We start from the raw sequence: 144179 nt of genomic DNA, 5'->3' as shown, positions 1-144179 counted from the left end.
GGACTTGTTTGTCCAGCACATCCCACAGATGCTCGATTGGATTGAGATCTGCAGAATTTGGAGGTCAACACTGAAGTCAACACCTTGAACTCGTGATTCATCAGACCAGGCCACCTTCTTCCATTGCTCAGTGGTCCAGTTCTGATGCTCACTTGCCCATTGTAGGTGCTTTCGGCAGTGGACAGGGGTCAGCATGGACACCCTGACTGGTATGCGGCTACATAGCCCCATACGCAACAAACTGAGATGCACTGTATGTTCTGACACCTTTCTATCAGAACCAGCATTCAGTTTTTCAGCAAGTTGAGCTACAGTAGCTCGTTTGTTGAATCGGACCACACAGACCAGCCTTTGTTCCAGTCATCTAGCCATCACAATTTGGCCCTTGTCAAAGTCGCTCAGATCCTTATGCTTGCCCATTATTCCTGCTTCTAACACATCAACTTTGAAGACAAAATGTTCACTTGCTGCCTAACATATCCCACCCACTGACAGGTGACATGATAATGTTATGGCTGATCGGTGTGTATATATATATACTCCTCTTCTTCTTCTTCCTCTTCTTCTTCTTCTTCTTCTTCTTCTTCTTCTTCTTCTTATTATTATTATTATCTGCGTTGAAAAACGCAGATCTTGTTATTACTCGGTTTATTTATTATTATTCTGCTTATTATTATTATTATTATTATTATTATTATTATTATTATTATTATTATTATTATTATTCTCGTTTCTGACCAATTTGTAAACGCATCTCCTCCTACAGTTTTCAACTATTCCTTACCAAACTATGATCATTACGTTGCACAACGTCACGAATGATATGCTATTACTTTTGGTGTAGGTCTATGGTCTACCTTCAGACCTACATGCCACTCCTTGTGAAAGTGAAAGTAGTTTATAACTCTCTGACGGTTGTAAATACAGTCATAGTATGTATTGAACACGTATAGGAAACCTATGGACCTTTATCTGACCATGCCCTTTTTATTGACCTTTGACCTTTCTGGAGCCAGCTACTGATCAATTAATCTGATCTGTGGTGCTCTCAGATATTAAATATCTCATTACTCCGGAAGGAAGCTGTTCTGAGAAATGTTACTATGGAGCATAGATAGGAACGTGTGTATGAGTTTTCCAAAACTGCTAACAGTTTTCCGATCAGAGCTATAGATCATGGGATATCGCCCAAAAAAATCTTGATTTTTGAAGGCTTATAACTCCTTACAGGTGGCAGATATGATGATGGTCACTATAGAACATGTATAGGAAACCATATGGGCTGTATCCATGCATGACCTTTGACCTCTCCTTCATGGTGAAATCACATTTTCTTGCATTTCAGGTTTTACAGCATGCAAAATCCACCAAAGTAAACATGAATCATGTCAAAGGGGACCAAATGTGTTCTTCTGAAAAAATATAGTTTGAACTTTGACCTTTCCTTCAGGGGTCAAAGGTCAATTAAATGTTATCTTGTCTAATAACTGTTTTCATATTGAAGATAGAGTCAGATTTACTATTGGACACGTATAGGAAACCATGAGTGATCTATCTGAAAATGTCAAAAAAATTGACCTTTGACCTCTCGTTTCAGTTCAAATGCTGTATATTTTAACTTTTTGTTCTATAACTCCTCACAGAGAGGAAATAGGCCTTTGGTATGTATTGAATGCATATAGGAAACCATAATGGGCTTTCAAAATGTGCCCCCGAATTTGACCTTTGACCTTTCCTTAATGGTTAAAAGGTCAATTCAAAGTTATTTTGCCTAATAACTGCTTTCTGATTAAAGATAGAGTAACATTTAGTATTGGACACGTATAGAAAACCATAAGTGATCTAATTGAAAATGTCAGAAGATTTGACCTTTGACCTCTTGATTCAGGTCAAATGCACACATCTCAGGAGGGATTTTGTCCCACTCCTCTTTGCAGATCCTCTCCAAGTCATTAAGGTTTCAAGGCTGACGTTTTGCAACTCGAACCTTCAGCTCCCTCCACAGATTTTCTATGGGATTAAGGTCTGGAGACTGGCTAGGCCACTCCAGGACCTTAATGTGCTTGTTCTTGAGTCACTCCTTTGTTGCCTTGGCTGTGTGTTTTGGGTCATTGTCATGCTTGAATACCCATCCACGACCCATTTTCAATGCCCTGGCTGAGGGAAGGAGGTTCTCACCTAAGTTTTGACGGTACATGGCCCCGTCCATCGTCCCTTTGATATGGTGCAGTTGTCCTGTCGCCTTAAGCAGAAAAACACCCCCAAAGCACAATGTTTCCACCTCCATGTTTGACGATGGGGATGGTGTTCTTGGGGTCATTCCTCCTCCTCCAAACACCGCGAGATGAGTTGATGCCAAAGAGCTCGATTTTGGTCTCATCTGACCACAACACTTTCTCCCAGTTCTCCTCTGAATTATTCAGATGTTCATTGGCAAATTCAGACGGGCCTGTACATGTGCTTTCTTGAGCAGGGGGACCTTGCGGGCGCTGCAGGATTTCAGTCCTTCACGGCGTAGTGTGTTACCAATTGTTTTCTTGGTGACTATGGTCCCAGCTGCCTTGAGATCATTAACAAGATCCTCCCATGTAGTTCTGGGCTGATTCCTCACCGTTCTCATGATCATTGAAACTCCACGAGGTGAGAACTTGCATGGAGCCCCAGACCGAGGGAGACTGACAGTTATTTTGTGTTTCTTCCATTTGCGAATAATCACACCAACTGTTGTCACCTTCTCACCAAGCTGCTTGGCGATGGTCTTGTAGCCCATTCCAGCCTTGTGTAGGTCTACAATCTTGTCCCTGACATCCTTGGACAGCTCTTTGGTCTTGGCCATGGTGGAGTGTTTGGAATCTGATTGATTGATTGCTTCTGTGGAAAGGTGTCTTTTATACAGGTAACGAGCTGAGATTAGGAGCACTCCCTTTAAGAGAGTGCTCCTAATCTCAGCTCGTTACCTGTATAAGGAGCCAGAAATCTTGCTGATTGATAGGGGATCAAAGACTTATTTCCCTCATTAACATGCAAATCAATTTATAACTTTTTTGAAATGCGTTTTTCTGGATTTTTTTGTTGTTATTCTGTCTCTCACTGTTAAAATACACCTACCATTAAAATTATAGACTGATCATTTATTTGTCAGTGGGCAAACATACAAAATCAGCAGGGGATCAAATACTTTTTTCCCTCACTGTATATATATATAATATTATTTTATACATATGAGTATTCACAAATGGTGCTTCACTGTGTCTTTCTAAGAAAAGTGGTGTACATGTCTTTAGTGTCGATTGATAAATAAAACCTAACGATATACACTCACCTAAAGGATTATTAGGAACACCATACTAATACTGTGTTTGACCCCCTTTCACCTTCAGAACTGCCTTAATTCTACATGGCATTGATTCAACAAGGTGCTGAAAGCATTCTTTAGAAATGTTGGCCCATATTGATAGGATAGCATCTTGCAGTTGATGGAGATTTGTGGGATGCACATCCAGGGCACGAAGCTCCCGTTCCACCACATCCCAAAGATGCTCTATTGGGTTGAGATCTGGTGACTGTGGGGGCCAGTTTAGTACAGTGAACTCATTGTCATGTTCAAGAAACCAATTTGAAATGATTCGACCTTTGTGACATAGTGCATTATCCTGTTGGAAGTAGCCATCAGAGGATGGGTACATGGTGGTCATAAAGGGATGGACATGGTCAGAAACAATGCTCAGGTAGGCCGTGGCAATTAAACGATGCCCAATTGGCACTAAGGGGCCTAAAGTGTGCCAAGAAAACATCCCCCACACCATTACACCACCACCACCAGCCTGCACAGTGGTAACAAGGCATGATGGATCCATGTTCTCATTCTGTTTAAGCCAAATTCTGACTCTACCATCTGAATGTCTCAACAGAAATCGAGACTCATCAGACCAGGCAACATTTTTCCAGTCTTCAACTGTCCAATTTTGGTGAGCTTGTGCAAATTGTAGCCTCTTTTTCCTATTTGTAGTGGAGATGAGTGGTACCCAGTGGGGTCTTCTGCTGTTGTAGCCCATCCGCCTCAAGGTTGTACGTGTTGTGGCTTCACAAATGCTTTGCTGCATACCTCGGTTGTAACGAGTGGTTATTTCAGTCAAAGTTGCTCTTCTATCAGCTTGAATCAGTCAGCCCATTCTCCTCTGACCTCTAGCATCAACAAGGCATTTTCGCCCACAGGACTGCCGCATACTGGATGTTTTTCCCTTTTCACACCATTCTTTGTAAACCCTAGAAATGGTTGTGCGTGAAAATCCCAGTAACTGAGCAGATTGTGAAATACTCAGACCGGCCCGTCTGGCACCAACAACCATGCCACGCTCAAAATTGCTTAAATCACCTTTCTTTCCCATTCAGAAATTCAGTTTGGAGTTCAGGAGATTGTCTTGACCAGGACCACACCCCTAAATGCATTGAAGCAACTGCCATGTGATTGGTTGGTTAGATAATTGCATTAATGAGAAATTGAATAGGTGTTCCTAATAAACCTTTAGGTGAGTGTATATATATATATATATATATATATGTATATATATATATATATATATATATATATATATATATATATATATATATATGTGTGTGTGTTTGCTAGTATATATATATATATATATATATATACATATTATACATATATATGTAATGAAATGTGATATATTCTTAAATATTATACATTTTAAAGCTACGTTTGAGCATTCACTAATGTAACAAAAATAATAAGTACAGGGCTGGTCAAAATATACATATATAATTCTATACATTTCACTGTTTTTCTCTAAGAAAAGTGGTGTATTGTCTTTAGTGTCTGTTGATAAATATAGCATAAGATATGTATTAGAGATGCGCCGATCCGATATCCGTATCAGTATCGGTCCGATACAGGCCAAAAACACTGGATCGGATATCGGAAATAATAAATGTTGTAATCTGATACGATCCACCGACAAATCTAGTCAGAAACTTCGCCTTAAAGGGGAACTCCACCGAAAATCCATATTTTCTCAGGTTATTCTAAAAGTAGAAACATATTATGTGCAGTGAGTTTTTCATGTCCAGCTCATTCTATGTACCAGAAATCAGAGATTGAGAAATATGCTGTGACGTCACCAGGGTCCTGTGTGTGTTTTAATAATATTAGTTTGTTTGTTGCTCCTCTTCCCTTTTCTGTCATTGCTAGTTTTGCAGAAGGGTGTTTGTCTTTTAGGTGGGTTAACACACCAGCTGTAGAGTTAACAGTGTTTTTCGTGTTCTTGTAGCGCAGATTCCCGCAGATATGCAGAGATCTGCAGAATTCCACCGATTGTGCTTATATGGAATTTGTCAATGCAACTAGTCTGTAATTCAGTAATTAAGTCAGTAATTAAGACTATTAAAAGTCATTAAAAGTATTTATTTTTCCACATCCTTAACCTGCAGGAACCTTGCTCTAATGTGACTGTTATTCCCTCTATGGCCTCTATGTGAGGTTTCCTGAGGACAAAAAAAAGAAAATGTCACTGTTATTTGCCATGATTATTTTATTCTGATGTGCGGCTCCTGCGCTGGAGCCACACGGCGATGTCTAGAATAAAATAATCATGTTAAATAATAGCAACAGTCCTGGGTGGTGAAATAAAGTGTATTTCAGTGTATTTATGGCTACAAACCGATGGTTCTTTCGGGAAAACAGGGTGATGGTCCAATCGAACGTGCATACAATGTTATTTTTAATGATTTCGTGACTTTTCTGATTTCCCCCACTGACTCTCAGGAAAGCAGCTCCAGAATTAGCACCCCGATGACGTCACGGCATATTTCTCAATCTCTGATTTCTGGTTCATAGATTGAGCTGGACCTGCAAAACTCACTGCACAGAATGTTTCTACTTATAGGATAACCTGGGAAAATATGGATTTTCGGTGTAGTTCCCCTTTAAGGCGAAGTTTCAGGCTAGATTTTTTGGTGGATCATATCGGATTACAATATCTATTATTTCCGATATCCGATCCAGTGTTTTTGGCCTGTATCACACCGATACCGATATGGATTATCAGATCGGCGCATCTCTAGTTCGAACCCCACTCTGGGTAAATACTTTTTTATTTTATTTAAAACTTTAGTTTGTTATTCTACTTTGCTAACACTGTATCATTCCAAGTCTATTCATAAAACATATAACCTAAAAATAATAATAAGTTTAACCTCTTAAACCCCTTATTCTATTTTAATTAATTTATTTTATTTTGCTAACATGTTACCATTCTAAGTCTATTAATAAAACATATAACCTAAAAAATATATAATAAGTTTAACCTGTTACAACCCCACACCAACAGGGTGAGGTAGTGGTGACCTGTTGTCAAGATGCCCTTGTTCCCTACCAAGATGGCTCTAATCATAAAACATATAACCTTAAAAACACAGTTTAACCTATTAAACATTAAACCCCCACACCAACAGGGTGGGGTAGTGGGGAGCAGTTGTCAAGATGACCTTGTTCCCTTACTAAGATGGCTGTCATCCTAACAAAATGGCTAACACCTTAACAAGATGGCTGACAGGGGAGGGTCAAAGGGTAATTCAGGGGGAGGCTGGGAAGGAGAGAGTTCCGGTTCAAAGGCTAACCCTGGGGAAGGGCGGGAAGGAAAGGTTCCGGTTCAATGGGCAACCTGAATGTAAGGCAGGACGTCCGGTCCATGGGCACAGGGGGCGGGACTTACAGCTGTCAGTGCAATACAAGTTGTACTATACTACTCTTGTCCATTTGAAAGTGGTAAACCTGGCTTGTCTCATCCTCATCCAATCCTTGAGATTCTACATGCATCGATGCTAGTGGGGGCCGCACCTTCTCACCAAGCTGCTTGGCGATGGTCTTGTAGCCCATTCCAGCCTTGTGTAGGTCTACAATCTTGTCCCTGACATCCTTGGACAGCTCTTTGGTCTTGGCCATGGTGGAGTGTTTGGAATCTGATTGATTGATTGCTTCTGTGGAAAGGTGTCTTTTATACAGGTAACGAGCTGAGATTAGGAGCACTCCCTTTAAGAGAGTGCTCCTAATCTCAGCTCGTTACCTGTATAAGGAGCCAGAAATCTTGCTGATTGATAGGGGATCAAAGACTTATTTCCCTCATTAACATGCAAATCAATTTATAACTTTTTTGAAATGCGTTTTTCTGGATTTTTTTGTTGTTATTCTGTCTCTCACTGTTAAAATACACCTACCATTAAAATTATAGACTGATCATTTATTTGTCAGTGGGCAAACATACAAAATCAGCAGGGGATCAAATACTTTTTTCCCTCACTGTATATATATATAATATTATTTTATACATATGAGTATTCACAAATGGTGCTTCACTGTGTCTTTCTAAGAAAAGTGGTGTACATGTCTTTAGTGTCGATTGATAAATAAAACCTAACGATATACACTCACCTAAAGGATTATTAGGAACACCATACTAATACTGTGTTTGACCCCCTTTCGCCTTCAGAACTGCCTTAATTCTACATGGCATTGATTCAACAAGGTGCTGAAAGCATTCTTTAGAAATGTTGGCCCATATTGATAGGATAGCATCTTGCAGTTGATGGAGATTTGTGGGATGCACATCCAGGGCACGAAGCTCCCGTTCCACCACATCCCAAAGATGCTCTATTGGGTTGAGATCTGGTGACTGTGGGGGCCAGTTTAGTACAGTGAACTCATTGTCATGTTCAAGAAACCAATTTGAAATGATTCGACCTTTGTGACATAGTGCATTATCCTGTTGGAAGTAGCCATCAGAGGATGGGTACATGGTGGTCATAAAGGGATGGACATGGTCAGAAACAATGCTCAGGTAGGCCGTGGCAATTAAACGATGCCCAATTGGCACTAAGGGGCCTAAAGTGTGCCAAGAAAACATCCCCCACACCATTACACCACCACCACCAGCCTGCACAGTGGTAACAAGGCATGATGGATCCATGTTCTCATTCTGTTTAAGCCAAATTCTGACTCTACCATCTGAATGTCTCAACAGAAATCGAGACTCATCAGACCAGGCAACATTTTTCCAGTCTTCAACTGTCCAATTTTGGTGAGCTTGTGCAAATTGTAGCCTCTTTTTCCTATTTGTAGTGGAGATGAGTGGTACCCAGTGGGGTCTTCTGCTGTTGTAGCCCATCCGCCTCAAGGTTGTACGTGTTGTGGCTTCACAAATGCTTTGCTGCATACCTCGGTTGTAACGAGTGGTTATTTCAGTCAAAGTTGCTCTTCTATCAGCTTGAATCAGTCAGCCCATTCTCCTCTGACCTCTAGCATCAACAAGGCATTTTCGCCCACAGGACTGCCGCATACTGGATGTTTTTCCCTTTTCACACCATTCTTTGTAAACCCTAGAAATGGTTGTGCGTGAAAATCCCAGTAACTGAGCAGATTGTGAAATACTCAGACCGGCCCGTCTGGCACCAACAACCATGCCACGCTCAAAATTGCTTAAATCACCTTTCTTTCCCATTCAGAAATTCAGTTTGGAGTTCAGGAGATTGTCTTGACCAGGACCACACCCCTAAATGCATTGAAGCAACTGCCATGTGATTGGTTGGTTAGATAATTGCATTAATGAGAAATTGAATAGGTGTTCCTAATAAACCTTTAGGTGAGTGTATATATATATATATATATATATATATATATATATATGTATATATATATATATATGTGTGTGTGTTTGCTAGTATATATATATATATATATATATATATATATATATACATATTATACATATATATGTAATGAAATGTGATATATTCTTAAATATTATACATTTTAAAGCTACGTTTGAGCATTCACTAATGTAACAAAAATAATAAGTACAGGGCTGGTCAAAATATACATATATAATTCTATACATTTCACTGTTTTTCTCTAAGAAAAGTGGTGTATTGTCTTTAGTGTCTGTTGATAAATATAGCATAAGATATGTATTAGAGATGCGCCGATCCGATATCCGTATCAGTATTGGTCCGATACAGGCCAAAAACACTGGATCGGATATCGGAAATAATAAATGTTGTAATCTGATACGATCCACCGACAAATCTAGTCAGAAACTTCGCCTTAAAGGGGAACTCCACCGAAAATCCATATTTTCTCAGGTTATTCTAAAAGTAGAAACATATTATGTGCAGTGAGTTTTTCATGTCCAGCTCATTCTATGTACCAGAAATCAGAGATTGAGAAATATGCTGTGACGTCACCAGGGTCCTGTGTGTGTTTTAATAATATTAGTTTGTTTGTTGCTCCTCTTCCCTTTTCTGTCATTGCTAGTTTTGCAGAAGGGTGTTTGTCTTTTAGGTGGGTTAACACACCAGCTGTAGAGTTAACAGTGTTTTTCGTGTTCTTGTAGCGCAGATTCCCGCAGATATGCAGAGATCTGCAGAATTCCACCGATTGTGCTTATATGGAATTTGTCAATGCAACTAGTCTGTAATTCAGTAATTAAGTCAGTAATTAAGACTATTAAAAGTCATTAAAAGTATTTATTTTTCCACATCCTTAACCTGCAGGAACCTTGCTCTAATGTGACTGTTATTCCCTCTATGGCCTCTATGTGAGGTTTCCTGAGGACAAAAAAAAGAAAATGTCACTGTTATTTGCCATGATTATTTTATTCTGATGTGCGGCTCCTGCGCTGGAGCCACACGGCGATGTCTAGAATAAAATAATCATGTTAAATAATAGCAACAGTTCTGGGTGGTGAAATAAAGTGTATTTCAGTGTATTTATGGCTACAAACCGATGGTTCTTTCGGGAAAACAGGGTGATGGTCCAATCGAACGTGCATACAATGTTATTTTTAATGATTTCGTGACTTTTCTGATTTCCCCCACTGACTCTCAGGAAAGCAGCTCCAGAATTAGCACCCCGATGACGTCACGGCATATTTCTCAATCTCTGATTTCTGGTTCATAGATTGAGCTGGACCTGCAAAACTCACTGCACAGAATGTTTCTACTTATAGGATAACCTGGGAAAATATGGATTTTCGGTGTAGTTCCCCTTTAAGGCGAAGTTTCAGGCTAGATTTTTTGGTGGATCATATCGGATTACAATATCTATTATTTCCGATATCCGATCCAGTGTTTTTGGCCTGTATCACACCGATACCGATATGGATTATCAGATCGGCGCATCTCTAGTTCGAACCCCACTCTGGGTAAATACTTTTTTATTTTATTTAAAACTTTAGTTTGTTATTCTACTTTGCTAACACTGTATCATTCCAAGTCTATTCATAAAACATATAACCTAAAAATAATAATAAGTTTAACCTCTTAAACCCCTTATTCTATTTTAATTAATTTATTTTATTTTGCTAACATGTTACCATTCTAAGTCTATTAATAAAACATATAATCTAAAAAATATATAATAAGTTTAACCTGTTACAACCCCACACCAACAGGGTGAGGTAGTGGTGACCTGTTGTCAAGATGCCCTTGTTCCCTACCAAGATGGCTCTAATCATAAAACATATAACCTTAAAAACACAGTTTAACCTATTAAACATTAAACCCCCACACCAACAGGGTGGGGTAGTGGGGAGCAGTTGTCAAGATGACCTTGTTCCCTTACTAAGATGGCTGTCATCCTAACAAAATGGCTAACACCTTAACAAGATGGCTGACAGGGGAGGGTCAAAGGGTAATTCAGGGGGAGGCTGGGAAGGAGAGAGTTCCGGTTCAAAGGCTAACCCTGGGGAAGGGCGGGAAGGAAAGGTTCCGGTTCAATGGGCAACCTGAATGTAAGGCAGGACGTCCGGTCCATGGGCACAGGGGGCGGGACTTACAGCTGTCAGTGCAATACAAGTTGTACTATACTACTCTTGTCCATTTGAAAGTGGTAAACCTGGCTTGTCTCATCCTCATCCAATCCTTGAGATTCTACATGCATCGATGCTAGTGGGGGCCGCACCTTCTCACCAAGCTGCTTGGCGATGGTCTTGTAGCCCATTCCAGCCTTGTGTAGGTCTACAATCTTGTCCCTGACATCCTTGGACAGCTCTTTGGTCTTGGCCATGGTGGAGTGTTTGGAATCTGATTGATTGATTGCTTCTGTGGAAAGGTGTCTTTTATACAGGTAACGAGCTGAGATTAGGAGCACTCCCTTTAAGAGAGTGCTCCTAATCTCAGCTCGTTACCTGTATAAGGAGCCAGAAATCTTGCTGATTGATAGGGGATCAAAGACTTATTTCCCTCATTAACATGCAAATCAATTTATAACTTTTTTGAAATGCGTTTTTCTGGATTTTTTTGTTGTTATTCTGTCTCTCACTGTTAAAATACACCTACCATTAAAATTATAGACTGATCATTTATTTGTCAGTGGGCAAACATACAAAATCAGCAGGGGATCAAATACTTTTTTCCCTCACTGTATATATATATAATATTATTTTATACATATGAGTATTCACAAATGGTGCTTCACTGTGTCTTTCTAAGAAAAGTGGTGTACATGTCTTTAGTGTCGATTGATAAATAAAACCTAACGATATACACTCACCTAAAGGATTATTAGGAACACCATACTAATACTGTGTTTGACCCCCTTTCGCCTTCAGAACTGCCTTAATTCTACATGGCATTGATTCAACAAGGTGCTGAAAGCATTCTTTAGAAATGTTGGCCCATATTGATAGGATAGCATCTTGCAGTTGATGGAGATTTGTGGGATGCACATCCAGGGCACGAAGCTCCCGTTCCACCACATCCCAAAGATGCTCTATTGGGTTGAGATCTGGTGACTGTGGGGGCCAGTTTAGTACAGTGAACTCATTGTCATGTTCAAGAAACCAATTTGAAATGATTCGACCTTTGTGACATAGTGCATTATCCTGTTGGAAGTAGCCATCAGAGGATGGGTACATGGTGGTCATAAAGGGATGGACATGGTCAGAAACAATGCTCAGGTAGGCCGTGGCAATTAAACGATGCCCAATTGGCACTAAGGGGCCTAAAGTGTGCCAAGAAAACATCCCCCACACCATTACACCACCACCACCAGCCTGCACAGTGGTAACAAGGCATGATGGATCCATGTTCTCATTCTGTTTAAGCCAAATTCTGACTCTACCATCTGAATGTCTCAACAGAAATCGAGACTCATCAGACCAGGCAACATTTTTCCAGTCTTCAACTGTCCAATTTTGGTGAGCTTGTGCAAATTGTAGCCTCTTTTTCCTATTTGTAGTGGAGATGAGTGGTACCCAGTGGGGTCTTCTGCTGTTGTAGCCCATCCGCCTCAAGGTTGTACGTGTTGTGGCTTCACAAATGCTTTGCTGCATACCTCGGTTGTAACGAGTGGTTATTTCAGTCAAAGTTGCTCTTCTATCAGCTTGAATCAGTCAGCCCATTCTCCTCTGACCTCTAGCATCAACAAGGCATTTTCGCCCACAGGACTGCCGCATACTGGATGTTTTTCCCTTTTCACACCATTCTTTGTAAACCCTAGAAATGGTTGTGCGTGAAAATCCCAGTAACTGAGCAGATTGTGAAATACTCAGACCGGCCCGTCTGGCACCAACAACCATGCCACGCTCAAAATTGCTTAAATCACCTTTCTTTCCCATTCAGAAATTCAGTTTGGAGTTCAGGAGATTGTCTTGACCAGGACCACACCCCTAAATGCATTGAAGCAACTGCCATGTGATTGGTTGGTTAGATAATTGCATTAATGAGAAATTGAATAGGTGTTCCTAATAAACCTTTAGGTGAGTGTATATATATATATATATATATATATATATATATATGTATATATATATATATATGTGTGTGTGTTTGCTAGTATATATATATATATATATATATATATATATATATATACATATTATACATATATATGTAATGAAATGTGATATATTCTTAAATATTATACATTTTAAAGCTACGTTTGAGCATTCACTAATGTAACAAAAATAATAAGTACAGGGCTGGTCAAAATATACATATATAATTCTATACATTTCACTGTTTTTCTCTAAGAAAAGTGGTGTATTGTCTTTAGTGTCTGTTGATAAATATAGCATAAGATATGTATTAGAGATGCGCCGATCCGATATCCGTATCAGTATTGGTCCGATACAGGCCAAAAACACTGGATCGGATATCGGAAATAATAAATGTTGTAATCTGATACGATCCACCGACAAATCTAGTCAGAAACTTCGCCTTAAAGGGGAACTCCACCGAAAATCCATATTTTCTCAGGTTATTCTAAAAGTAGAAACATATTATGTGCAGTGAGTTTTTCATGTCCAGCTCATTCTATGTACCAGAAATCAGAGATTGAGAAATATGCTGTGACGTCACCAGGGTCCTGTGTGTGTTTTAATAATATTAGTTTGTTTGTTGCTCCTCTTCCCTTTTCTGTCATTGCTAGTTTTGCAGAAGGGTGTTTGTCTTTTAGGTGGGTTAACACACCAGCTGTAGAGTTAACAGTGTTTTTCGTGTTCTTGTAGCGCAGATTCCCGCAGATATGCAGAGATCTGCAGAATTCCACCGATTGTGCTTATATGGAATTTGTCAATGCAACTAGTCTGTAATTCAGTAATTAAGTCAGTAATTAAGACTATTAAAAGTCATTAAAAGTATTTATTTTTCCACATCCTTAACCTGCAGGAACCTTGCTCTAATGTGACTGTTATTCCCTCTATGGCCTCTATGTGAGGTTTCCTGAGGACAAAAAAAAGAAAATGTCACTGTTATTTGCCATGATTATTTTATTCTGATGTGCGGCTCCTGCGCTGGAGCCACACGGCGATGTCTAGAATAAAATAATCATGTTAAATAATAGCAACAGTTCTGGGTGGTGAAATAAAGTGTATTTCAGTGTATTTATGGCTACAAACCGATGGTTCTTTCGGGAAAACAGGGTGATGGTCCAATCGAACGTGCATACAATGTTATTTTTAATGATTTCGTGACTTTTCTGATTTCCCCCACTGACTCTCAGGAAAGCAGCTCCAGAATTAGCACCCCGATGACGTCACGGCATATTTCTCAATCTCTGATTTCTGGTTCATAGATTGAGCTGGACCTGCAAAACTCACTGCACAGAATGTTTCTACTTATAGGATAACCTGGGAAAATATGGATTTTCGGTGTAGTTCCCCTTTAAGGCGAAGTTTCAGGCTAGATTTTTTGGTGGATCATATCGGATTACAATATCTATTATTTCCGATATCCGATCCAGTGTTTTTGGCCTGTATCACACCGATACCGATATGGATTATCAGATCGGCGCATCTCTAGTTCGAACCCCACTCTGGGTAAATACTTTTTTATTTTATTTAAAACTTTAGTTTGTTATTCTACTTTGCTAACACTGTATCATTCCAAGTCTATTCATAAAACATATAACCTAAAAATAATAATAAGTTTAACCTCTTAAACCCCTTATTCTATTTTAATTAATTTATTTTATTTTGCTAACATGTTACCATTCTAAGTCTATTAATAAAACATATAACCTAAAAAATATATAATAAGTTTAACCTGTTACAACCCCACACCAACAGGGTGAGGTAGTGGTGACCTGTTGTCAAGATGCCCTTGTTCCCTACCAAGATGGCTCTAATCATAAAACATATAACCTTAAAAACACAGTTTAACCTATTAAACATTAAACCCCCACACCAACAGGGTGGGGTAGTGGGGAGCAGTTGTCAAGATGACCTTGTTCCCTTACTAAGATGGCTGTCATCCTAACAAAATGGCTAACACCTTAACAAGATGGCTGACAGGGGAGGGTCAAAGGGTAATTCAGGGGGAGGCTGGGAAGGAGAGAGTTCCGGTTCAAAGGCTAACCCTGGGGAAGGGCGGGAAGGAAAGGTTCCGGTTCAATGGGCAACCTGAATGTAAGGCAGGACGTCCGGTCCATGGGCACAGGGGGCGGGACTTACAGCTGTCAGTGCAATACAAGTTGTACTATACTACTCTTGTCCATTTGAAAGTGGTAAACCTGGCTTGTCTCATCCTCATCCAATCCTTGAGATTCTACATGCATCGATGCTAGTGGGGGCCGCCCCTGTAGCTCCCGGAGACAAAGTCATTTGCATTGAGCCTTCACAATATAGCCCCCCCTTGCAGTCTAAAGAACAACTACCGCAGGCCCCTGCTAGTGGCATAAAAATGCTGCTGTATCCTATGCTTTCCCGGCCACCCAGAAGCTGGCATTCACTTGCTTCAGCCTTACATCTCGCTGCTTCCAGGTGCCGTACACGACATGCTTTAGCCCATCTGCTCCATGCCTCCAGAAGCCAATATGCCCTTTTTTCAGCCTTACAACTCGCAGCTTCTAGGTGTGCAAATGGCATGCTTTAGCCCATGGGCTCCGCGCTTCCAGAAGCTGCTATTCACTTGCTTTAGCCTTATTCTCTCATTTCTATATACAGCACTGCATTTGTCGCCTTTCATTTGATCCCATGGAGACACAAATTGATAGGCTACATTTTAAACATGTGATGTCTTGAATGAGCCTTTATTTATATGTTTGTGTATTTCTTTATGTATGTATATGTAATGTATTTAAAACTATAGATTATAGTGCGGGCTGTGGATGAATTGTCGGGCAAATCAGCAGTGGCTAATTTTTGGCTTGGAACCGCAGAATAGCCTCGTGTTTTGATTGGGCCGTATCTGTCAGAGATATATCACATCACACCCTGTTTATAGTCAGAGAGCAAGAGATGCAGACACGTGTAGCTATTTCAATATTGCTAGCCAAAATCAATAACATTACATTAATACATACATAATATAATTCGGTGAGGTGAAATAGATTCATACATAGTTATACAGATATATAGACATGTATCGTTACATGGAGACATTGAGAGTGAGAGAGAACTTCTACAACGGTGTAAAGGGTTAAATAGTGGGGGAGCACAACTTACTTAAAGTTATTCACAAATGTTATTATTGGCTGATTTTAATGTATTAATTATGCATTTGTGTAATAATTGGTATTTCAAAACTAACTTTCTGAGGTGTTCTATCTCTGTGAAATGGTCCGAAATATGGGCTAACATTTAAATTACTACATAGCATATATATGCCCTCATTGCGATTGTGCCCCTTAGTCTGCTGTAAAGACCCCCCCCCACACCCCTGTCGTGGAGAATTCACAGCTATGTTGGGGAGGGTTGATGTTTTTGTTAATTGTTACTCTCTCTCTGGGCATCTCTCTGGGGGTAGCACTTCCTATTTTCATGAGATTGGGCTTCCTGTTATTGTACTGGGCCCTGGAGGGGGGGTGGGGACAGATAGAGACAGACAAAGAGAACGAGACAAGCAGAGAGAGGGAAACGGAGAGATAACAAGACAGAGAGAAAGTGAGAGAGACACAGATCAATAGTGAGAGACAGAGAGAGAGATAATCTCAAGACACATTCATAGATATTGCAGATACTCCCTAATAACATTATACACGAAGCCTAAACACCCAGATACCTACTGTACATACAACACACACACACACACACACACACAGATCAGCACTGACACACATATTCTGAAAGATGAAGATACACACATGCACACACAATGTCATCAGGGACTCCAGAGGAATATAGATATCTTGCCCATTATCTTAATGATAGCAGATTACTGACGCCAGAAACACTTATAATTTCACAGGAAGACAAGTGAGAAAGGGTGAGATGAAAAAAGGAATTTCTGACCAACACTGACAAACACACACACACCCCAACACTTGACACACACAATGTGAACAATAAACACACACACACAAATTGTGAATGACAAACACACCACCAACTCAAATTACTGAAATGCTTGTTTTTGGGATACAGGATTCTTACAAGTTTGTTGGTTTGACCCATTGTTCCTTAGTGTTGCCAAAGCATTTACAATACAGATACTATATATAATATGATATAATGATACAATTATAAATTAAACAACAATGATGACAATAACAATAATAAATACATGTTAAAAGCTAATAATAGTAACACCAACAATAAACACTCATAGATATGCAATGCATTAATTAATTGATTCATTAACATAAAATAATACAATGTCAAATACAATGAAATAGAGATAAATCATCAATAAATAAATATATACATACATAAAAAGAGTAATTTAAAATTAATAAATATATAAACAGAGATCGACAAATTAAAATAAATAAATACACTAAACATAGTTTTATCTTGCTTCAGAACACAGAGCTTCAGAGGCAGAGCCATTGCTGTGATCCTAGTAAAACACCAGAAACACATACAGATACATATGCACACAGACACACGTGCACATGCACACACACACGTACATACACAGATACACAGAGCAACATTGAAACCCACATTCTGAAAGACTCAGATGGACTCACAAATACTCACATACATGCACACATACACGCACACTGTAACATATTCTAGGGTACAGCATTTCTCTTCCATGAAGGATTCTTTATCCAGCCTGCAGTTCCTAACAGCCTGCAGTTCCATTCACATCCATATACGGTTTGAACTCATCCAAACAGACACGGGTCAGCACATTCAGCACATATATAATATGAGTTTTATTTAAACTGTTATACAGATTGGCTGGAAATCATACAAAAAATCAATGCCCTTACACATGTACACTCACATGCATACAGGTGTGGTGAATTTGTGAAACATTGACAAATATAGAGGCAGATACATGTCACTGGACTTCCCTTTGTTTTCTGATCTGTAGAATGAAGGTAAAATTGTCAAAAGGTCAGAGTCTCTCTCTCTCTTTATCTCTCTCCCTCCTTCTCTCTATCTTCCTGTATCTTCCTCATTCCCTCTCTTCTCACTCCTCAGTCTCTCCCCCTATCCACCTCCCTCCCTCTACCCCCTCTCTTGCTCTCTGTCTCCATCGATCGTTCATTCTCTCCTCTCTCTCACACTCTAGTCTCCCTCTCTTTTTCCCTTCCCAGCTTCCTCCTCAATCAACCCCCCATCACCTCTTTTTTCAATCGCCATCTCTCAATCTCTCAGCAGTTTCCTGTTTCCGCCCAACCCCACTTCCTGTCACACAGGAAATGGGATGCACCTTATTGCCTGTTTCCATTGGCCATCGCTATGGCAACCCATCCTGATATGAATAGAACACCCGCACGCACACACACACACTAACACACACACACCTACACAGCTTAGAAAAGGAACCACAGGTCTTCAGAATCAGTACTTCAGAACAGAAGACGGAAACATAAAGAGAGCGTAAAAGACAGAGAAAGATGGACAGAGACAGAGGAAGCTATTAAAATCAGTGTGCCAGGTGTATGCTGTGTGGTGCCAGTGTGTCTTACTGTGGTGGGTGAAGTAAAGAAAATAAGAAATATAATTGAAATTACATAGATATGAGAGAGACACAGAGAGCGAGAGAGAGAGAGAGAGAGAGAGAGATAGAGACTCAAGACACATCTGTCCAGAGATATTGGAGCAGGGTCATAGAGAGGAGCTGATAGACTGAAGGGGGATTGCGGAGGTGGAAAAGGGAGGAGAGAGAGGACAGAAGAAAGCTGCAAGGACATTCTTCAAATCAAGGTATAATCCACATTTTCTGTAGGTCTGTCTGTTTCTCTGTAAATCTGTCTGTGTTCTGTCCATATGTCTGTATCTGTGTCTTTTTGTCAATATCTCATTGTGTGTCTGACTGTGTGTGCATCTCTGTGTGAGTGTCAGGGTCTATGTGTGTGTGTCTGTCTATCAGTGTCAGTTTGTGTGTGTGTGTGTGTGTGTGTGTGTGTGTGTGTGTGTGTGTGTGTGTTGGGGGGAGGGGATGTTTGTATATTTGTGTCTCTCACAATAATTGAATTATTTAAAGATATCAAACAATCAGGGAGATTTTTTGTAGGTGTTTATTCTTGATAGAGACCAATAAAACTGCCACACTAAAGCACTGCCACCACAAACTACACACAACTGGCATACTAACACACTGACATCACAAACTGGACACAACTGGCACACTAACTTACACAATTGGCATTCTCCAATAAGCAGGTACATACTGCCCACTTATGGCCAAAAGTGTAATGTGCTATATTCTCCTTACTTCCACAGTCTTGAGATAATACCTTAATTAATGCTGCGCTTTTTTTATTTGAAGTTGAAGTGCCGCTACCACAGATGACAGCTACGCAACATTGAAGTCTGTCAGCACATACACACATACTCACTAACGACTGTGGCTGTGATTTCTGCAGTCTTTAACATTTTTGTTCCTTAACAAGCTTTTTTTTCTCAAGATGAACTGTCCCAAACTAGCTTTCTATGGTCATCTGGATGCCCTGTGTCTCCTGCTCTGTCTGCAGACTGAGAAACAAGACTAGAAGAAACCATGGAACCAACATGGGGGTCAGAAATTAACATCAGCACCAGCTCACCTCCCCTTCTCTTCCTCCTCATCCCCTAAGAGTAATTTATTTATATCCAGGGCGATTTGTGTCCAGTTTTTCACAGGTGTTTTCTACTTTTCTCTCTCTATGTCCCTCTCATCTCTTTCACTCTCTTTCTCTGTCCCTTTATCTTTGTCTCTCATCTTTATCTCACTTCTACCGTTTCTTTGTCCCTCTTTCACTCTGTCTCTCGTCTCTGTATCTCTCCTTCTCTCACACACACACAAAAACTTCTCTCTCATCTCTTTATCTCTCCCTCCCTCCTTCTCTCTCTCTCGCTTTCATCTCTGTCTCTCCCTCTCTCAGCTTCTATCTGTGTCTCTGCCCCTCTCTTTGTGTGTCTCACCCTCACATATTTCTCCCTGTCTCTCTCACCACTCTCTATGTCTCTGGTTATGTAAACATAATTTTGTAACGTTTTTATAAGAAAGTTTGACAACATTCCCTGGAGACTGCACATTGTTCTGTGCTCACTATTACAATTTTGCCATTATTGTTCTGTGGTAAATTAGTTACAATGTTTCCACAACATCACATTGCTCTGTGGACACAATTCCAATGTCTGTCTCTATGTTTAGGTCTGTGTGTCTGAATATCTTCCCAGTATTACAAAAATGGCCCTCGTAGCCATTCTCACAATCATCGGTGTTCAGTGTCTGTCTGTCTTTCAGTGTATCTGTGTCAGTCAGAGAGTTTATCAGTGTGCCTCTCTGTGTCTTAGTATATCTGTTAATCAGTGTATCAGTCAATCAGTGTCCCTTGGTGAGTCTGTATTACCCCTGTCTACTTCTCTTTCTCTCAGTCCCTCCTCTCCCAACCCTTGTACCAGTGTGTGACTAACAGCTGACACCCTGGACAGGGGGTGGGGGGGCGGGGCTGGGGCTCGGCACACACTCAGTAAAGCCTGTAGAACCTGCCTGCAGAGAAGACAGGAAACACATGAACACTCTCCCCCTGAAGCTTTTATAATAATAATAATAATAATAATAATAATAATAATAATAATAATAATAATAATAATAATAATAATAATTTCCTCAGTTTGTCCATGCTGTGAGTGTACTCTGTTGTGTATACTGTGTGAATATGTATACTGTGTGTGTGTGTATCAGTAGTGAGCTGTGACCATTAACATAGGGAAGAGGGGATGGGGGAATCCCAGCCATCACACAATGTTGCTACAACGTAAATTACGTATGTTAGCAGGGAATGGGACAGAAAGAGTGTGTGTGAGACAAAAAAGGGAAAGGGAATTGTCCCACCTCAGCCCTTTAAGACTCACAAACCAACATACATCACCTGCTGGAGCCGATGGCTCACGGAAAATGCTAAATTGAATCGATTGGCGCTGCCTATAGTTCAGTGTGTGGTTAACATTAGTTTCCTGTGCCCTGGAAACTGAAACAAGCTACTGACATCAAGTTAAGAAAAGATGTAGTAGATTCCATGAAAAAGGCGGTAAGTTTAAACTTGAAGAGAAGCCATTCAAATAACCTCATGTATCTGGCAAAGAAAATACTGTCTTAATGAACCGAGATATACAAAAAAGGTATTGACAAAATAAAATCGGGTTTCACAAGATCAGTAACTGGTCTGCTACTGAAATCAATCCCTGGCTTGAAATTGAAGTGGCTGAGAATTTTTTTTCAATTAGCACATCACTGACAAGTCTTGATTCTCTTTTAAGTGTTAGATGTAAGTAAACTTTAAAGATAAAGTTAGCTTTATGGAGAGAGTGAGTTAGGGAGAAACAGAGCTAGAGCTGAGAGAGCTAGCGAGTGAGACAGCAGACGTGGCCAGGAGTACTGCGCCTCCAAAAGTGAAGTAAGAACAACATCAACAGCGACATACACAGGAGTGACTGTACTGTGGATCTACTTCCAAGAAGTGAAGCAAAAACAGACACACTGTTAAGGTACAATGCTTAGTTGAAGCAAACCTTCGGATCCCAGTGAATCAGGCACACCAGTGAGCACTTCCAGTAACAGATGAGATTTTTCTGCAGGAGACAAGCGCTCAGGAAGAAACAATTCACAGACACCGAAGTCTGTTCGTTTATCTTCATTTATTAAAAGTTTCACACAGCCTTTAATACATCTACAAGCAGTATTTCAAAGGAGTTTCGGGGCACTCCCAAACCTGTATGATATTTTCTTGGCGTATGTCCCGGGACAGCTCCATTAAAAGTTAAAAAGTATTGTTAAAAGTATTGAATGACATGTTTCATTCCTCCAACTTAGGGCACGCCAGTGTTTTTTATTACACTTGTGTGTGGCTTTTGACACAATCGACCACAAAATCTTGATACACCGCTTAGAAAACCGTATTGGCCTGTCTCACAATGTGCTGTCAAAATCATATCTGTCAAACAGACTCCAATATGTACAGATTAATGAGAACCACTCAAATTTAACTGAGGTTAAGTATGGAGTCCCACAGGGCTCAGTCCTCGGACCTATACTTTTTTTCATTGTACATGCTCCCTTTAGGTGATATCATTCGACGACATAATATTAACTTTCACAGTTATGCAGACGACAAACACTATTATATCTGTCAGTAAATCCTAACAATACCATAGACCTAGAAAAACTAATTTGCTGTCTGTCTGAGATTAAAACATGGATGACAAAAAATGTTCTTATGCTTAATTCTGACAAAACAGAAGTCCTAATTTTAGGAGACAAATATCCACCAACTGATCCCATAACACAGAATCTTTATCAAGAAACCAATTTGGATTATATCTCACTTCCTTACATAATAAAGCCAAAAAAACATGTGAATATTCCCTTAACGATTCTTCTTCTTTCCGTTTTCGGTCAAATAACTGTTTTGTAAGCTAGTTAAGACTGGGAACACCCAAATACCTGAAGTATGTATTGCTGCAGACCCGGAGACATTGGAATGTGGGAGGAGTAACTGTCAATCATTTTGTATGCAGCCAATCACTTTACCGGAAATGCTTGTCAATCACTTTTTATGCAGCCAATCATCTGCAGAAGATATTTGTCAGTATTTTTTGATGTGAGAAGATACTTGTCAGTCATCTTATATGTGGCCAATCATCATTCTCATTTATAAAAGTAAGGCAGGAGGAAAGACGAAGAGGAGGGAGGAAACGAATATGTCCTGGGCCCCATTCCTCCTACCTGGTTTAACTAAGTCGGGCTAATCAGCCGGATTCAGTTAATATGATAGCTTGGCTTAAATTATCTCCTATGGTAATTTACTCAGCTGGACTTTATCCTGAAAGTTATCTGGCTAAATCAGTTAGCAGCTACAAGGAACGGGGTCCTGGTGTGTTTCTTTCTAAGAATTGCGTTGATGTTAGTACATGGATAGCTAGTAGTTGAGGTCATTAATCAGGAGAGGCAACTGTAAAGCAGCATGCTATTCTTACAATCAGACAGGTCTTAATAACTTGTATATTTTTTACATATATATATATATATATATATATATATATATATATAAACAATCAAAGTTAGCTTTATGCAAGGCTAGTTTGATAGGACAAACAAAACAATGTGACATTATGCTTAAAATTACATTTTGACGAGTTGAGTTTTGAAAAGCATATAGACCCTCACTGTAAACACTTTACAGGGAAGTACAATTATCTAAGTATAAGTACACAGTATAGCTCCAAGTGTAGGTCCTGTAGGCTAATCTCATATCCCAAACCAGACCTACTTGTTAATATAGAATGCAAACATGTCAGCCCATGTGCCAAATCACTTCTGACTTCAGAAATAAATACTGTGCAAACGGAGAGCTTAACTCACATTAATGGTAATTAATGGTAATGGTAATGAGTCTGATTTGTATACTGTATTACAGATAGATAGTTATATACAGTGGGGGGAAAAAGTATTTGATCCCCTGCTGATTTTGTACGTTTGCCCACTGACAAAGAAATGATCAGTCTATCATTTTAATGGTAGGTGTATTTTAACAGTGAGAGACAGAATAACAACAACAAAATCCAGAAAAATGCATTTCAAAAAAGTTATAAATTGATTTGCATGTTAATGAGGGAAATAAGTATTTGACCCCTTCGACTTAGTACTTGGTGGCAAAACCCTTGTTGGCAATCAAAGAGGTCAGACGTTTAGTTGGCCACCAGGTTTGCACACATCTCAGGAGGGATTTTGTCCCACTCCTCTTTGCAGATCCTCTCCAAATCATTAAGGTTTTGAGGCTGACGTTTGACAACTCGAACCTTCAGCTCCTTCCACAGATTTTCTATGGGATTAAGGTCTGGAGACTGGCTAGGCCACTCCAGGACCTTAATGTGCTTCTTCTTGAGCCACTCCTTTGATGCCTTGGCTGTGTGTTTTGGGTCATTGTCATGCTGGATTACCCATCCATGACCCATTTTCAATGCCCTGGCTGAGGGAAGGAGGTTCTCACCCAAGATTTGACGGTAAATGGCCCCGTCCATCGTCCCTTTGATGCGGTGCAGTTGTCCTGTCCCCTTAGCAGAAAAACACCCCCAAAGCATAATGTTTCCACCTCCATGTTTGACGGTGGGGATGGTGTTCTAGGGGTCATTCCTCCTCCTCCAAAGATGGTGAGTTGAGTTGATGCCAAAGAGCTCGATTTTGGTCTCATCTGACCACAACACTTTCACCCAGTTCTCCTATGAACCATTCAGATGTTGGCAAACTTCAGACTGACCTGTACATGTGCTTTCTTGAGCAGGGGGACCTTGCAGGCGCTGCAGGTTTTCAGTCCTTCACGGCGTAGTGTGTTACCAATTGTTTTCTTGGTGACTATGGTCCCAGCTGCCTTCAGATCATTAACAAGATCCTCCCATGTAGTTCTGGGCTGATTCCTCACCGTTCTCATGATCATTGAAACTCCACGAGGTGAGATCTTGCATGGAGCCCCAGACCGAGGGAGACTGACAGTTATTTAGTGTTTCTTCCATTTGCGAATAATCGCACCAACTGTTGTCACCTTCTCACCAAGCTGCTTGGCGATGGCCTTGTAGCCCATTCCAGCCTTGTGTAGGTCTACAATCTTGTCCCTGACATCCTTGGACAGCTCTTTGGTCTTGGCCATGGTGGAGAGTTTGGAATCTGATTGATTGATTGCTTCTGTGGACAGGTGTCTTTTATACAGTTAACGAGCTGAGATTAGGAGCACTCCCTTTAAGAGAGTGCTCCTAATCTCAGCTCATTACCTGTATAAAAGACACCTGGGAGTCAGAAATCTTGCTGATTGATTGGGGATCAAATACTTATTTCCCTCATTAACATGCAAATCAATTTATAACTTTTTTGAAATGCGTTTTTCTGGATTTTTTTGCTGTTATTCTGTCTCTCACTGTTAAAATACACCTACCATTAAAAATATAGACTGATCATGTCTTTGTCAGTGGGCAAACGTACAAAATCAGCAGGGGAACAAATACTTTTTTCCCCCACTGTAGGTTATAAACCAAAAATAGCCTATTAAAGTGTTTCCTAAAGCAATTACCATGCACGTTGCGTTGCTCAGTTAATAGCAACAATAACTAATGTAAATATAGAAAATAGTTTTTGCAATCTATAAACCTAGATGGCCAATGTTAACACAGAAATAAGAGGACAAATTTCATATTAATGAAGAACATCATACTTTTATTAACTGAAGATTAAAACATTACAGTTCACATAATACTGTATGTGTAAAGTGAATCCGGCACATGAGCTAAACTTAATGTGTTCATGTATATTAACCAGAAGGTTTAATTTGGAATAGAAAATTTGCCTATAGCCTTAGGCCCTATGCCTGCCGGAATCGGCTCCGGCTTCCCCACGACCCTCACCAGGATCGGTTTCGAAGATGGATGGATGGATGGAATTTGCCTATAACCCAGCTAACACACAACGTTGCCAACGTAAATTACGTTGCTACAACATTGTGTGTTAGCAGGGAACATATGTAATGAGGTGCATTTACATTATGTATTTCCACGCTACTCAAAGTAAACTCAAATGTAGCTAACCAGCTACATGTCATCATATGCAAGAACGTTAACGTGTTAACTATCTCAGTATTACTATAATAAAAACATTTCAATAAAAATAACGAGTGTGGTGTCATGTGCATCGTTAACTGTATAATATTAAATTATAACCAAAAGTAACATTCACACATTTAACGTTAGCTAACCGGTTAGTTATAGGTCATCATATGCATTCCGACTTAAGAAAGTTAACTTCTGTCTTGACAAAGCTAATGTTTTTTAAAATAATAATAATACAAAATTAATTAAAAAAAAAACGAGTGTCATGTAATGCGCATCTTTATCTTTCTCTGTCCTGAAGGGGGCAATATTTAATCTCTTCTTGAGCCTCCCCTTCAAGATGATCATAGATAAAATCTGCTTGTTCAGTGAGAGACAACCGCCTAGCCCGAATAACTCGTTTGATCTCATGCCATTCTTCAAATATAGGGTTTTCAACTGAAAGTTGTCCTGAAAATCTGCTACATATCTTCTCCCTTGGCATATAAATAACACGCTCCATCACAGAACCAACACTAGGAACAAAGTTAGCATTGGAAACCTGAGAGCTAGTTCCTCCAGGCTGTAGCACTAGACTTTCCCCTACTAGTCGATAATTTTCCCTCTGTAACAGTTCCTTTTCAGTCTGCTCCACAGCCAGGCATGCGGGCAGCCCCTCCAACTCTGATTGCAAACCAGTGGTAAATATTGTTTGACCAGTTTATAGTTGCAGCCCAGCTTCCAAACAGAAACCCTCAGTCCAACAAGCTTCACAGGGCTAACACTGTTTTTCTTGGACACTAAAATGTAAGTAACCTTTAATTCTGCCATTTTGTCAACTCCGTCAGGCACATAAAAAGTCATAGTATTATAATATAAAACATGAAGGAAATGTTTTAATGTTTTGCGCTGTATTAAATACAAGATTTAATATTAAATTACATTATTTAATTTGCTGTATTATCAAAAAGTTTGCTATCTTTTTATTCAAGAAATAAATACCATTATATTGTTCCCCAATTACAATTTCTGTTTTTGCCTAAATTGAAGTCAATTCAGTTCAGCTGCTGAGTTGGTGAAAGTAACCAGGTTGTAGAAGGGAGATTTTGTCAAGGACTAGCAGGAATTCTGTTGCAGGAGGAGCCAAGTGTGGCCTGTTAGGTGTGAATTGGGGGTAGGTAGACAAAAGCTACTTAAAGCAGCTGTTGAGAAGAGCTGCGCTGTTTCTCGCTCACAAAAGTTAAGCAATTGACTAGGCAACAGGAACCAAGAAACATTAAAAAAAAACAAAAAAAAACAACAACTAACATTTAGAAGAATGTGGCCACTACAGTGTCAGGGTTTGCCGAATGATTGCCTTGCTGGATGAACTCATCCAAGAAGGTTTCATTTGTGAACCTTGTCGACAGGTTTAAATCCTAGAGATCAAGGTTCGTGATCTTGAGGCTCAGCTTGTCGATCTGTGCTGTATGAGGGATATAGAAGAATTGGTCAATCGGCCCATGAGAGAGATGGTGTGCACGCCAAAACCTATGAGAGTTGAGACCTCAGAGCAGGACAGCGTAGAGAACTGCTGGGTTACAGTAGGTCGTAACCGCAGAAAAGGGTGTGCACAACCCCTAGAGACACCCCAAGGGCTAGAATTGCCCAACAGGTTCCAACTGCTGGACACTGAGTTGGACATTGACAGCTCAGAGGGTGATGGGGGGGCAGTTGAGCACCAGAGCACCATGGTCCCCACTCCCCCCCAGAACAGGGAGGTAGTTATAGTAGGAGACTCAATTCTTAGAGGTGTAGATCACACAGTGTGTTCTAGTGACAAGGAGACCCGCATGATATCTTCCCTGCCTGGTGCTGAGGTTACAGATCTCCCTAAACCAGTAGACAGGCTACTGGCCAAAGGGGGGGGGAATCCACTGGTCATGGTCCACACTGGAACCAATGACATAGGAAAAGGTACGACAGAGGTTCTGCAAGACAAATTTAAAGAGTTAGGAACAAAACTAAAGAGCAGAACCTCCACGGTAGTTTTCTCTGAAATACTTCCGGTACCACGTGCCAGGCCAGGGAGACAGGCAGAGATTAGAAAGTTTAACACGTGGTTGAAAGCTTGGTGTAGGGAAGAGGGGTTTAGGTTTATGGAGCATTGGTCTTTCTTCTGGGATAGATGGGACCTGTACTAACCAGACGGTCTACATCTAAACAGAATGGGGGGCTAATGCATTGGGACAGCATATGTGCAGAGAAATTGAGAATCATTTAAACTAGGGACCAGGGGGGCAGGGAGCTCTGACAATAGGAGATGTTCCTCTAAGGAAAGAAACCCAAGGGAAACTGCTAGTAGGGAAGTCCTTATAATGTGTACCTCAATGCCAGGAGTATAAGGAACAGGATGTTAGACCTAGAAGCCACAGTGCTGGCGTGTGACTATGATGTTGTAGGAGTGACTGAAACATGGCTTACAGAAAATGATGGGGATGAATACAAGTCGGAAGGATACACACAGTTTAGGAGAGACAGGCAAAATCAAAGAGGGGTTGGGATAGCATTATACACTCACCTAAAGGATTATTAGGAACACCTGTTCAATTTCTCATTAATGCAATTTTCTAATCAACCAATCACATGGCAGTTGCTTCAATGCATTTAGGGGTGTGGTCCTGGTCAAGACAATCTCCTGAACTCCAAACTGAATGTCTGAATGGGAAAGAAAGGTGATTTAAGCATTTTTGAGCGTGGCATGGTTGTTGGTGCCAGATGGGCCGCTCTGAGTATTTCACAATCTGCTCAGTTACTGGGATTTTCACGCACAACCATTTCTAGGGTTTACAAAGAATGGTGTGAAAAGGGAAAAACATCCAGTATGCGGCAGTCCTGTGGGCGAAAATGCCTTGTTGATGCTAGAGGTCAGAGGAGAATGGGCCGACTGATTCAAGCTGATAGAAGAGCAACTTTGACTGAAATAACCACTCGTTACAACCGAGGTATGCAGCAAAGCATTTGTGAAGCCACAACACGTACAACCTTGAGGCGGACGGGCTACAACAGCAGAAGACCCCACCGGGTACCACTCATCTCCACTACAAATAGGAAAAAGAGGCTACAATTGCACAAGCTCACCAAAATTGGACAGTTGAAGACTGGAAAAATGTTGCCTGGTCTGATGAGTCTCGATTTCTGTTGAGACATTCAGATGGTAGAGTCAGAATTTGGCGTAAACAGAATGAGAACATGGATCCATCATGCCTTGTTACCACTGTGCAGGCTGGTGGTGGTGGTGTAATGGTGTAGGGGATGTTTTCTTGGCACACTTTAGGCCCCTTAGTGCCAACTGGGCATCATTTAAATGCCACGGCCTACCTGAGCATTGTTTCTGACCATGTCCATCCCTTTATGACCACCATGTACCCATCCTCTGATGGCTACTTCCAGCAGGATAATGCACCATGTCACAAAGGTCGAATCATTTCAAATTGGTTTCTTGAACATGACAATGAGTTCACTGTACTAAACTGGCCCCCACAGTCACCAGATCTCAACCCAATAGAGCATCTTTGGGATGTGGTGGAACAGGAGCTTCGTGTCCTGGATGTGCATCCCACAAATCTCCATCAACTGCAAGATGCTATCCTATCAATATGGGCCAACATTTCTAAAGAATGCTTTCAGCACCTTGTTGAATCAATGCCACGTAGAATTAAGGCAGTTCTGAAGGCGAAAGGGGGTCAAACACAATATTAGTATGGTGTTCCTAATAATCCTTTAGGTGAGTGTATATATATATATATATATATATATATATATATATATATATATATATATATATATATATATATATATATATATATATATATATATATATATTTAAAAACTGCCCATCTTGACAATAACACCTTACCATTGTGACTTATCACGTTTTAGCTTTACTTACAATTTCAGTTATTCCAGTCAAAGACACAACCGCACAGCTACAAAATACACAAATAGAACATCTGAGGATTTAAACATCTATATTATTACCACTGTAATAAACTACACATTCAAGTCAACAGAGACCTGCATCACTGCTTAAATCACAACACACACACACACACACACACACACACACACACACACACATATATATATATATATATATATATATATATATATATAATAAATAATACAAGAACAATAATAAGAGTAATATGCAATACACACACACACATATATAACATATTCCTCTTATTATTATCTACTAATATCAGTACTTAAGAGGGTCGACCATAGTGCAGATTAAACATAACAGGATACAATTTACATTATGTCCTTTCCAAATAGACTTTTCTCTGTAGAACAGTCTCTGTAGTTTCCCAATTACATTATCCACAAACTCCGACACACATTGGACTACTGATTACTTATACATAGGCCTACGGCCTGGGTCACAGATTTAATGTAACTCGTCCCTTTGCTTATAGATGTAAATCACTATTTGAAGATTACCTATTATTATTATGTCTATGTATGTATGTATGTATGTATGTATGTATGTATGTATGTATGTATTTATTTACCTCCAAGCACCATTATCCAGGGGCATGTATACAATATACAGAATATTATATTAATGTTATTATTATTATATTTTTATTAGTATTACTATTATCCACCTACACAACACAACGTTGGCAAACAAAATCGCACACTTTCAAATCTCAGTCGACCCTTGAGTTGCCAATGGCTTTTTGAATTACACTTGTTTACATTACGCTGAAACGAGACCCAAGCCCCTGAAACATATCAGGCCAGAGGCGTAGGTTTCATTTCGGGAATGGGGTGCACATGCGCCTCGAGTCCGCAGTGGAGCTGTCCAGGGGGAAGGTGCTGCACAGGTCGATCGAGGGGAGGTGCTCCGCCACAGAGAGGCGTGGTATAGTAGCAGACTTTCCGACGCCTCAGAAATACCTATAAATTATTCCCGTCACCTTACAAAGACACATTTCTTCCTGACCCTTCTCAACAATATCTCCAAAACGAAAATGACGACTGCATCAACTCCCAAAGGACAAAAAAAAAAAAAACGGAGGATGAGGACAGCATATCCGGATTCATACATCACGTAACACCGGTGAAATCGTCGGCCAAAAATACTCACTACTTCAACGCCACAATTCAAACTGACCAGGACGACATCCACCACACTGTGGTTTTCAGTCCTGAAAAACACGCAACCTTCCTCCAGGCAGCAACAAACAAGACGCCAGTGAAAATCACAAAAGCCACCAAAACGCTGAGTAAGTATCTTAATGAATTTATTGCACAACATCAATATTTTTTAAAATACTTATTTCCAATTCTAACGTGACATTTGTTAACAAGCACATGTTTGTACAGTGATCCTTATTTCAGCTCTTTCAAACTTACATAATTGCCAGCTATTAGTGTTGGGCCACATCCTGAAATCCATATCGGAATCCAGTAATTTACTCGTCACTTTTCATCACGCTCTTTTCGATGTTCGTGATGACATAACGTAGACCCCATACACTCTTAGGCCGAATGTGTTCAATTCAACACATTCCGTGATTATTCAAGGACAACTTCGTGTTAACATTTACCAAAACACAAAACGAAAAAAGTGTATTTTAAAATACACATTGTCGGGATGTACTTTTGTAACTTTTATGACAAACTTGTGTTGCACACATTTTCCTTGACCACACAAAGATTTGTGGAATTTAGCACATTACTTTTCAGAATGTAATAATCCATCCATCCATCCATTTTCGAAACCCCTTATCCTGTCGAGGGTCACGGGGAAGCCGGAGTCGATCCCGACAGGCATAGTGCACAAGGCAGGAATTCACCCAGGAGAGGACGCGAGTCCATCGCATGGCGAGTGTCATAAAAATATAAAATAAGACATAAAAAGACAAAAATGTTTTTAACCTTCACACCATGATTATTTCAAATGCAACACGTTTGTTGGCTACATGGACATATTCTGTGCAGAATGACGAAAGTCTGCTTGACTTCAACGCACCCTATGTAAATATGGACAAAGTGATGTATTCTGGGCAGGGTAGTTTTCTGTAGGAAGTCTGGTTACAGGCATGTAGCCGGAGTTTTGGATGAAAACGTGTGAAATTGAGTTCAAAACCAGACTACAACTGCCATGCGTAACTGTACCATTTAATAATCTGTTGTGGCATTATTATAGGACATTAAGAAGTATTCGCCCAAAAATCAAAAGAGACAGTACGTGACCAAGTTTATTTATGTATACATAATGTATCTTATGATTTATTAATAGTAAGATTCAGGTTTATTTATTTATTTAACTGAACTTGTACCATACCGTTTATACATAAACAATTTATTATACCAGTATTTGTTTCCTGCGTTGTATATGACATATCGTCGTCTTAGTTGGTTTGCTAGTGATTCATTTTGGGGGATGAAAAAGGATTATTGATTAAATATTGATGTGAAAAGTACGTGAAAAAACAAAATAGCACAATAATGCAATACTTCTAGAATGTTTTATTTACTCCAATATGTTCATAATAAAAACAAAACTGTAATTATTTCTGTATCACTCCACTAATATTTTGAACAGAGCGATATAGAACTAAACGCGTTATCTCATAACTTTATCAATTTATCTCTAAAACTAACATATGACAAAACCCGACCAACCCTATTACCTAGGCTACCGCATATCACATTAGATCTACTGATACAAATACATGTCTTTTCACATTTCACAACATTTCAATTCAGACCCTAATATTTATTTTCCTTTCAGATGTCTAGCACATTACACTTTTTGTTTTTCACACCCAGTTGTAACTACATTTACTTTACAATTTTAATTTCATTACTATCTCTGATACTGCTATCACTATATTATATTTGAGTATTACTCTTGCTTAAGATACACGCACTCCCATCATTCAAATGTTGACTAATAGAAAACTCCCATATCTACATATAAATGGTTACAATATAGTTTGCACATCGAATACCGTACTTCAATTTATACTTGATCTTTAAGTTATACTACAATCCCAACACATTGTATAATTTCCCCTGCAGAAACCTTTTGCCTTTCATCCCAGAATACACACATTTGTCTGTCCACACCTTACAACACAGCTACTTCAATGATACCTTCCTTTTGTCACAAATAAGTAATCTGCTACACCTTGTTTTTCAGGTTTCAGAGATGCATCCAGCTTCGACATCAAATGCACCAGAATGTCTGCTGTCGAAGTGGTACATTCCCTCCAGTTCCCTCACTGCAGCCCACAGCAGGCAACCTGTTACACCTTGCAAAAAATAAAAAAGGACCTTGCACAATACCAACCAGTAAGTATAAATATATATATAAATGTACATATTTTGACTTGATCAAGTACAACACACATAATAATCAACATAAGCATACTTACAGTACATTTTCAGCTTTGTTAACCATTACATTGCTTATACATATATTTATATATCACAGTCCTATACCTCAATTCAATCACATTTACAATCAGTCCCTGTACAATTCTGCAGCACTCACAAATATTACCAATGCTGTCTTCATCTTTACACCTGTTCAATACCCACACCTCCATATATATATTTATATCTCCTTCATACAGCCTCTGCACCACTCATTACACAAAGTCAACAACATACATAGTGCTATTTATTTTGTATTTCTGTTTTTATTCGCTTTCTTTTAGTACTGCAAACATATTACCTCCTCATCCCAAGTGCTCATTGTATTTCTTATACAGCACAACAAATTAACACTACCCTGACTATATATACTTTTCACATCTCACCATATTTACTTATCCTCTTAGCAACAATCCATCACTTCAGTCTCAAGCCATCATATTAAAACACTGCCTCAGCCACATATCTACAAAACTCAATATACACTCACCTAAAGGATTATTAGGAACACCATACTAATACTGTGTTTGACCCCCTTTCGCCTTCAGAACTGCCTTAATTCTACGTGGCATTGATTCAACAAGGTGCTGAAAGCATTCTTTAGAAATGTTGGCCCATATTGATAGGATAGCATCTTGCAGTTGATGGAGATTTGTGGGATGCACATCCAGGGCACGAAGCTCCCGTTCCACCACATCCCGAAGATGCTCTATTGGGTTGAGATCTGGTGACTGTGGGGGCCAGTTTAGTACAGCGAACTCATTGTCATGTTCAAGAAACCAATTTGAAATGATTCGACCTTTGTGACATGGTGCATTATCCTGCTGGAAGTAGCCATCAGTGGATGGGTACATGGTGGTCATAAAAGGATGGACATGGTCAGAAACAATGCTCAGGTAGGCCGTGGAATTTAAACGATGCCCAATTGGCACTAAGGGGCCTAAAGTGTGCCAAGAAAACATCCCCCACACCATTACACCACCACCACCAGCCTGCACAGTGGTAACAAGGCATGATGGATCCATGTTCTCATTCTGTTTACGCCAAATTCTGACTCTACCATCTGAATGTCTCAACAGAAATCGAGACTCATCAGACCAGGCAACATTTTTCCAGTCTTCAACTGTCCAATTTTGGTGAGCTTGTGCAAATTGTAGCCTCTTTTTCCTATTTGTAGTGGAGATGAGTGGTACCCGGTGGGGTCTTCTGCTGTTGTAGCCCATCCGTCTCAAGGTTGTATGTGTTGTGGCTTCACAAATGCTTTGCTGCATACCTCGGTTGTAACGAGTGGTTTCAGTCAAAGTTGCTCTTCTATCAGCTTGAATCAGTCGGCCCATTCTCCTCTGACCTCTAGCATCAACAAGGCATTTTCGCCCACAGGACTGCCGCATACTGGATGTTTTTCCCTTTCCACACCATTCTTTGTAAACCCTAGAAATGGTTGTGCGTGAAAATCCCAGTAACTGAGCAGATTGTGAAATACTCAGACTGGCCCGTCTGGCACCAACAACCATGTCACGCTCAAAATTGCTTAAATCACCTTTCTTTCCCATTCAGACATTCAGTTTGGAGTTCAGGAGATTGTCTTGACCAGGACCACACCCCTAAATGCATTGAAGCAACTGCCATGTGATTGGTTGGTTAGATAATTGCATTAATGAGAAATTGAACAGGTGTTCCTAATAATCCTTTAGGTGAGTGTATATCCTCTTTTTAATCTTTTTAGGTTCCTTCCATAGAAGTAAGTCTGCCAACTACAACAGCACGTCACTCTCATCAACGTCCGAGGTGGGGACTTACATATGAAGCAGGCGTACATTGCTGACTCCACGGACTCCATAACCCTCACTCTGTGGAAGGAACAAATTGACTGCCTCACCTTGGACGCATCCTACAAAATCACAGACCTCTCTACACGAGAGTTTTCTGGGAAAAAACAACTACCACCCAAAGAACCACCATTGCACAAATCGATGCTATGAAAAATGTCCACCAATCCTCTCTGGAACCATCTCAATTCAATGACAATGTTACTGAGATTAGTGGCATTATATCAGCAATTCAACTTACAACAAAAAAACAGTGCCCACTCTGCCACAAAAAACAGGACAACTTTACCTACAGTTCTCCCTTCCCCAAGTGCACCATCTGTGGTATGCGCCAGAGATCCACCAGCTACACAACGACTTTCCAAGACACACTTACTATCCAGGACCAGGACAACCTGTACAAGCTGACAATCACCACAGTAGCTATAAACACATACCTTATAGCCTGTGACCTTCTCCATCTCAACATGGATGAAGAGGGATTGGAGCTTCACTTTCTTGAATCTGGACCATTTCAACTGTTAACTACAGAGAATAACATGATTACATCCATTACCAAAGCAAACAGTCATAATGTAAAACAAAGCAACTGCTACCATGTTCCCAAATGTTCTCTTTCTTGATATTTTCTAATTACATTCACTTTAAAACATGTTCAAAGTTATTTTAAAATCTTGTTATTGCTGGTTTTGCTGTTGTACCTCTTTGTCTGTTCAGCTTAATAAACCACACATTTTTAATCCATTACTGGTGCTTCTCTTATAACACTACCACAAACAACCCTCCAAAACAGCTTTCAAGACACTTCCACACTTCCAGTACAAAACAAATGCTACTGCTTAATATTCATCCCAACCATTTGTCTCACAACTCCTTAAATATTATATTACAATGTTTATTCCAAATACTCTTATTGTCAACATAACTACTGACACACTTCAGATGTGAATGTCTGCATAAGTCCTGGCATTCTGCCAACTTTGTTTAAACTTATTATCTGACATCTGTGGTACACCAAGATTACAATGTTCCTTGACATACATACATAGCTCTATATGTCTGTGGAAGGATAAACACTCCTAAATCTGCAGAATCATATTACTAACAACAACTACTAAAACACATTTTAACCACATACATAGACTCTGTGCTGACCTTTTCAGTGGGTCCAACTATGTGCATACATATATCTTTCTAATTCAATCTATCATGGACCTTTCAGCTTTGTAAAGTGTCATTTGTTGATATGACAAACTGAATCACAATGTAAGCTTTTACCATTGACCTTTTATGGAGACTTAACTCGCATAGTATACTATATAGAACTCTATCGCCTCCATGTGGCAAACCAGTGAAATTGAAATTAAACCCTATCCAGCAGATTTGTTCTGGTCACCCCTCTGTCAGCATTTTATAAACTCCTGGAAGTATATTATACATTATAAAGCATTTGGCTTGCTACAATCAGTCATTTAAATACCATTGCAGCAAGATGTGAATGCATTCTGCCTCTTGTGGCACAGGAACCCCTTCACTGGCTTGCTTAACTCATTTATTACGTGTTCACAATACTTACAATTTGGTGATTTATGGGAAAATTATATGATGAGGTGTATTGGGGCTGTTCAGGACGAGGGTTGGCAACGACATGCCTAAAATAAAACAAACATTCAAACTTCAACCTTCATACTACAATCCATTACCAGAGAAATGCACACCTTCAGCCATACAAGCATACCAACTCACCACAATTGATACCATACTAAAGAGCTGTGTTATGCATATCTGTGGTGAGTTTCCAAAACAACTTCATCTACCTCACTGTGCTGACATTTAGCATACATGACACTAGTTTGACATGACAATTCATGTTCAAGCCAAGTCAATCTGTCGCATGGTTTGGCGGCCATGTTGCATCACATTATTACACATCTGGCAACTTCTACAAAACTGAAAAGGCCAAGAATTATTAAATTTTCAGTGAGAAACACTAGTATAGACATCTGTCAAAGCTCTTGCACCCGAGTTGATAGGACAAAAAACATGGCTGCTATATACCAATGAAAATGACAGCCTCAACCATATACTGACATTCGTTATGTAGACCTCTGCCTCCATCTTGTGGACAAACTTGGAAATTGTATTCTGTAACTTCAATGCAGAAAACTTGAAACTTTCAGATGTCCATAAAACGCTTATACATGCATGAAAACTCACAAAACTCACAAGTGTTGTAGAAACCACTTATTCCTACAAATTCAGTGAAAACTGCACATGCTGGTGTCATGGTGTTGCTAAATATTGTAATAGGAGTCTAAATTGTGAAATGAAACAACAATCTTCTTCTCCAAAACCAAATGGCACATACATATGCTACTTCACACACAGGCATACCTTATGCCCCACTATTACGCTTGTTCATCAGAAGTTCCCCGGGTTCACGCTTTCTCCGCCATGTAACGTGTCCGCGTGCGAAAATGAAAACAGCTACTACTCCGTAACTCTAAAGCCCAGTGAGCTGAAACTTTGCATGTTTTACATAGATATTGCTATCTATCACATCTGCAAGAGGCAAGTGACTGTGTGCAACAACATGGCAGCCACAAGAAAATGACTGTGCGCATATGCAAAATACGCATATATATAAAAGCATGAAATTGACCCCAGAAAAACATCAGCAACATTCAAAAACTCACCAAATTGTGTTACATTATGTCACTTTTGACAGCAAATATATTCAGAACTATAGCCTTATGTACTTAAATTGTTAGTGATTAAACTAGTAGAAAGATCTGTAAAAGTTGATAAAGCCAAGCTGATAGGACACAAAACCTGTCTGTTGTACACCAACCAAAATGAAAGTTTCACATTTCAGCCACATCATGTCATTCCTTATGTAGACCTCTACCTCCATCATTTGGCTAAACTTGGGAATTGCATTATGCATCTAGAATGACACAATGCAAACTTCACATATATGCTAGAATTAAGTGAAAAATACAATGTTACCTTACAGAATTGATGCATGCAATCAAGAAATTAATATTATGCCTCACTGCCATTGAAATACACACTTCACTTGACAAGAGATTGAAAACCTCAGATGTATACTACATTGGATTAGAAAATTACACATTTAACAACACATGCATTTAAACTACAAATGCCTGCTCAAATCTGAAACCCACTGATACAACATGGAAGCCTTAAAAGTTGCATGCAACTTCTAGTTCTTATTATTATTATTAGGCTTCCATGCACGAAGTGCTGGAAGCCTATTGTTTCTGTTAGGATTTTTATTATTAGGGGGCCAAGCAACGAAGTTGCTGGAACCCTATTGTAATTGTTAGGATTATTATTATTAGGGGGCCAAGCAACGAACTTTCTGGAACCCTATTGTAATTGTTAGGATTATTAGGGGGCCAAGCAACAAAGTTGCTGGAACCCTATTGTAATTGTTAGGATTATTATTATTAGGGGGCCAAGCGACGAAGTTGCTGGAACCCTATTGTAATTGTTAGGATTATTATTATTATTATTATTTTTCCGCTGTTCTTTTCAAAAGCCTATAAAAACCAAACCGCTCGACGAAAACTCATGAAACTTCATACAGTGATAGATGGCTATGTAGTGCTATGCCATATGCAATATGGAGGCCATATGTCACATGGTCTGGTGGCCATAGTGGCGTAACTGACACATTTTGGAAAAATTACAAAAATCTTCTTCTCTGAAACCACAGACGGTAAACATAAGACGTTTACTGTGCGATCTACACTCAAAAAAACGGACCTACTAATTGAGGCACTAATATTAATAATTGGAGATATTTGCCCCTTAAAGAAAAACATTGCATTTACAACCTGTAATTATGTATAACGTGTGTAGAACCGTCTCAGAAATAAGTGGAGAAGTCGCGGAGATAAAGCAAATAGAACTTTAATCAAGCCGGCTCGGAAGCCCCACGTCAGGAATAATTCCTTCAGTGAGACTTAATGTTTACAAACATGAGTACAGCTTTATAGGAAAAATTACGTAACATCTTATGGCTGTTCATCCAATCAGAAGATACAAAAAGCAGATGTCTGTCTTTGATGTGCACTAGGAAGATGCGATCCCACGGTCGTCATTTAACTAGTGTCAATCGCCAATTAACAGAAACAATTTCTGCCTATCTTGAGAAACGATTAAGTCATAAACAAATTCACAGCAGACATCTGTAGGCTATTTCAGCACTGTGTAATCTTTCATTACTGACAGGAGTCTCTAACAAATCGACCTTGTTGACCCTTTACTTGTCCTGCTAAATCTAATCTGCTCAGTCTGTATACAAACTACTTCTAATGCTAGTATTAATATAAAACATTATATAATTATCACAAAACACTTTCTTCAACATCCTATACAGAGTCTTCAACGTGCACATCGGTAATAAATGTGACAACCAAATGAAACTGAAAGTTATCAACTAAATGAGGTTAAATGATAACTGTGAATTGAAAAGCTGCAGCAGTTCTAAGCTATACAAGTTTTTAGATTGATGTACACAAACGAGACTTGTAGAATAAAGTGTTTACTAATTTATTATGATACCAGAGCTATTGATATTATAACTCATTTAATTAAAAATGATACATTGAAATCAAATCAGAGTAGTTGATTTTTTGAGATTAATACTGGCTTGTACTTTAACATATTTGACCACAAGAAAACCGATTTTGTCAAAATAAGCCTTCATGTGATTTATATGATTAGGAGTCTGAAACCATACATTTCTTGACTGGAATCACCTGGAAGCCTCAATAGTATTATTATTATAATTTCTCTGCCATGATTTTCAAAAGCTTATACAAACAATACACTTCAGACAGTGATACACAGCTGTGTAGAGTGATGCCATATGCAATATGACCTCCATATGTCAGATGGGCTGGTGGCCAGTTTGTTTAAAGTGACACATTTTGGACAATTTTCAAACGTCTTCTTCCCTGAAACCACAGGTACGATTGATGTGGAATTTTGTACACATGCCCTTGGCTAGATCCCTCATCAGATTTGTTAAAGGCAATATGATTGATGAAACGAGGTGGTTGCCATGAGCCAATCAAATCTGAGGAATGTTTAAATTGCATAAGGTGTATAAATGAATAAATGGTACTGTGTAGATGTGTACTTGGCCCCCTGCATTGCTGCTTGCAGCTATATTTATTATTATTATTATTATTATTATTATTATTATTATTATTATTATTATTATTATTATTATTATTATTTTTCCACCGTTTTTTCAATAGCCTATAAAACCCAAACTGCTCGACAAAAACTCATGAAACTTTATACAGTGATAGATGACTATGTAGTGCTATGCCATATGCAATATGGAGGCCATATGTCACATGGTCTGGTGGCCATAGTGGCTTAAGTGACACATTTGGAAAATCTATAAAAATCTTCTTCTCTGAAACCGCAGACGGGACAGATGTGAAACTTGGTGTGTGATGTTATGTTATGGCCTATATTCAGATTTGTTCAAGACAAGTCGATAAGTCACATGGTTTGGCAGCCATATTGAATTGATCTTCTTCTCCGAAACGGTTGGTCCGATTGATATGACATTTTCTACACATGACCTTTGAGAAGTGTTTATGTCTCACGGTTTGCTGGCCATATTGGATTGGCATGGAAAAAAAAGATCTTCTCTGAAACTGTTGGGCAAAATGAAGTGAATGTTTGCACACATGACCCTGGCTATGTCCTCTATCAAGTTAATTCAAGACAAGTTCATATGATCCAAAATATGGCTGTTGTACACCAATCAATATTACAATTTTCTTATGAACCATATAGTGTTATAGAACATTACCACTATCATGTGGCTAAATGTTGAGATTGTATGACAACCAAATACATGTAGAAATTACTTATGTAGAGTTCTACCATCATATTGTGGTCAAGTTTGGAAATTGCAATTTAACATCTTGAATCTTACAAGCATGAAAACTAAACATATATGCTAAAATGTATTCAAATACAATTGCATGCTACCTGTCTGCCAATGTATTTTAAAATCCACTGACATTGAAATACATATAGTCAATAAGACATGCATTCAAACTGCAAATGCATGCTTAAATCTGAAACCTGCTTCTGTAGCATGGAAGTTGAAAAGTTACATGTAACCTTTTGTTATTATTGTCGCTTTATTAGTAGTAGTATTTTGAACATTGCATTACTTTAGTGTTGTATAACTTCTTGGAAGCTGTAAAATGTGCTTTGCAGTTTTAGTTATTATTATTATCAAACCATATTAATATTAACCAATGTTTACTCTTTAACAAAATCTCTCAGAATTTGGTATAGTGGTAAATATGTTTTTATTTTTGGATTACAGTTTTTCAGATCAAATGTTTTTATTAAAAAGACAATATATCAAAACAATTATAAACATGAATACAATTCTACGCCCATATAAGCATATAAAGCGACATGATCCCGCCACCCCAGAAAACTTCACAGAGGTGGTGTGCAGGTACTGCATTTCAGAGGCTTTGACTGTTGAAGACTGTAGTGCAAAACTGTACTGTGATGACAAATTAACACTACATAAAGAGCATAATAAACAACTAAATCACCCAAAACAGAAAAAAAAACAATACATAAACATACAAAATAAACATGTTGTGCTGTGCTACACCTCCACTTGAACAAACAACAGTACAAAACCAGCAAAACAATAAGAACCATATCTATCTAGGTCCTGTCTCTCCCCAGGTGCTGTCTGTTACCAAAGAAGCTGAGTTACATTACATCACTTGGTGTTGTAATACCAATGCAGATATCTGCAGTGTGGATAGACAGTAATGGAAATGTAAACCCCATTCCTGTCAATACTGTATATACTACCAGGCCTGGGATTTGCTATAGGTACCCATTCGGGGGTCAGAACCAGAGAAATGCAAGTGACATTTTCAAGATATTAACATATTCAAATTGAGCTTTCATTTTATATACAGGATTTGATTCACTTAAGTATTCACTTAAGTGCATACATAAAATCACATAACATAATGACATAGTACAGAGGGACATAGGACTATAACAATAAAATAAAAAATATGATGACATAGTTCATGCCAGACATACAATCTGTAGAAAAATAATATAAAATACAATATAAAGTCACTTCACAGTAACATATATAGGCAAAAAATGAATAAATACATATGACATGCATTTGTATCACAATGTATGTGTTAAAAAGAGCAACATTCAATTAAATAAATAAGTTTCTTGCCTGCTTTATGACATGCCATATCAACAAACAAATGTCACTGCACTGGTTCTGAACCCCCACTATAATAAAACTTTATTTGGGGTGCCGTCCTCTTTTATGCTTACACCCCTACCCCCCCCTGATAATGCGGACGGATGTTTCTATCACACAAATTGCTTAAGTCAATGTGATGAAAATAGCCTCATGAAAACTGAAATATGTTGGTAGCACCTGAACAGCAACATTATCAGGTGTTCCTTTCACATACTGCTTGAACCCATGGCAATCCATAACTTTTTGAACAGATGAAGATACAAGTATGTTTTCATTGAAGTCTCCCATAATGATTTTCCCACCTGGGTGCTGGTTCATTTTCTCAATCAAATGTACAAGGTTTCTTCTAAATACGTCAAGTGTGTAGCTCTGAGGTCTGTATATAATAGCTACAGCCAAGTTTTGATTCTCTGTGTTAAATACTAAGCATTCTAAATTGTGCAGTGAGAGATTTGAAATATTGAATGCAGCATCATTTCTACAATACATACCAACTCCTCCATGGCACTGTTGTTTCAGTTCAGCAAACAGTTCCTCAGTGGTATCATAGCAGTGTATCCTTGGCTTGTGGTGAAATGTAAATCCATTGAGTTTTGGTTCTTCTTGTGGCCACTCAGCTGTTAACCAGGTTTCTGTTAGACAAATAAAATCAGCGTTCATAATCCTCTTATCTGACTCCAGATCCAGGACATGTGCTTGAAGACCCTGAATATTTTGCATTATTATTGTACATGACACATCTGAGTGTATGCCACCTTCAACTGGTGTATTGAACTTTGGCATCATTGTCAGGGCTGTTTCAACCTTTCCATTGCAATATATGGCTGAGTCTTTGAAATCTTGTACTGTAAGACCATTCAACGCTGTTGCCCGACTTAATGCTACATATGCTTGTCCTGGTGCAAATATCTTTCCAAGTGATACAACAGCTTTTTCAACTGTTAAACCTTGTACTTTGTGTACAGTACATGCCCAAGCCAATTTTAATGGAAACTGTCGTCTGACACCACCACTGTTTGTCACTTGGTCTTCCTGTGGCTCAATAGGTGTACTGTTGTCTGGTATTCCTGGCACATTGTTCTTTTTCCCACGCAGTTTTTGTCCAACTTTTGGATGATCAAACAGTACATATATCACAAAAGGAAAACATTCTCCTGGTCGCAAACATATATCAGAAACTGTTCCAAAGACACCATTTACTAGTCCATCCTCAACATCTATGTTTTTGAGAAGCATGACACGAGCACCTGCAGCCAAACTGACTGTTTTTGCCAAACAAGCGTTCAACACTTTGTAATGATGACCATCTTTTTTTTCTAACTTGCCACTTTTTGGATTCCTGGAAAAGTCTTCAGCTTTAATATAGATAGGCTCTGGGCATATTGAATGCAGCATTGTTAGGTTATATCTATCAACTTCTTCATTGGTTGCAAATATGTGAATCTCTTGAGATTCTTCTACAGTTTCACAACTTTTAAGAATGGTGGCATCATTTTCATTCAATTGGTCACACTTTTTCCAGGTTCTTAATCGGTTGAGCATCTGTGCAAACTAAGGATCTGTCTGTCTCAAGATTTCAGTCAGTTCTGCTACACAAAACTCATCATTCCATAGATTGACTGCCCTTGTGTCATTATACAGTGCTGTTCCTTTCACTGGCGATAGCTGATAGAAATCACCCACAGCAATGATGCTTACTTTTCCAAACAATGAATGGTCACCAGTTTGCTTAATCTGTCTTAATCTCCCATGAATATAAACAAGAAGTTTGTGGTCTACCATCGATATTTCATCAATAATCAAAACCTGGAGATTTCCAAACTTAGACCGGAGAGTGTTTATCTTTTCCTCACCAAGTGGCTGATAGGGTAGTTTTGCATCTATTCCTATTGCAAATGTACTGTGTATAGTTGCAGCTCCAATATTGTATGCAGCTACCCCTGTTGGGGCTGTCAATAGAACACAAACATCATCAGGATTTGGCACAGCACAAGCAAGAAATCTTGATGACTCGTAATACAATGCTTTAATCAAATGGCTTTTCCCAGTTCCCGCTCCACCAGTAACAAATACACGCAATGGTTCTGGATTCTCACCAAGCGATTTAGTCAAACACCACTGACAGACTTTGTAGAATATCTCACTCTGCTTAACATTTAAAGACCTCAGCAGATACTCAGCATCTTCCTTAGATATTGCACACTGACAGTTTTCAACCTGAGAAACAACATTCTTGTCTTTTAAAAGCAAGTCTGGAATGTTTTCATCAGTATCCGATGCATCAACTTCAGTGTTTTTTTCTGTTGATTCAATGCACCGTTCTAACTCTGATTCAGGACAGATTTGAGCCCATGCATCTTCCAATGGACCAGTAGCTTCAAGAAGTTCCTGTGCACTATCAATATTTTCAGCTTCCTTCTGAAATGCAGCTCTGTTGTTGTCAACTATGATTTTTACTGGTTCCACTGTTTCATCTGCACACTTTACAGCATCTACTTGATAGAAATTTTCAAATGTCTCAAAGTCTGAAGGTTTAAGTTGAGAGTCTACATAATAGGGCAGGAAAAGTTGCAGTATACTTTGATAATATTTTTCAGGATCTTTAGTGGGGGATAATCTGGCATACCTCACAACTGCTGGCTGAGTGCGTGATCTTTTCTTAACATATCCGAGACCATTGTTCAATTCCACTGCTGTAGTATTTGTCTTGTTTCTTGAAATTTCAGATTTTGACAGCACTCTGTATTCTGAACAAAAGCTAACAAGACATAGGTTGTGAAATTCTCCTCCTTTAGGTCTATTTTTATAATGATCTACTATACTTGTCATCCAAATGTTGTTTTGTGAATGTCATCAACTTCACTTTTGTTTTGTAGAATGTGTAGTGGCAAACTCATTTTAACAGGATGTTCCCCAGTAGTAATTAACTGTACCTTAAAAGATCCTTCTTTCAGCCTCATGGTGGCAACTCTATATACAGCCTCTTGAGCACTAACTTCTCTATTGTGAAGATACACACCGCCAAGTCTTTTCAGAGCATGTTTTGCATCTGCATTTCCTTCATTTGTGGCTTCTTTCTGAGCATGATCCAGTAACAAACCCATTTCTCTTTCTGCTTTTGAAATGTAGGAGATAATGTATACTACACAAGAGTAAGCATCCACAACAAACTGTATATCCATATTTGCATTCCAGCTTCTCAGCAGATCCTTATTGTACTGATTTACCCAGATATTGTTAGGGTCTCTTTTCAAAACTACACTTGTTTTCTTGGCTAATGTAGCACAAGCTTTTTCAAAGATATATTGTGATATACCAATACTGTCAAACAAAGATTCTGATGATGCAAAATGTATATCAGAATTTGATACAGCATTCCTGATCACTTCTAAGATTGCTTTTGCATCTTGCTTTGTCATTTGTGTTGATTCAAATTCTATACCAGAACCTATATTCTTATCATGTGTATCCTTAGATGAACTTTGACCTTGTGCATCAGCACTACAGCTCTCACCATTTATATTCTGCTCTTCTGCTGCCAGATTCATTTAATCATTCTGCGCAGGTCTTGAAATGAAAGTCTCCTCAGATGGTGGGCGAGGGAAGTTAAATCTACAAGTGGTGCTTTTTTTTCTTACAAGTCTTTGAATGCTTCGTGCTGTGCTTTTGAACACTGTTAACTATCTCATTCAATTCCTTATCATCGTCTGAAGATGGGATTTCACAAGTGACATATTTGTCAACAAATTCAACAAACTGCTATGTCATCATCTTTGTCAATTTGGGGTGCATCTTCAACCCAGAAAAGGCAATGGACGTGAGGAGATCCACGTTGCTGAAATTCCACTCTAGAAATAATCTTTAATCTTTCCAATTGGAGCTGCAGGTGACATTATAACCTGTTTTAAGAAACAGTGAAATCTGTGATCAAACATTCTGGCAGCTGTCACTGGATTCTTTTTCAGTATGGCACATTTGGCACAACAGTCAAGCTCTTCAGCGCTTTGTTTACTACCTTCCTCTTTAAGGACAGTTTCTATAAATTCTTTCCATCTCATGTCTGCCGAAGAAAATGAACAAAACCACGTTGGAATTCCCAGCTGTCTCAACATTGCAAACAGATCTTTTTGTGTAGCTTGCCAAAAAGGAGGTGTGCCCCGAATAGGTTTCAAAAACTTGTAACCCTCATCATGTTTAAGTATCTTTTTAAGAGATTCTGTATCAGTTAACATTTCAGATGTTACCTTGTTTCCACCTGCATCATCAGATCTTTTTCTCAAAGCGATAGACACATTGGACACAATTTGATTCACTTCTGACAAATACTGTGCATAAAAAATAAAATCAGTGTTTCTAGCAAACCTACCATCGGCATTTAGTAAGTGTGTATGAAGATATCGTGTTAATGTTATCTTTTGCTCACGTTTATCATGAAAAGTAGGTCCTCCTGTAGGAAACAACACCGGAAAAGACTTTGGTTCATTACTCACATCCATAAGCAATTTTACAGGACTGTTTCCTTCTGCAGGTGCAACACACATAATGCTGTCAAAATGCTGATCAAGCACTTCTTGTGCAATATCAACAGGCTGTAAGCATGTGTCCAAAAACAATCCATGATGGTTATTATCTTGCTCTGACTGAGCATTATTTTGCTCATCTGTATCCTCAATGTCTGGATGATTTGACAAAGTGTCATTGTCTTGGTCGCTGCACTGTACACTCTGCTGTGCGCTTTTTAACAAGGGGTTTACCCAATCGTGATTGAAATGCACATCCTCATACCACATATTATTTTTTGTCAGGTATTCTAAGGCATTTTTCACATGCTCATTGCTTACAAACTGGTATTCATAATGACCTTTATAGGTAAGATTCCTCTTTAGTTTTACTCTGATCATCAGATCATCTGCTTCACATCTTGGAAGAACAGTGGTCACTTTATCAATGCTGGATGGAACACATACAACAGGCCCATGAACTCCATTCTGTCCCCCTTTTGGTAATGCAAGCATTTTCATGATTGGAATATGTTGTGCAATGAGATGTTGTTTAAGAGAATTTAAACACTTTAATTGTGGTGGAATAGGTTCCAAGTGGAGATTATCTGCTACACTTTCTGCTGGAATTTTCCCACCAATAAGTTTTCTGTGACATGTATAGCATATCCATAGTGTAGATGTAGGACCTTCACACAGTGAACAATCAGCACCACAAATGTTGGTGCACACATGAAAGTTATTATCTGTTATACACTTATTAGCAGCTGAAGCAATATGAGTACCTTTGTGTGAATAACTCTCTCTATTGCATGGAATTACTTGTTTTTCGAAAAGCTGTCGATGAGAAACTGAACACACATATTCTGAACCATGAGCAATTGCATTTCTGAAACACTGAATTACATTATCCATTTGTTTTTGTTCATTGTTACTCTGCATTCTTGTTGCCCAATTCCTTTTTTTCAGATTTTCTCTGTGTTCTTCATCTTCTCTGTACTTTCTTACACTTCTTTCTTTTGTAGCTCTTTTGTGTTTATCTTTTTCATATTTTTCGATACTGTACTCTTTCACCGCATTTCTGTGCTCCTCACCATTGTCATATTTTCTCATACTGTACTCTTTTACTGCATTTCTGTGCTCATCGTTGTCATATTTTTTCATACTGTACTTTCACTGCATTTCTGTGTTCTTCATCCTTGTCATATTTTTCAATACTGTAGTCTTTCACTGCATTTCTGTGCTCCTCATCGTTTTCATATTTTTTCATACTGTACTCTTTCACTGCATTTCTATGTTCTTCGTCTTTGTCATATTTTTTCATACTGTACTCTTTCACTGCATTTCTGTGTTCCTCATCCTTGTCATACTTTTCAATGCTGTACTCTTTCACTGCTTTTCTATGTTAATCTTTTCCATACTTTTCAATACTATGTGCTTTCACTGCTTTCCTGTATTTTACATCTGCTTTGTACCTTGCCATACCTGCTTGTTTTTTCTTCTCTCTAAATTCAGTGGTTAAAAAAGTGGTTATTTTCTGTACCACAAATTGCAAATGATAAAGCTCTGAAGAAACAGTTCCCATCACCTTTTATGGGTTGGTTTTGACAAGGTTCACCCATTGAATTAACATGCTCACCTTGTAATACATTGATACTGTATTCATTTTGCAGACACAACTGAGAACATAACTGATCACACTGCTGTAATGTCAGAGGAGAAAATGACAACCTACGAGGCTCAGTTTGCCCAACAATAAGTACATCATTTGATTCAGAAGTGAATGCCACATTGGAGATTGTTTCGGAGATTGTTTCCATTACATTAATACCCGTGACCTCAAATTGACCATGTTCACTTGTGTTTAGAGATGAGGCCAATCTACAACAGTGTTCATGTACGTCATTGACAGTTTGCAAGTAAAGTACTATGCTTGTACCATTTGGCACTGCCATACCTTTAGCATTTCGTGAATGGGCGTCAAATACTGCAAACTTGTCATCAGCCTTGGTAACTGCAAATGTAGATGCTGAAAATGTCACAAAACATGCATCAAACTGTGCCATTGTTATGTCTAAAGCATTTTTAAATGGTACCAGGAAGTGAATATCATGATCCACATTAGTTGTTTCCATTAATCCAGTTAAGGATTTACCAGGTGTTATGGAGAACACTTTGTCAAACACATCAAGAACATTCAGCAGATCCGACACTAAAAGATAGTGATCCTGTACTGTAACTGACTTTTGTATAAACCCATACAATTCATTCCCTATGTGGAGAATGTTATCAAGATCTTGTGCTGCCCATGAAAACACATTTTTCATTTGACTGAATAGTATTGCAGCTAGGCTGTTCACTACACATTGCCTTCCACTATTTTCCAAAAACTGAGGGTGCCCTTGATGAAACCATCCTCGTATAGAACTCACATTTGGTGGCAGTGTACACTTTTCTTGCAGTTTATCAATGTCATGTATTGCATTACCTGTCAGTTCAACTGTCCTTGATCCATTTCCCAATACAGACCTATTCAGATGATCTTCAGTTTCACATGAATTCAATTGCAATGATTTAAACTCACAAGCATTTATTTCAAATATGTGCCTTTCGGCGAATTTATTTGCATTGTTTATTTGTTCATATTTATTAGCATTATCAACAGCCATAGGCAAATTGTCCTTGCAGGGTGGCACGTTGGCCTCAGTAGGCAGCACATTGGCCTCATTGGGTGGCACGTTGGCCTTAAGGGGCGGCACGTTGGCCTCGTTCAGCAGGTCTATAGGGGCATCATAAAAATTTCCCTTCTTTACCACAGATTTTCTCCAATTTTTCTTCCTTGGCATCTGAAACACAAACACAAAAAACAAGACAAAGTTAGGAACATTATTCTCACCCATCACTAAAAAGCACCTACCAACAGTGCTCAATTAGGCTCTATCGTTGGTATAATGTGCAGCCTATGTCCACAATATCTGTTGTAAATAATCTGATCAATATGTGAGTATTTAACCATTAAGTGTCCCAGCAATTAGCAGAGAAACATATGTCTACTAATGAAAGATTATTAAACAGTCGTAAACCTACTTAATCTGATAAGAACTGATTAAATGGCCCATTTTTAATACACTGTAAATTATAAAGCTGGTGAAGCACAAAGGGAACTTCGAGCACATTAACTTCCTCTGCTATTAGGACTTTTCTCAACACCGACACCATTTTTGTTCTGTTTAATACTGTACTTCCAATGCCAAAGCTGTCCACCCACCGTATGCACAGACCGTGATGTCACGTGCAGACTCCTGCAGGCTCCAGCACAAAACTGTTGTGAACGCAGCCAATAAGTAAACGAAGGACTTGACCTCTATCACATGACTAAAACCAAACATACAGGTCACATTCGTATAGTGCAGTTTCCCGCAGTTCTGTGTAGAAAATTTGCGCAACACGAACCGTTTGCTGCCGTTTTGCTTAAGAACATCACACATGGTCATATACATCATTACAAAGTGCTACCTCTGTATTATTTTGTGTATATGTTGACTGTTTCTGAAATATAACATTAAATATATCACATCCAATGTAAAATTTGACGACTTCAGGGTACTAGTCTATTAATCTCTAAACATAAATGCCACATAAATGAATTAATGACTACACAGTTAGCCAAAACACAACACAATAACATGTTCTCCAAACACAGACTTTCGTGATTGTGCAGATTGTGTCTACTGCTTTGCAAAATAATATATGCTATCTTAATGTCTTAGCCCAATTTTTATTATGTATTTCACATTGGCACATGAAATGTGCAAATGTGCTACAGTTCAGCCATAGCACTTACATTTATATTTGATCCCTCCCCTTAACTCATGCCTACATGGATGTTTAATGTACACCTATAATTAAGATGTCATTTGATAAGTTACAAACCCAGCAATATGAGGTTGACAGATTTTGCTTGTGATTTTGAAATAATAATGTTAATTTTAACATGAGTGCTACTAGTCTAAACCAAGATCCTTAAGTGTGCCATTGATATGATGGGTGTCTGTAACTGTCTACTTTCAATATTTATGTACAACTTAGCCCAAATAATTGGTGTCTGTAACATATAACCACTGAAATACAAAATGTGCCTACATGGTTAGATTAGTATTTTTTTCAAACACCAACTGCTATTTTGACTTTAGTTTGGTATGTGCTGCAACAACTATCATTCAATTTTAGAAGGTACAATGTCCATAGACTAACAAACAATTTATATATATATATAGGTCTCGTTCTACACCATTTTGAATACCTGTAGAATCACAGCAGAAGTTAAAATATTACTTAGGCACGCCAATGTGTTAACAAGTATTACTTCATCTTGAAACCAACTGGTAATGTAGACTGTATAATTACATTATATATTAATTATATAATATATATATATATATATATATATATATGTGTGTGTGTGTGTGTGTGTGTCTAATTTATATACAGCTCTGGAAAAAAATAAGAGACCAGTTAACATTGTTTTCTGAACTTGGAGCGGCATCTTAATTTTTTCCAGAGCTGTATATTTAAGAGCACTTCATATAGCCCTACTAATACCACAGGCAACTGATACGATTATTTACATACATCCCTCGCTTAATATAATAACTTGGCCATACAGAGTTTCGTAGAAGTGAATGACTTGGCATTGTGTTTTTTTATGTTTTGATTGACTAATAGAATTCAACAACTAGATTTTGTGGATGATCAATCACAGTTTTACTGTTTCTTTCTTTCTGTACATGCAGTCACATCCAAGCCAGGCATCCGGCCTTCATAACAGCAAGAAAACATTGCTTTATTCAACAGACAAATAAAACAATAAAATAAAATAATAATGAAACAAAGTGAGATGCGTTTTAAAGTAGATCTTCTGAAATAAAGATACAAATGCTCGCTATTCATGTCCAAACATAAATCACAAACATCTCTACACCAAAGTCACTCCGTTACAACCCAAGCACAAATATATTTATATTTCTTTTAACCGTAATCTAACATTTTCACCCATTATAACTCAAAAGGGAGTTTAACAAGAAACTATTAATTAATATCAGTGGATAATAACGACGGATGGCAATTTTAAAGTAAAGATTTAATACAGATAAAAGGGGACAATAATTTCATGTGGTTTACCTTCGTAACAGGAACAAAACATTAACCTATGACCTCTGGACGCTCACAAATAGAGGGTAAATAATATCTTCCCCTAGGGGCTCTAAATTAAAACAGCTACCCCTTGTAGTAATACAAACTGTACTCCAGGCTACATTTACATATAAACTAAACTAAACAGCAGCTGCTTTATTTTGCTGTACACTGTATAAGTTAATATATATACAAATTAAATCATAGTTTTATGAGGGGGGGGGGCATTATTAGTGCTCTTCTCTCTCAGTGAAATTGTAACATATGGTAACATGTTATATATTCATCTGTGCAGAATCGCTGGCTCTAATCAATAGCGTTTAAATTGTGAAGATAAGACATTTCCTGTGTGAGCTACACCCGAAACAACGGACAACGGTCAGGCGGAATAGTTAAAAACGAATTGCCGCTATTTGCCCCTTAGTGATATACTTTGCTTTTCCAGGTGTAAGTATATATAACGCACACATCATTAATCAATGTGACAACCAAATGAAATATCAAATAAACATTTAAATGAGGTTTAGAAGGTAACTACGAATGTATAATCTGCAGCAGTTATGAGCTGCTTACAGTTTATTTTTATTTGCTTGCTTTGTTTTAGTACACAAACTAGTCAGCGATTATTTCAGCTATAGTCAAAAAATACCGGAGACAAACCGAAAGTGTAACAAAAACAATAATTAAATGTAATGAACAACACACAGCATTTCAAGATATTTAAAGACACACAGGAAAATGAACAGTGGTACAACAGCAATGACTGCCGAATCTGTAGTGGTGGGTTATTGCTTTCAATTGAAAGTCATTTCTAACTGAGATCGGCTGGATCCTGCATCAGTTCCTGTTTAAATAGATAACGATGCAACACGGGGGGCAGGACTTTGTCCTCTTCTCTCTCAGTGAAATCGTATCTTATGGTGACATGTTATATACTCAACTATGCACAATTTCTGGCTCTACACAGTAGAATTGAAAGGGTGAACGTAAGACATTTACTGTGCGAGCAACACTCAAAGAAAACGAACCAACTCACTGAGGCGTTCAATATTAAAAATTGGAGATATTTGCCCCTTAATGAAAAACATTGCTTTAACAATCTGTAATTATATGTAACGTGCACATCAGTAATCAATGTGCCAACAAAATGAAACGCAGTAAACAACTAAATGAGGTCTGGAAGTTAACTGTGAGATGCAGCAGTTCTAAGCTATACAAGTTTATATTGATGTACACAAATGAGACTTGTAGATTAAACTGTTTACTCATTTATTATCATAACAGAGCTATTAATATTATAACTAATTTAATTAAAAATGATACATTTAAATCAGATCAGGGTAGTTGATTTTTTTAGTTGTTGTGGGGCCCACTATGTAAAATTGAATATTGTTGTTCATCGATATCGCATTTTCTATTTGTTTGTTACAAAAGATAACAATAACTAATTTAAGTTTCCATTATTTTTCTTTTGCCACTGTTTATTTTCTAATTCTTTCTTAATCGTAAAGCCTTTATTATTTTGAGGTGTTAACAGTAAACCCATTTAATTAATGTAACTGTGTGTGCATGAATGTTTTTGGGGAAAAGTGAACAGTTATCAAGTTATTTAGACCTGGGGGTTTATCATTTGTTTACTACTCTTATTTAAGGTGGAGGTATTATATAGCTTAAGTTAGGTAAGTTAAGAGTCTATATCAGACAGGGAAATCATAAAAGCTTGAAATAATAGTTCAGCAACATTTACAAAAGAACTCGGGGCCCGTACACATTGTATCGATTCAATTAGTGTCATATATTGTTAGGTGTTGAAGGGGTGTTACATAAATTATTAAAATAAAAACATGAATATGAAGAGTGGTACAACAGCAGTGACATTGCTGAATCTGTAGAGGTGGGTTATTGCTTTAATTTGAAAGGCATTTCAAACTGAGACCGAGTGCCACCGCGAGTGCATGACTTCCTGTTTAATGTTAACGATGCAACACGGGGGCACGACTTTGTGCTCTTCTCTCTCCGTGAAATCGTAATTTACAGTAACATGTTATATACTGAACATTGCAGAATCGCTGGCTCTATAAAGTAGAGTTGAAAGGGTGAACGTAAGACGTATTGTGCGAGCTATAACCGAAAAAACGGACATACTCGGTCAGGGGCTTAATATTAATTATTGGAGCTATTTCCCCCTAATGGAAAAACATAGTTTTTACAAGCTGGAATTATAAATATACACATCGTTAATTAATTTGACAACCAAATTAAACATCAAGTAAACAACTAAATAAGGTTGATATGGTAACTACGATTTTAAAAGCTGTAGCAGTGTTAAGCTGCTTAAAGCTTGTTTTTGTTTCCTTGTTCGTTTGATTTTTTTATAACAAGTACACAAACTAGTGAGGGATTATTTCAGCTGTAGAGAAACCAGGAGAAAAAGCAAGAGAAAACGAAAGTGAAACTAAAACATAGGATTAAATGTGATTAATAAGAAACATGAATATGCGTTTTGTAAAATAAATATATGAAAATGGACAGTGGTACAAGAGCAATAGCGTTGCTGGATCTGTAGAGGTGGGTTATTGATTTAATTTGAATGTCATTTCAAACTGAGATCACAAAGAGTGCATGACTTCCTGTTTATATCATGTTAAGGATGCAACACGGGGAGCACGACTTTGAGCTCTTCTCTCTGAGAAATCTCAATTTACAGTAATATATGTTATGCCCCGCTCATTATTGCTTTAAGATGATTGGTGTGGGTGGAGATTCTGGTGCACTACGTTTGATGGAAGAGATGTCACCTGACCTATAAAGCCTCCAACGGAAGTTTCAAGAGAACCTCCCTCTAAAACGCTTGTTTTTTTTTTTTGGTTTGGAGTTTTCTCTTCTTTGTTTCCTTTTTTTCAAGAAATATATATATATATATATATATATATATATACACGAAGCGTGCAGTGCTGCATTCTTGCTAGTGAGCGCTTTTATGGTCGTAACATGAAATGGGGGCTTGTCCGGGACCTTTTTGCTCCGATTCATTGGTGGGAGTGGTGTTGCTACTTTGTGTCGCGCACGCTTCTTTTGCCGCATTGTTTTTTTTTTTTTTTTTTTAGCTGCTATTTCGGATTAGAGTTCAGAGTCGCATATAGTAGTTTTTGTGCTGTTTTATTAGCGGTTTTTGCGTGCTGTTATTGAGGTTAATGTAGGCCAGTTTTCTGAAGCGCCGACGGTGGAGCAGTTGGATCGCTGCACTAAGGCGGAGCTTTTGGAACTTTCTACTTACTATGAAATTGAAGTTGTTAAGGGCAGCCGAAAGGCTGATGTTAAAGCTGCAATTGTCTCTGCATTGGTTGAGAAAAAGGTGTTTTCAAGCGAGCATGTTGTTCTACTAACTGAACTTTTTGAAAGCTTGATCAATGCAAATCTTACTGTGAATTTAGAAAAATGTGAGTTTGGGAAAGCTACTGTTATCTATCTTGGAAAAGTGGTGGGTCAGGGACAAGTGAGGCCAGTAAGGGCTAAGGTGGAGGCAATTGACAATTTTCCCATCCCTACCAGTCGTAATGATTTAAGGAGGTTTTTAGGGATGGTAGGGTACTATAGGGCCTTTTGTAACAATTTATCTGTTGTAACACCTCTTACTGATCTTTTAAGTGCTAAGGTCCGTTTTGTTTGGACCCAAAGGTGTCAGCAGGCTTTTGAGGGGGCCAAGGCTCTTTTAATAAATGCACCAGTTCTGGCTGCGCCAAATTTCTTCAAGCCTTTTAAACTGACAGTGGACGCAAGTGATGCTGGTGCTGGAGCTGTTTTGCTGCAAGATGACCTATGTGGGGTTGAGCATCCTGTCTGCTTCTTTTCTAAGAAGTTTGGTAAGCATCAGAGAAATTACTCGGTTATAGAAAAAGAAGCTCTCGCTCTGGTTTTTGCTATTAAGCATTTTGAAATCTATTTGAGTGGGTGTAGTTCTATCTTGATTTATACTGATCATAATTCTTCAACGTTTTTGCAAAGACTTGGACATACCAACCAAAGACTGCTGCGGTGGAGTCTGTTACAAAATTTTCCTCTGGTTGTGTGGCACATTAAAGGGTGTGATAACATCCTTGTTGGTGCCCTTTCTCGTGCCTGAAAATGTGATGTTATGGGTTGTTGTTGCTTATTTCTTTGGCTGTTTTATAATGAGACTTGGACATGTTTTGTCCTGGACTGTTATTTTTGCTGCTCCGTTCGGAACTTATAACGTTGCCCAGACTGTTCCTATTGCACGTACCCTGCTGCGGTTCTGTTTTTTTTTTTTTTTTTTTTTTTTGGTCAGGAAGAAGACCTCGTGATGTGCCTTCTCCTAATGGATAATTTAATCGCTGGCTCTATAAAGTAGAGTTGAAAGGGTGAATATAAGACATGTACTGTGCGAGCTAAACCCTAAAAAACTCGATCAGGCGCAATCGTAAAAATGAATTGGAGCTATTTGCTCCTTAGTGATATACTTTGCTTTTCCAGCTGTAAATATATATAACGCACACATCAGAAATCAACGTGATAACTATATGAAACACCAGTTATGCAACTAAATAAGCTTGAGAAGGTAAATGCAAATTGAAGAGCAGCAGCAATCTAAAGCTACTTAAATGGTTAAATTGTGTTTTAAAGTACACAAAATGAAACTTGGAGAATCAAGTGTTTACTACTATATTATGATATTAGATGTATTGATGGTATTACTGATGTAATTAAATTGATATATTTCAATTAAATAAGTGTAGTTGGTTTATTGAGATTGTAACTGGCTTGTTCCTTAAAATATTTGACCACAAGAGGGGGAACTTGACCATGAATACTCTGCTTTCCAAAACCTTTAAGCAAAAACTGTTGTCAACATGTCTTCATCTGATTAATATTTTTGAGTCTGAAACCATACATTTCTCGACTGCAAGCACCTGGAAGCCTCAAAAGTTGCCTGCAACTTCTAGTTATTATTTTTAATTTCCTTCTGCCAAAATATCTAATGTCCCTAAAATGCTCATACAGGCATGAAAACTCACGAAACTCGCAAGTGTTGTAGAAACCACTTATACCTACAAATGCACTGAAAACTGAAAAATCTTCTTCTCCAAAATCAACTTACACATGCATATGCCACTTCATACACATGCATACCTTATGCCCCACTATGTTCATCAGAAGTTCCTGGGGCGCACGCTTTGTCCGCCATGTTGCATTCTCTGATTCAAGCTTTGGTGCCTTCTATTCCATGCCACTTATACCCACTGTGCCACATATTGGTATGCATGACACTAGTACAGTGTAGAGCCCTGCATTTCAGCCCGAGCCCGACGGGCCCCGACTTATTTACACCCCTAGGGCCGGGCTTCGGGTAAACTTTTACGTCATAGTTCACATGCGGGCCGGGTATCGGGCCTGTTTTAGGCTCCTCCTCCTTTTTATATTTTAGACATAAAAAAAACAATGGAAAGTTGATGATGGTAAAACAAACATGGAAATATGTTATATAATCTATCACACTGACACCCATGACACAGTCTGCTCACGCACACAGGTTTCCCATGGACAACACGAGAGCATGCTACCGTGCCTGTGCAGACCGGCTCGCACGGTTTTTAGTGTCCCCGCCACCGGCAGCAGCAGCGAGCGCCTTCAGCACAGCTGGAAGAGGACAGAAGAAAGCAGGACTGGACTGAAACCTCCACTGTGGATGCTGTGCTTTTTCTCCATGATGCTCTGTAAAAGACTGTTCTTCTGGCTGTAGCCAGGTTAAGACTAGGAGGTTGTCTTGTTTTTTGTTTGATTGGACTTTATTTTCATTAGTCTAACTGTTGGAAACTATTGGAAATAAGAATGGCCATGTTCTGTGGTGACGCATTGATTTTTGAGGTCAGGTAAGATGTTTTTATTTTTATTTTATGTGTTTAGATCGTACAGCCTGTTCGTTCGTTTTTCCTCACGCCATTGCGAGCAGCAGAGCAGCCTGGTCAGCTTGTCAAAAATGCCTTTTTACTGTGGTGGTGATAATAAACATTTAAACTAACATTGTGTGATATGCTTGAAGTGTTTTATATCTATCGATTTTATTGTAGGCAAGTCAAGTGGTGAGTTGAGAGGCTAAATTGATCAAACGTGATCAACTCGCTGTCGGCCGCTGGCCACTTGGGCATCACTTTAAAAAAGAAAAACTGCTCCAAACATTTTTCTAAATTAACTTAATAAAGAAACAAAAAGAAATATAACTACTTTGCCATTAAAAACAAAACTTAACTATTTTAATGGCTGCAACAGTAGTATAGGCTGTGTAATGGGGAGGGGGGAAAGAAACCGAAACACGGTCTCCAGTCAGACTCGGGCCGAGATTGTGATGAGCTGTCGGTCAAGGGCCGGGCTGGGGCCTGAGCGTCTCGGGCCGGGCTCGGGCCTAGATTTGAGGCCCGCGCAAGTAGTGCTGGGCGGTATACCGGTTCATACCGAATACCGGTGTTTATTTTTGTTATATGAATTTTTAATATACCGCAATACCGGTGTATGTCGCTTAAACAACGCTCGGAACGCGGCGTGGCGCGACACTGTTTGAGAGGGGTCCCTTTTCACTGTTGCACTGTGGTGAAGGCACAGGCTGTATGTGTTACTAAGCGTGACGGCGAAGATGGATAGGATAGACATTGAAAGTTCCGAAACTGAAGCTGTAGAACAAGTAGAACGTGATGACACAGAAGAACTTGCGCCAAAAAGAGGAACCGTGTCTGTTGTTTGGAGGTTCTTTGGTTTTAAAAAATCATACGACGACCAAACGACTATTTATGTTGTTGGGCTAAAGTTGTCAACGGAGGCAATTTGCTCCGCCACCTTAGCCACAAACATGTCTTGGAATATAATGAATGCATGAAACTAAGATCAGCGTCCTCCACATCAGCAGGTAACACTGGAAAAGAAAAAGAAAAGTAGAGTCGGATGTCACTTGAAGACGCGTTTGCTAGAGGGACTGCCTACGACAAGAAAAGCAAACGGTGGATCGAGACTACAAACTCTATCACTATGCGCCTAGCCAAAGACATGGTCCCGCTTAATACTTATAATTTATTTGTTTAAATATTTATGCAAGTTGCCTTTGCATGCTGTTCAGTTGTTAAAGAAGTCCACACTTTGCAGTTATAGGGGAAGGGGATTGTTTACAGTGAGGGAAATAAGTATTTCATCCCAAATCAATCAGCAAGATTTCTGGCTCCCAGGTGTCTTTTATACAGGTAACAAGCTGAGATTAGGAGCAGTGGAGTGCTCTCTTTGTAAACAGCATCATTTTGTGGGGCCTTGCAAACCTGTATACTAGTGTGGAATTTTTCTACAATATTCACTCATCATGACAGTAAAATGGAGTGCTCCTAATCTCAGCTCGTTACCTGTATAAAAGACACCTGGGAGCCAGAAATCTTGCTGATTGATAGGGGATCAAATACTTATTTCGCTCATTAACATGCAAATCAATTTATAACTTTTTGGAAATGCGTCTTTCTGGATTTTTTTGTTATGCTGTCTCTTACTGTTAAAATACACCTACCATTAAAATTATAGACTGATCATTTCTTTGTCAGTGGGCAAACGTACAAAATCAGCAGGGGATCAAATACTTTTTTCCCCTCACTGTACATGTGGCGGTCACATGGTGCTGCCGCCATATTGTGATTAGTGTCACATGAAATGCTACAATAATCTTCTCCAAAACCAACTGACACATGCATATGCCACTTCATACACATGCATACCTTATGCCCCACTATGTTCATCAGAAGTTCCTGGGGTGCATGCTTTGTCCGCCATGTAGCATTCTCTGATTCAAGCTTTGGTGCCTTCTATTCCATGCCACTTATATCCACTGTGACACAAATTGGCATGCATGACCCTAGTACAGAGTACTACCAAGGTTGTTAAAGACAAGTTGCCCCAGTGAAATCATGGGTGCCGTGGGCTAATGTAAAAAAACGTACGCCCCGCTTTAGATACATTACACATTTCCTGCACACTGGAATACAGTGCACACAAGCTCTGCACATAATTGATGCATGCAAGCAAAAAAATTATATTATAGTCCAGTGACATTGAAATACACAGTACAACTGGCAAAAGATTGAAAACCTCAAATGTATACTTCAATGGATTGAAATTGAAAATTACACCTTTAATAACACATGCATTTAAACTACAAATGCCTGCTAAAATCTGAAACCTACTGATACAGCTTGGAAGCCTTAAAAGTTGTATGCAACTTCTAGTTTTTGATTGCATCACAAAAATGATCAGTGATAAACACATTTTAAACAGCTACACCAGCTGACCTATTCAAGATTCAATATTCTTGTCGCAAATTAATTAACATAACCCACAAGACCTGGAACCAGTTGCATTAAAGCCATAATCTAGTCTTAACTTCAAAGCATGCTTTAACTAGAATGTAGTTTTGAAGTGAGTGGATTTCAAATCCTGCTTGGGAGTTAAGTATGCAGCCGGCTCCTAGTTGGTTATTCCGTTTATAAAAGGGATACAAAAATCCCAGTTAACAATTTAAAGTTCCGGGAACATTAGGATAAATGGTTCCCAGAATGTTTTTCAGTTTGTTCCAGATTGTAACTACTCTCTGTGTAAAGAAGTGTCTCCCGTTTTCCATTTTGAATGCCTTGAAGCCCAATTTCCATTTATGTCCCTGGGTGCGTATGTCCCTGCTGATCTAGAAAAGCTCCTCTGGTTTGATGTGGTCGATGCCCTTCACAATTTTCAAGACTTGGATCAAGTCCCCACGTAGTCTCCTCTGTTCCTCTGTTCTGCAGCCGGCTCCTAGTTGGTTATTCCGTTTATAAAAGGGATACAAAAATCCCAGTTAACAATTTTAAGTTCCGGGAACATTAGGATAAATGGTTCCCAGAATGTTTTTCAGGAAAGTTTTCCAGACATTCTTATGTTATGATGATTATGTGCTCTTATGCCTTATACTGCAACATCCTATACTATTACTTTAAAGACCTAACAATTGACTACAAAAACAAATTAACTGGCACATTTCTTTATTTTGTATAGGCTCTGGGCAGCACCTGATCAAAACTTTGACAACACCCCTATCACACTTCACAACATTGTATTTATTTCTCCTAATCATACAAAAACAAAAGGCTATTTAATTAAAGTTTTGTAAAATGTGATCACGTCTGGTCCTAGAGCAAGTTGGTTTAAAGTGGAAAAATAACAAATATAAAAGTAAGGATTGTGTAGTTATGTATACATGTATTTTTTATATTAATGATAAAAACAAAAACAAGAAAATGAATATTTATAATTTCATATTTAGATTATATATTCTTAAATTTAGTTTATAAGCATTCCAAAGCCACTTGAGTCGATTCCATTTTCAATCATTTTTCATTCCCTGGCAATTACATTTTCATCCACTTGGTACTCCACCTGGAAAACATTCAAAAACAAAGGAACCCACAAAAAGTTAATTATAATAGTATGCAAGAGCAGATCAACATATGTAGTAATCATTGTGGTTGTTGTTCAAATGTTCAAGATGATCATATTGCCTTTTACTGCACTGTAAGATTTGAGTTAAGTTTAAATCAAATCAAAAGTTTGACCAACCAAATAATCACGTTTAACTGCCAATACCAGTTTTTAGTTTGGGGTATAGATAGGCTGACCAGATGACTGTGTGTTCACTTTGAAGGCTCACTAACGGGCACACAGTCTGCACCTGTTTGAGTAAACAAAGTACCTGACTCAAAACACTTGCTTCACAGACAGATTAATCCTGCACTGTAGCCAATGTTATTCTAGGTAGGGTAGAGTTTTGGGGATTCACTGTAAAATAAATCAACCGTAACTGTCTAACATTGCTATCTAACATATTTTTTTCTGTTCTTCAAATAATGTAGCCTTTATCATGGGACAGTTCATTATATTTAATTCAAATCGAAATGTATTAAGTAAGTGTAGCTAACCCATCCACCGCTAATTATAAATCTAATGCAAAACTGCTCACAAAAACGAAGAAAAAAAACCACCATCGGTACCAGGTTTGGAATTCTTGATCAGCGTGTGGGTAAAATGTTTATTTAATTGACGTATACAAAAATGTTTTAGTACTCATGCATTTGTTTATTTACGGTGGCTCTCAAAAGTATTCACCCCCCTAGGACTTTTCCACATGTCATTGTGTTACAACATATAAATCAGAATGGATTGTGTGTGGGTGGGCGGGGTGCATATGTGTGTGTTTTTCAGTGTGTGTGTGGGGTGTGTGTTTGTATATGGGGCATGTGGGGTGTGTGTGCATTACTTGAGTGAGTGAGTACACTCAGTACATCAGTACATTACTGATGGTTAATTATACAGTTCAAATATTTTTAGAATTGCTGCATCTTGGTTTAATCAAATTGAAATCTAAATAATTTTAACCATTAAAATAGCGTACTGCAAAACTCACGGTCATACGAGTCTGATCTCCTCCTTGATTCCCCAGTAGTTTCAGTTCATGGTGGAGTGTTTATCAGTGCTTCCAGAGCTAAAGAAAAAAACAATAACGACAGATCAAGAACTCATATACATCAAATTGTTAGGCATAATATACTGATTTAGATTTCATAATATATTTTAATTACATAATAGTGGGTGCAAAATATCTTCACCAAATTTTGAAAACAATCCTACTCAAATTATTATAAAATGGCTGAGATTATACATACCTTGAAATCGTTGCACCAGCCTCGTCACAGAGGTATTCTGGAGCATTAGATCTTCTCAGGGATGCGTTCGTTATCTGGGATCCCCAAATTGGAGTAACTGGAAATAAAATGAGGCCCTTAGGAACACCCTCCTCAAACTAAAACAACATAATATGTAAAAGCGGAATAGTTCTTTGGAATTCACAAGTTCATAGCTGTATTTGTTGATTAAAATTGGTTAGAAATATTGTAATGTGTTATTCAACACCATTGTTAACCTTACAATATTTTGTCTTTGGCATTGGGATCTCTAAGTATTAGGAGAGTTTCCAGAGACAAAAGCAACAAGAGAATGTTGTGTTGGCTCCTACATTAAATGGTTATTTTCAAACACGTGTTGCGAAATAGTGAAAATGTACAGTTAGGTGCTTTAGGTAAATATGTAGACTTGTGTAGTGCTTTCTACAATTTCTTCTTTATGGAATTGTGATCACCTTCATCTAAAACAAACACAAAAAATGCTAGCATAAGAAATATGCAGAGTGTAACAAATAAATGTCAATACGATCATCACCATCACCATCTTCACTGAATCATATATTGAAGGTTTCTTCGTTTTTCGTGCAGGCAACACAGTCTTGTCAGTGTAGACATTAGAAGTTAGCTCGGCCCTTTTAGCTTAGGAAATGTAACAGTAGCTGGTTAAATCTTTAATTATACAATGTAACATCCTGCTGCTTTTCGTTGTTAAGAAAACTGTTGATTCCGTTGTCCATGCAACAGAAGGGCTGATGGAAAACTATGGAATGCCGTTTGAGTCAATATTAAATAAAATAAATATGGCTATGAAATAAATAAAATAAATATGGCTATGAAATAAATAAATAAATGCGGCTATGAAATAAATAAATAAATAAATAAATGAGGCAATACATATAAAAATAAATATATAAATTAGTCAATATATAAATAAATACTATTTTTTTATTACGTTTTTCAAAATGCCACATTTCTGTATTTCATGGCAATATTTCATAATGCCACATTTCAGAATTTCATGGCACTATTTCATAATGGAACATATCCATTTGGTATTTTCAAATGAATGAGGCGTGGTTTCTCACAGATTCAGACCAAAGCAACAGCACATTGAGTCTGTATCGCTGCTGTGCAGACAATACGGAGGACAGCGGAGGCTCTGAGACGCCGTGCTGTTCTTAGCACGTCAGACTGATCAACATAGTTTATCGGCGGATACTATTTTAGCCCGTATTGAAGGCTTTTTTGAAATACTCGTGCGGATAAGTGCTCTGGTGGCAAAAACACTTATGATACAGGTAGACGCCTAAGACGCGAGGGCCAGTAAACACAATTAAACATGACAATGATATACAAAGAGATGGGAGAAACGGAGCATGAGTGGCATATTTTCCACCAGAAAATCGGTACGACAGGAGACAGTGGATAGCAAAGTTGTTTGTCAGCAGTTAAAGTTAGCTAAAACGTTAATGCCAAAGTCTTTACACATAAACTTGATCAGTTCACAATATATAGTATATACTACTCCGTTGATCACATCCTTCTAATTACGTTTTATTCCGTTATTATTTTCATAATGTATGTTTCAGTAGTTTCACAACACCGATTAGCTTTGGGGCGGGGGATGCGATTTGATTTGATTTCGGCTGACTCTCTTGGCTCCAGGAGTGACGGGGCAGGATCCCTGTGTGACGTGAGCAGCAGCTGCTGGCAACACAACGCAACCTGCACTTTGGGAGTCGAGGAGGGATGAACGACGGTCGAACGCGCATTAAAATAAAAGTATAAGAATTAAGTTGCTTTTTAACCATAATTTGCGGTGCTCTGTACATATCTACTTATTCTGTTTAGTTATAATTATATTCCATTATATATGTAATGTATACATATAGGGGAAAATGCACGTTTTCACTGCTGGCTGGTGTATTTGTGCAATTCCAGAAAAAAAATAGGATTGTAAATCAGACAATGGGGGGTTAGATGCATCAGATTTATGTCATTGCAATTGTTGCTGGGCATCTTGTGGTGCCTGGGCAAAATGGTAAAAACGGACTTTTTGACTGTAAAATAAGGAAATTATTGTAATATGAAATGGAAGTCAAAATTAAATAAATTTCTCCACAGTACTGGGGAGAAGGATAAACAAAAATCAAAGGCAACTGCTGACACTTATACATCTTCATTACCTAATGCATATTATGGTCCATGACTTTTGGAGAAGTTGTTTGGTTACTTTCTTCCTGTTATTCTGATTTGGTCTGATTTTAAGGTAAAGACTTTTTGAACAAGAAGATTCACCACATTGAGTTTAACGGAGAGAATGATCCTACTGATTTAATTTTACAATTAAAAAAATAGGTAAATACTACCGACTTTTGTAAACAGGTACAAGCAACACACGTCAATACTCGTGGCAAGTGTGGTAATACAGTAGTGACTTCTAACAACGAGTTCACGTCTATAATGCATACAAGGTTAACGGATGTACCAATTACTGTTGAAAAAGTATTCAATGCTGAATCAATAAAAGAAGCCCCACAAAAGTGTGTGTGATGGGGTGGCCGGGAATTGAGGCTCAAAGATGGAACCACAGGTAACAAAAACAAGACTTTTATTGAAGAAACACAAAGTAAACTGGCATGAAGGCCAAAACCAAAAGTGAACAAAACAAACTACACACAGGATGTAAACAGTCTTCACTGTGGTATTACAAAACACACACCTTGCTTGCAGTCCAAACTCTCGAACCCCTGATGCTTTGCGCACCCAAGTATGGTCGTCACCATAAATGTTAAAATGTGTGATGGAAAACAGACAATACAATTTGAATTCCATTATCTAACATGTAGGGCAATCAGTCTCCCAAGGTAATTATTGGTCAGTATTAATGAATGACCTAAATCATTACATTGTAATGACTGGCTATTTGTCAAACTCAAAATTTAGTAATGAACACAGAAAGCCGTTTACATATCATATGGATCGTCTTAATTGTACAGCAGCAAAAAACAATGATACATTAGTTTATTGCAGGCACATTATACATTTCCAAAGATAACTTTTAAGAATATCCATTTGAATTCTGAAAAAATAGTCGGCCTGCACACATCCAAATTTAAACACCAGACACGAGTTTTCGAATATCATTAACTTAAAGGCTTTAAAAAAAAAAAAAAAAAAAAATCTTTCTGCCCATTTCCCTGCAGACGATATGTTTTTTATGAAACTGTTATTCACATCTGTTTAATGTGGAGAAAGCCATGTGTATACTGCTACATTTAGTTTGCCTAACACATTGGAAATATGTACCGATGGCTTAGACAATTATTTGTTTTTAAAATGCATTGACACAACAGATATGGTTTGTAAAAATCAGTATCTCTTTCCATAAAAACTGACATATCTACACATTTGGAGGACAGCACCCTATAGTAACTCACAGTAGCTCTCACCAGTATGTAGCCCCTCGACCTTAGTCGGGCGGGAGCTGCACTGTGGGAGAGAGCAGCCAGTCAGTTCACATTTTATAGTTTATTTTGGTAATTTTATCAATTAAATACATTTAAATTTTCAAATGATTTGAAATACAAAAAACCCATAAACGCACATATATAAGTAGATAACTGTGTAAGAGAAAATTCCAAAGCCACTTTTATGTAGCTTATGAATTGAGACGCGTTAAGCAATTTTACTCGTAGCCCTTTCATCAATGTTTGACCAGATTTTGATATTGCAGATGTCAGAAAAAAACACCACAGGTGATGTGAATGGTATTGCGAAGTTATATCAAATATAAAGCTTGGGTATGAACTGCTGATATGTTTGAAAATTAAACCAGATTTTGCGAGGTCCTGTGAGGTTCTGCGCACTTCTTACTGCGTATGTAACGTGTATTTGATATTGATTGTGTTCAGTTAAGTGCCTGCTCTTTTGTATAGGACTGGTAGGTGTGGGTCTTGTCATAAGAAAAGTTATGATCCAATGGTTAGTAGAGTAAACCATGTTAAGCTATTCCCACATTCACCGCATTTAACATTACGCACAATTCACCTTGGTTACAATAAGGATTAACACGTGGTTATGTTTTAAGTACAGTTAACCACCTTAAGCCCTTTCCACATTAGGCAATATTCACATATATGCAGCCCTTAACATCATAATCGTATTGTTAATGTTACTTAAATGTTTCCATACTTTATTGATGGCATTAGGAAGTTTCCAAATGTAAACATACACAGTTAGAAAAGTAATGGTCATGTGTAAAGCACATTAGGCTTTTTTCAGGATTAGGCCTTTTAGACTCTCCCGTAAATATCACGGCACTACAGCATGATTCTCTTTTAATCTCTAAGTACAGATAATGTTGTAATGGTGTATTCGATGCTACCACAGTTTGATGTGCTAAGAACAGCACGGCGTGTCGGAGCCTCCGCTGTCCTCCGTATTGTCCGCACAGCAGCGATACAGACTCAATGTGCTGTTGCTTTGGTCTGAATCTGTGAGAAACCACGCCCCATTTATTTGAATATACCAAATGGAAATGTGGCATTATGAAATTGTGCCATGAAATACTGAAATGTGCCATTATGAAAAACATAATTAAAAAAAAAATACTATTTATTTATATATTGAATCATTTATATATTTATTTATATATTTATTGCCTCTTTATTTATTTCATAGCCTTATTTATTTATTTATTTATTTATATTTATTTATTTATTATTGACTCAAATGGCATTCCATAGAAAACTACCGTACAAGAATTTTCAAAAGTGTATGCAATCAACTTCAGGAGCAGGACATAGATCCCAGTTTCATTGGTGACGATGTAATGAAGGAAAACTTTTTTGAAGGCATTGATACACAATTTAAGCTGGGCAGATATGCTAGAAACCACTTCAGTTATGTTGTAAGTAAAGTACAGATCTTTCTTAAAATGTAATTGCATGCAAGATTAAGCTTAATCACGTATATTTCAGTAACAAATAAATAAATACAAATTATTAGACTGAATGACCTATTTTAATATAGTATGTAGTTTTATGTTCTATAATTGTAAGTATTGTAAAAACTTTGTTCAAAAAGCATACATATATTGTATACACTTATGCATGTCTCAGTGATTAATACATATACTGCTCAAACTAATTAAGGGAACACTCCAAGTGCAGAAATCAGTGTTAATTGTTCCCTTAATTTTTTTGAGCAAGTATATAAACATTTTGATTTAAATATTTATTTTGAGAATCAAGATTTAGCCAGGCACAAATAAATATTGAACTAATTCTTAAATCCCATACAAGTTAAGTCACATATGTATATTATATAAATATATGAATAGTCATTGTGTTTCTTTGTACTTTTCTATTTGAAGGAACCCAAAGAAGTAGTTCTAGGGCACAGAATTGGACATAAGAAAAACCACAATAAGCCAATCTGTGACATGATTTTTTCCATTCCACTATATGCGGATCCCTCTGTAGTTAGAAGTGTGTGTGATGGGCATGTATTCAGATCTCATTCCCTTTTTGTGGAACATCAAACAGGTTTACAGATATTGCTATATTACGATGAAGTTGAGGTTGACAATCCAATTGGAAATAAAGCTGGTAAGCACAAACTCAGAATGTTTTATTACACTCTGGGAAACATTCATGCCATATACAGATCTAAACGGGAAGCAATATGTTTACTGATTATTATAAAATCACAGGATAAAAATAAATATGGCATTGACAGAGTGTTAAGAGAAATACAAGCAAATCTAACAAGTCTTTCTAATGGAGTTGAAATGCATGGTAGAGTTGTCTATGGTGAAGCTATTTCCTTTAGTGGAGATACGCTGGCTGCTCATTAAGTGGGTGAGTTGGCTTTGCATTTCAGAAATGCAGGCACTGTGAGTGTACTTCTGACAGAATGCAAAACCACTTTATAGATTCTGATTTTGTTAAATATAGCCGTGAAATGCATGAAGCTAGAATAGCTGAGATAGAACGTGCAGCAACAGAAGATTTGAGATGTTTTTTGTACAGTATATGGCATGAATCGAAGAAGTGAATTAACACATTTTCCTTATTTTAATGTCACATCAATGCTCCCTGAAGATATCATGCATGTTATTCTTGTGGGTGTCGCACAAATATGAAGTAAAAGAATGCTTAAAGTTTTGGATACATAATGCTCTTAAATTGAGGTAAGATGATTTTAATTTTAAAATAAAACATTTTGATTATGGCAATGCATGCATGAAAAGCAAGCCACAAACCCTACAATACAGTTGCTTAGATCGCGAAGATAACAAACTTAAACAGAATGCAGATGAAATGTGGACTTTACTGAAACATTTATTACTTATACTCAACCAACTTGATATTTCTGATGGTCCACACTGTACATTTTTAAAGGAACTTGTGGAGATAACCCATATTGCTTTAAGTCCATGTGTGTGTGTGTGTGTGTGTCACAACATTAGCATGTGTTCGTGTGCTAATTAAAGAGCATCTTAAACATTTTAAACGGTTGTTCCCTCATCTAAATATTATTCCAAAACTACATTATCTTCATATTCCAAAGCTGATATCTGAATTTAGTCCTCTAGTTCATGTTTGGTGTATGTGATTTTGAAGGCAAACATTCTTACTTTAAACATCTTGCAAAAAAACAATCATATAAATATATGTAAATCCTTGGCAGAACGTAACCAGAAGAAAGCTGTGTGAAAGTCTTTCAAAACGGCACCCCATATTTTCAAATGAAAGAGAAGTTGGTAGTTGCAAGGTGGTAAATGGTGAAGAAAGAAATTTGGCAAAGGAAAGAATGACAGCATTTAACATTGAATATAGTGACACAATTTATACTGCTAACTGGGTTAAAATTAATGGGATTAAGTATTGTTGTGAAAAGGCCATAGTAGCTTGTGGCACATCACCAGAATGTAATTTTCTACCTGTGTTTGGAAGAATCAGGTTCATTTGGATTACAAATTCATATACATTTTTTTCAATACAGCTGTATGACAGTTTAATTTGATGAAAACAGGCAATGCTATGTTATAGAGAATCCTGACCTTCCAAGTAGGTTTGAGGTTGTTTCTGTAAATCAGTTGTTGGACCATAGTGTGTACAACATATGCTATGTTAAAAATGAAATGCTAATTCCAATACATTATGATTTGACGGGCAGAATAACTGAATGGGAGTTAAAATAATACTGTGTTCCATTAACATCTGTTGGTACCACAGTATATATTTTGTGCCAACATTTTTTTTTGGTTGTTTGTTTCTTCCATGCAAAATGGTGCCAAAAATCAGTTTCTAGTACAATGATTCCCCTACTCCCCCCCACCTCCCAAATACTGGGGGACAGTACAGGCCTTCATTTTTACATTCATAAGGAAAGTGAAGTGCTCCTAATCTCAGCTCGTTACCTGTATAAAAGATACCTGTGAGCCAGAAATCTTGCTGATTGATAGGGGATCAAATACTTACTTCCCTCATTAACATGCAAATCAATTTATAACTTTTTTTAAATGCGTTTTTCTGGATTTTTTTGTTGTTATTCTGTCTCTCACTGTTAAAATACACCTGCCATTAAAATTATAGACTGATCATTTCTTTGTCAGTGGGCAAACGTACAAAATCAGCAGGGGATCAAATACTTTTTTCCCTCACTGTACACTATGGGAGGAATAGAACAAGATTAAGTATCGCATGAGAAAGACCTAGGAGTCTATGTGGACTCCTCACTTTCTCCATCCAAACAATGTGGGGAAGCAATACAAAAGGCAAAGAGGATGTTAGGATATATTGTAAAAAGTGTAGAATTTAAAACAAGGGAAGTAATGTTAAGACTGTACAATGCACTAGTTAGACCTCATCTGGAATACTGTGTACAGTTCTGGGCACCACACTACAAGAAGGATATCGCTGCTCTAGAGGCAGTTCAAAGGAGATCAACCAGACTTATTCCAGGTCTGAAGGGAATTTCCTACTCGGAGAGACTGAGGGAACAGAACCTTTTCACCCTGGAACAGAGGAGACTACGTGGGGACTTGATCCAAGTCTTGAAAATTGTGAAGGGCATCGACCACATCAAACCAGAGGAGCTTTTCTAGATCAGCAGGGACATACGCACCCAGGGACATAAATGGAAATTGGGCTTCAAGGCATTCAAAATGGAAAACGGGAGACACTTCTTTACACAGAGAGTAGTTACAATCTGGAACAAACTGAAAAACATTCTGGGAACCATTTATCCTAATGTTCCCGGAACTTAAAATTGTTAACTGGGATTTTTGTATCCCTTTTATAAACAGAATAACCAACTAGGAACCGGCTGCATACTTAACTCCCAAGCAGGATTTGAAATCCACTCACTTCAAAACTACATTCTAGTTAAAGCATGCTTTGAAGTTAAGACTAGATTATGGCTTTAATGCAACTGGTTCCAGGTCTTGTGGGTTATGTTAATTAATTTGCGACAAGAATATTGAATCTTGAATAGGTCAGCTGGTGTAGCTGTTTAAAATGTGTTTATCACTGATCATTTTTGTGATGCAATCAAAAACTAGAAGTTGCATACAACTTTTAAGGCTTCCAAGCTGTATCAGTAGGTTTCAGATTTTAGCAGGCATTTGTAGTTTAAATGCATGTGTTATTAAAGGTGTAATTTTCAATTTCAATCCATTGAAGTATACATTTGAGGTTTTCAATCTTTTGCCAGTTGTACTGTGTATTTCAATGTCACTGGACTATAATATAATTTTTTTGCTTGCATGCATCAATTATGTGCAGAGCTTGTGTGCACTGTATTCCAGTGTGCAGGAAATGTGTAATGTATCTAAAGCGGGGCGTACGTTTTTTTACATTAGCCCATGGCACCCATGATTTCACTGGGGCAACTTGTCTTTAACAACCTTGGTAGTACTCTGTACTAGGGTCATGCATGCCAATTTGTGTTACAGTGGATATAAGTGGCATGGAATAGGGAATGTCCTACTCGGAGAGACTGAGGGAACATAACCTTTTCACCCTGGAACAGAGGAGACTACGTGGGGACTTGATCCAAGTCTTGAAAATTGTGAAGGGCATCAACCACATCAAACCAGAGGAGCTTTTCCAGATCAGAAGGGACATACGCACCCGGGGACATAAATGGAAATTGGGCTTCAAGGCATTCAAAATGGAAAACGGGAGACACTTCTTTACACAGAGAGTAGTTACAATCTGGAACAAACTCCCCAACAATGTGGTAGATGCTGAAAATTTGGGAACATTTAAAAATAGGCTGGATAGGATCTTTGGATCACTCGGTTATTAATGGACACCAAATGAGCACGATGGGTCATATGGCCTCCTCTCGTTTGTAAACTTTCTTATGTTCTTATTAGAACATCTACTGCTCAACGACAATCGTAAACCTTTCAGAAAACTATACTGTGCTGTATTGCTGATGGGTTTATTAATTTAACATTCAATTAATTAGTCCGTAATCCGAAAAGCTGTCCATCAAGGACATTGCCCATTGGATCCGTTAAAACCTCACTAAGAACACAACCATTCCAGTTTCTTGCACTGGTGTACGTCTCACACGCCACTGTTTCTTTAACTCCCCAACTACAAAAATAATATAATAATAATTTGCAATAATCAATTGTATTTATAATGCGCTTTTCTCATAAGTCAAACAGTCAAAACCGACAAGATCAAACAGGCAACACCGCAGCAGCAACTCAAGAGTATTTAAAACTTGCAACTAAGAGAGATCCTTAACAGCTTTTAAAAAAATGTGCGTTTTAGCAAATGTCTTAAAACTATGGAGTGGGTGCTTCTCAGAGTGTTGCGCAGCCGTGGAGCTGCTATGCTGGTGTAACGTCGAATTCAGTGACCGCAAGAATTCTTGTGACCAGGGGGATGTGCAGCAATCTCCGCTGTCTGCCTACGGGAGAGCGTAATCACTCGCTCACGGCGCAAAGCGCGTCATTGTGAATAGAGCATCCGCACTGCTGCAAACAGCGAGTTTAGCGCTTCTGCATGGCGCATATCTGTCTTTGTGCAATTGTACATGCTGAATGGATTGTTTAAAAACAACAGCAGCTATACAAATTGTCTTATTACTACACAAGTAATACCACTTGCAAACGTATGCAGACATCATACTTCAGCGACATAAATGCAGTACGGTCTTCTAAATGTTTATTTACAAATAAATAAGAATAATTTAATTCCTGACAGCTTTTCACAACTATCACACACAGGTGAACAATATCAGAAACTTTGAACTTTGAACTTTAAAGGCGATTATAATGGTAAATTAGTTGCTATCTGTATGCATACTCGACCACTTTTGTGACTCTGGTATGTATTTGCTGTCATTAAGGAAGGGGGTCACCATTTTTTCCAAGGGGCACAGTTTCTTACAGCCACTGGAAAATGTGGTGACTCCCCTGTAAATCAGTTTTCAACTACTATTCAGATACAGCCACTTTCTTGATGTAATACAAATAAAGTATTGACAAAACTTGTACTAGTTTATGATTTATAAACCACTATTTTATCAGTTTGCAGAGGATGTGCTTGGAGGCAGACCAACCAACTTTACCCCCTAAAGGGAATCCATTGCCATAATCCGGAAGTCATCAGGTAGATTTAGGTATATAGGGTAATAGGACAGTATGAGAGTTAATACTGATGGCAGCAATAATTAATCTGTAACATACTGCACAAATTAATTTGTGGGCCAGTTCATGAAGCTGCCTTTAAAAAGTTAGGTTTAGCTCAAATTCTCACAATTGACAGTTAAAGTTGTGTGAGTCTGTTAAATCTAAACCATGTTTATTGCATATGCATTGATCATTTAATTGTTCTTTTTTGGGTGAGCAGCATCATTGCCAGGTTAATCTTGTAATTGTCCACGGTACAGTATAGTGATGTTTCACAATAAAATAAAATAAAAATATATGAAAAATGCATACATGAACAACAAACTACATAATCTACAGTAGTGAAACAGTCTGGTGGTGGTGTTCTAACTATTTCTCACATAAGAGACTGCAATATTTGGTGGCCACTAAGAGGTTAGTGATCTCGGGAATGATTGTTTACCAAATAATGATTAGTTGCATGTTTAAAGACAAATAAATGGGCATGATGAATTTACACATCTATAATATGAGGCAGAAGATAAATAAATGATGGAGGATAGGTCTAAGAGTATTAAGTTGTGTGTAGTGTTTATTGGTTTGGCCTGAATACTGTTTTATCATATATAGAAGCTTCTAATTAGTCATGATATTACGGGGGAATGAAAAGGGCAAAGTTTCTGTTGTGATTCATTTTTGGGTTTCATTCTTTGTTCCTCTAATAAATTATGATTGATCACACAAAAAAATATGTTGATTATTCAGATGAGAGAGAGAGACACACTAGCAGTACAAGTTTGGGCATTTTTGGAGAGCTCCTGCTTGATTTACAGGGGGGTCACCAATTTTTCCGATGGCTGTAAAAAAAAAAAAAAAAAAAAAAAAACTGTGCCCCTTGGAAAAAATGGTGACCCCTTCCTTATTGACAGCAAATACACACCGAGTCACAAAAGTGGGTGTGTATGCAGGTTGGAGGGGGACACACTAGCAATAAAATTTAGGGCATTTTTGGAGAGTCACAAAAGTGGTTGAGTATGCATACAAATGGCAAACAATTGACCATTATAATCTCCCTTAAAGTTCAAATTTTCTGTTATTGCTTCACCTGTGTGTGTAATAGTTGTGAAGAACGGTCAGGAATTAAATTACTTACAAATAAGTACATAAACAAGATCGTACTGAATTTATGTATGATGTCTGCATATGTTTACATGTGGTATTACTTGTGTAGTAATAATAAATTAATATAAACGAGTGTCTTAATGCGTTTGTTGTGGTCTGTGAAAAATACATGTACATCGTACAATTCATACATTTAATTACCTACATGAATCCTTGCGTTAATTGGCAGATACCCTTACCCGGGGCGACTTACACAAAATATATATTTTACAGTAAGAGCAGATCAAATACAGATTAACTTCAGTACTAAGAAGTGCAACTTTAATTATGTATATAAAGTTTGATAACCTACAGTAAGAGTACATATACTTACATCCTATAGTAAGTGTAACTAATGTATACACATCTCAATACACAATTTGTATAGCTGCTGTTGTTTTTAAACAATCCATTCAGCATGTACAATTGCACAGACTGATATGTGCCGCGCAGAAGCGCTAAACTCGCTGTTTGCAGCAGTGCGCATGCTCTATTGACAATGACACGCTTTGGGCCTTGAGTGAGTGATTACGCGTTCCCATAGGCAGACAGCGGGGATTGCTGCCGGCGCATGCGCACATCCCTCTGGTCACAAGAATCCCAGCAGTCACTAGATTCGCTTTAACACCAGCAAGAGCGCTGTAGCCATGGGAATTATACGCTACAGAAACATGTGGATTCGAGAGAGGAGACCGGGACTGATATTCTGTTTGCGATTGATTGATTGCTCAAGACAACTTATTGCATTAAAATCAAATTAAATAACTAAAAACAAACTACCATCGTGTCACTGTAATGCAGTCTAAAGTCTCATTCACACTAGAGATTTGTTTCGTAATCAGTGCGATTCGGTGGACAAGAGTGTGAACAACAAATTTCGATTGGCAAACGAACTGACATGAAACAAACTGAAACCACCGAAAGAGAGGGTCTCGGTCCGTTTGGCAAAATAACTGAGTTTGGTTCACTTGGAAAACTTGAATGTGACACTGGAAGGATTCTGTATTTTTTCAAAAAGAAAACTAAATCCACATTTCACCAAATAACATGTAGTTTTGACTGCACAGGACCAATTAAGACAACATGTACATTTATGTATTTATTAATGTACTTATTGTTAACGGTAACATCGGTAATCTGACAATTGGATATTGGGCTATATTCATCAAGGGTGTTACAAAAGGTTTTTTTTTTTCTAAATGGAATTTAATGCAAATTACAGTTAATATGTATACATCAGAGCATACAATTTTTTATAAAGATGCTGCGTGTGAGCCAGTCATTTCTCAATCATTTTGTGGCTTATTTGTACTATTGTCTGTGAGAAAATAAGTGTCAGAAATAATGACTTGCTATAAAAACCCTTAATTTAATGTATTATGTAAAGTAGCACTATGTTTGGTATGGCAGCAGTAAAATACTCCTAGATGGATATTTAGGGGACATCACACTACTGTTATTGTATAAGAAAGTTTACAAACGAGAGGAGGCCATCGACCCATCATGCTCGTTTGGTTTCCATTAGTATCTAAGTGATCCAAGGATCCTATCTAGTCTATTTTTAAATGTTCCCAGCTTCAACCACATTGGTAGTGAGTTTGTTCCAGATTGTAACAACTCTGTGTGTGAAGAAGTGTCTACTGTTTTCCATTTTGAATGCCTTGAAGCCCAATTTCCATTTGTGTCCCTGCTGATCTTAAAAAGCTGTTTGATGTTGTCAATGCCTCTCATGATTTTGAAGACTTGAATCAAGTCCCCACGTAGTCTCCTCTATTCCAGGGTGAAAAGGTTCAGTTCCCTCAGTCTCTCCGTAGGACATTCCCTTCAAACCTGGAATAAGTCTGGTTGCTCTCCTCTGAACTGCCTCTAGAGCAGCGATATCCTTCTTGAAGTGTGGTGCCCAGAACTGTACGCAGTATTCCAGATGAGGTCTAACTAGTGCAGTCTTAACATTACTTCCCTTGTTCTACACTTCTGACAATATACCCTAACATTTTGTTTACCTTTTTTATTGCTTCCCCACATTGTTTGGATGGGGAGAGTGAGGAGTCCATGTAGACTCCTAGGTCTCTCTCATGCGTTACTACTTCTAGTTCTATTCCTCCCATTATAGTGGATATTTGTATTACCTGCATGTAAAAACTTGTCCACATTGAATTTCATCTGCCAGGTGTCAGCCCACAACTGAATATTATCCAAGTCCTTTTGAATAACCGGTAACACTTTATTTTAAGGATCAAAAATTACACCGTAATTAATGACTAATAACTGCATTTGTAAGTGACTAGTTATGGACTTTATGCCATTACAAGCTATTTATAAGGCCTATATTGGTTGTTATCTTATTTTGGTCTTATAGCCCCTTTACACTTGTTTCTGTCCTAACAATGAACTTATTAGCTAAAAATAAGATGCTAATAGCTTGTATTGTGTAAAATACACATTTTATAGGTTCTCAGTACACTGTGTGAATGTGTAGCTTATAAGTATGAAATAAACATAGAATGGGCATTTCAACACAGACATTTAAATTAGCAGAAAAAGCACTATGGTGTTACACAAAAACACAGTGGTGTGATGGTTAAAGCAGTGTGCTATAAACTAGGTGTTCTGAATTTGAATCCTGGTGAGGGACTGTTTATGTTAGGTTTTCAGGTAGTTATATATATATATATATATATATATATATATATAATGAACCCATAATGTTTAAATGTATTTCACTCACATATTAAAAGTTACGGAAGCGTATTGCTACCACAGGATCGTTTTTTTTTTTTTTTTTGGATTTTGGGGGTGTGTTGCTGCCATTTTATTTGTTTTTTTTTTCAGGTATTTTTTGCTGCCAGGGGAAAAAAAATAGTTCAAGAACATTTGTAGTTCTTATTGGTAACCTCGCATGTAGCAGGTGAATCCTGTATTTTGTTTCAGTGCTGTATGTATGGGCTCAAATGGCAGTGGGATCCAGTGATTTTCCAGCTTTGAACACACACAGGATGTTTAAGGAGTTTCTAGAATTGGCGCTGCTGATGAAACCGAGACACTTAATTCCCATCCCACACGGAGATCACCCAGACCAGCCCACCCTAATCACTGATTTGGGTTAGGAAGAACCTTCACTCAAACCTACTGGACCAATGGAGTCCCATGATCCATGGCTCCCTGTAAATCCCGCCCCCATGATAAAACTGTGCCAAAACTAAAAAAAAAAAAAAATCACAAGCAAAGAAACTTGCGGCGAAAGCAAATATTGCAGTGTCACAAACAAAGACAGGGACTCCAGGCGAGCACATCAGTGAAATGGACTCAATCGGTTCGAGTTTTGCTCTCGATTTTAACAATTATTTGCTTTCAAGATTTTTTTTTTTGGTTTACAATTCTATACATTTTGCTTTTGATGGTTTCATTTTTGATCTCAACATTTTTTATTTTGAATTCGTTACTTATGGCGCTAATTTGAGCCCATAGAAGTATTCTTTTGAATATAAATTTGCACAGAGATGTGTATATATAGAACTGAAATAAATACATACATACATACATACATACATACATACATACATACTGAAAAAACATAGAAATGATATTACGTATAAAACACAAGGGTGTGTTTTTGCACCCACATTTTTAATTCAATTCCAAATAAATAAAACCGGTCCAAAAGAATTGGTTTCTCAGTTACCATCACAATATGCAGGAAGCCTGTACTTTTTGTATTTTTTGTGTACTGTTTTTCTTTATATACTTAATTTAATTATGTAGTGACAATACATCTCTTATTTATGCAAAGTTAAAGGTCGAGAGGAGGTAATCAGCCGCTACCAACAAGTCCTCAAAACATTCAGGAAAGTTCGCACCCTGTCAGAGGCATTCCATGTTGAGGCACCATTGCAGCAACAGCACTAGCACTAGCAGAGCTTCAGGTTGCAGACCCCAAGACCTATAGCACCCTGGTGTTTGATCCAGCTATGGAAACACAAAAAGATGTGCCAGTAGTGTTAATCCTGAAATTAAAAGATCCATTGAAGATCTCAAGGCTTGAGGGGATATATTGCCCATTTTGATCAAGTATTGAAGTAATTATGTGGTGCTGCAGGATTTTGTTCAAGAAAGAGACTGTTCAGTACATTTTTTTGTTTTGTTTTTGTTTTAGATTAAAGAAAATATATTACTGGATGTTTATAATTTATTTTTTTCATTTTCTTTTTTATATTCTACATCTTGTTAAAATGGATTGTAGGTTAGTGACTTTTTGAGCAGTGTTGATAAAAAGGACATGAAGGAGTCCTTTAACTTTAAATTAATGTTTAAGATTGTTTCAATTAAAAACAATGCAATTGACTGTGATTATTCAAGATGCGTCTCATCTGCAGTTTGTTCTCTTGTTGAACCATAAAACAATAAAGGCTGAATTATTCACTGCAATATTTAATGTCTCTTTTCTTATTGGAAAACAACAAATGTTTACTTTAGAACAGGGAACATAATATTGCCTTAATATGCATTTATTAGTGAGAAAATGTGCTTGTTACCCATCAAAAAATTCAGGGAATGTTTCAGTTATAATTTGTTGGTATAGAACAACTACTAGAAAAACTGTGCTTTTGTGTAACATCATAGTGCTTTTTCTGCTAATTTAAATCTCTGTGTTCTATATGCCCGTTCTATATTTATTTCATACTTATAAGCTACACATTCACACACTGTAATGATAACCTATAAAGTGTGTATTTTGCACAATGCAAGCTATTAGTATATTTTATTTTTAGCTAATAAGTTCATTGTTAGGACAGAAACAAGTGTAAAGGGGCTATAAGACAGAAATAAGATAACAACCAATATAGGCCTTATAAATAGCTTGTACTGGCATACAAGTCCATAACTAGTCCCTTACAAATGCAGTTATTAGTCATTAATTACGGTCTAATTTTTGATCCTTAAAATAAAGTGTTACCGAATAACCTGAACTGCCAAGATTGTATCTGCTGAGCCACCTATTCTTGAAAATATCTGCAAATTTGACAAGTTTGCCAACTATCCCAGAGTCCAGATCATAATATAGATTAGAAAAAGCACAGGCCCTAGTACTGATCCCTGTGGAACTCCACTAACAACCTCACTCCAGTTAGAAGCAAATCCTCTTATCGACACCCTCAGTTTCCTATACATCAACCAGTTCATAGTCTATCTACATCTACTTACATTACCCTGAATACCAACAGCTTCCAATTTTAGGATCAGTCTTTGGTGTGGAACCTTATCAAAAGCTTTATGAAAATCTAAGTATATCATATCATATGCTTTCACATGATCTATTCATTTTTTGAACATGCAACTGTAGATTAGTGAGACATGATCTCCCGGAATACGGTTTACACTAAGATGCTCCTCTATTTTCCATCTAATCATTTTTTCCAAAACTTTACAAGTAATGCAGGTGAGACTGATTGGTCTAATTTCCTGACTCGGTTGTGTCCCCTTTCTTGTGGATAGGTATGACATTAGCAGTTTTCCAATCATTTTGCACATCCCCTGTTCTAAGTGTCATTTGGAATAGTTTAGTTAGCGGCCTATAAATGATTTCCCTCATTTCTTTAAGTACTGTTGGAAATGTTCTATTTCGCACAGGTGATTTGTTTGTTTTTAATTCTGCTATTCCATTTAGTACCTCCTCCTCATTTATCCTGATCTATCTTAGGGTTTGACTGGACTGGTTGTTAACCTGTGGCACATTGTTTTTTCTTTTGTAAAAACCTCTGTGAAATATTCATTTAGAATATTTGTCACAACTTGTTCGTTTTCTAAGACGCTTCCATTTTTTTACATTTGTTTCACTTCCTCCTTTATTGACCTCTTGCTTTGTTGTATTATTGAAAAAGCTACTTGCATTAGTTTTTGCTCCAAGAGCTATGTTTCTTTCGATTTCCCTCTTTGCTTTCCTGAACCCTTTCTTCACATCTTTGTATTTTGTTTAATCTCCATCCCTTTTGTATATGCTATACAACATTTTCTCTGATATTTTTTTGCATACTTCTATTAAACCATTTTGGCCGATTGTTTTTTGGTCCTCAATTTGCTAAGTTTTGGTACAAATTTCTCCTGAGCCTCAAGTAGTATATTCTTAATATAACCATCCATTTTCAAATGAATCTGTATCCAGTCTGCTCCAGTCTAAGTATTCTAAGTGCCACCTCATACCTTCAAGTATTGCTATTTTAAAATTATAGACCACGGTTTATGACTTGTTCCTTGTTTTTTGAAAGCATGCCTCAAAGCTAACCATATTGTGATCACAGTTTGCCATTGGTTCTCTTAACAAGTTTCCCTCTGACTATCTTGGTAATTTGAAAAGATCAAATCAAAGCGTGTACTCTCTCTGGTTGGTTCCCTGATAAAACTGAGTTAGAAAGCAGTCGTTTGCCATCTCAACCATTTCTATTTCTGCTTCTGTAGTCCCAACTGGACTTTCCCAGTCTATGTTTGGGAAGTTGAAATCCCCCATTCTAACAGCCACATCTTTGCTACATACAGTCCTGATTACATTGTATAATGCAACATCTTTCTGAATATCTGAATTGGGTGGTCTGTAACACACTCCTACAACTCCTACTATAACTACCTCCCTGTTCTGGGGGGAAGTGGGCACAGTGGTGCTCTGGTGCCCTCCCAACACCCTCCGAGCTGTCATTGTCCAATTTGGTGTACAGCAGTTGGGACCTGTTGGGCATTTCTAGCTCTTGGGATGTCTCTAAGGAATGTGTACTCCCTTTTCTGCAGTTACGTCCTATTGTTACCCAGCAGTTCTCTACACTTTCCTACTCTAAAGTCTCAACTCTCCTAGGTTTTGGTGTGCACACCATCTCTCTCATGGGCAGATTGACCAATTCTTGCTTATCACTAATACAGCGCAGTTCAGCAAGCTGAGCCTCAAGATCACGGACTTTGATCTCCAGGACTTCAACATGCCGACAACATTCACAAATGAAATCTTTTTGGATGAGTCCATTGAGGAAGGCAATCATTCTGCAAACCTGACACTGTAGTGGCCATGTTTCTAAATTTAGTAAGTTGTTCCACCAATTTGACTGCATCTCTTCTTTTGTTTCTCAGCAGCAGCTTAAATACCTTTTGGATGAGCTTCTTGCCACCAATTGAACAATTGTTACTCTAACCAACACAACAGCTGGACCAGATTCACTTCAATTAAGGCAAACTAGGAATAAGATTCACTTGAATTAAGGCAAAACTAAAAACAAGATTAGGAATGCCAAGACAACATAAAAAAGCTCCCTCTCTCTCTCCTGTCCTGTGTCTGACTTGGGTAACTCCTACACAGTTCTATATTATGTATGCATTTTTATATACGCAAAACAATCAAGATTCGGCAGTGCAGTAGTGATTTTAATATTCACAAGTATAGCAGCATATTGTGTTCAGTAACTGCATACAGTAGGTTTAAATATTGGATGCATTCATGATACAGACAATCATCACAGATTCTGAAAATGAATTGCTCTGCTGATCAGATCTGCAGACATTCTGCACCTGAACGCACCCTTGTATTATTCGGTTGTATCAGAAGTAGATTGTCAAATGTGTTAAGACTACTGCATGTAGTTACTTTATTGCCGTCATATGTATTTGTTATTGTACATGTTATGCTGCCATTTCTTAGGCACTAATCATTTAAAATGTAAATGTTTTATTAATATGAAGTGAACCAAGCTCACTTGATTATTGCAATATGAATACAAGTGATCCGAGTCCTGAGAAAACACGGAGTGAACCAGGAAAATTTGTTAGTTTCCAAATGAACTGAGCATGTTTATATACAAGACAAATGTGAACAGCCTGATACATTGTTTTACAGCAATGAACCAAACCAATTTAGTTTGAAAAAAACAGTGTGAGGGGGTAACATGTGTTCCTGTATATAGATATATTTCGCATTATTTATTGGTATATAACATCTGACGTGTATGACAATATCTAGCATTACATACACCAACCAGAAAACAGAAGTCTTTACAAGTTGCCACAGACAGAGACCGGAGAGTACAGGTGAGAGGCAGCCATCTTGTTGTTTGACTAGTTTCAGACCAGACTTAGCATTGCTCATTTTGTTAGCATTGGCTGTAGTTTGCCTAAATTGAAGTCAATTCAGTTCAGCTGCTGAGTTGGTGAAAGTAAATATGTTGTAGAAAGGAGATTTCATCAAGGACTAGAAGGAATTCTGTTGCAGGAGGAGCCAGGTGGGGCCAGCTACAGTGAGGGGAAAAAAGTATATGATCCCCTGCTGATTTTGTACATTTGCCCACTGACAAATAAATGATCAGTCTATAATTTTAATGGTAGGTGTATTTTAACAGTGAGAGACAGAATAACTGCAAAAAAATCCACATGTACAGGCCCGTCTGAAGCTTGCCAATGAACATCTGAATGATTCAGAGGACAACTGGGTGAAAGTGTTGTGGTCAGATGAGACCAAAATCGAGCTCTTTGGCATCAACACAACTCACCATCTTTGGAGGAGGAGGATTGACCCCAAGAACACCATCCCCACCGTCAAACATGGAGGTGGAAACATTATGCTTTGGGGGTGTTTTTCTGCTAAGGGGACAGGACAACTGCACCGCATCAAAGGGATGATGGACGGGGCCATGTACCGTCAAATCTTGGGTGAGAACCTCCTTCCCTCAGCCAGGGCAGTGAAAATGGGTCATGGATGGGTATTCCAGGATGACAATGACCCAAAACACACAGCCAAGGCAACAAAGGAGTGGCTCAAGAAGAAGCACATTAAGGTCCTGGAGTGGCCTAGCCAGTCTCCAGACCTTAATCCCATAGAAAATCTGTGGAGGGAGCTGAAGGTTCGAGTTGCCAAACGTCAGCCTCGAAACCTTAATGACTTGGAGAGGATCTGCAAAGAGGAGTGGGACAAAATCCCTCCTGAGATGTGTGCAAACCTGGTGGCCAACTACAAGAAACGTCTGACCTCTGTGATTGCCAACAAGGGTTTTGCCACCAAGTACTAAGTCGAAGGGGTCAAATACTTATTTCCCTCATTAACATGCAAATCAATTTATAACTTTTTTGAAATGCGTTTTTCTGGATTTGTTTGTTGTTATTCTGTCTCTCACTGTTAAAATACACCTACCATTAAAATTATAGACTGATCATTTCTTTGTCAGTGGGCAAACTTACAAAATCAGCAGGGGATCAAATACTTTTTTCCCCCACTGTAGGTGTGAATTGGGGGCAGGTAGACAAAAGGTACTTAAAGCAGCTGTCGAGAAAGAGCTGTGCAGTTTCTCTTTCACAGAAAGTTAAGCAGTTGACTAGGGATCTGAAACCAAGAGACTTAGTTATTGTTTTTTTTTTTTTCCCCTAACATTTAGAAGCATGTGGCCACTACAGTGTCAGGTTTGCAGAATGATTGCCTTCCTGGGTGAACTCATCCAAGAAGGTTTCATTTGTGAACGTTGCCGGCAGATTTGAAATCCTAGAGAGCAAGGTTCGTGATCTTGAGGCTTAGCTTGTTTATCTGCGCTGTATTTGGGATATAGAAGATTGGTCAATCAGCCCATGAGAGAGATGGTGTGCAAGCCAAAACCTAGGAGAGTTGAGACTGTAGAGCAGGAAAGTGGACACAACTGCTGGGTTACAGTAGGTCGTAACTACAGAAAAGGGCATGCACAACCCCTAGAGACACCCCAAGAGCTAGAATTGCCCAACAGGTTCCAACTGCTGGACACCGAATTGGACAGTGACAGCTCAGAGGGTGATGGGAGGGCAGTTGAGCACCAGAGCACCATAGTGCTCACTCCCCCCCAGAACAGGGAGGTAGTTATGGTAGGAGATTCAATCCTTAGAGGCGTAGATCACAGTGTGTTCTAGTGATAAGGAGACCCGCATGGTATCTTGCATGCCTAGTGCTCAGGTTGCAGATCTCCCTAAACTAGTAGATGGGCTACTGGCCAAAGCCGGGGGGAATCCACTTTTCATGGTACACATTGGAACCACTGACACAGGCAACGGTAGGACAGAGTTTCTGCAAGACAAATTTAAAAGAGTTAGGAACAAAACTAAAGAACTACCGTGGAGGTTCTGCTTTCTCTGAAATACTTCCAGTACCACATGCATGGCCAGGGAGACAGGCTGAGATTAGAAAGTTTAACACGTGGTTGAAATCTTGGTGTAGGGAAAAGGGTTTTAGGTTTATGGAGCATTGGTCTTTCTTCTGGGATAGAAGAAGGACCTGTACAAAGTGGACGGTCTACATCTAAACAGAAGGGGGGGGCCAATGCATTGGGAGAGCGTTTTTTCTGAGTAATTGAGAATCTTTTAAACTATGGACAGGGGGGCAGGGAGCTCTGACAATGGGATATGTTCTACAAAGGAAAGAAAACCAAGGGAAACTGCTAGTAGGAAAGTCCTGAAATGTTTGTACCTTAATGCCAGGAGTATAAGAAACAAGACGCTAGACCTAGAAGCCACAGTGCTAGCATGTGACTATGATGTTGTAGGAGTGACAGAAACAAGGCTTACCGAAAATGATAGGGATGAATACAAGTTGAAAGGATACACACAGTTTAGGAGAAACAGGCAAAATTGAAGAGCGGGTGGGGTAGCATTATATGTGAAAAATGACATTGAGGCAGAAGAACTCAAATTAGATCCCAGTAACGGAACAGAATCTTTGTGGGTCAAACTTTTGAATAAAATATCTGGAGGATAAGTGGTAGGAGTGTATTACAGACCACCCAACTCAGCAAGATGTTGCATTGTACAATGTAGTCAGGACTGTATGTACCAAGGATGTGGCGGTTATAATGAGGGACTTCAATTTGGGAAAGCCCAGTTGGGACTACAGAAACAGAAATGGAAATGGCTGAGATGGTAAATGACTGCTTTCTAACTCAATTTGTCAGGGAACCAACCAGGGAGAGTGCATGCATTGACCTTATCTTGGTCATTTGAAAATATCAAGTCAGAGGGACACTAGTTGGAGAACCAATGGCAAACTGTGATCACAATATGGTTAGCTTTGAGGCATTCTTTCAAAAAACAAGGACCAAGTCTAAAACAATGGTCTACAATTTTTGAAAAGCAAACCTTGAAGGTATGAGGCGGCACTTAGCAGAGTTAGACTGGAGCACAGTGGATACAAATTCAGTTGAAAATTGATGGTTATATTTTAAGAATATACTACTTGAGGCCCAAGAGAAATTTGTACCAAAACTTAGCAAATGGAGGACCAACAAACATTGGCCAAAATGGTTTAATAGAGGTATGCAAAAAAAGAGAGAATGTTGTATAGCGCATAAAAAAGGGATGGAGATGAAACAAAATACATAGAATATGTTGAGCTGCAAAGAGACCTTAAGGGATCAGGAAAGCAAAGAGGGAAATAGAAAGAAACAGCTCTTGGAGCTAAAACTAATGCAAAGAGCTTTTTTCAATACTGCAACAGCAAGAGGTCAATAAAAGAGGAAGTGAAATGGCTAAAGGGCAAAAATGGAAGTATCTTGGAAAATGAACAAGATGTGGCAAATGTTTTAAATTAGTATTTCACACAGGTTTTTACAAAGGAAAAAACAGATAACATGCCACAGGTTAACAATCAGTCCAGTCAAACCCTAAAAGAGATCAGGATAAATAAGGAGGAGGTACTAAAGGGACTAGCAGAACTAAAAACAAACAAATCACTTGGGCCAGATGGTATATTTCCAGCAGTACTTAAAGAAATGAGGGACATTATTTTTAGGCCGCCAACTCTAATATTCCAAATGTCACTTAGAACAGGGGATGTGCCAACTGACTGGAAGACAGCAAATGTCATATCCATCCACAAGAAAGGGGACAAAACTGAGCCAGGAAATTACAGACCAATCAGTCTCACCTGCATCACTTGTAAAATGTTGGGAAAAGTTATTAGACAGAAAATAGAGGAGCATCTTAATGAAAACCATATTCTTGGAGATAGTCAACATGGGTTTAGACAAGGCGGATCAGGTCTTACTAATTTATTAGAATTTTCTGAACATGCAACTGCAGCTGTAGATTACATGAAAGCATACGATATGATATACTTAGATTTTCAAAAAGCTTTTTATAGGGTTCCACACCAAAGACTGATCCTCAAATTGGAAGCTGTAGGCATTCAGGGGAATGTAAGTAGATGGATTATGAACTGGTTGATGTATAGGAAACAGAGGGTGTTGATTAGAGGAGTTGCTTCTAACTGGAGTGAGGTTGTTAGTGGAGTTCCACAGGGATCAGTACTAGGGCCTTTGCTTTTTCTAATCTATATTAATGATCTGGACTCTGGGATAGTTAGCAATATTGTCAAATTTGCAGATGATACTAAAATAGGTGGCTCAGCAGATACAATCACGGCAGCACAGGCTATTCAAAAGGGACTTTAATATTCAGTTGTGGGCCAACACCTGGCAGATCAAATTCAATTTGGACAAGTGCAAGGTATTACATGCAGGTAACAAAAATGTCCACAATAATTACACTAAGGGTGGAATAGAACTAGATGAAGTAACGCATGAGAAAGTGAGGAGTCCACATAGACTCATAGGTCTTTCTCCATCCAAACAATGTGGGGAAGCAATAAAAAAGACAAACAATGTCGGGGTATATTGTCAAAAGTGTAGAATTTAAAACAAGGGAAGTAATGTTAAGACTGTACAATGTGCTAGTTAGACCTCATCTGGAATACTGTGTACAGTTCTGGGCACCACTTCAAGAAGCATATTGCTGCTCTAGAGGCAGTTCAGAGGAGAGCAACCAGACTTATTCCAGGTCTGAAGGGAATGTCGGAGAGACTGAGGGAACTGAACCTTTTCACCCTGGAACAGAGGATACTACATAGGGACTTGATCTAAGTCTTGAAAATCATGAAGGCCAACGACCACATCAGCAGGGACACGCACACGGGGACAGAAATGGAAATTTGGCTTCAAGGCATTCAAAATGGAAAACAGGAGACACTTCACACAGAGAGTAGTCACAATCTGGAACAAACTCCTCAGCAATGTGGTAGAAGCTGAAAGTTTGGGAACATCTCAGACTATAAATATTTAAAAAGCAAAATAAGAAAATTGATTATAACTGGAATAAAATGCTTTTTTGCTCAAACACTACTGTCACAGATGGAGAAGAGCAGAGAGATTTTTTTTTTTTTTTTGCTTTTTATTTTCTCAGACTAGCCAGAAAAAGAAAACATCTAAATAGTCCTATTACACCCCGCCACCCACCCCCCTTAGACAAACACAGGTCAATGTATGATACGGAATGAGTTTTGGGGAGGGGAATAAGACCAAATGAGACAATGCATTGGGAATGAGGTAGACAGTGTTCAGCCCATGAAGTCAGTAGTACAGGTTAGCAAACTGAGTAATAGTGAAAATGCAAGCAGTGCAGTGCTATGGCACTACTCTCCCCATTCTAGAGGTTAAAGATCCATTTGGCTTGAGGAATAAGTGTTCAACCCATTCAGTCAGTGGGACAGCAGTGTCTGGCTGCAGCAGGGCTCTCGGACTCAGTCCCTGTGCATCCTCTATGTCCCTATCAATCCAATACCCCTCCCTGACACTTGGAGTCTGACCCACCACCCCACTTGACAGTTTTATGGCATCACATGATATTGATTTAAAAAAACACTATACAGTAGGATGCTACATTTGGAGGCATTTGGATGGACAACATAGGGGGTTGAATGAGACAGAATAAAACAATGCATTGGGGGTGAGGTAGAAAGCATGTACACCCCATTCAATCAGCAGAACAGGTTGGGCAACCGATCAAACAAAGGAAACAAATGTAGTGTTTAAAAAAAATAAAAAAAATAAAATGTATAGCTCTGGACCAGCCTACCCACTACCAGTAATGTATCCCAGATGACACGAGGTTTGCAGGACTTTTTACCCATTCAGGTAGTGGGGAGCAGCTGTGCCCCAGACTAAATATTCAAGGTCAAGCGTCTCTTAGTCAAGATTCACCCCATTAAGAACAGCCCATCACTTCAGGTCAGATTTTTGCTTCATACAAATACTCACATTAATCCAGTTTAATCGCTTATTTAGTTGAAAGAGCCAGGCTGCAACAAAGAATAGAAGATACTACTACCCACACAGGAATTTGATGCATACTAATATAAAAAAAGTTAAAATTCAGAGCGAGGTAGACAATGCCTACAATGTGTGCCTGTCAGGTCCGTACAATGAACAAACTAATGTAATCACATACGGTAGTGATTGAGTAGAGCAGTGGTTCTCAAACCTGTCCTGGAGTACCACCTGTCCTACTGGTTTTTGTTCCAACCGAGCTCTCAATTACTTAATTGAACCCTTAATTGAACTAATAATTTCCTAAATCAGAGCCTTTTAATAAGTTTTAATAGCAGGGGTTTTAAGTTAAGTATAAAATTGTATAAGGAAATTATTAAGGAGCCAACTTTTTCCATCAGTTATACAATTTAAAGAGTCAAATGTAATCAAATTACTTAAATTAAGGGTTCAATTAAGTAATTGAGAGCTTGGTTGGAACAAAAACCAGCAGGACAGGTGGTTTGAGAACCACTGGAGTAGAGCACTGCTCACCCACTGCTCTCCCCCCTCTCTACAGCACAACCTCAATTTCATGGAAGACCCGGAGGCTCCCCCCCTCCTCCTCCACCTCCTGCCTTCGAACCACCCCTTCACCCTTCCCTCCACCCATTCCACCTCCCTGAACTCCAGGCACCTCGACCTCCCTCACAACCTCCCACTCTTTCTCCCTGCGGCTGTCCCTCCAGTGCAGGTGTAGGTGGGCGCGCAGGTGGGTGGAGCGGCTGAAGCTCTTGCCACAGCCCCCACAGCGGAAGGGCCGTTCCCCCGTGTGCACTCGCAGGTGCCGCTTGAGGTCATGACCTTTCATGAAGCCCTTGCCACAGTCGCTGCAGACATGGGGGCGCTCACCTGTGTGGACACGGGCATGGACCTTGACGTTGGAGGCATCAGTGAAGCGGCGGGGGCACAGGGGGCAGGCGAAGGGCTTCTCCCCCGTGTGGATGCGTTGGTGTCGGCCCAGCTCACTAGGCTTGCTGAAGCTCTTGCTACAGAGGGTGCAGGCGTAGGGCTTGGCCAAGGAGATGGGCCGGGGGTGGGACTTGGGAGCAGAGGAAGGAGAGGGAGAGAGAGGGGGATCGGGGGATGAAGTAGAAGTGGCATGGTGCTGGAACCTGAGTGGGCGGCTACTAATGCGTCGTGGCAGATGGATGGAATCAGGGGGGGGGCTGTAGGTGCTGGGTGGAAGAGGAGGGTTAGAGGGAAGGGGAGGGTGGGAAAACAGAGTAGGGCGGTGGTGGTTGGAGTTTGGGTAGGAGGGAGGGGGAGAGGGAGGGCGGTAGTTGGGGGCAGTGAGTGGGGCATGGTGGAGGGGGTGGCGATTGAGAGGGGGGGGTAAAGGGGGAGAAGGAGGAGAGGACAGGACTTGCATGGGGGGAAGCTGGCTTGGAAGAGGAGCAGGAAAAGGAGGAGGGGAAGAAGCAGAGGGGTAGGGGGAAGAGTGCAGCAGTGCAAGTGGGACCCTGGCTCTGGTCCCCCCCACTCGCTTCTTTCCTCGCCCTCGCCCTCTCCCTCGCTTTTTCCTACCCTCAGTTTCCTCCCTGAAGTGCAGTTTCTCATGTCGCTGCAGATTCCAGAGCCGAATGCAGGTCTTGGAGCAGTAGGAACATTGATACATTCTGCAGCCTTTTCCGTCTCAGTCTCTCTCTAATTATCCATCCCTAGAAATCCAATCTATGGCAATATATGGTTTCTCCCTCTCTCTCTTGTTCCTCTGCGGATAAAGCCCACCAGTCTTTTGCTTTTCCCCCCTCTCTCTCTCTTCTAGTTTCTCTGGAGACAGATCCTTCAGTCTTCTGCTGCGTCACTCTCTTAATATTCCCATGCTAGAATCCAGTCAGTGGTGTTGGCTTTTCTTTCTTGTTCCTTTGCAAACAAATTCTCCCTTCTCTCTCACTGTCATGAAAAAAAAAGTGATAGGTTAGAAAGTAAAATTATAAAATGTACAGTCTATCTTTAGAGACTGTCCAGCATAGGGTCAAGACACACCTGTTCAAACTGTACCTGTAACACCTCAGCCAACCTCGCAGCACTCTTTTATCCACCTTCTTATTGCCCTGACCTGCTCCTGATTACCGATGCATTATAAACACAATCACCTGATGGTCACAGCTGATGTAGTATCCTCACTGTTGCCCCTATGCACAGACCAGGACTGAGACTGTACTGTCGTGTCCTTGTATTAGTTCACATCTATTAGACCTTCTGCTTACTGCCTTATATTGTAATATTGTATATTGCACTTAGTGTTGTACTGTATAATGATGCTTTTGAAAGGGTTTATAGTGATAACTAATTCATACTAGGTAAAATATAAATAATTACTAACAGCAGTCCACTCACACAGGCAAGTCACTATAATCTCTGTGCAGTACAGTTAATTATACTTTAGTAAGTGGATTACTCAATTTTAATAATTTGATTCTATTTCAAATTCAGTAAGTATCAAAGTCGAGTTGTAAGTTTACAACAATTCAGTAACATCAAACAATTCAGCCACATTAAAACTTAACACAAGCCAAGTTGTTTATATCAACACAAAGGTTTACAGAGGATAATGTGTGCCAAGATTAAAAAAAAAAAAAAAAACATAATACGAAATAAGAAATAAATAACTATTTATTACTGTGTCACTGTTTCATGGTCGTATATCACCGTGAGATGCCGCATGCATAATAAATGTATGCAATATGACATAGGAATCTTATCAGAGAAAAGATTACTGAGCCTTTAAGTCGAGTTGAATGTTGGTCAGTAAATAAAGACAAGATTGTTGGAAAGAATAGGACAGATATTGGCAGGTACTGAAGAAATCTTGACGAAGGTACCACAACCAACTTACAGACAAGACGATTCGCAATCCCCCATTTGAAGCGAGAAATTAATGGCATAGGGGAAAAATAGGAGGAAAGGTTTCATTGGGGGAGCAATAATTGTTAAAATGGTGCGATACTGATTGAAATGGGGGGGATTTTATGGTCCCTGTAATTAGGTTTCGAACAGCGATGCATCCCCAGCAACAACTCCCACGTCGAAAATTCAGCAGTATCCCCCCCCTCCCCACCACCATGGGGAGGGGGGATACAAATAAATGAAAATTTCACCAACAGGGGAATTTTTAGAGAAGTGTAAGGCAAACCGAAGTATATAAACAAGAAGCGATACTGGGACGGGAAAACTTGGATACCCCAATATATTTTTAACCGGGGAGTTTATCATTAAGTACCTTGAATTAAACCTTATTGTACGTGACATAGGTAGTATTTGCAATGGCACTTTAAATTATATTTCCAAAAGCATTTGGGGATGAGGGAGTATAGCTGGAAACAGTAGCAAGACTCGAAAAAAGACCAGGCAGAGTTAGTTGATCATCGATTAAATTCCTGTCCTGCCCATCGTGAATGATTAACGCAAGTAAAACATACATTGGTGAAAAGATTGTGCCAAAATACAAAGTATATAAATATATAAAACAAATAAACGAAATAGATATAGACACGGATACGTATATTTCTTTTTATTTATATTTATGCATTTCGTTATGTATATTTCGTATTATGGGTGTTTTGTTTTTTTTTTTTTTTAATATTGGCACAAATTATCCTCCATAAAGGTTAACGCGGTTTTAATACTAAATGAAAAGAAAAAAAAAACTGCTAAGTAATTTTAAATGACGCAATAAACCAATGTGTTTAACAATACAAAACTCCCATAATAAAAATGTAAAGCCTGGGTACGATAAAATTATTGTTCGATGACACAAGCGAACATTCCTACCGTTTGTATGCATTTTACTGCAAAATACAATATATTTTACAGCGTTTAAAAACCCAACCAACTTCCTAAATACAATCTTACATACACCCTCGTACTCACAAACTGCAGCACATGCTACAGCTGTACCGTCACAAACACCACATGGGACGGCTTTAAAAGTACATTTTTCCTATATATTCATCGATGTAGAATCAATTGATGTTTTTACATAGCTACAGACATTCCACTCTCAAAGTTAGTCTAAATTAGAAACCCCTAGAAATAAGAAGTAAACACCTTGTTTTAAGAAATTGGCAATTCTACATAGTCATGTATAATACTTATTATTAGCACTAGTATTAGCCTATGTTATGTCCCAGCAAATCAATTCAAATATACGGAGTTTTAAACAAGAAAACTCGTGGTTAGTATAGAGTTAAATATACACATAGTCTCTTACCTTGAAAACGGAAAGAATACAGAAAATATGTGTAGCTAAATATAAATATTGATTTTCGCGGCTTCTTCTGTTTCGGGATTCTGTTTATCTGTTACTCCACGTGATAATTTTCTCTCTCGCCGTTCTTTCTTTCATCCAGTGTGTTGTTGATTTTAGTTTCATATGTTTTGTCTTCTTCCTTGAAATCCCAAAATTAAAGCACTACTCTGTCACACGCGCAGAGTTAAACACAGTAAAACATTTCGACTTAATAATACAAAAATGTTTGAATTAAAATACCGCGAAGACGCAAACCTAAACCCTATCCAACTTTTATATTCACTACGGAGTACAAAAACTTACTCCGCCTTTTCGCAATGCACTGTGGTTATTGTAGTTCGATAAAGAAAAACAAACATCGGCGATACATGGGCTGCGTTCACGACACGCATACTTCGCCGAGTCTGCGCATACTTTTCGCATACTCTGCGACGAAACTGTCCAGGTTACCCGTCTGCATGAACTCAGGCGGAAAATACGTCACAATGCGACGCATCCACAGGCTGCAAAGTCTGCACAGCCGCGCAGCTTCTCAAAAGGTACTGCGCTGGTGCAGCCGCGGCTTCAAAACAACAAAGGAGCGCTGTGTGACAAAGACGTGTATCAGCCAGAGACAGACCTCATTCCATGTGCCAGCGCCACATAGTCAGGGGGTGTGAATCACCCTTGAGTCATGTCATGAAGGATCTTATTAATTTCATGCTAGATATGGCTAAGTACAACAGAAATAATATATTTTAAAGATTGACAGTTCAACAATAAAATAATATGCATGTGTAGTGTTGTATGTATACATTATAACCTAATTTCCACGTATTATGTGAATTTGTAAGTTGCACACCTGGCAAGGAAATCCATAATAATACATACAAAATATTGTACATGTGTATTTCTCTGAATGCACAGGTTTAATGTACATTTGAAACCAGTGTATATATAATATTGTACATACAAAAATAATCTGTTGTAATTCATTTGATCAGTATGCTAGTATTTAACCCTTAAGTGTCCCAACAATGAGTAGGAATAAAGATTTCTACTAATTAAAGATTATTAAGGGATCGTAAAGCTACTTAATCTGATATGAACTGATTAAACGGCACATTTTCTGATTGCACTGTAAAGTACGAAGCTGGTACAGCATGAAGGGAACTTTGATTGCATTCACTTCTGTGATTAGGACTGCTTTCTCTCAACACCGACTCCATGTTTGCAATCTAGCCGGCACAAAAGTGTCGTGAACGCAGTGTGGAAGAGAAACAATCTTCAATCAGGTTGGAATGTTAGTTGCAATGCCTTTAATACACGCAGCATGGAGAGGAACAGTGAATCAAGAAGATTCCAAAGTCGCTCTGCTTTCATGTTTAAAGTCAGAGCTTTTCATAGACAGAAAACAAAGATCTGGTTACAATTAATAAGTAATTACTTTTGTTATCTTAAAAGCTTGCTAAGCAGAATATATTATTAAAGGACAGAGTCCATGGGTCAATACAAGGATTAAGGAGCAGACACTGAAATCATACTGTTTGACATTGTATCTTAAACAACAAACAGAAAACAAGCTACCTTCTGGCCTGTCCTTCTGGCTTGACCTTATCTTTCTTAAGTATACAACAGAGTAAAATAGATATGAAGGAAAGAATTTCTAACTTTCCTTCCACAGCAGCCACATACTTTGCCGAGTCTGCGCAGAATCTGCACAGAGTCTGCGACAAACCTGTCCAAGTTAGCCGTTTGCGTGAACTCAGCTGGAAAAGACGTCACCTGCAGGAGTGCACTAATTGTTTTTTAACACTAGAAGCGCTGAGCCGGTCAATTTGACCGATTTGGTTATTACAATTTGAATTACTGTGTTCCTAAATTCACTGCGCATACCTGTTCATGACTTTTCCTAAATGTATGTATTAAACATGACTACAGTGTTTTAGCTGGATAAACGTGAAAAATAAATAAGTTATAAACACATTTACCTAGAATAGCCAAATTTGGGTTATTTTGACCAGTCATTTAAATGCATAATAACTCAAATATAACGCATAATCCTGCCTTCCTTTTACAATACAGTCAGTCTGGCACTCAAGTGGCGATCTCTACCTGTCTACAGTCTTTCATGTGTTTGAAAAACACACGCATTGCACAGCATTACATGTGTTCTCTTAGGGAGCACCTCAATTCGTCCCCGCCAATTCGTCCCATGGCAATTTGTCCCTGACAATTTGCCCCGACGATAATTGGTCCCACTGATAATTGGTCCCACTGATAATTGGTCCCCACAGCAATTCGTCCCCATCATACGTTCTCCACATGAGCATTTGTAACCATGAGTGCATTCACTTATTGTAGAGCCATTGAACATACAAACATTACGTGTATATGTATAGCATATACACACACACACACACACACATACAATTTATTTGATACTGACACCATGAAGTAGCTGAAGTAGCATACTACTTGTTTCACAGTTAAGTTAACGTGTGATGGTTAAAGCAGTGTGCTATAAACTAGACGTTCTGAGTTTGAATCCTGGTGAGGGACTGTTTATGTTAGGTTTTCATGTAGTGTTTTTTTTGTTGTTGTTTTTTTTTAATATATAATTATACATGAACCATAAATGTTTAAATGTATGTACAATTATATGTACAAGGCAATTATTAAGGCTTTTATGCCTCTTATCTTAAATTAGGATTCTATTACAACAACAAACGTAACAAATATCAATCAAATAATAATAATAATCCAAATATAAACTGAATTTAATTGTATGCGTAGCCTACCTAAAACAATAAAATATAAAATAAATCTTCCAGTGTTGTATCATGTAGCAGGTTTCCTGTATTGATACAACAAACATAATTAGTCCATTTCATTCGGAACAGGTGATATTTTAAATGTTCCTTAAAAATGTAAAAAAAAACAAAAAAAAACAGTTATATAGTTTATTACATGTATGTATGTATGTATGTATGTATGTATATATATATATATATATATATATATATATATATATATATATATATATATATACACTCACCTAAAGGATTATTAGGAACACCTGTTCAATTTCTCATTAATGCAATTATCTAACCAACCAATCACATGGCAGTTGCTCCAATGCATTTAGGGGTGTGGTCCTGGTCAAGACAATCTCCTGAACTCCAAACTGATTGTCTGAATGGGAAAGAAAGGTGATTTAAGCAATTTTGAGCGTGGCATGGTTGTTGGTGCCAGATGGGCCGGTCTGAGTATTTCACAATCTGCTCAGTTACTGGGATTGTCACGCACAACCATTTCTAGGGTTTACAAAGAATGGTGTGAAAAGGGAAAAACATCCAGTATGCGTCAGTCCTGTGGGCGAAAATGCCTTGTTGATGCTAGAGGTCAGAGGAGAATGGGCCGACTGATTCAAGCTGATAGAAGAGCAACTTTGACTGAAGTAACCACTCATTACAACCGAGGTATGCAGCAAAGCATTTGTGAAGCCACAACACGTACAACCTTGAGGCGGATGGGCTACAACAGCAGAAGACCCCACCGGGTACCACTCATCTCCACTACAAATAGGAAAAAGAGGCTACAATTTGCACAAGCTCACCAAAATTGGACAGTTGAAGACTGGAAAAATGTTGCCTGGTCTGATGAGTCTCGATTTCTGTTGAGACATTCAGATGGTAGAGTCAGAATTTGGCGTAAACAGAATGAGAACATGGATCCATCATGCCTTGTTACCACTGTGCAGGCTGGTGGTGGTGGTGTAATGGTGTGGGGGATGTTTTCTTGGCACACTTTAGGCCCCTTAGTGCCAATTGGGCATCGTTTAAATGCCACGGCCTACCTGAGCATTGTTTCTGACCATGCCCATCCCTTTATGACCACCATGTACCCATCCTCTGATGGCTACTTCCAGCAGGATAATGCACCATGTCACAAAGGTCCAATCATTTCAAATTGGTTTCTTGAACATGACAATGAGTTCACTGTACTAAACTGGCCCCCACAGTCACCAGATCTCAACCCAATAGAGCATCTTTGGGATGTGGTGGAACGGGAGCTTCGTGCCCTGGATGTGCATCCCACAAATCTCCATCAACTGCAAGATGCTATCCTATCAATATGAGCCAACATTTCTAAAGAATGCTTTCAGCACCTTGTTGAATCAATGCCACGTAGAATTAAGGTAGTTCTGAAGGCGAAAGGGGGTCAAACACAGTATTAGTATGGTGTTCCTAATAATCCTTTAGGTGAGTGTATACTCAGAGCTCTAACTGCCCCCACCCCGCCAATGCAGTACAGCTACCCAAACTCCTCGATGACAGTCCATCAACCCCCCCCCCCCACTGTCGACAGTCCGTCAGCACTGCCCTTGCCCCCCCAAGTGTGTTAGTGACTGAAAAGGGGGGAGGATATGGTGATTGAGGATTTGAGTGGAATGAAAAGTGGACATAAAAATGGCCCTTCGGGAATTCAGTTTGAAATGTGCAACTTTTGTAAACTATTTCCAGTTATTAAAATTGAGTATGCATAAGAAAGAAAAATACAGGACCAGGATTTTAACAACTCTGAACGACATTAAAAATTAAACATTTTTTAAATAATCTCAAATAGATTTTTCAGTAATTTGTTTTAAATAACCGCTACATACACTAACATTACAGTTTGTGTAGTAATAAATACAGCTTCTGTGGATTTATTAAAATCATTTTCTGTAATTTAACATAATGTATCATTTTCTAAGCAAATTGCATACCAAAATGTATTCCAATGTATATTTCCATGAAATGAATAGCACAACATTTTATATAAAGTCTTTTGCAGTAATATTGAAAGGTTTTTCATGTAATTAAAAAAACGGCAAAATTAATGTAAAAATGAAGGTTAATACCACCTAAAAATACTGCAATTTTTTACAGTGTGTAATGTTTGTATGTTCAATGGCTCTACAATAAGTGAATGCACTCATGGTTACAAATGCTCATGTGGAGAACGTATGATGGGGACGAATTGCCGTGGGGACCAATTATCAGTGGGACCAATTATCGTGGGGACTAATTATCAGTGGAACCAATTATCGTGGGGACTAATTATCAGTGGAACCAATTATCGTGGGGACCAATTATCAGTGGGACCAATTATCGCCGGGGCGAATTGTCGGGGACGAATTGTCATGGACCCGTTTTCTTACAGCTGTAGTCAGATTGAGTGAATACAGTGATTACCCGCAAATAAACATGGACTGGAAGCGGAGATTGAAGAGAGAGCGTTTTGGACATGCCGTATATATAAACATGACTGATTCAGGGGATATCAGGGATATTGGGAATGGCAGATCATTCGTGGGTTTGTGCCAGTGTTGTGAAAACACTGCGAGTGAAACACCAGGTTCAAATGGCACGAGTGCTTTTACTCCACTGATCAATGCACGATTGCTACCGCACATAGTACAGAGTGCAATAGCGCAGGCACATCGCATGCAAAATAGTAATTCACGGACATTATCAGCGGAGGAGCATTTATTGCGATGCTATATATTCGTGGAGTAAAAGTATTCACCTGGAGAGGGCTTTCAAAATGCAGTGTGAGGTATGAGCTCATGCAGGGAAAGTGTCAGGTATGCAGGCTAAATATATACTAAATCATTTCTTGAAATACAAAGCTACAGTGAATACAAGCAGTGTATGTTGAAAACAAAGTTTACACGGTGTTGAAAATGTTTACTTTAGTGTACAATTATGTTTTGATAAATGCAAGTTATTTTTGAACAATAAAGTATTGCTTTTGAGCATGATTCCAATATTTACGTTTACACTTGTTTCATTATCTTATTGTATGCCTTTTTTTAGCTTTTTGCTTATTGTAGGCTATATAGCTATTCATGTTTTGACTGCAGTGTGTGAGTTTAGAAAAAAGTGTGTTGTTATTTATAGCAATATATTAATGTTTTATGATCATATTTCAATTTAAATACTACATTTGTGCTATGTAAATGTTGGATTTGAAGTTCATGAATAAAACGTCTGAGTTTTATACGATGGTTTGCTTTGATTGTCATATTGAAGCTGTTAAAGAGCTATCAGTTATAACCAGCTGTGGCACCTGAAGGTAATTCGAAATGTCGGCGCTTCTAGTGTTAAATCATTTATACCTAATTACAGTATGTGTAAACTGCATACATTTCCTTGAAAATCATTACTGGTAATTCCAAAGTAGTTGCTAAGCATCCTGAAACAACTTTCTACAGCCCATGTGCTTTAACTTAAGTTAGTTAACGGGAAGACGGAGGCACCAAATGCCAAAAAGAGGAAAACTAATTTTACAGACACAGAAATTCGTAAAACTAATTGAATTATATAACACAAATAAATCCATTCTGACAGCGAAACAAAACAATACAGTTACAAACAAGCGAAAACAGGAAATTTGGAAGGAAATAACCAATTCAGTAAATGAGTGCTGCGATGAGCATCATAGTGTTGAAGAAATTAGGAAAAAATGGAAGGACCTTTTAGCAGGTCTAAAAAATACATGAGTGCTCAGAAATACCCTGCAACTGGTGGAGGACCATTGCCTAAAATATCTATTCATAGCGACACAATAATTGACATATTCGGAGAAGATTCTCCATCATTTACTGGTTTGGTCGGTGTTGACAGTGGCATTCAAGATGAGAGCGAAAATGGCCTGGCTTCTCTCAAAAGTGATGCTATTGTCGTCAAAATGACACAAGCAGGTGTGATATTTATCAGCTCAATTTATACTTAAAGTATATGAAACGGATCATATGCAGGCTACCACGCAACATTCACATTACGCTGCAAGTAATCTAATCATTTGGAATAAGCCTACTGTAACTTCCTTATGTTTATTGAATTGTTTACGTTAATGGCACAATCCCAACCCTCTAAAATCCTCACTGTTTACCTGCTCCCTACACCAGTAGTTTAATAGGGTTAAGCTTACTTTATTGCTGCCACCTACTGGACTGGAGAGTTCATTATATTGTCTATTGAATTGACGATCTTCAACGCTCACTCTTGGAGAAAGAAATTCTTAAAGTAGAGACAGAAACAAAGAAACTGTAGAAAAATAAAAAAATACAACTCAAGAAGATTAAATTACATCTTGAAATAGACATTTTGAAGATGAAAGACGACAGAATTTACAGCAACAGACAGAATAATGCTCTCGTGTTTGAAGATGGAGAGCAGTCTCTTAGTTTTGTAAATTCAGAAAACAAAAGGTGACTTCTTTGTATATAGTTATAAGTACATCTCTCTCTCTCGCTTTCTCCCTCTCTCTGTCATAGCATATTGTTATAAATCCCCCAAACAGCTAGTCACACACACGCGAATACATACATATACACACACACAGTAATATCTAACACAAGATCATATGTCATTTCCATATATTGTAGACAATAGATGTTATGTTATGTTATTTAAAATAATTTCAATATTGGTATTAAATCTTACATATTTAAACAGCATGCTCCTGTTTTCATACATTGCTATCATTAAATAGATTGTGGTGTTAAAAAGTACATCAGTTGAATATCAGTTGATATTTCCTCAATTAATTCAATTAATTCTTTATGATGAAAACGAAACCTTTCAAAAAATTCCTGGTCGTCATATTTATCTAAAGGATTGTTTCGATCTCTTAAAGCCGATTTATACTTCTGCGTAGGTCCGCGTCTGCGTCTCTGCGTAGCGACGCAGAGCAGGGGTTTGTGGGTAAGTGTAGCGCGCAGAGGCCCGCAGACACGCCGACGCGCACTCATCCGAAATCTCAACAGCGTCTGCGTCAAGCCAGTGCTGATTGGCTGAGCAGGATATTCTGAGAGCTGCAGCCAGTCACTCAGTGCTGGGGGCTGGTGTGTGTGTGTGTGTGTGTGTGTGTGTGTGTGTGTGTGTGTGTGTGTGTGTGTGTGTGTGTGTGTGTGTGTGTGTGTGTGTGTGTGTGTGTGTGTGTGTGTGTGTGTGTGTGTGTGTGTGTGTGTGTGTGTGTGTGTGTGTGTGTGTGGTGCAGCCGCAGAGAAACTATGTGGTGACATACGAAAGAATTTAAAGTGCATTTGTCCTCATAATTAGTATTTTTTCCATCGAACTGCACATTTCGTTAATATAATTCACATTTCATGAACATTCACATTTTATCCCACGAAATGCCCATGTATTTCGTGCTTGGCAATTTTGGACGAAAGGTAAAATGTACTTTTTTTTCCGTGGACGGAATGAACAATTAGCATTCATGATTAAACAGGTGATGATCAAGGCATTGATCCAGAGACCCGGGTTTACAACATGATCAGGATTGAATTCCAAAGGAAAGTTAGAAACTTGCTGAGCCGATCAGACGAGCACTATATCAAGTGCAAATCTAATACAATACATAATTATAATTAATATATGATGTGTAGCAAATAGCGTGTTTCACCAATAAACATGATTATAAATATTTCACAAATTACTAATTTGATTACAAAGCCCATATTATCCGCTATATTTACTGAAGTATTCAGTGGGCTATAGCTTATCACATAAACTGCGGGTCTGGCAGTTGGAGAAGAACGTATTTATAGCTCATTAATTTTGAGTAGTTTAACAGCAGAAACATCATATATGTATCTAATTCAAATATATAGTAACATATAAGAACGGATATGGAGGAGAAATACACACACGTCTCTGCGTATGTGCATGTTCTAGTGTTAAGTGTCTAGCCAACTATAGCAAGAGAATAGAGATCTGCACATACAGGATGCAATTTGTATGTGTGTGTGCGTGTAGTTTCTGTAATAATAATAAAATAACAAGTCATTAACAGTATGTGTTAATTTACATCCATACAATCGTAGGTGCACCATAGATATCGAGTTTCGTATCTGTAGATTGTGATGATAATGCGACACTGCCCCCTATGGACGTGTCAATCTTACGTGCAAGTATGTTGGCAGACAGCTGTGCGACCGTCTGCGTACGACGTCCGCGCATGTACGCAGAGACGCAGACGCAGACGCAGACGCAGAAGTATAAACCAGCCTTTAGCACTCGTTCACGCCTAAGAGCTTGCTGGTATTGTAACCTATGTACTAAACGTAGCATATTTTTTTATTTAACGTTACTGATTTAATTTACTGATTTGATATGCATGTTGAGTTTACGTTCTATTTGTTTTTTTTTAAATAGTATCACCTGGGACTAAATCCTTACATCTACTCTTTATGAGGCGTAGGACCAGGTGTAACTCAAAGAGGTACGTCCAGGTGGTGCACTAGGTGCACATTTTCAGTCAGGCTTATTTATAGTTTTAAGTCGGACGTAGCCTAAATCCAGGCCTACGTCCAGCTGATGCACTCCACTCCTGGTCACGCATCCATAGACTAAATTGTCTGCACAGCCGCGCAGCTTCTCAAGAGGTACTGTGCTGGAGCAGCCGCGGCTTCAAAACAATAAACGAGTACGACACTTAATTTCATGCTAGATAAGTACAACAGAAATATAATATTTTTAAAGCTTAACAGTTCAACAATAAAATAATGTGCATGTTTTAGTGGTGTACGTATACATTATAACCCCAGCAGGCACTCGACGTCATTTCAACGTTGTTTCGTGATTGAAATCTAGTTGCGACATGGATCAACAAGAATACAACTACTATTCAATGTGGTTTTGGCAACGATTCATCAACGTCGAAATATACGTTGCTTTCAGGTTGAATAGACGTCGTGACAGTCAAAACAATCAAACAGACCCCCAGATAACAAATGCAATATCCTCTCAAACAAATGTATTTCCCCAGACGGTACTTTTTTCATCGGTGTATTTTGAGTGACACGGTAAAAAATGTGCAAAATTCCCCTTAATAAATAAAACATATATATATATATATATATATATATATATATATATATATATATATATATATTAGGGCTGTCAATCGATTAAAATATTTAATTGCGATTAATCGCATGATTGTCATGAGTTAACTTGTGATTAATTGCTACTTAATCGCACATTTTTATCTGTTCTAAATGTACCTTAAATTAATACTTTTCAAGTTTTTAATACTCTAATCAACATGGGTATGGACAAATATGGATGCTTTATGCAAATCTATGTTTATTATTAGTGAAACCATACTCAACATAGAGCATGAAGACTAGACATGGTCATAGATGTTTTTCAAAGAACTTGTTCATGTCTATTAGATACATGAAAAAAATAACACAGAAATACCAGGTTCCCATTACTCCTCTTTCTTTGCACTGAGCAATTTACTTACACAAGCCTGTTTACATTTTCACATGACAGGGCAGCTCAAATGTATTAAAAATAAAAAATAAAAAAGCACATGTGCATAAGTATTCACAGCCTTTGCCATGACACTCAAAATTTTGCTCAGGTGCATCCTGTTTGCACTGATCATCCTTGACTGAAGGACTCTCAGACCATGAGAAACAAAATTCTCTGGTCTTTTTTATTTTTTATTTTTAATACATTTGCAAAGATTTTAAACAAACTTCTTTCAAGTTGTCATTATGGGTAATTGTTTGTAGAATTTTGAGGAAAATAATGAATTTAATCAATTTTGGAATAAGGCTGTAACATAACAAAATGTGGAAAAAGTGAAGTGCTGTGAATACTTTCTGGATGCACTGTATAGCAGTAGCATCTATAATAGCTGAGATATGAGCTGACTTGTATAAGCCCACCCCCCTCTCTGGCGCTGCTCGGTCTGTAACCTGACACTGATCAGCTGCTGAGATTGCTGAAAGCAGATCTCCATGGCACATGACACACACTTATAATAATACTTTGTAATCGATGCCCGAATTTTGGGCGGATCCGCCTAAGTCGTCCTTTAATCAAACAAATACACGCTAATTAGACGTTTTACCTACCGTGCCACTGTGCATGACAATTTTCCCATCAGCCTTAAACACACCCATCTGCAAATGTAATACCTACAGCAAATTTACGGTAAATTTAAGACAATTTATGACCTTAATTTCACAGATTTTATTTTAAGACCTTTTAAGACTTTTTAAGGAGCCACGGGAACCCTACAACACACATACACACACACACACACACGCACACTTTTGACACAACCTTACTTTGACTGAGAAACAAACATAATAAATGAGAGGATCAATAAATTACCTGCAGTGTTCCAGCACAGTCTCCAACCTCTTCAGTTTATCTAGTTCAGCTGCTGTTGGCATGTTGGTGTTGCTTGCATGTAGGTCCAGTGCATCTCTCAATGGTTCTTGATTTCTTTGAACACGCTTTATCATTTCCAGGGTGCTGTTCCATCTAGTTGACACCTCCTGTATGAGTGACTCTTTCTTTTGAAGATGTGCAACTTGCTGCTGTTCGAGCTTGGCTGCGTTTGCTGGGCTATGCTTGAAATGGCCCACTACCTTCCTGCATTTTGCCAAGGCACTGTCAAACAGGCTGTTCTGGAGCGAAACTGTGATAGTTCGGTGGAGGCTGTGTGCAATGCAAGGCATATGCTCGAATGGGAGCTGCCTGGCCGCTGCAATCATGTTGCGTGCACTATCAGTGGTCAGTGTGCTAATTTTGAGTTCAATGTTCCACTGTCTGGCTACTTGCAGAAAGTGCTCAGCGCAAACGGCAGCATAGTGCCTCTTGTCTGTCTTCATAATGGTCAAAGTGTGCGACCGAAGTTTCCATTGTGTGTCAAAATAATGTGCTGTGACCCCCAGGTAGCTATGGTTACGGAGGGAAGTCCAGTAGTCTCTGGTGAGCGCAAGCGTGTTTGTCTGTCTCAACGCCTCCTCAACTTTAGCTCTCTCCTCTTCATAGAAGTTGTGAATCTTGCTTGTAACGGTGGCTCTCGAAGGTAGTTCATATGTATGATCGTTAGATGCAATGCGAATAATTTCAAGTAGACCCTCGTCCTCCACTATATTAACTGGCGTACATGCTGTAGCCACCCATTTAGTTATCGCTGTGGTGAGTCTATTGCTTGTGGAGTTGTCCATCCATCTCCGCTGCAAATTATCTAGTGTGGTCTGCCTTTGGCGAGGGGGAGGAGAGCTCACTGCATCAGTTGTATGCTTCGCCATCAAGTGATATTTTAAACTCGACGTGCTGCGGTGATAACTTAATTCACATCAACAATAAATGCAGACAACTTTTGTCTTGTCAACAGAACCATCAGACATCGTTTTTGTATATGAATTTTCTGTTCAGAATACCTTTTTTTTGCATCTCCATTTCTCCATCTACGGACTAGGCCACAGGTCAAAATACGCGCTGCATTAATCGCGCATTAATAAAAGTAGTGCCGTTAAAATGAATTAATTTTGACAGCCCTAATATATACAGCAGACATATATATCCGTTAATATAGATACATAAATACACATACATGTATATGTATATGTGTGTGTGTGTGTGTGTGTGTATATATAATGGTACTCTATGACAAACCGCTTAGCTGATGAATCAGATTCGGAAAGGGTCAAGTAATCAGCCAATTAGATGAAAGCTGGAAAGCCTCTAAACTTGAACACAGCCTAGGAAGAACCTCCATTTTAACTGAAGCTAGCTGTATGGAGGAAGGGCTTCTCAAGTAAGAGTGTATATATATATATATATATATTGTGTAGGCTATTGAAAGGACTTTGCTGCTTAAATGTTTAACTGCTATATACTGTAGAAAATGATGAAGGTGTATAATTAGAATTTAAGCACATTCCTCTAAAGGAAAAATATGAGTGAGTATCGTTAATTTAAATAAGTAATTAATGGCTAGTTTTACTAGCAAAATATTTCAGTGCAGGATAACAAAACTGTATTATGCGTGCATTAATCAAATGTATTATCAAAATAGTAACTACAATTAAAATATTTTATCAGTGACCGTTGATGATATTTGAAATTTGAAAAATATCGGTGCATTGTTTTGTTTTTGTTTTTTTACTTCAACTTTAATTCAGCTGGAGACCTGTATAAAACATATTGGAAAAACTGTGGGTGTGTATAAAAGTGCTCTCTAACCATAACTTGCATGGAACTAGTTTTAAAAAGATTGATAGCATTTTTAAAATCTGTTTTTCAGGTTTAATATACAGTGTAGAAATTCTTCACAAATAATGCGTTAATAGTACTATAACACATTTTGTGTTATTTTCTACACAATATGTGCAGGGTTCTGTCTTTCTTTTAACGCATGAAAATAAAGTAATTTCAGCCCAAAAAAAACATGTTTGGAGTTTTCATTCTAGGTTCATCCTGAAGGTGTACAATGTTTTTTCCTCTACTGTTTTTGTATAGTTAACACCAAGAAAGTGTATTTTAGTTGTTTTCTTTTCTTCTCCCCCCCAGATTAACTCTCTGTCATTACTCACTCTCTCTTTCTGTGGTTGTTTGCATTTGCTGATTAAATTGATGTTGAAGGAATGTTGACAAATCAACATTGATTCCATTTGCAAATGCAACCAATTTGGAACAAAATTTCAGTGTTGTATACATTAGATTGCATTAGAAACAATGTTGTTTCAACATCATATTTCAACGTTGAATATTCAATGTCAATTCCATTTGCAAATACAACCAATTTTCAATGAAATTTCAACGTTGCCTATCTAACCTTGAATCAACGTAGATTATTCCAAGTTGATCCAACGTTGAAACATCAACGTTGATTCACTGTTGAAAATTCCACGTCGATTCCATTTGCAAATCCAATACATTTTCAATGTATATTCAATGTTGAAATATGACATTGAAACAATGTTGTTTCTAATGTATTTTGCCTGCTGGGAACCAAATTTCCATGTATTTTGTGCATTTGTAAGTTGCACACCTGGCAAGGAAATCCGTAATGATACATACAAAATACATGTGTATTGCTCTGAAAGCACATATTTAATGTAGATTCAAAACCACTGTAAATATAATATTGTACACACATTGTATTTAATCCTTCCCACTGGGCACACAACGTGTATTTGAGTCGCGACGTCAGGCAACCAAAATATAACCAACCCACAACGTTTTATTGCTGACGCCGAGGCCACGTCTGTTTTAGACATCTTTTAGTGGTTGTATTTGAGTCACGATCGGGCAACCAAAATATAACCAACCTACAACATCTTATGATGACTTCTAGGCAACGTCTGTTTTAGACGTATATTTATTGGTTATATTTTAGTCGATACATTAGATGAAATAACCAATACACAATCTTGGAGGTGTCTGTGTTAAGGACACCCCCGCACCCATCGCGCATTACTGTCGGACAGTATAGCTGTGAGTGAGGGTTCCCAGTTAACAATTTTAAGTTCCCAGAACGTTCTCAGAACGTTTGTTTTAAGTCCCAGAACGTTAGGATAAATGGTTCCCAGAGCGTTTTTCAGGAAAGTTTTCCAGACGTTCTCAGAACGTTTGTTGTAGGTTGTTTAAAAGTTAGGAGAAAACGTTCACAGAACGTTTTTCAGGAAAGTTTTCCAGACATTATTAGAACGTTTGTTGTAGATTTTGATAAAGTTAGGAGAAAACATTCCCAGAATGTTTTTCAGGAAAGTTTTCTAGACGTTCTTATGTTATGATGATTATGTGCCCTTAATGCCTTATACTGCAACATCCTATACTATTACTTTAAAGACATAACAATTAACTAACAAAACAAATTAACTGCCACATTTCTTTATTTTGTATAGGCTATGGGCAGCACCTGATCAGAACTTTGACAACAACCCTATCACAGTTCACAACATTGTATTTATTTCTCCTAATCATACAAAAACAAAAAGCTATTTAATTAAAGTTTTGTCAAATGTGATCGGTCAGTTATGAAAAATGTGATCACATCTGGTCCTAGAGCAAGTTGGTTTAAAGTGGAAAAATAACAAATATAAAAGTAAGGATTGTGTAGTTATGTATAGATGTATTTTTTATATTAATGAAAAAGCAAAAACAAAAAAATAATGTAATGAATATTTATTATTTCATATTTAGATTATACATTCTTAAATTTAGTTTAGAAGAATTACGAAGCCACATGAGTCGATTCCATTTTCAGTCATTTTTCATTCCCTGGCAATTACATTTTCATCCACTTGGTACTACACCTGGAAAACATTCAAAAACAAAGGAACCCACAAAAAGTTAAATATAATAGTATGCAAGAGCAGATCAAGGCATATAGTAATCATAGCGGTTGTTGTTCAAGTTTTCAAGATTATCATATTGCCTTTTACTGCAAGATAAGATTTGAGTTACGTTTAAATCAAATCAATAGTTTGACCAACCAAATAATCACGTTTAACTGCCAATATCAGTTTTTAGTTTGGGGTATAGATAGGGTGACCAGATGACTGCATGTTCACTTTGAAGGCTCACTAACAAGCACACAGTCTGCACCTGTATGAGTAAATAGAGCACCTGGCTCAAAACACTGGCTTCACAGACAGATTAATCCTGCACTGTTGCCCATGTTATTCTAGGTAGGTAGAGGTTGGTAGGTAAGGGAGGGGGTTGTGTGTGTGGGGGAGGGTGTATGTGTGCATGTGTGTTTCTATGTGTGTGTGGGGGTGTGTGTGTGTGGAGGGGGTTGGGGGAGTATGTGTGCGTGTGTGATGTATGTGCATGTGTGTTATGTGGGGTATGTGTCTGTTGGGGTGTGTGGGGGTGTTGTGTGTGTGTGTGTGTGTGTGTGTGTGTGTGTGTGTGTGTGTGTGTGTGTGTGTGTGTGTGGGAGGGTGCATATGCGTATTTCTGTGTGTGTGTCTGCGTGTGTGTGTGAGGGGGTGTCTGTGTATGTGTCTGTGGGGTGTGTGTTTGTATATGGGGCATACTGATGGTGACTTTAATTGTACAGTTAAAATATTTTTAGAATTGCTGCATGATGGTGTAATCAAATTGAAATCATTTTAACCATTAAAATAGCATACTGCAGAACTCACGGTCATGATCTCCTCCTTGATTCCCCAGTAGTTTCAGTAGATGGTGGAGTGTTTATCAGTGGTTCCAGAGCTAAAGAAAAAAACAATAATGACAGATGAAGAACTCATTATGTAGATCTAATTGTTAGGCATAATAATATACTTTTTTATATATATATATATATATATATATATATATATATATATATATATATATATATATATACATAATAGTGGGTGCAAAACATCTTCACCAAATTTTGAAAACAATCCTACTCAATTTATTACATATGATGGCTGAGATTATATATACCTTGAAATGTTGCACCAGCCTCGTCACAGAGGTATTCTGAAGCATTAGATCTTCTCAGGGATGCGTTCGTTATCTGGGATCCCCAAATTGGAGTAACTGGAAATAAAATGAGGCCCTTAGGAACACCCTCCTCAAACTAAAACAACATAATATGTAAAAGCAGAATTGTTCTTTGGAATTCACAAGTTCATAGCTGTATTTGTTGATTAAAATTGGTTAGAAATATTGTAATGTGTTATTCAACACCATTGTTAACCTTACAATAGTTTGTCTTTGGCATTGGGATCTCTAAGTATTAGGAGAGTTTCCAGAGACAAAAGCAACAAGAGAATGTTGTGTTGGCTCCTACATTAAAGGGTTATTTTCAAACACGTGTTGCGAAATAGTGAAAATGTACAGTTAGGTGCTTTAGGTAAATATGTAGACTTGTGTAGTGCTTTCTACAATTTCTTCTTTTTGGAATTGTGTTCACCTTCATCTAAAACAAACACAAAAAATGCTATCATAACCAGGGCCGTAGCCAGGGTTTAGAAATTAGTGAGGTCCAGATTTTTTCTTCTTTTAATATAGATTATTTATGGCAATTCATACTAAAATTACATCTAAACACAACCAAAGTTATACACTACAGTCACACAAACTCATTATCTATAATGAAATACATACAGAGGGACCTGTTGGCAAAAATACTTTTAAAGCTGCACAATCTCTTCTTCTGTGTGTGTGTGTGTGTGTGTCTGTGTTGACAGAGAGGGAGAGAGAGACCAAAGATAGATTGTAAAAAGAAAGGAAGAGAGAGTCAGGAGAAGATAATACCAAAAGAGCTATTCAACTATTTTGAAAATGACTATTTGATGACATCAGTTTTCATATTCTCTTATGTAAAAACTGAGATTATATTGTGCACTAACTATGTAAAGCGGCAATACTGAAGCAAAAAATGAGATCCACAGCATTATGCAGATACTATAATGTTGCTATAATGTGCATTAATGTCAGTGCCACTTATATACAGTTTGGAACAGCATGTTGCTTGAAAATAATTTACTAAGGGTTTGAATCAATTGAGTCCTGCACATGTTTACAAGCTAGTTAGCCATCATAACCTCAAGCCAGCTAGCCTTACTTGAGTCCTTAACTCTAACTGTTACTACTTCAAATATATGAAATGCTGCATACTGTATCAACATTGATGCTCTAGTTAATGAACATTTAATTACTAACTAATCTTTTACAGGGTTGCCTACTAAATTTGGGTACCTGGCTGTAGTGAGATTTTGATGCCATGGGCTGAATCATGCGAACGAGCAGTTGTGCACATATTTGACTCAATTCAGGGTCCCCTCATCTCCTTCTCTCTCTTTTAGCTTCTACCTCAATAAACTCAACTGGAATAACAGATAAGTCTATCTTGAAAACATACATAGTATTAGTTGCTAGCTAACTAGTTGCATAGAAAAAACGAATGCCATTGTTTAACATTGCTTTCTTTCTTCTCTCGGGCAGTGCACTTAAGGTTAGCTTAACGTTAACTAAGTTACATTTATTCAAAACAAAGATTATATAGTTAGTTTATAGCAAACACCCTGGGTTACTTAATTAATTCATCATTGTTAGCTGTCCTAGTCACATGCCTTGGTTCATGCCAGGTCAGTTCGACATTGGACTGTGACTGGATTGCTTGATCCCGGCCAGCTGTGAACTTGAGCAGCTGTCCAGTCAACACAGAGATGAGCATCAGCACCCATCAGGCAGTCATTTAAGATGCAGCTCCATGGAAACACCCGCTGTGAGGATAGACTGAGCCAGTTGTACTAACGGGATCCGAGATTCCGATCCCGATCCTGATATAGATTAACATCGTGAAGCATATTTAACCTCGCAGACATTATTGATCCTGTTTTAGGACCTACACTGAAACACAGTCCTACCTTACCAAAATGTCTGAAGCTGTGTTTAGCCTTGAGATATTTTGCAACCAGCAGGTTTCAGCAAGTAGTAGGTAACATTATCGTTGTAGACAAATCTGGTTAAGCACAGATAAACAACGAAAATGTGACTTACATTATTTACAAAGATTTGCACTTTCAAATAAACAATATAATGTTTTTACTGTTGTGTCTTTATGGTGAGGTGTACTTTGTGTGCGATTAGGTATTTATTTATTAACATTATTGTAAAACATAATGTAAAAGCATGTATTTCTCCAGCACCCCATTGCAAACTGAAGACGAAGAGTGACCGTGCCGGTGTTACGACGAATTCAGTGACCGCTAGGATTCTTGTGACCAGGTGGATGTGCGCATGCGCCGGCAGCAATCCCGCTCGCGTGATCACTCGCTCTTGGCGCAAAGCGCGTCACTGTCCATAGCGCATGCGCACTGCTGCAAACAGAGCGAGGTTAGTATAGTTGTCTTTGTGCAATTGTGGGTTCAAATCCTGGGTGGGGAGTGCTGTTGTACCCTTGAGCAAGGTACTTCACTTGCTCCAGTAAAATGACTAGTATAAATGGGTACAAATGTACGTTGCCCTGGATAAGAGCGTCTGCTAAATGACAAATAATGTAATGGATTGGTTAAAAACAACAGCAACTAGTGTATACATTAGTTACACTTACTATAGGATGTACTCTTACTGTAGGTTATCGAACTTTAAATACATAGTTTAATACTGACGTTATTCTGTATTTGATCTGCTCTTACTGTAAAATACATATTTTGTGTAAGTCGCCCCGGGTAAGGGTATCTGCCAATTAAAAAACAGGATTCATGTAGGTAATTAAAGGTAGGGTATGCAATCTTTTCCAGAAACATTTTTTGTTATACTGGTTGAAAGTCTCTTCACATCCTGTCCAATCATTCGGTCCGAATGTAATGATAGGATGTCCTTCCTGTCTGTCAATCTATATTTGCATACCGCCACGCAACTTGTTCGCGCAGACAATTACACGTCATCAGCGCGGGAACCTTGACTGGGCAGAGCGAGCGCGAGAATGGAAGGCGAGCCGCAGCTACTATTTTTAAAAACATAATAACCGTAAATAAGATGTTTACGTTCGTTATTATTGTAATGTCTAACCTATGAATGAGACATGCGGTAATCTGAAACTGTTGCGATCGATTCCACCCACACATCTGTGTGTGTGCGCGCGCGCATGTGTGATAGAGAGGGCGTGGCTTTTGAGACGTCTCTGGAGCGAGGGCGGGCTCTAATGCTTTCAAAACAAGCTTGCTAACTGCTGGCTTCTCAGGATTGCATACCCTAGCTTTAAATGTATTATACGATGTTCGTGTATTTTTCACAGACCACAACAAATGCATTGAGACACTCGTTTATATTCATTTTTTATTACTGCACAAGTTCGTATGCAGGCATCATACACTTCCTGACAGCTTTTCACAACTCACACACACAGGTGAAGCTATAACATAAACATAACCAAATTTTCCAGTGGCTGTACGAAACTGTGCCCCTGGAAAAATTGTGCCCCTGGAAAAATTGTGACCCCGTCCTTATTGAGAGCAAATGCACACCAGAGTCACAGAAGTTGTTGAGTATGCATACAGATGGCAAACAAAAAACGGCCATTGAAAAAAACGTATGCGCCTCTTCAGATAAGTTACACATTTCCAGCACACTGGAATGCACTACACAAATGAAACTCAGCACCTATGTCTATGACTATGCATTGAAAATAAAACCAGAGAATTAAGTTTGTGGGGTACACGGTTAAGCCACAATGATGGATTTAACATGTGTCCGCTTGTGAATATGAAAACAGCTACTGCTCTGGAAGTATAAAGCCCAGTGCCCTGAAACTGTGCATGTATTACATAGATACTGCAATCTATCAAATCTGCAAGAGGCAAGTGACTGCATGCAAATACATGGCAGCCACAAGCAAATGACTGTACACTTATGCAAAATAAGCATATTTATAAATGCATGATATTTGACCCCAAGAAAATCTCAGAAGACATACTCAGAAACTCACCAAACAATAATACATAATACAATAATAAATGACAATGTTATGTTTGATTGTGGTGAGTTTTGTCACCAACGGTGGCATGGCGCGGCGGCCACAATGCTTAAGGCCATGTCACATCCAACAGTGAATATCTACAGAACTGTCCTTACGTCCTTACATTTTCAGTGGGTAACACTAGTAAAGATCTGTCAAAGTTGATAAAGCCAACTTGATAGGACATAAAACACGGCTGCTGTATACCAATGAAAATGACAGCTTCACATGTCAGCCAGATCATGACATTCCTTATGTAGACCTCTACTTCCATCATGTGGACAAGTTTGGAAAATGCATTCTGCATCTTGAATGACACAATGAAAACTTCACATATAAGCTACAATTAAGAGAAAAATATAATGTCACCTTACATATTTGTAGCATGCAAACAAGAAATAAATATTATAGTCCACTGACATTGAAATACTCACTTCAAATGAGAAGAGATTGAAAACCTCAAATTTATACTACATTGAAAATTACACATTTAACTAGAATGCTAAAGTTCCTGGAGAAACTTTGTCTGCATGTGAATGTATATTTGAGTATGATAAGCAGTATGTTTCACTGTACATGTAGTAGTGAAGTAAGTACAGTATACTATAGTATAAAAGTGTAATATGGTTTAAAAGTGTATTATAATATTTTTGTACTGTAGTAATATTGATAATACATCACAAAGTAATTCAGTATACTATAGAATACAACACTGTACCATAGTATGTGTTGTAGAACTGTAGTATATTACAAGGTACTACAGTATCCAATAGTGTACTATAGTATGTCACAGTATACTACAGTATAAAAGTGTCCTGTAGTATATCACAAGCTACTACAGTATAGTGTAGTATCATAGTGTATTATGGTATAATTGTGTACTATAGTATGTTGTACTACTGTAGTAATATCTATAATGCATCACAAGGCAATGCAGTATACAACACTGTACCATAGTATGTGTTGTAGTACTGTAGTATACTACAGTATACAAGTGTAGTGTAGTATATCACAGTATGAAAGTGTACTGTAGTATAGCACAAGCTACTACAGTATACTGTAGTATAATACAGGTATAGGTATAGGTAATACAGTATAATATAGTATACAACACTATCATAGTATTTGTTGAACTGTACTATTTGTAATACTACACTAAAGTACATGACAAGGTACTACAGTATACTATCTGTCATATGTTTAGGTTGCATTTATTATTGACAATGAAAAAATATATATTGTGAAATATTATGGGGCGCTATATAAAGTTGTATAATTAATTTTTATTCTTTTTAAGTTGGCCTTTGTAAGTATGACAAAAACGTATTTAAAACTGGTTTTAAATGTATTAAAACGTGGAGTCCTTACAGAGTGGAAATTGTCAGAGGAAACGTGCTTTATGTAGAACACGCTTAATGTGCTTTAAAATACAATTACTATTACTGGCACTTTAATGCAGTGCAGACTGGGAAGGGGTGTGGTTTAATTAGGAAGTGAAAATGCGTTTGTTTGCTGCTCATGTAGTCGGGTAGGGATTTTTTCATTCACTCTCTCTCTATATAAATATATATTGTTTTTTCGACTATCCTCTGCTGGATTGTGAAGGAAGGGCTCTCATGTTATATTTGGCACTATTTTGTGGGGACTTTCTTTTAAACTATTATTGTTATATTGATGTTTTCATGACTTGCTTTAAACATACCATTACTATGCGTACATTCACAGTATAGGCACTTTCTAATACTATAAATAAAGGATGGATATGCTCTGACAAACTGTACGATTACGATCTGCTTATATTGGTTTATTATGAATTTAAACGATCGGTATGTACCAGTATATATTTAAAAGAGTAAGCATTTAAAGTTATATTAAACACATGTATGCAATGTTGAGCTCTATTAACACAGAGCGCAATGGGATATAATGGGGATTAATCGTGTAACAGTTTCGTTACCAGTAGGTTGCAAAGGTTCGTAGACTCGGCACCGCGCTCACATGTGCGCTAATAATCGGTACTAAAGTCCCGTATATACGAGTTTAATGTGCTGTTATTATTATTAGTAACCTTAGTGTAATACCTATTAGTATATAAAGCAGTTAACGAATGTAATTTACTATGTAAGTAGTGGCAGTTAATTAATATTAGTATATAAAACAGTATTAAACTGATATAATGTAGTATATATGATACAATGCAGTATTTGTATGGGGATATCGTATGGTATAAGCTTCTTTAAAGCAGGTAAAATCATAGAGAACATGCTGTATTATAGCGAATGAACTGAGACATGTCGGCTTTTTCTAAACAAGTCTCCTAGCGCAGTGTTGTGAAATATGGAATAATAACATTACAAATAATCCGTATTAAAGCCCTGTATGCACACATTGAATGTAGTATAATTATTAGTAGTAGTAGCAGTGGTATAAGTATTATAATTATACAATATTTAATACAGAAATCAATAATACTGTGTCATCCTCACTCACCCATTCCCCTGCTTGCCACCAGAGGTCTTCATCTCCCGAGTTTTAAACCACTATTCATTCCATTTGCATCAATCACTCCAGTTACATTCCACAGAACCATGTGCCTGTCTCTTCGGATCCTGTTTGCCTGCCCTAGACGCTCGCCTGTCTCGACACTTCTTCTCTCTGCGCCTGGGTTCTCCAGTCCGGTGTACCGGTCAACCGTGACAAATACACGCTGTGACTGCAGTGCAGTGCGCAAGGCGCAGGGTATACCAGAGACAGAGAGCAGGAATCGAATGATGGGAATCGTGACCGCTGACTGGCTACTGACTGGGCCGTAATATGCATATTCAACGCTGATTGGCTGCCGGTCTTTCAGTTGGTCTGTCTGTGCGCGAGAATCCGTTGCACCATTCAAGGCAATGGGATTTTTTGGGTTTTTAATCGATCATATCTCAATAAATATCGATCCCAGCCGCACAAAAAGCACAAGCAACCTGAACGGTATCATAATGAACCACTGTGTGAAGTTTGGTGTACGTTAAGAGTTGTAGGAGTTATAACAGTCCGGATGAACGGAATAATAACAATAATAAATATAGCTGGAAGCAGCAATGCAGGGGCCAAGTACACATCTACACAGTACCACTGAGTCTAACACATTCTAATGAACTTCAAACCTGCTCTTTATGACACTTTATGCAATATAAACATAACTGAAATTTGATTGGCTCATTTCAACCATCTCGATGTATCAATCATATTGCCTTTAACACATCTGATGGAGGATCTAGCCAAGGGTATGTTTACAAAATTAAATCAATCGTACCTGCGTTTTCAGAGAAGAAGACGTTTGAAAATTGTCCAAAATGTGTCACTTAAACCAATCTGGCCACCAGCCCATTTGACATATGGCTTCCATATTACATATGGCATCGCTATACACAGCTGTGTATCACTGTATGGCATGTATTGTTTTTATAAGCTTTTGAAAACAAAAGCAGAAAAATTATGATAATATTTTTGAGGCTTCCAGGTGATTCCAGTCAATAAATGTATGGTTTCAGACTCGTAATAATATAAATCAGATGAAGGCAAATTGTGACAAAATCGGCAGAGTTTACATGGTCAAGTTCCCCCTCTTGTGGTCAAATATGTTCAAGTAGAAGACAGTATTAATCTCAAAAAATCAACTACCCTGATTTGATTTCAATGCATCATTTTTCATTAAATTAGTTATAATTAGCTCTGGTATCATAATAACTGAGTAAACACTTTATTCTACAAGTCTCGTTTATGTACATCAATCTAAAAACTTGCATAGCTTAGAACTGCTGCAGGTTTTCAATTCACAGTTACCATCACTAAACCTCATTTAGTTGCTTACTTTGTTTAATTGTATTGTCGCATTGATTACCGATGTGCACGTTATATATAATTACAGCCTATAAATGCAATGTTTTTCAGTAAGGGGCAAATATCTCCAATTATTAATATTTAGCGCCTGAATTAGTAGGTACGTTTTTTCGGGTGTAGTTCGCACAGTAAATGTCTTCTGTTCACCCTTTGAATTCTACTGTGTAGAGCCAGAAATTGTGCACAGTTGAGTATATAACTAGTCATCATACGTTACGATTTCACTGAGAGAGAAGAGGACAAAGTCGTGCCCCCGTGTTGCATCGTTAACTATTTAAACAGGAACTGATGCACGGATCCAGCCGATCTTAGTTTGAAATGACTTTCAATTGAAAGCAATAACCCACCACTACAGATTCGGCAAAGTCATTACTGTTTTACAACGGTTTCCCTGTGTTTATTTTAATAACTTGTATTGCAGTGTGTTGTTCATTACATTTAATTATAATTTTTAGTTACACTTTCGGTTTGTCTCTGGTATTTTTTTGGACTATTTTCTAGAGCTAAAGAATCCCTTACTCGTTTGTGTACTAGTTTAGAAAACAAACCAAGCACATAAAAATAAACAGTAAACAGCTTACAACTGCTGCAGATTATAGATTTGTAGTTACCCTCTAAACCTTATTTAGATGTTTATTTGATGTTTCATTTGGTTGTCACAATGATTAATGATGTGTGCGTTATATATACTTACACCTGGAAAATAAAATTATATCAATAAGGGGCAAATAGCAGCAATTAGTTTTTACTATTGCGCCTGACCGAGTATGTCCGTTTTTTCGGGTGTAGCTCGCAGAGTACACGTCTTCTGTTCACCATTTCAACTATTGAATAGACCCAGCTATTCTGCACATTTCAGTATATAACATGTCACCATAAGCTACGATTTCACTGAGAGAAAAGAGCACAAAATTATGCCTCCCGTGTTGCATCGGTAACATTAAACAGGAAGTCATTCACTCGTGGGGCACTCGAACTCAGTTTGAAATTACTTTCAATTGAAAGCCACAACCCAGCTCTACAGATTGAGCAGTTTAACTGACGTTTTGCCACTGTTCATCTTAATATAATTTATTTTAATCACATGTATTTGTGTGTTATTAATCACATATTTTTAGTTTCACTTTCGGTTTCTCGCTTGTCTTCCCGGTTTCTCTACAGCTTAAACAATCCCTGAGTATAAACAAATCTCAGTTCACAGTATTTGTATCTGCATGCAGAAATGTCTCTGTGTTTAAACTAATACTTTACATTATGTTGCAAGTGACTGATTGTGACGGAGTCTTTTGTTGTTACAATGTATATGCCAAAGACCGAGTAGGTCCGTTTTTTCGGGTGTAGCTCGAACAGTACACGTCTTATGTTCACCCTTTCAACTCTACAGCAAAGACCAAGTGATTCTGCACAGATCAGTATATAATATGTCATCATAAGTTACGATTTCACTGAGAGAGAAGAGCACGAAGTTATGCCCCCCGTCCTAGCAAACATGCCCACATGGGCCCAGCAATGGCCCGACACGGGCAAAGATATTGGCCCATTGCTGGCAGCCATTGTGGGGCCCATGTAAATTTGCACATTGGCACCATTCTGGCCCCAAGTCACTGGCCCAGTGTGGGCTTCTGTTATTGTAGCCCATGTTGGGCCACTGTGGGTCTCATGTTGGCACTACTTACTTTTGATAGCAATAATGTCAAAACATATATGTGTTTATATATAATTGGCAATATAATTGTATGTGTATTTCAAGTATAGAGTAATGTGATTTATAACCATTTTACTATAATCCATATATATTTTAAAGGAGGCTAGTACCTGTACTTCAAGCATAAATTTGAAATACAGGTACTTGTTAATTGTTAACACTAACAAATTGTTGTTAGTCTATTTATAGTACACTTACATTAAATTATGTTAATAATAATAGTTTGCTTCTGAAATAAATTCATCTAGTCTACTTGCAATCTAAGAACATAAGTATTTTGCATATCTAGTAGTATATAGTATACTTTAAGTTCTCTAGAAATGCAATTAATTTACAACAAAGGTGGTGACTCAGACAGGAGACTGTAGGTGGTAAAGGCTTCCGCCTGTATTTATTTACATAGCAACTGAACAAAAATACACAAAAAAGAGACTCAAGGGCTGAAGACAACAAAAAAAAGACTGGACTTCACTGCTCTTTGTTCCATAGACTCTCTTTTCCTCCTTTTCATCAAAGCACTGTATACAAATTGTAATAATAATAATAATAATAAATAATAATAATAATAATAAGAAGAAGAAGAAGACGAAGAAGAAGAAGAAGAAGAAGAAGAAGAAGAAGAAGAAGAAGAAGAAGAATAGAATTATAACAATCATACTTTTTTATGGGATTTTTTTTTTCATATGTAGAACATTTAACAACACAAATTACATTTAAAATAGAATTTTACTCCCCAAAACTGTAACAATCTAAATTATTAATAATAAATAATAAATCTAACATTTTGTGAAAACTGTAAGTCACCCTGAAAAGGGTGTGTGCTAAACAAACAAGAATAATAAATAAAAATAACATAGGCCCAGACCAAATAAAAACTTTGACCCATTAGCTCACCCACTCAGAAATTACAAACTCCCCTACAAATCATGGGTTCTCTCTGACAAGCAAAAAAGGTAACCATCATTAGCAGGCTTTGTATGTGGGTGAAGGTTTTTACTTGATTTTGTTATTGCTCCTGCTGCTCCTGCTGTTTTCTCATTGCTTGCAAGAGGAGCTGCTTCCTTCCGCCTGCCCGATCTCGTGCATTTCTCAGCCACAGCATTGCTGCCATCTCAATTTCAGAGTCCTGTGCTGTTTTTGTCAATGGATTATGGCGTACAGCATCTAAAATTTCAAATGAATAAAACAAAATGTAATTCAGTCATCTGCCATAATGTTGCTCTCACAGAAGCTGGTGGACACAAACATATTAGAGACTTATTTTTAGAATGAATTAATACTAAATTATTGAATTAAAAAATTAGACTTGTCAAGTTTACTGGTCTGGAAAAGCATGCTATCTCACACTTTCACGTATCTGTAAGCTTAACTCATGCATTTTGAATAAATATGTAAAGATGTACAATACAGTAGACTGCAGACTTGTATATACATTGAAATTCCCCAAACCCCATATCACCCCTCTTGTTATCAAGTACTTTGATACTTGTATGTTTACTTCATAATATTCTTAACATAACATTTATTTAACATATCATGCAGGTTTACTATATATGAATATTAAAATCAAATGTTTTCAACTAATGTTAAGGTTCTGCACAGGCAAAGTGTAAGATATACAAGTTGCTCACCAGCAATCACTTTTCGAAGTTTGAGGTCATAAAATGATCTTTTGATTCCAAGTCCCTTCCAATTGAATTTGGTTGCTAATTCTTTACCAATTAAGGCAGCCATAATTCTGCGGACAGCAGTAGGAACATCCACCCCACCAATTAATCCAAGGAAGGCAGTCTGACAAAATCAAAAAGAAGAATAGTTGGGGTTAAGTTAAGAGCTAGAATGACCTGTTGCTGTAAGCATTCTTGCAAGACTGCAAGTGCTGTGATGTGTTAGTCCTTATATAGATTTTTTAAATTATTATTATTTTGGACCCAATTTGGAAAACCTGGTCTCCTTGCCCCCAGCCCAAGTCTGAGCCACAGTCAGCCACAATTGAACCCGAGTTGCAAACTGTATAGTCCTGATATACTCCCAAAAAATATTCACTGTTTGCACTAAAGCAGAAATTAAGTATGGCTTTAAACTTAAGACAGCAATGCTACTTACATGTGCTCCCATAAAGAACATGTTTTTTGGTAAGTGTAGATTTATCCCTAACAGTGGTAGGTATAGTATAGTTAACATTTTGCAATGCTAACTGTGAATGCATTTACATTTAACTGTTAAAGGTTATGTTTTTGTTAGCCATATATAATTTGTTTTTTAAAGTTATTGCTCTTTTTATTATTTGTAGGATTTTTCTACTGGTATATCAAAAAACTTGTATCTGCTATCACACTGTTTATAATGAATATTACCATTTGATCCTTGTAGCTCTTTTCTTCTAAAAGTTGTTCAAGGCTGTCCACATGTTCAAATGTCTTCAGTGGCAAGGAGACATCATCTGGCAGTGCCACCTCAGAACCACTGTTGAACTGCTTTGCTATATTTGCCACCATCCTCTTCAAAATAGCCAGCTCACATTTGATCTCTTCTATGGAGGTCACAAGGTGACGGTCCCTTGCTGCAAAATTCAAAAGGTATTAGCTATCTAATAGTTTTCATTTATGATTGAGTATTGCTCCTAACAAAAACTGTGTGGAGGCTACTAATCCCATAGCAAAAGCACTTGAGATAGCAGGCTGTTTGATGTCATCAAATTCAAAAAGCAGTGACAAGATTATTTAAAACTGATTTTTTTTTTAATTGTTTAGTACATTGACCTCAAAGTGCAAAACACAACTGCAAGTTGGAAAACCCAATAACATTAACTCAAAAGGGTACAAACATAAGAAAGCATCTTTGATTATAGGAAAAACAACCTGTCAATCACTGCTGCAATCAACAGTAGAGTTTAGAGTTCTAATTTCTAATTTGTAATTATGCTTTTGAATTTGTTGTGGTGTTTTCAAATGTGCAGTTCTGTATTGCACTTCAGGGTCATCGTAAATAAATGTTACATTTTTCTGTGCTAAAGAAAACTTGAACATCAAATAAATTGGTAAACTTAAAAAACTTCCAGTTTTTTATTTTGTTCACTTCACATTCTGTCTAAATATGTTGATATGTCCTCAGCCTCATTATTTATGTATTATAATAGTGAACACAGGAGTAATTCTGGACCTGTTTAAGCTGTTTCTGCTACATCATAGTCCATTCTGAAAACTACTGTAAAGAAATATAAATGTTGAAACCTAACTTTTATGGTTGAAAAACTGATTTTATATAACGAGAAGTCAAAGAGCTACATAAAACATACCAGTCACTTGCTCAAGTGATGTTCTTCTGGGTGACCTTGGAATCAATGGTGGTGATGGCTGAATAAGTGGTGGTGATCCATGTAGCAGTGACCATGTCCGAGTTGGTGTTGGTGTTGGTGGTGTTGGTGGACATGGTGTCAGTGTTGGTTGTAGTGGTAGTGTTGTTGATGGAGAAGGTGGTGGTGGTGGTGGTGGTAGGACAGGAACTGAGTTATTTTTTCTTCCTACCGGTGCACCTTCCTCACTGTCTGAGGATTTGCAATCGTATCTCTTATTACGTCTATAAAAAAATAAATAATAATAATTATACAACTGTTACTTTCATTGTATTACAAGTTCCTATTATGTAAAAAAAAAAAAAAGAAAAAAATTGTCAACCAGACTTATAAGTTGGAAAAATGGTAAATGGGTAATTTCTAAAGCACTATGACAAGCGTTATTAATGGTTTAATCTACGTTTAGCACTGACAAAAAATAATACACCATTCTCTTTAGCAACTGTAAAGTACGCTGCAATAAATGCAATAAATTGCATAACTATGTATATTACTTTCTAGATCGTTTATTCTGCTGCAGATCATCAATGTCACTCTGCAGATCTGACTCCACCTCTGCTTTGGCTGCTTTTCTTCTGGCCTTCTCATAGTCTGCTGCAAGACAAATAATAAGGCATTACTGGATGTAGACATCTAAGTGCATTTCCTATGGAACTCTATGAAAGTGTCTTTATGCAGACCTATGATTTTAAAACAAGCAGTCCTATATTTGTATGGAAGGATTAGGGGTTTTAAAACGGTTATCTGTTTTGCTGTGGGGAACTAAAAGTTGAACTTTTTTGCCTCACAGACACTCTCGTTCATATTAATCTCTTTGTCCTGTACAAAGTAATACAGTTGCTGCTATACAAATCAACAAAACTAAACAGATAATTTGTGTCAGCTGGGTGAAAAACCTACATAATTAAAGAAGCATTCTATCCACTTGGAGAGGACAGCACTGTGATAAACTGTTAGTCGAGCAAGATATTTTGCAACTCCTTGTGAATAATATGAATGTTCAATAGTTTAACACATTTTAAGATATGGAAATAATTTATCAATGTAAGTTTACCTGTTTCAGCCATACAGTGCACGGAAGACATGCTCCATGTGTTTTCATCAGGCTCTTCATGAGTAAGGAGGGCCTTCCATAGGCGATTTGTGAACATGTATGGAGGCCAGAAGCATTTTCTTTCCCCTCTCATCCATTTGCTGCTTTTGACAGCCACCTAATTTCTTCCAATGAATTCGGCTATTTTGTACATGTCCATGTTTACACAAATTGTCCTTAATATAAAAAAAATAAAAACAATGTGATCTTGTGTTCCCTTCAATATGTGTGTATCAGTGGAGTGGCAGCCTATACGTTACCACAGGGTATTAAAATATATTTCTTTTCAATTTCAGAAACTTTGTAGTTTGTGTGCTTTTGCTCAAGTTCCCTTGCTTTAAAAATGCCAATTGTTGCTGAATCTATTGGGTGTCTGTATAGGGATTCCAGATGTTTAAATTGTTTGAAAACAATATATGAATCTTTCCCATCAGATAATATATTTTCAACAAGACCTAATGCTCCTCTTATCATGACACAGTTATCTCCCATTGAAATCTTAACACAAAAGTCAGGTAAAAATAGTTCTTTGTACTGTTTGTACTGTGACATCATAGGAATATTTGGACCCCCAGAGTGTTCACGTCTCAATCCCTGATGATTTCTTTTACTTCTTTTCTGACCAATAAAGTGCCTTTCTTCAGAAAGACGCTGAATGAGTAGCTGTAGAATAAATTGTGTTTTTCGCACCAATTTTTTTAGCTGTTTCATGTAGTTTTCAAAAGGGAAAGCAGAAACCGAATCCAAAGCACCAAATTTTCTGACATCATCTGCTAGGTGTGTTAAAGAGTGAACATTGTACACAAGTTGGTCTGCTCCATACACTGTCATGAATTGATTCACAAAAAAATGTATAAGACTGTCTGCATAATCACAATAATAAGCGCAGATTTCCAGGCAAAGCATTAAATAAATGGCTACTGACAAGCAAAGAAAATTTTCATAATAAGGGGAAGCAAGATGATATTTTAATGCAAATGGTCCTGTATATAACAAAAACTGTCTAAACTCGGTAGCTTTCCATCTATCAACTTCTGACAGACCTCTTGGCTTCCTTCCAAATTCCACAGGTATATATTGCCTATAGCTTGTTAAGCGTTGGGAAATGGCTGTAACTGAATGTGAACCTAACCGACATAAGAGAGGACCTTTCAACCATAGCATCAGCAGACGCCTTGTTACCCCTAGACAAACCAGATGCATGTAATCCAAAACAAACTGGGTTACTAAACCCATGTTTAAACCATGTAATGGAGAGCGACCATGGTGATGTTCTTCATTATGCATTTCATCAAAGTGTTCATTGGTGCGTGGTTGGGCATTTAACTCAGGAAAGGTCATACGTCGATTGACATATGTACCTTCCTGCATGCATCGGTCACATCCATAGTAGCCTGAATGGCCCTTGGTTCTCTTTAAGAAGGACCGAGCTGGGGTATCACATTCAAAGCACGATATGCACAGTTTCAATCTTTTCCCATTGACCTCAAAACCATGTTCCAGTCGTTTAGTTTCCTCCACAAAATCCAACATATATTCGTCTACATCTTTTGGTTTTGCCCTCACCACAGAAGAGACCAATCACAAATGGCGCTTTTTCAAAAGAAATCCTCCCTAAAATTGTCCACAGTTGTAAATTTGAACTTTTATAAAGTGGCAGGCCATCCACATTGACCAAAAGTGCAATGGTGTCATTCTCCAGTCCTAGCAATTTTTCAGAAATTGTCTCAATATAGGGCAGAATACCAAAGTGATAGTACTGACCACCGGTAACTTGTCTTACAGCAGCTGATGTCTGACTTGCTTTCAGTAAAGCACAGGCACATTTTGGTAAGGATGGATTATGTTTTCTCAAAATACAAAGTAAATCACTGAGCGCATTCTGATGGATGCCATGTTTTACTGCCCATTCGCAAAGTTCATCCTGAAGGCCAATATCCCCTGAATCACCAGAATCAGAATCAGAATCAGAATCTGAATCACTTCCACTATAAGGGAATTCATCGTCGCTATCAACTTCACCAACACTATCATTCTCATTTATTACCGGAACATTAATATGAAAGTTATCATGTTCATAATCTGATTCTAATTGGTTTTGGCCATCTACATATTCAATGTCTTCTGCCTCCTTGTCTGCTATGAAAGCATTTTCAGGATCTGAGGAATGACACCCTACACCAGCAGGCTCAGAAGTTGACAGTTGTTGAAGTATCCCTTCTTCATGCCTGCACTTTGACCAGTAGGAAAGCGATGTAAACAAACGGCTAGCCATTTCAGAATTTGTATATCCCAGATTATCTGGAAAACAAAACAAAAAAGGCTGTACTCCAGCAACACTGTCCATAAAAAACTATCATTTTGAAATTAGCTTTAAATGAGAATAAACACCTTGTGAATTGTATCACTGTATTTGTTTTACATGAGCTCACTTTCATAGGTCTGTAAAAACACATTGTGAATAGTTTCACTGTGCGTACTTACCTGGCATACCTACCTAAGTAGGTTTATACTCAACAATAGTAACTAGTTTTTAAATTAGCTGTACTGGTTGAGAATTGTTACACAAAAGTAATTTGTGAAAACAGTGCATTACTACAATATCAATATACACATGTAACCTGTCATGAAATGCTTGATATTTCAAACCACAATTTATGGAGATTAATAAACTAAAAAGGCTATGCAGTGATACTTACTTTTGTGTGAGGACTATCTTGTCTGATTAGGAAAGACAATCTGAGGAGGGCAAATTAAAGATATTTTCTGTCAGTCATGAATCATAAATCGACAAAAAAAATTGTATTATACAATAAAGGGCACATAGGCTTATACACTACACCGACTAAAAAAAAAATCGCTAGTGATACTTATTTTTGTCTGACGGACGGTCTTGTCTGACACACACACAAAAAAAACTATCTGAGGGTGCAAAATACAGATATTTTCTGTGAATCGTGAATCATGGTCAACAAAAAAATATTGGTTTTATATACATACTTTAAGCACATAAAAAAAACGTAAACCGAGCGGGGAGCAGGGGGGCATGTGAAAGAAACAAGTACATAAGGAAACTTAACATTGATCCGACATCATGTTTATTTTATTATTTATTGTTTTAATCATTCAATCAAGGCAAAGGGTACACATCTACTTTAACTAAGTTATGAAGTTTATAAGAATTAAAACATGTATAACCAACATTACTGCTTTAACTTAATTATTATTCCTTGTTGATAAAATGACATTTCTCTAATTGCCGCACAGAAACGAATATTACAGTTCACAGTATAGGATAAACATAAAATCTAAGACTTACTTCAATCGATATTCGACATGAACGACCCAAGCAGCAAATGACAAGTTAGCCGAGTGATCAGACCACTGAAGCAAAAGACAGTTAAGCACGAAGAGCTCGCGAGTGAGGGGCGACCGTGTCTCGTGAGTGTTTCGAGAGCATTGGTGCGCTCGTGCTCCTTCTGAGAAACTGTCATTTTATTTTATTTTATTCATGCCTTAATCGCACCTGATGTATTTGAAGGACGCCATGTATGTTTAAGTCATTGTTCATTGATCTGTGTGTGTGTGTGTGTGTGTAGACTATAACTTACAACCTGTCAAACAATGCTAATACCAAATTTATGGAAAAACCTATGGAAATAGTATTGTCTCAAAACACTGACGTGCTAACATACAACTACGTGTGTTAGCTGGATTTGGCAAAATAAATTATAAATGAACAAACTTTTTAGCCGTACTAGGTTTTAGTGTGTACTGGCCCAACATTCGCTAAGCATTGGCTCAGCTATGGTGGCTGTATGCTGCTGTACCAGAATTGGGCCAGTGCGGGTTTTGCATGGGCTGAACGTGCCCACGGTACCCATGTTTTACCCTCATGGGCCCAATACGTCCTTGTTTGCTGGGGTGTTGCATCGGTAAGATGATATAAACAGGAAGTAAAGCACTCGTTGTGATCTCAGTTTGAAATGACTTTAATTTGAAAGCAATAACCCACCACTACAGATTCAGCAACGTCATTGCTGTTGTACCACTGTTCATTTTGCATTACAGTGTGTTGAGAATCACATTTAAGAATATTTTTACTTTCACTTTCGGTTTCTCCCTCGCTTTCCTTCATGGTTTCTCTACAGCTGAAACAACCCTCACTACAAACACATCTCAGTTTACACTATTTGACGTGTTTTTGTGTTTAAAATAATATTCCACTCTTATACTGTTGAAAATGAGTGATAGTGTTTTGTTGTTACGATGTACATGCCCAAGATGGAGGCTTCGTAATTTTTTCTCTGTCCTGTTTGTGGTATATGCTGCTGCCAGTGGTGACAGTGTGTCATTGCAGGCTTAAAATTGAACAAAATTTACAGTAAGTCAAAATCTTTTGTTCATTTCTGCCATGTGTTTTTATGTAGGATCTTTTCTTTAAGAATATGTATAGAACACAGTCCAAACATACTGTATACCAAAGCACACATCAGCCAGTTTAAGGGTTTATGAGAAATCGAGGCTGAAGTATTTTCAGCATAATCCAAGGTGGTTGCCATACCGTGTGATTTATACATTTTTGGAAATAGCCAAATTAAGTATTAACATAAGCGCAGTATGTACTATAAGTCTCATATCTGAACTCTTTACCGTTCCTGAGAAAACGATGTTTGAAAACTGACATTTATTGTTTGGACTACATTCAAGATGGCTGCCAAACCGTGTTACATGATGGCGCCATTTTGTAGTCGAGTGACCATGCCATAGACTCCTACATACATTCCATGCAGTTTGGTGACTGTTTAGACCTCGGTTCAAAAGTTATAGGCATTTGAACATATTCTGGTGGAAGAGAAGAACAAATAAGTAAAATAATAATAATAATGACCAGTGACCACCACATTGCTTATGGTATCAATCCTGTCAAGTAAAAATCAGTCCAATACATTCTAACATAGTTCCATACTGCGCCATATGCATTTATTTGCAACTTGACAATCTCTGAAATTTGATTGGCTCATGGTGGCCATCTCATTTTTTCAATCAACTTGAGGAGCTAGCCAAGGTCACGTGCAGAAAACTTCGTATCAATCAGACCAACCCTTTCGGAGAAGAAGATCTTTGAAGATTCTTGGCCAATCCAATATGGCTGCCAAACCATCTGACTTATCGACTTGTCTTGAACAAATCTGAATATAGGCCATAACATAACATCACACACCAAGTTTCACGTCTGTCCCGTCTGTGGTTTCGGAGAAGAAGATTTTTGTAGATTTTCCAAAATGTGTCACTTAAGCCACTATGGCCACCAGACCATGGCCTCCATATTGCATATGGCATAGCACTACATAGCCATCTATCACTGTATGAAGTTTCATGAGTTTTTGTACAGCGGTTTGGTTTTTATAGGCTTTTCAAAAAAACGGTGAAAAAATAATAAAAATAAATATAGCTGCAAGCAGCAATGCAGTGGGCCAAGTACACATCTACACAGTACAATTTATTCATTTATACACCTTATGCAATTTAAACATTCCTCAAATTTGATTGGCTCATGGCAACCATCTCGTTTCATCAATCATATTGCCTTTAACAAATCTGATGAGGGATCTAGCCAAGGGCATGTGTACAAAATTCCACATCAATCGTACCTGTGGTTTCAGAGAAGAAGACGTTTGAAAATTGTCCCAAATGTGTCACTTAAAACAAACTGGCCACCAGCCCATCTGACATATGGAGTCCATATTGCATATGGCATCACTCTACACAGCTGTGTATCACTGTGTGAAGTGTATTGTTTGTATAAGCTTTTGAAAATCATGGCAGAGAAATTATAATAATAATACTATTGAGGCTTCCAGGTGATTCCAGTCAAGAAATGTATGGTTTCAGAATTCTAATCATATAAATTAGATGAAGGTACATTTTGACAAAATCGGTTTTCATGGTCAAGTTCCCCCTCTTGTGGTCAAATATGTTAAAGTACAAGCCGGTAATAATCTCAAAAAATCAACTACCCTGATTTGATTACAATGTATCATTTTTAATTAAATTAGTTATAATATAAATAGCTATGGTATCATAATAATTTAGTAAACACTTTGTTCTACAAGTCTCGTTCGTGTACATCAATCTAAAAACTTGTATAGCCCTTTCAATTCTAGAAATTGTGAACAGTCCCCCCCCCCCCCCAGGAATCAGGAACTTATGCAGGATCCAGCCGATCTCAGTTTGAAATGTCTTTCAATGGAAAGCAATAATCCACCGCTACAGATTCGGCAAAGTCATTGCTGTTGTACCACTGTTAATTTTCCTGTTTGTATTTAAATATCTTGCATTGCTGTGTGTTGTTCATTACATTTAATTATTGTTTTTTGTTACACTTTCGGTTTGTCTCTGGTATTTTTTAACTATAGCTGAAAGAATCCCTGACTCGTTTGTGTACTAAAACAAACCAAGCAAATAAAAATAAACTGTAAGCAGCTCATAACTGCTGCAGATTATACATTCGTAGTTACCTTCTAAACCTTATTTAGATGTTTATTTGTTTGTCACATTGATTAATGATGTGTGCGTTATATATACTTAAACCTGGAAAAGCAAAGTATATCACTAAGGGGCAAATAGCGGCAATTCGTTTTTAACAATTGCGCCAGACCGTTGTCCATTGTTTCGGGTGTAGCTCACACAGGAAATGTCTTATCTTCACAATTTAAACGCTATTGATTAGAGCCAGCGATTCTGCACAGATGAATATATAACATGTTACAATTTCACTGAGAGAGAAGAGCACTAAGTTATGACCCCCCTATGTAAAACTATGATTTAATTTGTATATATATATTAACGTATACAGTGTACAGCAAAAGTAATGCAGCTGCTGTTTAGGTCAGTTTAGTTTATGTGTAGATGTAGTCTGGAGTACTGTTGGTATTACCACCAGGGGGAGCCGTTTTAATTTATAGTCCTTAGGGGAAGATATTAGTTTACCCTCTATTTGTGAGCGTGCAGAGGTCATAGGTTAATGTTTTTTTCCTGTTACGAAGGTAAGCCACATGGAATTATTGTCCTCTTTGATCTGTATTAAATCTTTACTTTAAACTTGCCATCCGTTGTTAATATGCATTGATATTAATTAATAATTTCTTGTTAAACCCCTTTTTGAGTTAATGGGTCAAAATGTTGGATTACGGTTAAAATAAATATAAATATATTTGTGCTTGGGTTTTGACGCAGTGACTTTCGTGTAGAGATGTTTGTGATTTATGCTTGGACATGAATAGCGAGCATTTGTATTTTTATTTCGGAAGATCTACTTTAAAACACATCTCACTTTGTTTCATTATTATTTTATTTTATTATTTTATTTGTCTGTTGCATAAAGCAATGTTTTCTTGCTGTAATGGAGGCCGGATGCCTGGCTTGGAGTTGACTCAATGTACAGAAAGAAAGAAAGAAAGAAACAGTAAAACTGTGATTGATCATCCGCAAAATCTAGTTGTTGAATTCTATTAATCATTCAAAACAAAAAAACACAACGCAAAGTCTACGACACTCTGTATGTCGTAGTTATTATATTAAGTGAGGGCTGTATGTAAATAATCGTATCAGTTGCCTGTTGTATTAGTAGGGCTATATGAAGTGGTCTTACATATACAGCTCTGGAAAGAATTAAGAGGCCAAGTTCAGAAATCAATGTTAAGTGGTCTCTTAATTGTTTCCACAGCTGTATATAAATTAGCATATATATATATATATATATATATATATATATAATATATATATATATATATATATATATATATATGTAATTATACAGTCTACATTACCAGCTGGTTTCATGTTGAAGTTGAAGTAATACTTGTTAACACATTTGGCGTGCCTAAGTAATATTTGAACTTCTACTGTGATTGTACAGGTATTCAAAATGGTGTAGAACGAGACGTGTATATATATAAAAACCGATAATTAGTCTATGGACATTGCACCTTCTAAAATTGAATGATATTTGTTGCAGCACATGCCAAAATAAAGTGAAAATAGCAGTTGGTGTTTGAAAAAATACTTATCTAACCATGTAAGGCACATTTTGTATTTCAGTGGTTAAATGTTACAGACACCAATTATAAGTTGTGCATAACTATTGAAAGTAGCAGTTACAGACACCTATCATATCAATGGCACACTTAAGGTTCTTGGTAGGCATGCACAATGATATCGGCACGACATCGGTATCTGCCGATAAAAACTTTAAAAAGTTAATTATCGGCAGATATGAACATTTCTGCTGATGTGCATGGCCGATAAGGTGACGCGTTAACTATGCGCACACTATGACGCTAAATGTTTATTATGAGTGCCAGCAACAAGCTTCAGCATGTCAGCTGTGTGGAAGTGTTTCAAAGTATCTGAAACAGATAACAAAATTGCTATTTGCAATGCTTGTAAATCACACTCCTTTAACACTACCAATTTAATTATGCATCTTAAGAGCCATCATCCTGAACACCACAAAGAGTTGTGTATATATCGGTATCGTCAATCAGCCAAAATGAGTTTGAAAATATCGGTATATGGAATATCGGCAAAAATACAATATCGTGCACCCCTAGTTCTTGGTTTAGCCTAGTAGCACTCATGTTAAAATTAACATTATTATTTCAAAATTGCAAGCATTAAATGTAAATTTTTTCAACCTCATATTGCTGGGTTTGTAACTTATCAAATGACATCTTCATTATAGGTGTACATTAAACATCCATGTAGGCATGAGTTTTTTAAGAAGGGGATGGATCAAATATAAATGTAAGTGCTATGGCTGAACTGTAGCACATTTGCAGTATTATTGGACAAGTGAATTACATTTGTATCTATATAAATATTAAATTATTTGTAAAACAGATTACAGGTTGTATTTGCAACTTGGGATATGTGGACATACACATTATACCAACGATAGAGCCTAATGAGCACTGTTGGTAGGTGCTTTTGTAGTTGAAAAGGAATTACATGGTAGGTTACTAATAATGAGACGAGGTTATGTGACAGTGATGGGTGAGAATAATAATGTTCATAACTTTGTCTTGTTTTTTGGTGTTTGTGTTTCAGATGCCAAGGAAGAAAAATTGGAGAAAATCTGTAGTAAAGAAGGGACATTTTTGTGATGCCCCTACAGACCTGTCGAACGAGTCCAACGTGCCTCCCACTGAGGCCAATGTGCCTCCCACTGAGGCCAACGTGCCGCCCTGCAAGGACAATTTGCCTATGGCTGTAGAAAATGCTGATTAAATATGAACAAATAAACTATGCAAATAAATTTGCCGAAAGGCACATATTTGAAATAAATTCTTGTGAGTTGAAATCATTGCAATTGAATTCATGTGAAACTGGAGATCATCTGAATAGGTCTGTATTGGGAAATGGATCAAAGACAATTGAACTGACAGGTAATGCAATACATGACATTGATAAACTGCAAAAAAAAGTGTACACCGCCACCAAATGCGAGTTCTATACGAGGATGGTTTAATCAAGGACACCCTCAGTTTTTTGAAAACAGTGTGTAGCAATGTGTAGCGAACAGCCTAGCTGCAGTACTATTCAGTCAAATGAAAAATGTGTTTTCATGGGCAGCACAAGATCTTGATAACATTCTCCACATAGGCAATGAATTGTATGGGTTTATACAAAAGTCAGTTACAGTACATGATCACTATCTTTTAGTGTCAGATCTGCCGAATGTTGTTGATGTGTTTGACAAAGTGTTCTCCATAACCCCTGGTGAATCCTTAACTGGATAAATTGGCACAACTAATGTAGATCATGATATTCACTTCCTGGTACCATTTAAAAATGCTTTAGAGAAAACAATGGCACAGTTTGATGCATGTTTTGTGACATTTTCAGCATCTCCATTTGCAGTTATCAAGGCTGATGACAAGTTTGCAGTATTGGACGCCCATTCACTAAATGCTAAAGGTATGGCAGTGCCAAATGGTACAAGCATAGTACTTTACTTGCAAACTGTCAGTGATGTACATGAGCACTGTTGGAGATTGGCATTATCTCTAAACACAAGTGAACATGGTCAATTTGAGGTCACAGGTATTAATGTAATGGAAACAATCTCCGAAACAATCTCAAAAGTGGCTTTCACTTCTGAATCAAATGATGTACTTATTGTTGGGCAAACTGAGCCTCATAGGTTGTCATTCTCTCCTCTGACATTACAGCAGTGTGATCAGTTATGTTCTCAGTTGTCTGCAAAATGAATACAGTATCAATGTATTACAAGGTGAGCATGTTAATTCAATGGGTGAACCTTGTCAAAACAAACCCATAAAAGGTGATGGGAACTGTTTCTTCAGAGCTTTATCATTTGCAATTTGTGGTACAGAAAATAACAACAGGAAAGTGCGATTAGCTGTTGTTAAACACCTTACTGAAAGAGCAACAGATTTTTTGACACACTTAAGATTAGGACAAGTATTAGTTGAAGAATATGTGAAAAACTCACGAATGAAGTATGTGGGAACATGGGCAACTGAAGTTGAAATACTGGCAGCTGCTGATCTGTTGGGAACAGATATTCAAACATGTACAGGTAATGGATGGTTAACATATTCAAAGTGTAAAATTAACAGTGAATTGGCCACAAAGGGGCACAGTGAAACTGGAATTTACTTAAACAACTGTGGTCAGAGTCATTATGAAGTTGTACAATGTGTAAAGGTCAGAGATATGCAGGGTGTGTGTGCCAAAAGATTACAGTATGAAAAAATATGACAAAGATGAGGAGCACAGAAATGCAGTGAAAGACTACAGTATGAAAAAATATGACAAAGAGGAGGAGCACAGAAATGCAGTGAAAGAGTACAGTATGAAAAAATATGACAAAGATGAGGAGCACAAAAGAGCTACAAAAGAAAGAAGTGTAAGAAAGTACCGAGAAGATGAACAGCACAGAGAAAATCTGAAAAAAAGGAATTGGGCAACAAGAATGCAGAGGAACAATGAACAAAAACAAATGGATAATGTAATTCAGTGTTTCAGAAATGCAATTGCTCATGGGCCAGAATATGTGTGTTCAGTTTGTCATCGACGGCTTTTCGAAAAACAAGTAATTCAATGCAATAGAGAGAGTTATGCAAACAAAGGTAATCATGTTGCTTCAGCTGCTAATAAGTGTATAACAGATATAACTTACTTTCATGTGTGCACCAACATTTGTGGTGCAGATTGTTCACTATGTGAAGGTCCTACATCTATACTATGGATATGCTATACATGTCACAGAAAACGTCTTGATGGGAAAATTCCAGCAGAAAGTGTAGCAAATAATCTCCACTTGGAACCTATTCCACCACAATTAAAGTGTTTAAATTCTTTTGAACAACATCTCATTGCACAACATATTCCATTCATGAAAATGCTTGCATTACCAAAAAGGGGACAGAATGGAGTTCATGGGCCTGTTGTAGGTGTTCCATCCAGCATTGATAAAGTGACCAGTGTTAAGCAGATGATCTGATGATCAGAGTAAAACTAAAGAGGAAGCTTACCTGTAAAGGTCATTATGAATACCAGTTTGTAAGCAATGAGCATGTAAAAAATGCCTTAGAATACCTGACAACAAATAATATGTGGTATGAGGATGTGCATTTCAATCACGATTGGGTAAACCCCTTGTTAAAAAGCGCACAACAGAGTGGACAGTGCAGTGACCAAGACAATGACACTTTGTCAAATCATCCAGACATTGAGGATACAGATGAGCAAAATAATGCTCAGTCAGAGCAAGATAATAACCATCATGGATTGTTTTTAGACACATGCTTACAGCCTGTTGATATTGCACAAGAAGTACTTGATCAGCATTTTGACAGCATTATGTGTGTTGCACCTGCAGAAGGAAACAGTCCTGTAAAATTGCTTATGGATGTGAGTAATGAACCAAAGTCTTTTCCGGTGTTGTTTCCTATAGGAGGACCTACTTTTCATGATAAACGTGAGCAAAAGATAACATTAGCACGATATCTTCATACATGCTTACTAAATGCCGATGGTAGGTTTGCTAGAAACACTGATTTTATTTTTTATGCACAGTATTTGTCAGAAGTGAATCAAATTGTGTACAATGTGTCAATCACATTGAGAAAAGGATCTGATGATGCAGGTGGAAACAAGGTAACATCTGAAATGTTAACTGATACAGAATCTCTTAAAAAGATACTTAAACATGATGAGGGTTACAAGTTTTTGAAACCTATTCGGGGCACACCTCCCTTTTGGCAAGCTACACAAAAAGATCTGTTTGCAATGTTGAGACAGCTGGAAATTCCAACGTGGTTTTGTTCATATTCTTCGGCAGACATGAGATGGAAAGAATTTATAGAAACTGTCCTTAAAGAGGAAGGTAGTAAACAAAGTGCTGAAGAGCTTGACTGGTGTGCCAAATGTGCCATACTGAAAAAGAATCCAGTGACAGCTGCCAGAATGTTTGATCACAGATTTCACTGTTTCTTAAAACAGGTTATAATGTCACCTGCAGCTCCAATCGGAAAGATTAAAGATTATTTCTACAGAGTGGAGTTTCAGCAACGAGGATCTCCTCATGTCCATTGCCTTTTCTGGGTTGAAGATGCACCTCAAATTGACAAAGATGATGACATAGCAGTTGTAGAATTTGTTGACAAATATGTCACTTGTGAAAACCCATCGTCAGACGATGATAAGGAATTGAATGAGATAGTTAACAGTGTTCAAAAGCACAGCACGAAGCATTCAAAGACTTGTAAGAAAAAAGGCACCACTTGTAGATTTAACTTCCCTCGCCCACCATCTGAGGAGACTTTCATTTCAAGACCTGCACAGAATGATTAAATGAATCTGGCAACAGAAGAGCAGAATATAAATGGTGAGAGCTGTAGTGCTGATGCACAAGGTCAAAGTTCATCTAATGATACACATGATGAGAATATGGGTTCTGATACAGAATGTGAAACAACACAAATGACAAAGCAAGACGCAAAAGCAATCTTAGAAGTGATCAAGAAAGCTGTATAAAATTCTGATATACACTTTGCATCATCAGAATCTTTGTTTGACAGTATTGGTATATCACAATATATCTTTGAAAAAGCTTGTGCTACATTAGCCATGAAAAGAAGTGTAGTTTTGAAAAGAGACCCTAACAATATCTGGGTAAATCAGTACAATAAGGATCTGCTGAGAAGCTGGAATGCAAATATGGATATACAGTTTGTTGTGGATGTTTACTCTTGTGAAGCATACATTATCTCCTACATTTCAAAAGCAGAAAGAGAAATGGGTTTGTAACTGGATCATGCTCAGAAAGAAGCCACAATTGAAGGAAATGCAGATGCAAAACATGCTCTGAAAAGACTTGGCGGTGTGTATCTTCACAATAGAGAAGTTAGTGCTCAAGAGGCTGTATATAGAGTTGCCACCATGAGGCTGAAAGAAGGATGTCTTAAGGTACAGTTCATTCCTACTGGGGAACATCCTGTTAAAATGAGTTTGCCACTACACATTCTACAAAACAAAAGTGAAGTTGATGACATTCACAAAGACAACATTTGGATGACAAGTATAGTAGATCGTTATAAAAATAGACCTAAAGGAGGAGAATTTCACAACCTATGTCTTGCTAGCTTTTGTTCAGAATACAGAGTGCTGTCAAAATCTGAAATATCAAGAAACAAGACAAATACTACAGCAGTTGAATTGAACAATGGTCTCGGATATGTTAAGAAATGATCACGAACTCAGCCAGCAGTTGTGAGGTATGCCTGATTATCCCCCACTAAAGATCCAGAAAAATATTATCAAAGTATACTGCAACTTTTCCTGCCCTATTATGTAGACTCTCAACTTAAACCTGCAGACTTTGAGACATTTGAAAATTTCTATCAAGTAGGTGCTGTAAAGTGTGCAGATAAAATAGTGGAACCAGTAAAAATCATAGTTGACAACAACAGAGCTGCATTTCAGAAGGAAGCCGAAAATATTGATAGAGCACAGGAACTTCTTGAAGCTACTGGTCCATTGGAAGATGCATGGGCTCAAATCTGTCCTTAATCAGAATTAGAATGGTTAGTGTGCATTGAATCAACAGAAAACAACACAGAAGTTGATGCATCGGATACTGATGAAAACATTCCTGACTTGCTTTTAAAAGACAAGAATGTTGTTTCTCGAGTTGAAAACTGTCAGTGTACAATATCTAAGGAAGATGCTGAGTATCTGCTGAGGTCTTTAAATGATAAGCAGTGTGAGATATTCTACAAAATCCGTCAGTGGTGTTTGACTAAATTGCTTGGTGACAATCCACAACCATTGCGTGTATTTGTTACTGGTGGAGCTGGAACCGGGAAAAGCCATTTGATTAAAGCATTGTATTACGAGTCATCAAGAATTCTTGCTCGTGCTGCGCCAAATCCTAATGATATTTGTGTTCTATTGACAGCCCCAACAGGAGTAGCTGCATACAATATTGGAGCTGCAACTATACACAGTACATTTGCAATAGGAATAGATGCAAAACTACCCTATCAGCCACTTGGTGAGGAAAAGATAAACACTCTCCGGTCTAAGTTTGGAAATCTCTAGGTTTTGATTACTGATGAAATATTGATGGTAGACCACAAACTTCTTGCTTATATTCATGGGAGATTAAGACAGATTAAGCAAACTGGTGACCATTCATTGTTTGGAAAAGTAAGCATCATTGCTGTGGGTGATTTCTATCAGCTATCGCCAGTGAAAGGAACAGCACTGTATAATGACACAAGGGCAGTCAATCTATGGAATGATGAGTTTTGTGTAGCAGAACTGACTGAAATCGTGAGACAGACAGATCCTTAGTTTGCACAGATGCTCAGCCGATTAAGAACCCGGAAAAAGTGTGACCAATTGAATGAAAATGATGCCACCATTCTTAAAAGTTGTGAAACTGGAGAAGAATCTCAAGAGATTCACATATTTGCAACCAATGAAGAAGTTGATAGATATAACCTATCAATGCTGCATTCAATATGCCCAGAGCCTATCTATATTAAAGCTGAAGACTTTTCCAGGAATCCAAAAAGTGGCAAGTTAGAAAAAAAAGATGGTCATCATTACAAAGTGTTGAACACTTGTTTGGCAAAAACAGTCAGTTTGGCTGCAGGTGCTCGTGTCATGCTTCTCAAAAACATAGATGTTGAGGATGGACTAGTAAATGGTGTCTTTGGAACAGTTTCTGATATATGTTTGAGACCAGGAGAATGTTTTCCTTTTGTGATATATGTACTGTTTGAAAATCCAAAAGATGGACAAAAACTGCGTGGGAAAAAGAACAATGTGCCAGGAATACCAGACAACAGTACACCTATTGAGCCACAGGAAGACCAAGTGACAAACAGTCAGACGACAGTTTCCATTAAAATTGGCTTGGGCATGTACTGTACACAAAGTACAAGGTTTAACAGTTGAAAAAGCTGTTGTATCAATTGGAAGGATATTTGCACCAGGACAAGCATATGTAGCATTAAGTCGGGCAACAGCATTGAATGGTCTTACAGTACAAGATTTCAAAGACTCAGCCATATATTGCAATGGAAAGGTTGAAACAGCCCTGACAATGATGCCAAAGTTCAATACACCAGTTGAAGGTGGCATACACTCAGATGTGTCATGTACAATAATAATGCAAAATATTCAGGGTCTTCAAGCACATGTCCTGGATCTGGAGTCAGATAAGAGGATTATGAACGCTGATTTTATTTGTCTAACAGAAACCTGGTTAACAGCTAAATGTGGCCACAAGAAGAACCAAAACTCAATGGATTTACATTTCACCACAAGCCAAGGATACACTGCTATGATACCATTGTGAAACTGTTTGCTGAACTGAAACAACAGTGCCATGGAGGAGTTGGTATGTATTGCAGAAATTATGCAGCATTCAATATTTCAAATCTCTCACTGCACAATTTAGAATGCTTAGTATTTAACACAGAGAATCAAAACTTGGCTGTAGCTATTATATACAGACCTCAGAGCTACACACTTGATGTATTTAGAAGAGACCTTGTACATTTGATTGAGAAAATGAACCAGCACCCAGGTGGGAAAATCATTATGGGAGACTTCAATGAAAACATACTTGTATATGCATCTGTTCAAAAAGTTATGGAGTGCCATGGGTTCAAGCAGTATGTGAAAGGAACAACTACGGAAAGAGGAACACTCATTGACCATGTGTATGTTAAAGATATTGATAATGTTGCTGTTCAGGTGCTACCGACATATTTCAGTTTTCATGAGGCTATATCCGTCACATTGACTTAAGCAATTTGTGTGATAGAAACATCCGTCCGCAATATCAGGGGGGGTAGGGGTGTAAGCATAAAAGAGGACAGCACCCCAAATAAAGTTTTATTATAGTGGGGGTTCAGAACCAGAGCAGTGACATTTGTTTGTTGATATGGCATGTCATATAACAGGCAAGAAACGTCTTTATTTCTTTGAATATTGCTCTTTTTAACACATAAATTGTGATACAAATGCATGCCATATGTATTTATTCATTTTTTGCCTATATAAGTTACTGTGAAGTGACTTTAAATTGTATTTTATATTATTTTGCTTCTGATTGTATGTCTGGCATGAACTATGTCATCATATTTTTTATTTTATTGTTATAGTCCTATGTCCCTCTGTACTATGTCATTATATTATGTGATTTTATGTATGCACACTAACTGCAAAAACGATTTCCCCTCAGGGATAATAATAAAGTGAATCAAATCCTGTATATAAAATGAAAGCTCAATTTGAATATGTTAATATCTTGAAAATGTCACTTGCACTTCTCTGGTTCTGACCCCCTAATGGGTACCTATAGCAAATCCCAGGCCCGGTAGTATATACAGTATTGTTGACAGGAATGGGGTTTACATTTCCATTACTGTCTATCCACACTGCAGATATCTGCATTGGTTTTACATGTAATGTAATTCAGCTTCTTTGGTAACAGACAGCACCTGGGGAGAGACAGGACCTAGATAGAGATGGTTCTTATTGGTGTAGCACAGCACAACATGTTTATTTTGTATTTTTATGTATTGTTGTTTTTTCTATTTTGGGTGATTTAGTTGTTTATTATGCTCTAAATGTAGTGTTAATTTGTCAGCACAGTATAGTTTTGCACTACAGTCTTCAACAGTCCCAGGCTCTGAAGTGCAGGACCTGCAAAGGACCTGCACACCACCTCCATGAAGTTTTCTGAGGTCGGGGGATCGTGTTGCTTTATATGCTTGTAAGGGGAACAAAACCCAAGCCAGGCCAACTGCCACAGTCAGAAGATCCCTAGTCTGTACAGTGGCCAGCACCACCGTCGCTCCTGATAGAGGGCCCTATATTGTTACCATAACAACCACAGCTGGAGGGCCATGGAACTGTGCCACTGACAGTAAAGACAATGGTTTTAAAAGGCAGGCCGGAGGTTACACTGGGACCGTATTACAGAGGTCCACAGGTCAAAATGGGGTATGGCACTCATCGCAGTGGTTACACAGACACTCCCATACAGAAGCACAGTCAAATCACGGGGGTTAAACGGGCACCCCCATACAGAAGCCCTAGGGTAAGCATGAAGGTTAAATGAGTGTGCAGAGGGGTGGGGGGGGGAGGGGGTGTATGGGGGAAGAATTGTATTCATGATTTTAATTGTTTTGATATATTGACTTTTTAATGAAACCATTTGATCTGAAAAACTGTAATACAAAAAAAAAAAATCATATTTACCACCATACCAAATTCTGAGAGATTTTTTTCAAGAGTAAACATTGGTTAACATTAATATGGTTTGATAATAATAATAACTAAAACTGCAAAGCACATTTTACAGCTTCCAAAAAGTTATACAACACTAAAGTAATGCAATGTTCAAAATACTACTACTAATAAAGCAACAATAATAACAAAAGGTTGCATGTAACTTTTCAACTTCCATGCTACAGAAGCAGGTTTCAGATTTGCAGTTTGAATGCATGTCTTATTGACTATATGAATTTCAATGTCAGTGGATTTTAAAATACATTGGCAGACAGGTAGCATGCAATTGTATTTGAGTACATTTTAGCATATGTGTTTAGTTTTCATGCTTGTAAGATTCAAGATGTTAAATTTCAATTGGATCATATAAACTTGTCTTGAATAATCTTGATACAGGACATAGCCAGGGTCATGTGTGCAAACTTTCACTTCATTTTACCCAACAGTTTCAGAAAATATATTTTTTTCCATGCCAATCCAATATGGCCAGCAAACCATGAGACAGAAACACTTCTCAAAGGTCATGTGTAGAAAATTTCGTATCAATCGGACAAACCATTTTGGAGAAGATTTTTGGCCAATCCAAAATGGCTTGCAAACAATGTGACTTATCGACTTGTCTTGAACAAATCTCAATATAGGTAATAAAATAACTCCACACAGCAAGTTTCACATCTGTAACATAAGTGGTTTCGGAGAAGAAGATTTTTGTAAATTGTCAAAAATGTGTCACTTAAATCAATATGGTCACCAGACCATATGACATATGGCATAGTTCACTATAGGCATCTATCAATGTATGAAGTTTCATGAGTTTTTGTTGAGCGGTTTTGGTTTTATATTTATATAGTCATTGCTGTTGTACCACTGTTCATGTTCATGTATTTATTTTAATACCTTGCATTACAGTGTGTTGAGAATCATATTTAAGAATATTTTTTACTTTCACTTTCGGTTTCTCCCTCGTTTTCCTTCACGGTCTCTACAGCTGAAAAAACCCTCACTACAAACACATCTCAGTTTACACTATTTGTATTTGCAGGCAGAAGTGTCTCTGTTTTTAAAACAGTAGTTTCCACTCTAATAGTGTTGCAAGTGACTGATAGTGCTTAGTGGGTACGATGTACATGCCCAAGATGGCCGCTATTTTTCTCAGTGCTCTTTGTGGTATATGCTGCTACCAGTGGTGACAGTGTGTCATTGCAGGCTTAAAATTGAACAAAATTTACAGTAAGTCAAAATCTTTTGTTCATTACTGCCATGTTTTTTTATGTAGGAACTTTTCATTAAGAATATGTATAGAACACAGTCCAAAGATACTGTATACCAAAGAACACATCAGCCAGTTTAAGGGTTTATGAGAAATCGAGGCTGAAGTGTTTTCAGCATAATCCAAAATGGTGTGACATATACATTTTTGGAAATAGCCAAATCAATTACTAACATAAGCTCAGTATGTACTGTAAGTCTCATATCTCAACTCTTTAACGTTCCTGAGAAAACGATGTTTGAAAACTGACATTTCTTGTTTGGACTACAATCAAGATGGCTGCCAAACCGTGTTACATGATGCCGCGATTTTGTGACCATGACCATGCCATAGACTCCTACATCCATGCCAAATTTGGTGACTTTTTAGACATCGGTTCAAAAGTTATAGGCATTTGAACATATTCTGGTGGAAGAGAAGAAAAAATAAGTATAATAATAATAATAATAATAATAATAATAATAATAATAATAATAATAATGACCATTGACCACCATATTGCTCATGGGATCAATCCTGTCAAGTATTAAACAGTCCAATACATTCTAAAATAGTTCCATACTGCACCATATGCATTTATTTCCAACTTGAACATCTCTGAAGTGTGATTGGCTCATGGTGGCCATCTTGTTTCTTCAATCAACAAATCTGATAGAGGAGCTAGCCAAGGTCACATGTAGAAAATTTCGTATCAATCGGACCAACCGTTTCGGAGAAGAAGATCTTTGAAGATTCTTGGCCAATCCAATATGGTTGCCAAACCATGTGACTTATCGATTTGTCTTGAACAAATCTGAATATAGGCTATAACATAACATCACACACCAAGTTTCACATCTGTCCCGTCTGCGGTTTCAGAGAAGAAGATTTTTATAGATTTTCCAAAATGTGTCACTTAAGCCACTATGGCCACCAGACCATGTGACATATGGCCTCCATATTGCATAATGCATAGCACTACATAGCCATCTATCACTGTATGAAGTTTCGTGAGTTTTCATCTAGCGGTTTGGGTTTTATAGGCTTTTAAAAAAAACGGTGAAAAATAAATAAATAAATAATAATAATAATAATAATAATAATAATAATAAAAAATAATAAAAAAATAATAATAATAATCTTAACAATTACAATAGTGTTCCAGTAACTTCGTTGCTTGGCCCCCTAATAATCCTAACAATAACAATAGGGTTCCAGCAACTTCGTGGCTTTGCCCCCTAATAATAATCCTAACAATTACAATAGGGTTCCAGCAACTTCGTTGCTTGGCCCCCTAATAATAGTAATAATAAAAATCCTAACAAAAACAATAGGCTTACAGCACTTCATGCATGGAAGCCTAATAATAATAATAATAATAATAATAATAATAATAATAATAATAATAATAATAATAATAATAATAACTAGAAGTTGCATGCAACTTTTAAGGCTTCCTTGTTGTATCAGTAGATTTCAGATTTGAGCAGGCATTTGTAGTTTAAATGTGTTATTAAATGTGTAATTTTCAATTCTATTCCACTGTAGTATAGATTTGAGGTTTTCAATGTTTTGTCACTTGAAGTGTGTATTTCAATGTCAGTGAAGTATAATATTAATTTCTTGATTGCATACATCAATTTTGTAAGGTACCATTGTATTTTTCACTTAATTCTAGCATATATGTGAAGTTCATTCAAGTTGCAGAATGCAATGCCCAAGTTTGGCCACATGATGGAGGTAGAGGTCTACATAAGGAATGTCATGATGTGGATAACATGTGAAGCTGTCATTTTGGTTGGTGTACAGTAGACATGTTTTGTGTCCTATCAACTTTTACAGATCTTTGTACTAGTGTTAATCACTGAAAATTTAAGTACATTAGGCTTTATAGTTCTGAAGATATTTGCTGCTATAAGTGACATCTTGTAATGCAATTTGTCACCATGCCATATTACCAATGCTGACAAAACTCACCACAATCAAGCATAACATTGTCATGTTGATGAGTTTTGAATATGGCATATGGGAGTTTTGTGAGGTAAAATTTTGCATACGTGCACAGTCACTTGCCTCTTGTAGATTTAATATATAGCAGTATCTATG

The 144179-nt window shown here is 37.9% G+C and overlaps 1 protein-coding gene and 2 long non-coding RNA genes across 6 annotated transcripts; 1 reads left to right on the top strand and 2 right to left on the bottom strand.

Annotated features, from left to right (window-relative positions):
- Window positions 1-49173: 49173 nt before the first annotated feature.
- LOC136753034 (early growth response protein 2b) lies at window positions 49174-104172 on the bottom strand. Of its 4 annotated transcripts, XM_066708827.1 has the most exons (5): window positions 92642-93205; window positions 89278-90321; window positions 62488-62584; window positions 62229-62306; window positions 60794-61204 (listed from the first exon to the last, which is right to left on the bottom strand). In XM_066708827.1, the coding sequence occupies exons 2-4, from the start codon at window positions 90041-90043 to the stop codon at window positions 62270-62272; spliced, it is 900 nt and encodes a 299-aa protein (XP_066564924.1). In that variant the 5' UTR covers window positions 90044-90321; window positions 92642-93205; the 3' UTR covers window positions 60794-61204; window positions 62229-62269. The 4 variants fall into 4 exon arrangements, with proteins under 4 accessions (XP_066564925.1, XP_066564924.1, XP_066564923.1 ...); XM_066708828.1 differs by lacking the exons at window positions 60794-61204; window positions 62229-62306; window positions 62488-62584 and adding an exon at window positions 49174-49407 and having other exon boundaries at window positions 92642-93206; XM_066708826.1 differs by lacking the exons at window positions 60794-61204; window positions 62229-62306; window positions 62488-62584; window positions 92642-93205 and adding an exon at window positions 103849-104172 and having other exon boundaries at window positions 87491-90321.
- Window positions 104173-107512: 3340 nt separating this feature from the next.
- LOC136754057 (uncharacterized) lies at window positions 107513-115707 on the bottom strand. The gene is made up of 4 exons (XR_010817513.1): window positions 115430-115707; window positions 108916-109011; window positions 108624-108693; window positions 107513-107789 (listed from the first exon to the last, which is right to left on the bottom strand). It is a non-coding gene; the product is annotated as an uncharacterized LOC136754057 (long non-coding RNA).
- A 14283-nt stretch (window positions 115708-129990) lies between these two features.
- LOC136754056 (uncharacterized) lies at window positions 129991-132328 on the top strand. The gene is made up of 2 exons (XR_010817512.1): window positions 129991-130029; window positions 132092-132328. It is a non-coding gene; the product is annotated as an uncharacterized LOC136754056 (long non-coding RNA).
- Window positions 132329-144179: the final 11851 nt, after the last annotated feature.

This window comes from Amia ocellicauda, chromosome 7 (assembly GCF_036373705.1).
Source record: "Amia ocellicauda isolate fAmiCal2 chromosome 7, fAmiCal2.hap1, whole genome shotgun sequence".
Lineage (NCBI taxonomy): Eukaryota > Metazoa > Chordata > Actinopteri > Amiiformes > Amiidae > Amia > Amia ocellicauda.
This window is presented reverse-complemented; position numbering and strand designations above follow the sequence as displayed.

What these genes read in the sequence shown, in the direction of transcription:
- LOC136753034 (XM_066708826.1), bottom strand. Translation starts at nt 90,043, where the DNA reads ATGTATCAATGTTCCTACTGCTCCAAGACCTGCATTCGGCTCTGGAAT.